Source organism: Ostrinia nubilalis, chromosome 16 (assembly GCF_963855985.1).
Source record: "Ostrinia nubilalis chromosome 16, ilOstNubi1.1, whole genome shotgun sequence".
Classification (NCBI taxonomy): Eukaryota; Metazoa; Arthropoda; class Insecta; order Lepidoptera; family Crambidae; genus Ostrinia; species Ostrinia nubilalis.
The window spans coordinates 11,090,236-11,231,305 of record NC_087103.1 but is presented as its reverse complement, the minus strand read 5'-3'; the positions used below and the strand labels follow the sequence as shown (position 1 = coordinate 11,231,305).

General features: G+C 39.8%; 17 protein-coding genes and 1 long non-coding RNA gene across 19 annotated transcripts; 9 read left to right on the top strand and 9 right to left on the bottom strand.

Moving 5' to 3' along the window:
- Positions 1-25,491: 25,491 nt before the first annotated feature.
- LOC135079397 (uncharacterized) lies at positions 25,492-27,466 on the top strand. The gene is made up of 2 exons (XM_063974054.1): positions 25,492-25,619; positions 25,854-27,466. Exons 1-2 carry the CDS (start codon positions 25,565-25,567, stop codon positions 27,464-27,466), a joined length of 1,668 nt encoding a protein of 555 aa, XP_063830124.1. The 5' UTR covers positions 25,492-25,564.
- A 2,735-nt stretch (positions 27,467-30,201) lies between these two features.
- LOC135079550 (ubiquitin carboxyl-terminal hydrolase 3-like) lies at positions 30,202-40,254 on the bottom strand. The gene is made up of 10 exons (XM_063974202.1): positions 39,994-40,254; positions 39,343-39,487; positions 38,925-39,264; positions 38,481-38,837; positions 34,122-34,270; positions 33,203-33,308; positions 32,658-32,789; positions 31,671-31,813; positions 31,070-31,216; positions 30,202-30,378 (listed from the first exon to the last, which is right to left on the bottom strand). The coding sequence occupies exons 1-10, from the start codon at positions 40,082-40,084 to the stop codon at positions 30,216-30,218; spliced, it is 1,773 nt and encodes a 590-aa protein (XP_063830272.1). The 5' UTR covers positions 40,085-40,254; the 3' UTR covers positions 30,202-30,215.
- LOC135079398 (uncharacterized) lies at positions 34,771-35,767 on the top strand. The gene is made up of 3 exons (XR_010258794.1): positions 34,771-35,073; positions 35,153-35,321; positions 35,404-35,767. It is a non-coding gene; the product is annotated as an uncharacterized LOC135079398 (long non-coding RNA).
- Positions 40,255-40,915: 661 nt separating the features above from the next.
- On the bottom strand, positions 40,916-41,899 carry LOC135079154 (small ribosomal subunit protein eS17). The gene is made up of 3 exons (XM_063973742.1): positions 41,818-41,899; positions 41,523-41,674; positions 40,916-41,182 (listed from the first exon to the last, which is right to left on the bottom strand). The coding sequence occupies exons 1-3, from the start codon at positions 41,818-41,820 to the stop codon at positions 40,936-40,938; spliced, it is 402 nt and encodes a 133-aa protein (XP_063829812.1). The 5' UTR covers positions 41,821-41,899; the 3' UTR covers positions 40,916-40,935.
- Positions 41,900-43,717: 1,818 nt separating this feature from the next.
- Positions 43,718-49,051, top strand: LOC135079396 (46 kDa FK506-binding nuclear protein-like). The gene is made up of 8 exons (XM_063974052.1): positions 43,718-43,955; positions 44,297-44,463; positions 44,940-45,094; positions 45,396-45,612; positions 46,647-46,817; positions 47,036-47,208; positions 47,290-47,560; positions 48,647-49,051. Exons 1-7 carry the CDS (start codon positions 43,718-43,720, stop codon positions 47,369-47,371), a joined length of 1,203 nt encoding a protein of 400 aa, XP_063830122.1. The 3' UTR covers positions 47,372-47,560; positions 48,647-49,051.
- A 1,012-nt stretch (positions 49,052-50,063) lies between these two features.
- On the bottom strand, positions 50,064-50,534 carry LOC135079395 (UPF0729 protein AAEL015238). Its single transcript, XM_063974051.1, has one exon. The coding sequence runs from the start codon at positions 50,443-50,445 to the stop codon at positions 50,167-50,169; it is 279 nt and encodes a 92-aa protein (XP_063830121.1). The 5' UTR covers positions 50,446-50,534; the 3' UTR covers positions 50,064-50,166.
- A 2,310-nt stretch (positions 50,535-52,844) lies between these two features.
- On the bottom strand, positions 52,845-61,609 carry LOC135079411 (uncharacterized). The gene is made up of 4 exons (XM_063974071.1): positions 61,333-61,609; positions 61,157-61,242; positions 54,603-54,789; positions 52,845-54,248 (listed from the first exon to the last, which is right to left on the bottom strand). Exons 1-4 carry the CDS (start codon positions 61,586-61,588, stop codon positions 53,626-53,628), a joined length of 1,152 nt encoding a protein of 383 aa, XP_063830141.1. The 5' UTR covers positions 61,589-61,609; the 3' UTR covers positions 52,845-53,625.
- Positions 61,610-78,402: 16,793 nt separating this feature from the next.
- LOC135079394 (uncharacterized) lies at positions 78,403-88,459 on the top strand. The gene is made up of 2 exons (XM_063974050.1): positions 78,403-78,474; positions 81,415-88,459. The coding sequence occupies exons 1-2, from the start codon at positions 78,468-78,470 to the stop codon at positions 88,278-88,280; spliced, it is 6,873 nt and encodes a 2,290-aa protein (XP_063830120.1). The 5' UTR covers positions 78,403-78,467; the 3' UTR covers positions 88,281-88,459.
- Positions 88,460-92,339: 3,880 nt separating this feature from the next.
- Positions 92,340-94,030, bottom strand: LOC135079153 (uncharacterized protein UU044-like). Its single transcript, XM_063973741.1, has 3 exons — positions 93,924-94,030; positions 93,126-93,829; positions 92,340-92,553 (listed from the first exon to the last, which is right to left on the bottom strand). Exons 1-3 carry the CDS (start codon positions 93,928-93,930, stop codon positions 92,473-92,475), a joined length of 792 nt encoding a protein of 263 aa, XP_063829811.1. The 5' UTR covers positions 93,931-94,030; the 3' UTR covers positions 92,340-92,472.
- Positions 94,031-94,341: 311 nt separating this feature from the next.
- On the top strand, positions 94,342-96,340 carry LOC135079549 (uncharacterized). The gene is made up of 4 exons (XM_063974201.1): positions 94,342-94,984; positions 95,102-95,366; positions 95,952-96,121; positions 96,157-96,340. The coding sequence occupies exons 1-4, from the start codon at positions 94,758-94,760 to the stop codon at positions 96,338-96,340; spliced, it is 846 nt and encodes a 281-aa protein (XP_063830271.1). The 5' UTR covers positions 94,342-94,757.
- A 36-nt stretch (positions 96,341-96,376) lies between these two features.
- On the top strand, positions 96,377-100,081 carry LOC135079548 (voltage-dependent calcium channel subunit alpha-2/delta-3-like). Its single transcript, XM_063974200.1, has 8 exons — positions 96,377-96,507; positions 96,733-96,877; positions 96,934-97,074; positions 97,130-97,283; positions 97,503-97,634; positions 97,980-98,260; positions 99,304-99,533; positions 99,814-100,081. The coding sequence occupies exons 1-8, from the start codon at positions 96,377-96,379 to the stop codon at positions 100,079-100,081; spliced, it is 1,482 nt and encodes a 493-aa protein (XP_063830270.1).
- A 162-nt stretch (positions 100,082-100,243) lies between these two features.
- On the top strand, positions 100,244-114,606 carry LOC135079393 (voltage-dependent calcium channel subunit alpha-2/delta-4-like). 2 transcript variants are annotated; one of them, XM_063974048.1, is made up of 19 exons: positions 100,244-100,337; positions 102,523-102,657; positions 102,819-102,911; positions 103,090-103,113; positions 103,251-103,277; positions 103,361-103,441; positions 104,309-104,383; positions 104,527-104,634; positions 104,968-105,227; positions 105,545-105,702; positions 109,122-109,247; positions 109,647-109,843; positions 110,487-110,618; positions 110,698-110,967; positions 111,053-111,149; positions 111,243-111,409; positions 111,809-111,970; positions 112,324-112,461; positions 113,223-114,606. In XM_063974048.1, the coding sequence occupies exons 1-19, from the start codon at positions 100,248-100,250 to the stop codon at positions 113,367-113,369; spliced, it is 2,487 nt and encodes an 828-aa protein (XP_063830118.1). In that variant the 5' UTR covers positions 100,244-100,247; the 3' UTR covers positions 113,370-114,606. The 2 variants fall into 2 exon arrangements, with proteins under 2 accessions (XP_063830118.1, XP_063830119.1); XM_063974049.1 differs by lacking the exon at positions 103,361-103,441.
- LOC135079547 (uncharacterized) lies at positions 113,420-120,096 on the bottom strand. The gene is made up of 7 exons (XM_063974199.1): positions 119,967-120,096; positions 119,822-119,908; positions 118,432-118,509; positions 118,031-118,092; positions 116,866-116,969; positions 115,698-116,714; positions 113,420-115,283 (listed from the first exon to the last, which is right to left on the bottom strand). Exons 1-6 carry the CDS (start codon positions 120,094-120,096, stop codon positions 116,444-116,446), a joined length of 732 nt encoding a protein of 243 aa, XP_063830269.1. The 3' UTR covers positions 113,420-115,283; positions 115,698-116,443.
- Positions 120,097-120,102: 6 nt separating this feature from the next.
- On the bottom strand, positions 120,103-128,813 carry LOC135079546 (uncharacterized). Its single transcript, XM_063974198.1, has 7 exons — positions 128,758-128,813; positions 127,891-128,037; positions 126,613-126,985; positions 125,765-125,861; positions 123,580-124,522; positions 123,146-123,373; positions 120,103-120,343 (listed from the first exon to the last, which is right to left on the bottom strand). The coding sequence occupies exons 2-7, from the start codon at positions 128,019-128,021 to the stop codon at positions 120,103-120,105; spliced, it is 2,013 nt and encodes a 670-aa protein (XP_063830268.1). The 5' UTR covers positions 128,022-128,037; positions 128,758-128,813.
- A 1,368-nt stretch (positions 128,814-130,181) lies between these two features.
- Positions 130,182-132,217, bottom strand: LOC135079152 (integral membrane protein DGCR2/IDD). The gene is made up of 3 exons (XM_063973739.1): positions 131,961-132,217; positions 131,718-131,869; positions 130,182-130,551 (listed from the first exon to the last, which is right to left on the bottom strand). Exons 1-3 carry the CDS (start codon positions 132,019-132,021, stop codon positions 130,327-130,329), a joined length of 438 nt encoding a protein of 145 aa, XP_063829809.1. The 5' UTR covers positions 132,022-132,217; the 3' UTR covers positions 130,182-130,326.
- A 331-nt stretch (positions 132,218-132,548) lies between these two features.
- On the top strand, positions 132,549-135,180 carry LOC135079391 (mitochondrial outer membrane protein SLC25A46-like). Its single transcript, XM_063974046.1, has 7 exons — positions 132,549-132,878; positions 133,092-133,189; positions 133,310-133,488; positions 133,632-133,688; positions 133,770-133,985; positions 134,063-134,273; positions 134,566-135,180. Exons 1-7 carry the CDS (start codon positions 132,707-132,709, stop codon positions 134,851-134,853), a joined length of 1,221 nt encoding a protein of 406 aa, XP_063830116.1. The 5' UTR covers positions 132,549-132,706; the 3' UTR covers positions 134,854-135,180.
- LOC135079392 (large ribosomal subunit protein bL34m) lies at positions 135,174-135,717 on the bottom strand. Its single transcript, XM_063974047.1, has 2 exons — positions 135,564-135,717; positions 135,174-135,485 (listed from the first exon to the last, which is right to left on the bottom strand). The coding sequence occupies exons 1-2, from the start codon at positions 135,599-135,601 to the stop codon at positions 135,248-135,250; spliced, it is 276 nt and encodes a 91-aa protein (XP_063830117.1). The 5' UTR covers positions 135,602-135,717; the 3' UTR covers positions 135,174-135,247.
- A 193-nt stretch (positions 135,718-135,910) lies between these two features.
- Positions 135,911-139,607, top strand: LOC135079390 (protein AF-9). The gene is made up of 2 exons (XM_063974044.1): positions 135,911-136,339; positions 136,738-139,607. Exons 1-2 carry the CDS (start codon positions 136,156-136,158, stop codon positions 138,810-138,812), a joined length of 2,259 nt encoding a protein of 752 aa, XP_063830114.1. The 5' UTR covers positions 135,911-136,155; the 3' UTR covers positions 138,813-139,607.
- The last annotated feature ends 1,463 nt before the right edge of the window (positions 139,608-141,070 follow it).

Sequence of the window (141,070 nt, the reverse complement as noted above, 5' to 3'; positions counted from 1 at the left end):
GGCTGGTGGCCGGCGCTGGACCCGGCGCTGCTGCACCAGCTGCGCCGCCACTCCGCCGCCGCCGCCTCGCCGCCCAGCCCCGACCGCCAGCGCCCGCCCGACACCTAGGCTGACACCTGGCTCGGCCGAGATGTATATAGCGCCCGTGAACGACCTTTCGATGCTCGATAAAATATCGCTGGACGATTTTAACTGAACATTACGTACCTAGTGAAATACTCAAACGCTCTCTATCTCCGCTTCTTCTCTCTACCTGATTTCATTCTTCGTTTCCCGCCGGTTGCACGCGCGTTGAACTCTTCCTTGTGCGTCGTTGTGCCGTGCGATGCCTGTGTTATTTCTGAACTGTTTTTCTCAAAGTCTATAAGTGTAAATTATTGTAAATGTTATGTATATGTGGTATGGCTACATAAAACTATAACTAGAAGTGGTGGTTCATAGGAAATTATCATGGATACTATCTATATAAAAGTTACAAGTCTGAAAACGACCAATCGCCTGTAAATTCTTAGATCTATGTGTAAATATAGTAAAAGTATCTAATCTTCGTTGTTATCAGTAATATGTAAACATACTGTTGTTAATTTACTAGAAAGTATTAATGGATTATCGTATAAACTATGACAAGTCTATAAAATTCTGAATAAATAGAAATTATAATAACTATACAATCTTTTATTTCATAATATAAATATTACAATTCGATAAGCGATGCGAATTTATCGTGATTTTAAATCACGAATCACAATAACAGGTCAATTATATTTTTTTCTTCTATCACATGGAATGTTGCTAAAGTTTACATTATACCAGATAATATAATACTAGATTATACCTAATGTGCTGCAAACTGCAATAGGCATTTACCGTGGCCCTATCGAAACTTAGTAGTAAGTATAATTTGTTTTAACAGAAAATCAGATTTACAGTTTTGCCGAATAACAACGTTTTATTTTTAACTTCCTTAAGTTACCTTTTAAATCTTTAATAGGTACCTACATTAATAGCTGAATGAATATCTGTAGGAGGTAATCCTAAGGCTGTTGAAGTTATAAAGTGAGCTACAATAACAATTGCTTGAGTATAATTTAGTAGCCAAGACAAAGAATCCTTACCTAAATACCTACGTCTAGATCTCTTTTTAATTTCAAAACAGTGAATGATAAAAATATTAATATTTTGTACACTCTTTATTTTTACACAATAAATAAATTATAGCTTAATTAAACTTAACTTACGATGTCTAACTCATCAATTAACTCTACTAAGACTTTAAGCATCATTTACAAATTAGTTCTTTACGCAATAGTTTTTGTTTGCCGTGAATAAGTAGGTAGTTCTATCAAATAAAAGTTGCGTAATTATAAACACTTAGTATGATAATTCCGTTTAAATACAATACTGGGGTGATTACTTTATTAGGTACTTCATGTTCATAATTATTCATAAATAGCTTATTGCGGACGCAAGATAACTTTAACTTTTACCTACTGTATTACGAAATAAATACATCGATAATCCCCTTATCTGCGTTAAAGTAAACAATACAGATAATCTTTTTCCCACGTCCACATGACCATTGTCTCAGCTACTTAGCCTCATTATGATACAAAGGACTCAAAACCTAGGACTAGCAATGGAATCCATCGGTGAATCACCACCGTTTCAATAGTTCAAAGTTTCTCACGCGAAAATTCACATTCTTATTTCGAGGAAGGATCGCAACTTCCTAATTATTTATTAAAATGGTAAATTTTAGATTGTGAAGCTTTCAAAATTGTGTGATATTGCTTAGTGTTGTGGGAAGCAAATAAAATTGCCATTCGATAAGAGCTTTTAATGCTGTGCAAGTTATAATGCTGACTAAAGACACAAATATTATCACGATTAGTGATATTTTTTTATTTAAAATGTAAGTACTTTATAACAACAAAGCTAAATAACTTAGCTGTGAGTTATTGTAATCACAAACAATAGTTTTTGAAAATTTCCAAAATGTGTAATTCTTTACTTTAGGTGACTTTGCGCACGTTCAAAAACAATTTAGTAGAGGACTAAGTGGTTACAAATAAAACAAGTAGGTATTCGATACAGTTTATAAAATAGCTTTTATTTTTGCGTCTAACACTTATTAATAACTCTATGTAAAGATAAGGTAAGTAATTGAGGTAAGACTGTGAATACATGACGAACAACTATTCAAACATTTGTCCGAAGGTCAAGAACTCGAAAAATCCATCGATTATAATTTATAAATATTTGTATTTGTGAACAAATTCTCCTTTATTTTTATACGAAAAACACGGCTGCGATTTCAGTAATAATGTACAGGACGTATTTAAATAGAACTTATTTTTAAGGAAACTATTAACAAATTAGGATAGGGCTATAAAAATGTTTGTAGTAACAGTAAACATTGTAATATTATGTTCTCAAAATACCTAACTATGTAAATTAAACTGGACTTATTAAAACATAGACAGTGGTGACATACTGTTTCTTTTTAGACTCTACATTATTTCATACGTATACGAAAAAAAGTGTAAAAGTCTATAGTCTTATAAAAGTCTTTAAACATAAACATTAAAATATAATCTGATGTTTAGACAACACAAGTTAAACAATAGGCGATAATGATACTTAATTCCGATGCAGAATTTCATAGATAAAAATTTCATGTTGATTAAGGTAAAGGATATTTAGGAAACATCTTGGATTGACCTGTCAAAGTTGCACAACGTGCTATGGAGAGGGCTATGCTTCTTTACGAGATCGAATCAATCGAGGAGATCCGTAAACGAACTAAAGTCGCTGACATAGCCCGACGGATTAGCAAGCTGAAGTGGCAATGGGCAGGGCACATAGTACGCAAAACTGACGGCCGATGGGGCAGGTTTTGGAGTGGAGGCCGCGTACCGGAAAACGTAGCGTGGGACGTCCACCCACAAGGTGGACCGACGACATCATAAAGGTAACAGGAAGGTGCTGGACACAGGCCGCTACCAACTGGGCAACATGGAACTAAGCATTGGGGGAGGTCTATGTTCAGCAGTGGACGTCCTATGGCTGAGATGATGATGATGATGACCTGTCATTTATTTTATGAGTACTTACTTTTATATTTGTAGCCGTAAAGTTCAATACCTACAATGCAATGAGGCAGAATTATGTTATAGGCGGAAGAACTGATTTGCAGATAAGCTGACCTAAAATACCTCGATGATAAGGATTTGGTTACGATCAGTGTAAGTAAGGATGTACCCACGTAAATCGATAAAATTGGCTACTAAGCACTCTGCGATCCATTCAAATGCGTGCGATTTTGCTTTCTCACGCTGCTTTGGGATTAGAGTACAATCACAACAAAGGATTGTTGAAATGAGACCAACACTTATGGCGTTTATCGTTTACAACATTAAATTGTTACGTCGAGAGATATTCGAATAAAAGTGCCACGTTTATTTATTAGCATAAAATACATAGTAATATTATATGTAACGCGCGTACTTGGCGCTACAAGATAATAATTAAAACCCCCCTGAATAAACGTAACCTAAAAAAAGTTCATTAACACTAAGTAAAAAACTTTTGAAATTAGTAATGGAAACGCTTTTTAAATTCGTAATATCACGAAATAGCTTGATAAACTAAGTATGTACAAATTAGTTAGCCCCGGTTTCTGTCTTGAGATTATTGAGCTTGAGTTCTCGCTCATCTTCTAAAATGTGGACTTTGCATATGATGATATAATGTAGAGATTTTAACTAGGAGAAAAAAAAAAATTTTTTTTCGATTTCTTTATTTATTTAACAAGAAATCAGTAATCTAGTGAATGAATCTCTCAAATCTCCAGGAAAGTTCGTACAGGCTCAAACAGAGCGTGATTTTAGTATAAATGATAAATAAATCTGTGTTAATTAAAAAGCGAAAGGGGTACAGAAAAAAAACACTCATGGAACAATTCAGTGCTCTTCTTACCCAAATTCGTGGGTTCACAAAAAGTTATCGTTCCTATCAGCCAAACAAAGGCATTAGCAGTAATCTGTGCAAACTAAACAGGCTGAGGCGATGCGTCAACTTCCTGAGAGATCCTGGCTGCGGCCCATTGTGCAGCCTCTAAGCTGGATTAGCCGGAGATAACATCGTGTACTTACCTTATGTCAGTTATGTCAAACAATCATCTTGGTGTTGGAAATCACATTTGACATTTTTGCATTAAAAATCTCTTTATTATTTCTAGATTGCTTTTTAACATCATTTTGACCTGATACCTGTAACTTTTTGTTACAATTAATAGGATACTTTAGAGTAGGCGCACACCGTTGATTTTTTATCGGCCGATAGTTTAGTCGGGCAGTTGATCAGTATGGGCATATATGGGAGTGCGCACACTACGCCGATTCGATTTGGCCGATTCTTCATACAAATTAAAATCGGGCACAACTATCGGCCAAATAAAAATCAAAGGTGTGCGCCTACTCTTAATCTAGCATGGCACTGGTATGAAATTGGATATGATACTAAAAGGTATTTATTAAACGTCTTTAATACCTATCTGTAATTTTATTGGATCAAAAGGTAAACGTAAAATATGAAAAAATCTCATTACAGCAAAAAAATATTCGCAAAAGCATCTTATACCAAAAGTTATTTTTGTTTTATTTCTTGCAAACAAAAATTGTCCTGAAACATATTTTCCTATGAATTAGGTACAATTACTGAAATATCACCATTTCAAAAGTTAAAGAAGCCATTTTTATGCAAAATGAACAACATGGCGTTTTCTAAAATAGTAAGACCCGTGTCTTACTATTTTAGTTGAAATGGAACGCGAATGTTTAAAATCTTATATGGCGTTTTCTGATTAAAATATTAATTTACTAGCGGCCGCCCGCGACTTCGTACGCGTGGATCCCGTTTTACCCCCTTCATCTATCTTACGCGTTTTAGATTTTTTCATACAAATGTTTTTTTCCGCTAACTCCCGGTCCCGTGGGAATTTTGCAATATCCTGTTGTAACTAAGCTTTAAGTTTACTAAGGTACTTGCATGCCAAATTTCAAGCGTCTATCTTACGCGGTTTAGATTTTTTCATACAAATGTTTTTTCCCGCTAACACCCGTTCCCGTGGGAATTTTGCAATATCATGTTGTAACTAAGCTTTAAGTTTACTAAGGTACCCACATGCCAAATTTCAAGCGTCTATCTTACGCGGTTTAGATTTTTTCATACAAATGTTTTTTCCCGCTAACTCCCGTTCCCGTGGGAATTTTTGCAATATCCTGTTGTAACTAAGCTTTAAGCTTACTAAGGTACCTGCATGCCAAATTTCAAGCGTCTAACTTAAGTGGTTTAGATTTTGCATACAAAAGGATTTTCCCGCTAATTCCCGTTCCCGTGGGAATTCTTAAGTATACTATAACCTGCCCAGGAGTATGAAGAATAACTGTACCAAGTTTCGTTAAAATCCGTCGAGTAGTTTTTGTTTCTATAAGGAACATACAGACAGACAGACAGACAGACAGACAGACAGACAGACAGACAGACAGACAAAAATTTTACTGATTGCATTTTTGGCATCAGTATCGATCACTAATCACCCCCTGATAGTTATTTTGAAAATATATTTCATGTACAGAATTGACCTCTCTACAGATTTATTATAAGTATAGATATTGCGAAAATGCCTTGTCTGATAGACTCGTGCGTGCTTACATTGGAGCAATGCATGAATGTGTTATACCCAAGTATACGAATATGCACACTCGAAGGTGGTCAGTGCATCGTTAATCCAATCCTAGTTTGGCTAGAGGCAAGCCACGCTGGGTATGCTAATGCTTAGCTTACCACCTCTGTCCGCCCCTGTCCGCCTCTGTCCGCCTTTGTCCGCCGCCGGCAGCCGTCCGGGCCCTTAATGAACGCTGTGTTATTGTTTCAGATGTTACGAAACATATAGCTTTGAACTGTACAAAGGTAACGAGCCGTTACAATGGAGTTCTTCAGGAAATGGGGTGGAATTTTGCATTAGTTCCATGTGCAACGGAGCTAATATCAGTTTTGATGAGAAATAATTGTGAGTACTTCTTGTAGAATGCCTAAAGTAGATCGATTTCAAGACTCCTATAGGAATTATAACACATTTATATTGGATGTTTTGAAGGTGATCTAAAAAAATATCCCCTTACTCGTATAGGTACGTCTTTACATAGCCACCGGTCGCTGTAATGTCAACACTCTACATTTGAAACAAAATCTCCAGCGCCGAGATGTGAAAGAGTCCATTAGCGCCATTGAGGTGAGTCGCTGTGCGGGCGACAAAACGCGTCCACTCTCCGCGAATTGCCCACTCCCGAATCTAAACGCTCCCAATTCCGTCAAGTGTCGACAAAGGCCGACTTTTAGCGGCAACAATGAGTGAATGAAGCAAATTACCGCTTTTCGACACTTGAAAGCGCCCATCGGGCCGCACCGGCCGGGCTTTGTCGCCGGCCGTTTGCGCCTCGAAACAAACGATAACAATAAACAGTAAAAAGGAAAGTGTAGTATTTTGCGTGGAAGTGCACGGGGACAAAGGGTGCGCCAGTAATAGGTGTTAATGCGTCGGAATCGCTGAGCAATCTGAATGCGCCGCCCGCGGGCGCGCCCTCCCGTCGCGCGCACAAACCCCAGTTCGTTGCGAGTATTTTTATAACAACTCGTCGTTCGATGATTGACAACATCGCGTTTATTGTTGACTTTCAAGTTCGGATGAGCGATTTCGTTCTTAACGAAGTAGCTTTGCGAAAATTGCCGCGGGTCCCCAGCCCGGCGCGAGAAATTTTTTATAGTCAGTAATTGAAAAATTCGTTTAGAGTTTAGTGATGCAATGTTTCTTAAATTATGACGTTGAAACTACCATATATTACTCTTGCATGTATTGTTTTCGAGTTTCAAAGCAAATAGTAGGTAGTTAATAATTCCCGGCCAACAAGTCCGGTTCCCTGCGGTTTTACATTACGGGCAAATAGGCGAAGGTAACCCGACCCGCAGGCATCGTTGCCCAATGGTCAACAGTCCGGGCAAACAGCGCGGGCGCCACTTCTGCTTTTGCACTCGACGGGATGATTCGGAGAAACTGCCAAGCGATACTTGGCACCTGGATGTTTGTCCTGCTTTCTCGAATAGCACAGACGTTCATAAAAACTGTAAGCAAAAGATTTTATAGACTAAAGTAGAATTTTCACTATTTTTAGGAAAATGCTACTAAAAATTATTCAGTTCTTTGCTAAATGCGTATTCCTTCATTAAGTTCTTCGACTACTTGTACATAAGTAACCTACCGTTCTTGTGTTGCATATTATGTAATGTTTTTCAGTCTTATAGTTATTTTTCTAGAATATGTAACTAAACCAAATTAACTCTACCTAAATTATTATCGACCTTCATAACTTTTCAGCATCTCACAATTCTAAGAACTTCAAATCTGTCAAAGCAAACAAAACTAAACAAAACTGTCCATTCTCTGGGTTGTTGACAAAATAGCAAATATACCCAGATATTTGCGGAATCTGATCGTGGAAACCTAAGCGTCATTTGTAAATAGACAAACAGCCTGGCCAAATATCGGGCAACTCCTGCGCATAGCCGCACGCAGTTCGCACTTCAGTTCGGGGAAGCGGACGACCGATATCAACTTGGCACTTGGATGTTTGCAATGCTTTCATGGCTTTAAGTTTGCATTTAGAGCATGGGTACATACTGTGTTAGATTTATTTCTACTTCAGGTTTGCATTTTTCCTCAATTACGGTCTAAATTCTTTCAGAATTTCAGGAAAAATTGAAAATCTTTGAGTTTCTTGCATGATTTTCACATAATATGCTGCAATAATACAATTAGAGATAATTTGAATTGAAGTAATGAGTCATTACTAATCTCGTACATTTTCATGGATCATCGTCTGTTGTTTACCGAGCTGAGAGTTTTAAGTAAAGTATTTAATTGGAAAGGTTCAAAACATGCGTTTTGCCTAAGGCACTGCTATTGGCATCGCCATTCGCAATCTTAAGCACCTCTTAAGGAAACAAACACTATGAAACAAGACCGCCCGCAGTCTCACACCCGTTGAAGTTCCACAACACGGGGTGTTTGCGTAAATAGGGTTATAATAAAAGCTAAACCCTTCAATGATTTCACCTCAATCGTTTACTGTACTGCTACAAAGATTTGTGTCTAATTAAACCTTTTGTTGAACTCCTCAATAGATTTCCGTCGAGATGTTTGTGTTCGTGAAATGAGTCACAACATAACTTTACACATTTCTTTGCATCTATCCTTAATACTTATCAGGACCCTATTTAGATAAGAAAAAGTAACGAGTACCTACATAAGAGTTTACTGAACATGATTTTGGCGAATAACCATTCACCAGTTGCCAAAGTCTTGCTTAAATAACTCTAAGCACTTTTACGAATAATAAAAGTAATAAAAGTTAATAATACCTAATACGGAAATCGGGGTCGTTGTGTGATTTAATTACTGCACATTCTCGAAGAGAAAAGTTCTCTTCCACTTGTTTTAATTAATGAAAATGATAGCTTTTCATATCATATTCCTATCCGTAACATACTGTTGTATGTAGCTACTAACATCATGTTTTTGTAGACATTATGGAGATACTTGTGACATTGTATGAACTTAGTATTCATTCAGGCAGGCGCGGCACGCACGAACAGCCGCCTGAACCTAACCGCGTGTTTTGCCCGTGATAACAAAAGCTGAGCTTAAAAACTAGCTTCTGCCTGCGACTTCATCCGCGTGGAATAGTTCGGGCTAATGCTAACTTTAACCCGTGATGATATATGTATAGTATAGCTCTCCTCAATAAATGGGCTATCTAACACTGAAAGAATTCTTAAAATCAGACCAGTAGTTCTTGAGCTTAGCGTGTTTAAGCAAACAAATTCCTCAACTTTATAATTAGTAATAGATTTTGGGAAAAAAATAGTAGTGTCAGCAAGAAGCTATTTACATGAAAAGCTTTTCGTGTCCAATGCGATGAGAAACAAAAGAGAAAGAAGCTAATAACCAAATAAAACTGATCTTCCTATCCAATATCAAAAACCCAGAACTTTGTTACTTTTGTAAAAATTCAACTTTAAATTAAAATTACTTGATTCATTTTATGTTCTTTCTTACACATTTTTTGCTACAGCGATATATTTTACCTTAACATGAATATTACACGAAAAATATAAATGTTTTTGAGTAAATATGTTTTCCTCAGAGAGCTTTTATACAATTAAGTCGTGTATTCAAAACATAAGCTTATTGAAATTTATTACAGGCAATATATCATAAATTCAATTTGATGTTTTATTAAATATGTAAATACATTTAATCAAGAACCGTCGTCAAAAAATCTCAAACACTTTGAAAATGTTAATCGTCACAAAATACCCATCCTAACTCTTATGTCTCTCTCGAGACAACTTTAGTTAGATCTGACCAATTTTTTGGCACTTTTAAGATTTCTTTTTTATGTTACCTAATATCACTGTGCTCGCAGTATGTTGAACTTGGCGGAAAAAATCTGAGCTCAAAGGGCGTTTGGTTGCAGTCTCCTAAAGGATACAGTCTGCAGTTATAACTTAGTTTTGTTTTAAATGTATAGAGTTGATTGGATGTACGTTTCAAATACCGCAAACGACCGTTTCATACAGAATCAAATGATTTATTGACGCATTTTGGCGTGCGATGCCGGAACCGCGCGCGGGCGGAGAATACAAATCCGCCCGTCAGGCGCACGGAATAACTGCCATTGTGCCATACGGAGCTGGTGGCGCGGAGAAATTTAATTGTGTGCCTTTTCGAATGAGAATATTTTTATGGACAAGCAGTGGCGATTTGAATCACAAGGATAAAATCTATACGATGGTTTTGGCTGACCATGCGTGCGCATACTTTACAGTAGATAAGAATACTTCACAGGAACTGTAATCTAAGAATGTATTCAAAATACAGGCTACAGTCAAGAAAACATGTAACCGTTCGCCTTGCAGCTTTACTTTTTTTGCTACTCAAACTTTTGTTACTTTTGAGGAAAGCTTATGCTTAGCCTAAAGCCTAAGCTTACGTTCACTTTAAAGTCTAAAAAGTTTTGGCTAGATATGCTCAGTTACTTTTAAAGCATTCAGCCGGGTAAGTACTTACTCTATAATTTTATAACAACAATTTGTTTAACATCATTTTATTTCCTAGCTCTACGCCTTAAATAACCGTCACACGGTCCAAAAGACTCCACATATTCAATTAAACCGTTTACTTCATAATATGTTTCGCAAATCGCCCGAGGGGTCGCAATCAGCGTCTGTTGACGTCCGAGGCGCCCTCCCAATTAAATGTCTACGCGCCACCGGCTCTCAATGCTACGAGTGCTACGGCTACGCGTGTGACTGTTACTGCACCGGTATGTGCACTTTGGACTTTATTACTAAGTTGCAAGGTTCAACATTCTATTGGACTGGAATAGTAACTGATTGTACGACTTTTGTCACACTAGTCTTGCATTCGTAGCAACTAGCAGTACAACGGATTTCCTACCGCGAGAGTAGTTACTCTTGTTTTTGTTTACTTTAGAATAGTAATCTTCAATACATTCTCATCTATTAAAGTAGTTTTTAAACAGTTTGAGCAGTAGAATCCTGAATTTTGATGCTCCAGAAAGAGGTTTTTGCACGTAGGTTTCATACAGCAAATGAGTTTTACAAACGTATTTTAAGCAGAAGTGAAGCCCAATAACTATGACAATCATCAGATAAGATAAACATTACGTTTAACGACAGTAAGCCACGTGGCAGCGAATGCTAATTGCAAGATGTAAGGGAGGGGGTCGCGAAATGACGGCTCTCTCCTCATCTCATTGATTACGCATTCATGGCGATGATTGTGTGGTTATAGAGTCATCTTTGTGGAGCTTTTATAACCATAAGCTTTTAAAATAAAGTCAAATGGAGCAATGTGTAGATAAGTAATTGTGTTAATTATTTTTCAATACATTTTGTTTTATCATTTTACTTATTAAAAATGAGTATTTTAATAGATCTGAGTATGAATGCATACTTTTACGTGTTATGAACAATACTTTACAATTACAATGCATGACTAATTCCCAGAATAAGTAGCTATCATTTTCACCAAGCTCAAAGTTAATTGTGCTTTAGTTTAAGCTTAAGTTTCTACACATAGTAAACCATGAACTAAGAAATACAATGATTCAAATGTTTAATTTCAAGCAATCATAAAGAGCGATCGCTTTAAAATGTGTCTAAAATAATAACGCGTATCGTTATACAAGTGTTTACAATCAACACAGACCACCGAGTGGTGGCCGAAGCTCGAAGCTCGTGGCTCATAGAGGTGTCTATGGCACGCTGTTTTGATAAAGAGGTTTTATCCAAGCTCTCGGGCTATCATAGACGGGTCTATGACGCGCTGTTATTTTGTTAAACAGCCGCTTTTTATGATCAATCCTTCCTCGAGAGACATCGGCGAGGCGTGTTTTGACAACGAATTTGTCAATATCCTAGTGATGTGCTTGGTACGACTGTAAATAGTTATCGAGTTAATGTAAAAGGTGTTTGATGTGTAGGTACGCGTGATAAAGATCGGTCGGATAAGTTACTCCTAATCATAAAATGAGTTTGACGTAAAGCTGTTGAAAATGATACTGGTGTTGCTGATTACTTTAATAAAGTATTTTTTAACTAAAATTATCAATATTTGTTTACCTAAATAAAAGAAAAAAGAAAGGAATAAGTTCGCTCAGTCTCTTTTACTCTGGAATGTTGACATACTTGACATGATTGAATAAATAAATGATTCATCGTTTTGTTGAGAACAAGTAAAGCTTGTTTCGCATAAATGTCTACAGTGCAGAGAGGTCATGTCTAACGATTGTTAATAGCCATCCACGTCAAACATATTGTGAACTATCATTATAAGAACATCACTATCACTAAACGCCTACGAGTAAACACATTATTTTTATTATAGTCCTGGCCGCTAGTTTGGAACAACGCACAAAGCGTTTCGGAGAAACTTTTCACTGGAGTGTTGACTCGCGCGCACAATGCGCCCAAACTCGCTCCGAGATTATGTGACGCGGGGTAACTGGCGAGATTTGATGCTTTAAATGACGCCACCTTGACAATAACATTGGAAAATAAAAAATATTTGTATTATTCACACTGATTTTAAATAATTGAGCGATTATAATAAACGTAACCGACATTAAATTAACAGATGAAATACCTAGTGCTGCTTTTCACCCCACTTCAATGTTTCTGATACGGTTTACATTCAAGTTACAGATACTTTAAGTTTATGGGAGACTGCGACTAAACTAACCGAAAGTTATATTATTGTACTTAGTATTGATAAACTACATATAGTTATGACACATTATAGTCAACTATTACAAATAAATGTCTGCTATGAAAGAAGAGATCATTACTTTTAATTCCATCAACAGAAATAACTAGAGATTGCAAAATCCGGATTTTTCTTAAATCCGGTTTTCCGGATTTGTGTTACGTACAAATCCGGATTATCCGGATTTTTCGAATATTGGGTAATTTTTTTAAACCATCAATTTCATTTAAACAAAACGTAGTTTTTTTCAAAAAGATGTAAGTATTTGAAGAAAAGCGTTTTATTTTATTATCGCGCATGGAATTTATTCCTCTTTTTTTCGGTTTGCGCTACAAGCTTTCGAAATTATTTGAACTTTGCATTATTTTTTTCGTTTTAGTACAACTGCATTTCAGAATAAAAACTTGCTTGTACCTATAAAATATTTTTTTTATTCTTCTTCTTGTCGTGTCGACAACAAACCTACACAGCGTCAGCCCAAAACTCCGCCACAAGAGTGGCGTTGTCAGTAGCCTTCATTAAATCTTCCTGCTTGCAGTTGTTTGGGCACGCAGGGCACGACATCATGTGCTTCGTCGACTGGGGAACAAAACCACACTTGCACTCCAAGTTTGATCCATCCAAGAATCCCCACCTGACACCTGAACAGATTGTCCTTACTACGGCAGACCTGTCCGAAGTCTATAAAGATTTCCAGGTAGGCCAGGGGAGCTAATTTTTTATTATAATTTTATTTTACACTTTTAAGTTGTATTTCAATCTCAGGGCCCTGGTCATTATTTACGACCAAAGTGCTCGAGAAGACGAATCCAACGAACTCAAACTCTATAAGTTTCTGCCGTTTCGGTTAAGAGTTCCTATGGCCACCTCCTGACTTCATCATCAGGACCCTGAACATCATCTAGCACTTAAGTGCTTGAAAAGACAAATCCAACAAACCCAAATTCGATGAGTTTCCACCGTTTCGTTTAGGAGTTCCTATGGCCACCTCCCGAATCCATCATCAGGACCCTGGGCATCATCTAGCACTAAAGTGCTCGAAAAGACAAATCCAACGAACCCAAATTCGATGCGATTGCGCCGTTTCGTTTAAGAGTTCCTATGGTCACCTCTTGACTCCATCATCAACCCAGCTAAATGGTCGGCGGTATAGCCAACAACCTGTTTAGAACTCTTTTAAGGATTTCTCCACAATCACCCCCATTCTCATATTCACATTTCGAGATGAATTAATGTAAGCAAATCGAATCCGCTGGGTGAACTTGATGGGCGAGGTTGAAGATCTCTACTTACACTTGGCCTGCGGATGAATATGGAGAAAACAAAGCTTTAAATATGTCCAATGTCCATGTTGCGCCCTACCCAGTTTCGGTTGGGAGCTCAATTCTCGAGATTGTTGACAAGTATGTCTACCTCGGACAAACGATTCAGCTGGGTAGGTCCAATTTCGAGAAAGAGGTCAATCGTCGAATCCAACTCGGCTGGGCAGCGTTTGGGAAACGACGCAACATCTTTTAGTCCAAAATACCTCAGTGCCTGAAGACTAAGGTCTACAACCAATGTGTGTTACCAGTGATGACTTATGGTTCGGAAACGTGGCCTCTCACTATAGGCCTTATACAGAAGCTCAAATTGGACAGCGTGCTATGGAGAGGGCTATGCTCGGTGTTTCTTTACGAGATCGAATCAGAAATGAGGAGATCCGTAAACGAACTAAAGTCGCTGAAATACTAGCCCGACGGATACAAGCTTAAGTGGCAATGGGCAGGGCACATAGTACGCAGAACTGACGGCCGATGGGGCAGCAAGGTTCTGGAGTGACATGCAATAAATAATTTGAATTTGGAGTGGAGGCCGCGTACCGGAAAACGCAGCGTGGGACATCCACCCACAAGGTGGACCGATAACATCATAAAGGTAGCAGGAAGGCGCTGGACGCAGGTCGCTACCAACCAGGCAACATGAAAAGCATTGGGGGGGCCTATGTTCAGCAGTGGACGTCCTATGGCTGAGATGATGATGATGATGATGACTTACACTTGCAAGGGATATTTGCCGATTTAGCTGCTCTTTAAAACTCAGCGATATGGTGTTTCAGAATCAGCGTCTCGTATAAAACTCACTGGCCGACTAGCGAATTCACTTACGCATGCGGCATAACGCGTTATTGTGCGAAGTGCGGGTGCGTTCAATCAAAACTTCGCTTGTTTTGCATCCATGTTGCATTCAATAGATATTTTGGTTTATGATTTTATGATAAAATTTTTGGGGTAAAATATTCGAAAAAACCGGATTTCAAAGTCAAAATCCGGATTTTTTTATAGCCTCAAAATCCGGATTTTTCAGATATTTTCGAATTTCGAATAATCCGGATTGCAATCTCTAGAAATAACACTACAATGCCTTCAGAAACATTTAAACGGTTTGCCCAAATATTTATAATACCAACTAATATGAAATTACTTAAATATTTATGATACCGTAAGTCGGAGCATGTTTGCATTCCCATCGATGTTATTGTTGGATCCTCGAGAATTCCAGGTAAATCGTATCTCGGAGCGGAGCAATAACAAACGTGCTTTCTGAATACGAGCAAACACGCCAAACAAATGGTAGGCCGGATTTTTTCTTAATTACTTTGTGGGACACGTTTTCCACTCGAACATTACGTAAACAAAGTTCAAGAAACTCCGGTGGACAATATCGGTAGCCAAGCTCATTAATGGATGAAAGTTTGGGCAAATATTTGAGTGTTGGGTTCAAATCGTAATTACGGAATTGTGGGTATGCGGTGGAGCGGGCACAAAGACTGGTAGTTGATATTCAGTTGTTTGCGGAGCGGAGGAGCTCATTAGAAACACATCGCGCGACATGGCACACAAACAGCAGTGAGATGAGACGGCCAAACATCTCGAGCGGTCGATGCGCGCTCGAGAGCTGACGATGCGCATGACCACAACTTACGACATTCAGTGTAGTGGGTTGTGGACAGTACATAGTATGGATGTGTAAGCGAATTATTGGACAAAGATTATGGTTACTTGGACTTCGTGCATGGATCTCATTTTTCGTAAAAATCGTTTATTTTACATAGTTTACTCCGAACTCTACATGAATACATTCTACTCTTTAATTTAGATTTATTTTCATAAATCCAAAATCAAAGACGTAGATAAAGTTCAATGTGGCGTAGATAATATTATTTTGTTTGAACCTCGCTTTTCAATGCCTCTTGATTTTATTTAACATATACTTACAACCTACTTCATTAGTCACATAATTATTACGTTCAGTATTATCACCAAACATGAATATTGCTTCCTTTATTAACTTTTAGATAATAGGCATTACTTAAACCTGTAGATTCTTAACACATGCAAATAGCCTATTTGAAATAGGAACTCTCTGCATCCTCTGATTTATTGCTCGTATCACCCAATACCTGATCAATACCAACGAGGAGCGTAGGACGCGGAGGCGCGGAAGCGTCTCAGATTCCTCTACTCAAACAAAGGCACCACTCGAGAACCGATCTCCGATACTTAATACGCCACTTGAGATAAAAATAATACGAAGGATCTCATTCCAGTCATGCAAGTATACGGTCGAAAGTTACGCAGCTACCGGCTGAGACCTAGTTCATGACATTATATCCTGCTTCTTAATAATATAAACACGAAAGATTGAAATGATAGATAAACATTAAATTGATGAAACTTTAATACATAGAAATTATGTACATACCTTCACTATAACTCAAATATCATAGTTTTTATCTTAATGCCTTATGAAGGAACCTGATATAGCTCTGAATTGTTACTGGTTTCCACCACCTCTGACTGATCGCCTAAATTTTTTGTAGTCATAAATCACAATGAAAAATTCTCATTGGGCCATGTTAACGGTAACAATGACAGTAAACTTTAAACTGTTTACAAAATACTCTGAAATAGTGGACATATATTTACAATATGACCGACGAACTCTGCTTTCATTTAACTTTAACCTCAACGCGTGGTTTGGAACGCATAGCAAACCACTCGACGCCGAGTGTTCAGGCTCGCGGGTTCGATTCTTACTGCGAGCGTATTTGTGTTTGTCCCTTCTTTTGACACATGTTTGCTTTGGCATTCTTTCTCTTGAGAGCTTCGACCTGACCTGTGGAGAGACAACTGGGTTTAATATTTTAAGATCAATGTTAAAACAGCTGAAAAAGTTCTCACAACTTTACTTTGTCTAAATACGGTTGTCAAGAGATTCTTGAATACACTTTGTGTTCGCTTTGTTTTATTTGTGTTCTGTTGAAATACGAGTAACGGAAACTATTGCTAATGTAACAATATTAACAATAAATGTAGGATGTTAATGTAGAGTTATTGCGTAATTCCGTAATTCGAGTTTGTCGCGTAACATGTGACGCTTTCTTCACTCAGCAGCACTTTATTCCACTGTTCTTCTTAGCACTACTTCAAGACAATTTAAATTGAGCGACAAAGGATGTAGGATTAATGCTACAGAAGCTATGAGAATATTGTAGAGAACATTTTCAAGGAGCGCTCAAAAGCAGGATTAAAAAATTCATTAGCTGATTCTACCGATATCATTGGCTGATTCTTGTACTTTCTAACAAGAAGGCCGCATTCATTTGCGAGTACATCTGTATCAGCCGGCAAAGCCCTAAAAAACAAGCGTAATGTATTCCACCCGAGCTCTATGCGCAGCAAACAGGCCGCCCGAGGCGCCGCAGCGCTAACCCAATACGGGGCTTCGGTACGTGCTCTGCCATTACGGAGCCCCCGCGAGATAGCTCACAAATGTAGGTGGTAGTTTGTGCGCACAGAAACTGTGGGCTTTTGACAAAGATCGTGTAGATAGCGGAGGTTTACAGAGGAAAATGCGTATCGCTACGTCTGAAAGTAGTTCTATTATTTTTATTAGCTATGTAAAATTAACATACATTAATAAGTCTAAAGTGGAAATGTGTTATGCACATACTTTTGTGGCAAAACTTTTTTAAATATTAATGGAACTAATACAAATTCAACTAAATAAAAAAAGCTCTAAAAAGCTCCTAGCCTGTTCCTCTTTTCATTACTCTACTTTGGTGAGGAGTCTACTCTACATTCTTTACCATTTGGCATGTACCTACTCGTAAAATACTACCCTTACATTATTATGTATTTGACAGACATGTGGACTGTTAGCTTTCTCGCTTCAAAGTTTCACTATAACTTGTGACCAAGAGCGAGTATCTTACTACATGACTTAGGATTATTCTCACTCATCTTACTCTTTCATACCTACCTTGTGCATGTCATGAGTTTTATCAGCCATACGTACATTACTAAGAAATTATAAAATCATTATTCAAGCAATTTCCACATCGATTTCATCGCAACTATCATTATATTCAGAAACTGCTTGAGCGACATTTCCACTCCGCCCGCTCGTGTTGATTGGCGCGTGTCTTTGTTTTCACAACATGGCGGCCGCAATCTCGACTCTTTATTTACACATTGTTACATAACTAACCGCTGGAGCAGACCCGTGCTGAAGGCAAATTTGTAGGGAGCGCGAGGCCAGTGTAAATCGGTTGTCAGCGTTGTTTTCGAGGGCCATTGTTAATTTGAGTCGATTGAGTTCTTACCGAAAGCGATACCGCAGCATTGTTTGGGCGATTTTACATAACGAGGCGGCAAACGCGGCTTTGTGGCTGGCCCATTGTGGGGGAGTACCCAAACGTTTGAGATGTGGATTGAAAGGCGCCGCGCGATGACGAGGCGCGAGCCAGTTTTTGGAACAAGTTGTAGGTGATGGCTTACACATACTTACTGAAAGACGTTCCTGTTCTAGATACCTACACTGAAAGAAGCATATTTTTGAGCTGAGGTCTATGTAGCAGGTGCAGAAAGTATGCAATGAAATTAGTAAAGAAATGTTAGATAAGACAAAGCATAGTGCACCGGTTCATTATACTCGTACTAAGCATTCTAGTAGTTTATCAGTTTGAGTGGAAAATTGTCGAACAGGATCATGACATAGGTACTCGTAAGTATACTCGTAGATGTTACTAGATGTTATAAGGCAATTGTTAAAATGTCGATGATGATAAATAATATTCTATTTACATAAAATATCGCTTCCTCACATGAATTGCGGCACACACACGCGTTGCGTTAAAACCTCGCCGCTCTTTGATGTGTCCAAATGATTGTTTTATATTTGTAAAGCGGCGGAGCGCCCGCGCCGGCGCATCGTTTCAATTAGTTGCCGCCAACAATGCACGCCGATTTCTATTTGATTGATATCAAAGGAAACTGTATTAATTGATGACAGCTAGTTTTTCTGTTAATCCTTTTTATTGTAGACAAAAGTTTTTGTAATAGCGTTGCCATTGATTTTGAATGTTCTTTTGTTATAAAAATATGCACGTGATATTATTATAATATAAACTGCATCACTTCGTTCGTTCGTTCGTTCGTTTCAGCCAAATGACGTCCACTGCTGGACAAAGGCCTCCTCCAAGGTTTTCCACAATGCACGGTCCTGCGCTGCCCGCATCCAGGCTCTTCCCGCGACCTTTACGAGATCGTCGGTCCACCTAGTAGGAGGCCTGCCCACGCTACGTCTTCCAGCCCGTGGTCGCCACTCGAGAACTTTTCTGCCCCAACGGCCATCGTCTCTACGAGCTATGTGCCCCGCCCACTGCCACTTGGTTTTAGCAATTCTGCGAGCTATGCATATGAGCATCACTTATTACAAAACTATCAAAAATAAGTATTTTCTTGAAGAAAGACATGTGCTACGATGCTACGAAAACTTTGTAGCGTCGTAGTTACGTACATTGATTAAAAGACGCTCTCAAAAATGCTTCAAAAATATGAAGTAGTCTTGTTGGCCCTATTGTTTATTCTATAGTGATATATTCTGACTTGTAATTTAAAATTTTACCCTTAAAGCTTTGTTCTAACAAATATTGAGTATGATAATTTATTCCCCTCAGGTTCTCATACTCTTCTCAGATATGACGGTTAGCAAACTATAAATATCTGTTATCCTTTAGTTAAGGACTTGTAAGAGTAATATCCAAATTGCAGGATTAACCCATAAGCTAAAGCAATTGCTTAGGGCATCACGTCTTAGGGTGCCCCCTTTTAGTGGCCCAAAACGAGACAAAAAAATTTTTAACACATAAAAGTCTCTAGGATACTAGGCAGCCACATACGAGTACGAATAGATGGGTGTGAATTATTTAGGGCATCTAACAGTCTTACCCCGCCTCTAGTAATATCTATTACATCAACAAACTCGATGGGACACGGCTGTTTTTTCTATGGTCCTCCTGACGCAGTAAGTGCGGCGCCGTGCATTAGCGGCTGCAATCAGCGCGGCCTGTAATCTCGCGCCGACCGCGTGTTTCGACTGCGCTCTGACGATGATTTCCTTGGTAGAGTAATATGCTAGACAAAAATTTAATTTACCAATAGCATATTTATTTTTGTATAAGCGCCTGGATAAAGCTCATTTGTGCTACGCATTACATACCTACTGATGTGAATCTTACCTACGCAGCTACGCTTGAGGATGTAAATATCTGTTTACTTAGTTAGAGTAATGTTAAATTTTTTCGTCTTCAGTTTTAGATTTAAATAAAAAAAATGCTACAAGGTTTTCGTAGCTTCGTAGCACATATTTTTACTTTTACCTACTTTATCTTGTGTTCCTGATTAATGTGGTTAGGGTCCTCCTGACTAAGCTTCATCCGGCACCGAACCGACATGTCTCCATAGCCAAGAAATGGTGATTCAATTAACATGTCATAGTATAAAAAAGTTAATCTATTTGACTAGTGTGTTTGGGTTTCATAGTATAGTAGAGTCTAGTCGTTCTAGAGCGACTACCATTATTGTAGTTCGTTCTACAATAACTGTTAAATAGTTCCAGCTTGGCTAGAAGATATTTAATCGTTCCAAAAATTTTGTTCCAGATTTAACACCTTTGTGCTCATTTTGCTCGCATTCATTCAAAAGTAGATTACTTACTTACTTTTGTCACTCGAAAATGCTGTACTCTATTTTTGTATGTCTATAACGTAACAAACTTGTATGTTTGGTATCGTATCAATTAAATGTATTAAAAGCCGACAACAAAACCGGCCAAAGTCCGAGGGTTCAACTCGTAATGCTGACGTGTAAACGCTCCGATAGCATCAAGGCGCGGCGCCGACCTGATGATTTAATTGACACTCATCCCGCAAAAAACAGAACATTTAAACTCGCAGATTTTACAAGCGGTTGATATCTAACGCTCACGAGATTGACATGTTTTCTTTTCCAATGTGTACAAAAAATATTCACACGGTGTGAATCATCATTTTTAGTCGCTATTCTGAAATTGAAAACGGTACGCTACGAAGGGTTGACTTATAACTAAATACCAGATTTGTAACGGAGTTTCATTTCAAACTGCAAAACAAAAACGATAACGATCTAAAATTTTAGATTCGCGTTCACAACATAGCCTACATACGGTCATTCAATTGAGAGCATTATTTCATGTCAATTTATTTTAAAACCGAATCAATTTTGTGTAAAAACGTTGTGATTTCCTTTCACAACCCAAAAACGTAGAAATAAAATTAAAAGTTCACTTCCACATTTGGGTTATTATAGAAAGTGTGAGATTAAATAGTAATTTGTGTGAAAACGTGTGAATTAGCCACCGGCTGAGTAGCGTGGTGTTGGGTAACAGACTCCGGCGGCGTTTCCAAAAACATTTGTTCAACAAAAGTGTCCAATCATCCTTTCCATTTACGCGATAATATTCGGTTGCTCGAAACATTTGGTCAATTATGTTGTAAAAAGTGTTTGTAAGTGGCAGAGTATCACAGGATATGTTTTTAGACCCAATCCTCGGTATGAAGGGTGTAACAGGCTATCATTTTTTCACAAGTACTCTGGCTATGTACTCGTAAAAATATCGTAGAGTATTTGTAGGTGGGTATTTCTTATTAGGTACTATCGATTTTCTTTTAAATTATAACATCATTGAAGGTTTTTTTGTTTATTAAAACTTATAAGCTTTCCGGAACTTATGGAAAAAATGGAAGTTACAGCAAAAAAGAGCTTCTACGAATTTTCTAAATCGATCTTCCTTCCTACCTACATTTTGTCAAAATGGCTAAACCCTCTAACTTTAATCCTAATGGTGATCCTGTATGTGCCACGAACCCGTAATAATATTCAGAAGACTAGAGTCCGAAATAGTTACTTAATCGTGACTTAATTAGTCAACTAAATAAAAATGTTTTAAACACCTGGAAGTTGGAAGTAGAGTGCGGACGGCGGTTTGGCTGTTTACCCGCGACATGCACGAGGCGATACGAATCTTTCACAGTCACACAATCGGGGGAAAATATTGTTTTTAGTAGATTACACGATAAGATAACAAAAAAATTACATTTACATCAACATAAAGCGCTGTATTGTTTATTTAATTTGGCGCACTAACAAAATGACTCTATAACAATAAGTTCGCAAGTTGATGTAACACAAACACAGCTTTTGTTGAAAAATCATCAGCTTTTGACTTTTTACTTTTTAATCAGGTGAGATACAGGCCAAGAGCTTCCTCGTTGTGGATAAAAAAAATCACGATATTGAATTAAGTATGCCCACTTAATACTTAGGCAGGTATACCTATCTTTAAATCTATGTAGAGTCGGTTTTATTATAATGTCCTATCGTTAAAGCAAACAATATGTAAGTTTCAGATCAGATGGAAGTAGGTACAGGAATTGAAACTTATGTAACGTCACATCAGTTTTAATTACTAACGGTTGCTTAATAATTAACACCAAATGCAACTGAGGGCGTTACTTACAAGGCATTAATGCAGGCTTTTCGCATTTAGCGTCCACCGATAGCGGGTCATTAAGTGTATTTGCTTTCTTACTGAATATTTATAGGGTAATTTCACTAAAAGCAAAATTATTATTGAATAGAAATGGGGAAGTAGAGTGAGCGGCCAGGACGCGCTCGTCACTCTATAATTTTAGTACGACGCGTTTTAATTTTTTACTTCATTATAAAAACTTCATGTAAAAGCTTCATAATGTGATGGTGACTAGATACTTATGTATTGGTATTTTTACTTTGTCTAGACCAGCAGAGATTGTTATTACATTAATGTGTCTAATGCATCTCCATAAAAACCTATGAACCTAAGTCTTTCTCTGACCAAACTTGATAGTAAGTAGGTACCCATTGAGTCGAATGCGCATCACTTGTGTACTTATTTACAACTGCAATCGGCCCGCACAATATCTAATCAAAGCTAATGCTTGCCTAGACACCAGTCCGCAATTCAGTCCGATCGGCGCAGTCATCGTCAAATTCACTCGCACGATTGACTCGCTGTAAAAGCAATTTAATTTATACGTACACCGGGCCATGTAAATATTTACAGGCCGCTATTACTCGGCTCATTCACGCTTTACATAATGAGATAATGTCGTGCGAGGAGGTGCAGCTTTAAGTGGCGGCCGCGAGGAACCGCCGCCCCTCTAATTACGCCAGATCCGCCGATAGCGCAAGCTTTTATCTCGGACACTATTCCATTAAGCAAATATACAGCTTCGTAGCCTAATCACATACTACACCGACTTTTTCAACTGGTAAAACCAATTAAAAATATTTTGATAGATAAAAGTAAATTGTAATTACATGTTCTGAGCGCGGCCATTTTGTTTTGAAGTTGGCCTCTCTGGGATTGCTAATGGTTGTTGTCTAACGAGTCCGCTTCCGCGACAAACGCTATCTGCGCTTTTTGTGTGTAATTTATGCGTGACCACCATTGTTGTAGAGGTACACAAACGCAAACACCAATTATGTGCGTTGTTAATTCACGGAAACAAAAACAGCGTTATCTTTGTAATTCATAATTTATCTTAAAAGCATGAGCAAGAGAAAAGCAACTAGCAATTATTCACTCTGTTTTTGTTTCACTGCGGAAATATAATTAGTCATAACTTAAGTGTATTATTAGTTTTAACTTCTATAAGCATCGAGTAGACAAGTTCTACCGGTGTAATATAGGTAGAGCACCTTCCTAAAATGGAAAACTAACAACAAACACTTGCATCACCATAATAAAAGGTAATCATTTTGAATTGATCCATAGCAAACTTGAAACTGAAAAAGTTAAATATTTTCCACTCTCCGATCTTTGCCATTAACGCGACCTACTTAACAATCCGAAATCAATTCACTCCAAACTCAATTGCAGCGATCTAATTACAAACGCAACGTTCAGCCGTGAAAGAAATTACGTAGGTACGAGTATGATCGGAGGCATTAATCGAGCGGGCATACATAATGAAGTGAGCATAAATTAAGTGAAATAGAGAGATGAAACACCGTCGCAAATTCGCAATGGCGCGAATGGAAGCGCTTTGTCGCTAATTTGCGAATTAGTCGCGATGAGTGGACCACTCAGGCGCGGTTGATGTGATTAATTACCTTTGAGGGAGCCGCGGGCGCGTCGCTTGTGAGAGCTGGCTGTGGTACTGATGAGTAGTTGTAAATAAGCCAACAAATGAGTCGTAGGCATCTGTACATACTTACTACATAAGTAGGGCCAAAACAATTACCTGCACAGTTAATAAACATTTCTAAGTACAGTAGAGACCACATCAGCCATCAGCAGACCACATACGTAGATTTAGATGTTGATAGATACTCAAAGAAAGGTTATTTGCGGTACATAAAGTACTTGTAGTCGTACGTTTGGATTTATTACTTACCATAATTGTATCTTACCGTACCATACCACCTTTAGTAACCTTATGGATACAATATATTATTGAGTATTAAGCTTATTATATAGATATTGGCTCAAGCGTTTGATCACCTACTTTTCTAGTTATATTTAAGATTTTTCCACTGAAATACTTTTTAGCTGTACAATTATAACTTTAACACACAAGCAAGATGCTCCACTAAGCAGTAGGTAAGGTAATTATCCTTGCTTTTAACATCTAAGTGGTTAGTCATCTACGTGAAAGTCGTTTGGAACTTTTAAGACAAGGAGGAGTCAAGGACTGTGCAACTTTTGTCTAGAAATATTATGTAACTGTGTCTAATTTTGTATCTCGTATATTTACGTAAGAAATTATAGGATTCCTTTTTACGTTATACCTACTTAATACTTATCAAAATTATTTCAATGAAGGACTTTAATTTGCGATTTTAGTTTACAAAAGTTAGTTATAAGTTTCATCTAAAAATATTTATTTTAATGTGAATAATACATATTAATGGTCAAGGTACCTACTTATGGTCAAGTATTCGTATTTTTAAGCCTCGAGGCCCGACCCAACAAGGGGGTGTTATGATTTTTTATTTCAATAACCCTCCTTCTGGCGCAGTCGAGTAATAAAACAGGGTCTTTTTTTGACACCCTCCCTCCTCTATAAGGCTTCAGCGTAGTATCATAGTAAAGTGAGCTTTGTCCATTATGGCGCGTATATTCGCAACACACTAAGGTAACGTTATTTGGACGCGTCTAATGGAGTAAGTGCTTCCCAAATGGCCCGCGCCGCGCTTTTAATGCAATTTGTCTCCCTTTGTGACGGGATTGACGCAATCAATCCATTTACACTTTGTTTCCAACAGCGCACTACCGCACCAAGACACCTTTTAACAGGCTAAATTGCTTCCGGACCTTTTGAACTATCCGTGCAACGCTTTTGCAGCGTTTAAAAGGGATATTTTATGCACTCGGGCTCCTTTTTTTCGAATGATCACTCTAATGAACTTACTCCATAATTATTATGGTAATAAGCTATGGAATTAGGTAATTAATGTAGAGCCAGTAGAGCTTGTATTAGTTATGCCGATTAAATAACGGATATTTCCAAATTCTTTTTATTTGTTGTTTTTCACACAAACCTTTTTTCTATAGCATTAAAAATTTCATTTCCAGTTGTCACTTGCGACATATTGAGCGATGTCACCGATGTCACGCTCTTGTCGATGTTTCTTGTTTATTTACTTACGGAGCAAGTAATAATTTACAGGAGTACGATTTCAAGTTAATCGATATAAATGAAATTAAATATTACTTTTATTTTGTTAGAGCAAGTTGTACATAAACATGAGGAGGTGGAATACATACCAGAATATGAATCGTAACGGCACAGTGGTTAATCGTAAGGATCTGATTTATTATATTTCTTCTTGTAACTTACACAAGAACATATTTTCTTCTTCACAGGAGTTCACGGACAGTGTGAACATGATATAATTATGATCTACCATATAATCGTTGTTGGTAGTTAGAAGAATTTATTCGGTAATGAAAGTTTAGGAAGGCACTGTAAAGAGAATTATCCCATCTAAGTAGGTACACCTCTCCTTAATGATTATCTAATATTGTTTTTCAGACTTTCCTTCGATTGAAGAACATCCTGACTCACCAGACATTGTTATGGGTCAATTATGGCTGCAAGACGATACAACCCAAGTAGAAATCATCGAACTAGATTCCGACGATGCAGAAGTCACCACCACTGAGAAAGAAGATTATAACTTCGGACAATATTGGCAGTATGTGGACAAAGACCGCTATTCAATGCCACAGCCTGAAATTTACAGGACTAATAAAAAGGCTCGAGAAAAAAGACGCATGATGCAAAATAATAATTTTTCCCACGAAAATTCACCGGAAATCCTCCAAAATGAAATAGCCGAGGTCGTCAATGACATAGTTTACTCTAGTTTTTATGGCTCTACCAACGATGTTTCAGATACTAAACCAAAAAATAATCACCCATCTAACTGTTTTACAATCATAAATAAGCCTTTCAACTCTGATACTTCGTCGGATGAAACTGAATTCATAGATAGAGCAGATAATCCCGACCACATGAACGGCGACATGCCTTATGACAGCGAAATAATAACTTTTGATCAAGACGCAGACTCCAACAAACGCACAATATGGATATACTCGTTTAGAAACAAGCGTATTTTATCGGACAATGATTATGAGCTGGTCAACATTCCCAGTCAAGACAGCACGAGCTCTACTTCATGTTCATTAGAAAACTTTTGCGAGGAACCGAACGTGACCAAGAATACCAGAAGAGTTGCATCGCCCATTCCTGCTACCTACGTGCCGCGGTTAAACTTGTCCATGGCGACAACGCTGCCGACAGTGACTGAAATTACGGAGCCAACTCGAAGCAATGTACCTGACGAATCACCTAAGTCAATCAACGGCCCGGTCTCCAAACCTATAAATAACTGGTTCGATACAAACACTACTACAAACGGTTTTCTAAACCATGTTGATAAACAAGATAAATCGAGTAACACAAATGTTGTGAATTGGATGAGTCTCTCGCCTCGCGAAAGGAGAAGGAGGTCCAGGCATACAAAATTTAGTCCTACATGCCCTTCCAAACTAGAGGCTTTAGTAGAGGTTCCATCGGCCGAACCGAAGTCGAATGATTCTTTGAGTGAAAATTCACATAAGATTCAAATCAAAGCAGAGATAAACGTAGTCGATGAAAAAGCTAAAAATGTGGCAACAGTTTCTTCCAATAGGAACTTACCACCTTCGATAAAAACTGACAAAATAATTGTTAAAGATATGGACGACGAGGGACACGAAGGAGGAGATTTTGATAAGCAATTGTTACAGAAACCTCAGATAGGCATTGACGTCGGTCGGCCGAAACATTCAATAATTACAGACCCCATCGAAAAACTTGACAGTAACAACTGGATTCACGAGGAGAAGCAAAATCAATCATTTACCAGCGAATCTGAAGTACAAGAATTAGAAAACACTTTTATTGAACATGAGGACAGTAAGGAATCTGCAAGTAATAAGCTGTGGGCTCGCAACATGTCCTTGCTGAAGCCCGTTGCATGGGCCGAGTTCTTACCAATAACAGAGAGCGTACCCTCGTTGCACTTAACTATAGATAGCGAATCAGAGAAACAAACTTGGCTTAAACGCTTAGGAAAATGTTTTCGATGTTTTAAATAGTAATAAGGAGTTTGTCATAATAAAAATAAATAAAACAACTTCTTTGATGTTTAAATTAGCGAATTTATTAAATTCAATCACTATCAACTCCCAGTAATTGAAGTACTTACAAATAAACCTGCTATTCAAATTAGGTACTTTGCGAAAAATAGTTCAGAATAAAATCGTTATGTACACAAGTTTTTACTATCACATAATGTTTACACACAAAACTGTCGTAGTCTCGCATCAATGAATGCATCGAAAAGTAAAACAACACAATTTGTTACAGGAATGTAAAATGCAAGTAAGAACTGAACGTCAACCCATGTTAAGCGAGACACTACACTCAAACTTATTGAACTATTGTAAAATGCATCGTAGGTATGCCACTTCGTTTACTAATAAAATGATGAATCATGAATTCCCTAACGTTCTAATAAACATTATAGGCTCAAATTCTTAAAATGTTATGTCAACATCTGTGCAACTGTTTATATTGAGTATTTTGTTACTTACAAATTAACATGATATAAATCTGTATGTGAAGGCGATTGCTAATATTGTTGTACATTATCAACTTATTAAGTAATGTAAATTTCATCCTAACTACAGAACAGAAGAAACGGTTTGAAGCAACTTAAGGCCTTATAAGTCTCTTGTAGTTTCGTCACATCACAAAACATTGTCTTGTAATTAAAATGTAAGTGTTACAGTACATTATAACTTAAGCACTTGTGTGAAAAGACCAGATTCAAGCGCCAAACTAATTTCATATAAGTAGCACTACTAGAAAATCATAGTAAATATAAAATTAAACACACACAACATGAGTCCTGCTCAGAAACCATATACCTAGGAATGCTGTTTAGATTTTTACATAATTATAATTAAATGAAAGTTATTATACGGGAATAAGATTGTTACATGATTTTTAAACAATAAATTCGTCACTGGCCACGATAAACACGAGTACTCCTAAAATTTAAAAAATTAAGCGTAATTATAAACATGATCGTAATTGGAGGTATTAAGGCTTCAGATGAACAAATCTTAGATCAGGTACCTATGAGATATACCGTATCTACTTGTATTGCTTTTCCTCTGGATTACAAACACCTCGATCAAGATACATCCAGCTTTTGACATATAAAGTGCAGCAAGCAACGATTACCATATCCCATTAAATGGTCTAAATCTATTTTTTTTTTCATTTAACAGTCAGTAAATTGTCTGTGTATTATAGTAGGGCCGCAATATAGTCACTAACCTATGTTCTGTCCAGAAGGGCATCGATATGAATCTATGATAAGCTTACAATGACCTCTCTTCACCCCGATAGCATAATCAGTGATATCTTTCAATCCCCATTCAGCAACCGTCGTACATCTAATAAAAAATCGTTGCGTAATTAAAGATATTGTTTAATATAGGCTTTGCGGATTTATATTTCAAGCCATTGTCACTCGTAATCTAATCAATTTTTGGACTAACTGGGTTTACGGTCAACATTCTGTTGACTTATATTTGCCAAAGACGTATGGCGCCGAGGGTTCACTGATTAATGTATACTAAACCATCCAAAATGCCACTTACTTCGTTCCTAGTTCCTATAGGATGAGATATCGATTGAAAACTTCTAATTGATGTTAGTTCAAAATGACTAAAAATGTGGAAATATCAATTTAGACAATCATCTATCAATATCAAATCACCAATATATTTTCCATAAGTGAGACATGAATTCACCAGTAATCGAGTTAAATAAAAATGCCATTAATCCACCCAATCATCATTCGTGTACCTGACTTCCATAGTTCACGTCAATAAACTTAAGAGCTCACGCTCGTGCGCTCTGGCAATTTCCTGGGTTTACAGACAACAACGTCAGAAATGTTATAACTAGAATGCCCTCACGGTTGTGCACTGCGCGACTTTCTGGGTTTTTAGACAACGTCAGAAATGTTACAACTAGAATGCCCTCACCCTCATGCGCTCTAGCGACTTGCTGGGTTTACAGACGTCAGAAATGTTAGACCTAAAATGCCTCACGCTCGAGCGCTCCGGCGTCTTCCTGGGTTTACAAACGTCAGAAATGTTAAAACTAGAATTCCATCACGCTCGTGCACTGCGCAACTTCCTGGGTTTACAAACAACGTCAGAAATGATAGAACTAGAATGCCCTCACCCTCGAGCGCTCCGGCGTCTTCCTGGGTTTACAAATGTCAGAAATGTTAATAAAACTAGAATTCCATCACGCTCGTGCACTGCGCGACTTTCTGGGTTTACAAACAACGTCAGAAATGATAGAACTAGAATGCCCTCACCCTCGTGCGCTCAAGCGACTTGCTGGGTTTACAGACAACGTCAAAAATGATAGACCTAAAATGCCCTCACGGTCGTGCGCTCCGGCGTCTTCCTGGGTTTACAAACGTCAGAAATGTTAAAACTAGAATTCCATCACGCTCGTGCACTGCGCGACTTCCTGGGTTTACAAACAACGTCAGAAATGATAGAACTAGAATGCCCTCACCCTCGTGCGCTCTAGCGACTTTCTGGGTTTACAGACGTCAGAAATGTTAGACCTAAAATGCCCTCACGCTCGTGCGCTCCGGCGTCTTCCTGGGTTTACAAACGTCAGAAATGTTAAAACAAGAATTCCATCACGCTCGTGCACTGCGCGACTTTCTGGGTTTACAGACGTCAGAAATGTTAGACCTAAAATGCCCTCACGCTCGTGCGGTGCGGCGCGCGCCTTGCGACTGGGCCGTCACGAGGCGGCGGGCAGCGCGGGCTCGCGGCGGATGTAGAACAGGATGTAGGGCTTGCAGGCCGCCACCGTGGCCGCGTCGGTGGCGCGCACCGTCTGGTCGTTGAAGTGGAACCACTGCTCGTCGTTGATCGCGAACGCGGTGTAGTGCCCGGACCCGGCTCTGTGGAGGAAAGATGATTGAGATAAGTCATTTGTGATGCGATATGATGATTGTGATGCTTTGCGAGATCGAATCAGAAATGAGGAGATCCGTAAACGAACCAAAGTCGTTGACATAGCCCGACGGATTAGCAAGCTGAAGTGACAATGGGCAGGGCACATAGTACGCAGAACTGACGGCCGATGGGGCAGAAAGGTTCTGGAATGGAGGCCGCGTACCGGAAAACGCAGCGTGAGACGTCCACCTACAAGGTAGACCGACGACATCGTAAAGGTAGCAGGGAAGCGCTGGACGCAGGCCGCTACCAATCGATCAACATGGAAAGCATTGGATGAGGCCTATGTTCAGCAGTGGACGTCCTATGGCTGAAATGATGATGATTTGTGATGCACACGTGAGTGAAATTCCTGTTAAAACCCCATGTAGAGAAGTTAGTTAAATGCCTGTTTTTGAAATGGGTTCCCCACGATACTACAAAACTAGCATCCTCTCGAATTGGCCATCTTATGCCTAAGCCATTGGGCCATTGTCGTCTTAGTCATTGAATTTGAAGGATTCTCAAGTTTAGGAGACAGTCGGAACTAAAGCGATTTGCTAATAGGATAAGACTATATCCGTCTGTATTAAAAATCATCTATGATTTGCCGACCAACGCCTTTCGCAACGGGACCGCACGCTCGTGCATACTGACCCCGAGCCGTGGTGCACGATGACGGCGGCCAGGTCGTAGGCGTGCGAGCCGCGGCCCGAGCGCCGCGTGTCGGGCAGGTTGGCCAGCACGAAGCGCGACATGTCTAAAGAGCGCAGCGGGAACGATATGCTGGTGTCCACTTTGGTTCTGTAACAAATAGTTTGATTAATTAGTGGGAGTCAACAGTCATCACGCACGCACGTACGCTCCCGTACCATGGTACAAGATTGAACTGAAAACGCAGGAAAAAACAATCTTCTTGTATGTGTACCCAATCTTATTTTTAATTTTTGTTATAGCCGCAAGAAAGTCTGCTTTAAAATGAGATACAGCCTGCTAACCGATAGATAGCGGAGATATATTATCAAATTTCAGTTTTTGCTAATAATCGGGGCGTTTGGCGATCGCCATGGCAACCACCGAAAACTTTAGCATGTTTTCGGCGAGGACACGTTTGCTAAATTCAAACGTGACGTTTTCCCATAATTTTTTTTTAGCAGTGATAGCACTTACTGCTAAAAGGACGGCATTTTTCATACTAACAATGCTATTTTCGGCCAAACGCCCCCAATGTCTGCCATAATAACCTTTTCTCTCTCACCTAAAGTAATTGTGCCACCGGAATCGCTTGAGGTGCAGGCACAGCACGTTGGGCAAGCGCCGGATCCAGAACTGCTTCGTGGACTTCTGCTTGCACTTGCAGCTGCTGCAGAAGTAGCGCTCCGTGTCTGCCAGCTCCTCCACCTGGGAAGATAACACAGGGTGTAAAGAATACATTGGCAAATATTGTCGGCCGTTTGGTGTAGTGGTTCAGAGCGGACTACTATGCCGAGAGGTCCCGGGTTCGATTCCCGGCCGGGCAGAAATTGAAATGATGAATTTTAATTTCTGTGACGGGTCTGGGTGTTACTATGTATAATATGTATGTATTTAAAAAAAAAAGTATACAAGTAGTATATCTGTTAAGCTAGCACCCATAACACAAGCATTAAGTTGCTTACTTTGGGGCTAGCTGGCGCTGTGTGAAATTGTCCAAAGATTTATTTATTATTTAAATAGGGCCAGCGCTGACATAGCGTGTTTTCAAGAGACTCCAAGCGTTGTTGAGAGCCGTCGAAAGACTCCATGCGGAGCGTCCACTTCCCAGTAGGCCTAGGATACGCAGCGTTGATCGTGCCATTATATCGATTTTTATCGATAAGTCATACATTTTGATGTCTAAAATCATCGGTAACAATTTATAACGGCGCGCATTCGCCCGGCAGGAAAGGATAACTCATACATCATGTAACGTGGCCATAGTGGTCCAACGGGAACCGTTTCCCGACTTTCAGGGTCGCAGAAAGTTACAACTATAGCTCCGGGAACTTTCTGGGCTTACACAAATGTCAGAAATATTAAAACAAGAATGCCCTCACGTTCGTGGGCTCCGACAACTTCCTGGGTTTACAGTCATGTCAGAAAAACTAAAATGCCCTCACAATCGTGCGGTCCGGCAACTTCTTGCTTTTACAAACAACGTTAACGTTAACAACTAGAATGCCCTCACGCTCGTGCGATCCAGTGCGGAAGCGACGGGTTCACTGACCTGCACGAAGCTGGAGAGACAGTCGTGGAGCGCCACGGGCGCGTCGTGGCGGCCCGCGTCCGGTAGTTCCAACGATAGATCCAGGAACGGGTCGAACTTCTTGCTCTCCGTACCGCACGCCAGACAGCGCACCTGTATTACACAAGCATTGATTGATACATTCATATTCGTACATGAACAGGCACTCAAATATGCAACTACATGTAAGAATAGATTCGAGCGATACTCTAAACATTGAGGGCTTATTACAAAAAGTTAAACACGCGTTGAACCAATGTCATTTCAAACCAATGTTTTTTGTGGTAAGGCTCTGAAATTGTAACCAACTACGCGCTTGAAATTATGCTTTCGTTTATATTTAATTTCGAGCATAATTTTTAAGACACGAGATCCCTCTGTTGGAAACCAAAGCTATGCTGGGAGAGAAAGAGAAAGAAAATGGGTGGATGAAAAAGCAGAAGATTCATAGTTTATGACATTCCTTGATGGAAGTTTATGTTCAGCAGTGGACTTGCACTGGTTGAAATGCAATATTATGTGTATACCTCGCTCTGCAGCGTGCCGCCGAACACAGCGGTAACGATGGAGGCGGCGGGCGCGCGCGGCGCCTCGCGCTCCGGCGGCAGCAGTTGCAGTAGTTCTGTGTGCAGCCTGTGGGACAAGTAAGCTGTGAGATATTCCCTCAGTTGACAGTATTTTTTTGCAATGGGGACTATGACGTCATCAGGACGCAAACTCAATTAACTGACAATTTATTGATTTAAAAGCTGATAAAACTTTTTAGGTCATACCACAGAATAATAATAAGTACCTACTACGTACAGAAGTTTTACTTCGCGAAGGTATTTAAAAAAATATATGCTCAATGTCATTAACTATATGGTGTAATTTAGCTTGTCTCAAGAGTCAAGCACTATTTTGTTCAGTGATCGGTACTGCGCCGAAGCAATAGTGAATACATAAATGATGTGACGTGAGGTGCGAAACTGCTGAAAATGGCGGAGGAAATACATGATTTAGCATGAATTATCATGAATAATATTAACTACTTATTTACCTCTCGGTGTCTTCAGGCAACTTAAAAAAGTACATTCTGTGTTTTTATTATTATTTAGGCAGTTGAATACTGCACAGTATTTAGTACACCATTTTCTTTATTTTTTCCATCATACACAAGATTACGCGTGCGTGAGTCAATGTTTGCTCGTATGTGAGGCCTCGTCGAATAGTAATCCTGTAGGGGGCCATCGTGCGTGTTTTGTTTTCGATGTGAACTCGCGGAGATGAACAGGCCTGGTCATGCTTTTAAAGATGTGTAGGCTGGTATCAACCACCAGTTCTAAGCCCCTTAAAGTAAGGGCCCATGTACACAAGTTTTTAAAGATGGGACGTCAACACGCACGATCGTGCGTGAGATAATTACCGCCGGCGTTTAGGTTTATAACGTAGCGTCAGTCAACCAACCTGTCCAGCATATAGCGCAGGAACTCGTGCGCGTCCTGCTGCTGGTAGCCGCGGAAGCGCGGGACCACCTTCCAGATGACGAGGAACAGGCACTCGGGCGAGATGGCCGCCTTCGAGCCGCAGCCGCCGGTGTTTAGGTTTATCAGCACCTGCAATGTTTGCCTCTTGTTTAGGCTCTTGACTTGGCGCAGAAAGAAAGAAAGAAAGAAAGAAAGAAAGAAAGAAAATCTTTATTTGACAACAACAATAGTAGAAAATAGATACATTCATTTTAGAACACAAACATCAAAAAGGAGAAAGAAAAAAGGAAAAAATAATAATAAAGTTGTCAAAAAGGCCACCCACTCAGTAACGTCTTGGCCCGTTGACCAAGACACTGATTTTCAGTGGGCGCCTTTTTGTACGTAGGGGCATTCAATTATACAAAATAAACAACAAAAAAAAAAATTGCATTAAATAATTATAAATTAAAATTAGTCAAAATAAAAGAAATAAAAAAAAAATAAAAAATAAAAAAAAATATAAAAAATTGGATTGAAAAAAAATAATTACATAATAAAACTAATAAAAATAACAATCATCATCAACACAAAAATAAAAAAAAAAAATAAAGAAAAATAAAATACAATTTACAATAAAATATGACACATTGAGACACGATAAAAATGAAATTAAATAATAATATGAAAAATAAATTAAATGTCAATACAAAAGAATCTATGGTCAGATGTGCGCGGCCAAAGTGACGAGTCGACGGGCCGTGACTGCTATAAAGGAGAAAAAAGGGAAAATGACACTTCTGCCGCCACGTCAAATCAGCCACGCAGCATCCAAATGTCATTACAGTCACAATTTGCAATAATTAAAATAAATATCAGGATTCTATGATTAGTTTAAATAAATAAATGGATTAAATCATCGAGATTTCACACTCGGAGTCGTGAACGTGATGGTAAGTGGCCTCTTGGTTGCTAAGTTAACAATCCCTTACGCACGATATAATTTTTATAATTTTTAAAACCTATTTGCAGGGTACTCATCAAGGGAAAAAATACAATCGCGAAACCATGGCATCCGAGCATCCCCAGAGCACGACTCAAAAAAGCTTAAAGAAAAAAGGGAAGGGAACCACGAAGAGCAACGTTATCAATGACGGAACGGCACGCCAATATCCGCATGCACGGCGTGCGTACTCAGATGGTAATGTCTATCAATAGGATTGATTTTGCCTAGACAGTAAGTCTTTTTTTAACTGTATTTTGAACGAGTGCTTTACTTTCAGAGCACGCAACGGCGGGGGCAGGTCGTTCCAACATCGAGACGCTGCAAATCTAAACGAGCCTCGAAATGCCGATGTGCGATGCCTCGGTGTAAGGAAGACGTGAGTAATCACTCTTCTTTCATGCTCATTTCTACTAGGGGCCTGGGCTAGCTTGTCCAAGAGATATTTTGGCCGCCCTGTGCTGATAACTCCAAACAACATTGTCGCTAGGTGCAGCCTTCTACGGGCCTCCATCTTCATCAGATTGGCAGTAATGAGGAAAGGTGTAACATGAGATCGTGGTGGGATATGGAAGCAGAAGCGGGCACATGCATTTTGTACTCGTTGCAATAATTTAGCAGAACTTGCCAACAAACACGGCCCATAGACAGTATCGCAATAGTTCCACTTGGACAAGATAAGTGCCTCACAAAGATTTATCCTAAGTCTTTCACATAAATAGGGTCTTATTCTGTACAGGAGCTTTAATCTGTAGAAACAATTCCTTGCACACTCAGTTATGTGTTTTTCAAATTTGAGATGACTGTCAAGCACCAAACCTAAGTTCCTTGCATCCTCAACCCTCTCTATTGACTCCCCATTTAATGTAATACTTAGACTGTTGATCTTAGCTATACTTTTAGGTGTCCCTATTAGCATAAGCTTAGACTTTTTTGGGTTTAAGGTGAGGCAGTTTTCGGAGCACCAGGTGGATACGCTTAGTAAGTCCTTGTTTATCATGGCCGCAGCTCCGCCCTGGTCACGAGGCGCAAATGATAGGTACAGCTGTAAGTCATCCGCGTACATATGATAACGACAGTGTGCAATATGTCCCACAATATCAGCACTGTACAGAATGTAAAGAATCGGCCCCAAAATTGAGCCCTGTGGGACCCCGCGATTCACCGGCAGAGAGTTCGAACGAAGCTTTTTCCCATTGCTCAACCTCAGCTCCACATATTGACTCCGTCCATGTAGATAACTGTGGAACCAATTGATAGCTCTATGATCAAGACCATAATATCTGAGTTTCGACAGCAGCAGCGACGTGTTAATTGAGTCGAATGCTCTTGAAAAGTCAAGAAGCACCAACGCTGATACCATCCCACTGTCCTGAGCCGCGAGAAGGTTATCCACAACATCCGCCAGAGCAGTTGCAGTGCTATGCCCCCTTCGAAAACCCGACTGGAAATCTGGAAGTATACCATGCCTCTCCAAATAAGAAGTTAATTGCTTGCATACAACCTTCTCCAATACCTTGGAGAGACATGGAAGGACACTAACAGGACGAAGATCCTGGGCTGATGTCGGTTGATTGGTTTTAGGCAAAGGTGTCACTGCTGCCACTTTCCAATCATCAGGAAACACTCCTTGCTGTAGTGAGCAATTAATAATAGTGGTTAAGGTCTCGAGCGAGTGCGGTAGGGTGAGCAGCAAGACATCCAGTGCCAAGCCATCACATCCCTGCGCATTAGATTTCAGTCCTCTAATAACCTCCATTATCTCCTCGCTAGTCACCGTTTTGAGAGTAAAAGTAACAGAATCATCATACCTGTTATGCTCATAAAAAGACAAATCCGAAATTGACACCCCATTCAAACCTGGTATGCGCAGAGGTCAGATTACAAAGTTAAGAATAAAAAAATCTTTATTCAGCATAACATGTGACGGACAAAAGTACATAATTATCTTTAAAATATGCTGAACAGTGAACAGGTGCTCAACAAACGTCATGTCGAGAAGCTGGTTTTCAGCGGGAAGCAACGCGTGATGAGGATTGCGCGCCCCCTTGGTCGAGACGGTTTGTTATCAGACAGATTTATAGGCAAGTTACGTAGTCATTGCCAGATCTATGCTTCCATATTAAAAAACATAAATGCAAAGCCCTCTGAATAATCGGAAACTCGGAAACGCCCAAGCGCGTTCTAAAACGCTTATCCAGCTAAACTAATTTTAGTTGTGTAACTTAGGCTGTACACTAAAACTTTTGCGGGTGCGTAAAGCAACCCGTCTCACGCGACCGCGCCACATTGCGATACTTATACTATTTTTCGATACACGCATTCCGCGCGTATTAGCGTAGGCCCTTATGTAGTTGCAATAATATTTGTTATTCGATCTTGAAATAATTACTTGGCATTTAACCTTTAGGGAAAAACCAACAAGGATGAATAGGGTGCGTAAGTTTTTATCAAGATCTAGGTAGATAGCACAGCTCTTTTAAATTAGTTTGCCTTATACCACAAATCTTATAAGGCCGTTTGTAGACATCCGTTTTTTCACCGGACGACGGACCGTCAAAAAACGGATATCCATTGTTTGCTGAACATCCGTTTTTTTGACCGGACAACGGCCCGATTTTTTCACCGGATTTAGCGGTGGCGTATGTACATGCATCGGACATAGGTCCGGCGAGAAAATTGACAGCAAACAAAGGATATCCGTTTTTTGACGGTCCTTCGTCCGGTGAAAAAATGGATGTCTACAAACGGCCTAAGACACTGAAAACAGTTTGGATATATTATTTAGTTCCATCTGCCTCCCCTATTACACCACAATCCACACGCGAGTAATAGAGACAGGTAGGTCAGATAAATCGAAAACGCTTTGTGAAATAACATGCTGTTGATTGAATTAATGACTATGTGATTCATACATGTCACAATTCATATTTTCCTGTTACTACATAAGAAAGCTGTGAACTTTGCACTGTTTGGTTTTATCATATAGCAAACAGACTAGCTGATAATTTGTATCTGAATTATTCATCACTTAAATGGAATTGAAAAACGTTTTGTGTGAGTAAGACTCAGAACTTTGATTTTATAAAATGTTTTTTATGGAATCTATTAGCCAATGTTTTTCAATTTCCATAAAGTAGTAGATGAGAAACATTAATAGTTTCAATTAGATACACTCATGTAAGCCAAGACTGACCATCATAATTTAGTACAACCAATTCCTTTGCTGTAACTGTGCTAAACAGCAGTGTCAAAAGAGTTACCAACAAAGTTCTTTTTCTTACAGGATGTGTTTATAACTCAAGGTTATATTTATAGCAGTCATCACATTATAAATAAAATGTATGAGTTATTTACCTTTCGAAGCTCCTCAGCCATAACAACATCGTGCATCTCTTGTCGCGTGTAACTCCTAGAATGGTACACTTTACGGCCATTCGTCTTCACCTCAAGTGATGGCAACTGACTAAAATAGCAACTAAATTCCTGTATATTGTTCAAACTCTGCAAAACTGCATTCATAAAACAAGTATTGCCTAAATTTTTTAATCCTACAATTTTCTTTTCCCTCTGGCTCTTGCCGTTGCAGGGGGTTATTTTCTTTTCCTTGGTTCTGGATGGCTGGCTGGAGTTATTCTCGGCAGAACTACTATCCTCTGAATGAGATCTTTTGCGTGATCGGGGTCGTAAACTTCTAACTGGCTCGTCTACATTCTGAAATTTAAAAAAAAAAAACTTTACATAACCACCAGTCATATCATCACAATGATCTAGAGATTGTCATATTTTATATCGGCATACCTTAGTGCTTTTTGATGGCTTACTTTCACTGGTTTCTGCATTAACATTAAGATTACCAGATGCTTCACTACACGGGCTGCCAGAGGCCACATCTGCGTTTGACAATTCCTCCTGAATGCTGCTTGGGGACTGATCAGGCTTTTCATTACAGTTTTCAGACGTATTCAAAGTCAATGAAGCATTTCCATCTTTCGTGACCTCTTTACTGTTTCCATTTACTGCTTCAACAATATCATTTGTATTTTCATCATTTGCATTTCCAGATTGCATCAAATGTTGTCTTATTTTATCTATTGTTTTATTTTCCGTGTCGTTGGAAACATAGTCATCACATTTGTAGCTGTAAATACAAATAATTAATATAAAAATCTTATTAGATTTTTTTAAAGCAAATTCAAATTAGGTGTTTTGTTATTACCAATACACTGAATAGACATCACAACTGAGACACATCTGGTGGTCTTGGGACTCGGCATGTAGCTTTGCATGGCCGTTGACGTAGCGACCACAATTCACCACTCCACATTGCAGACATAGCCAGTTCTGATCTTTCACACCACATTCTGTAAAGGTAGAATAATGATAGGAGATAAGAGTAAACAAACACACTTATAAAAATGTTTTGAATATATTTGTGCTCTGTTTGCAGAAGCTGATATACATAAATTGGGGGAATATGATTAGACATTCACTAAAGGAACTGCGTAAATGTCTCAAGCATGACGCCGGCGGCGAGGCGCGCCCCATCCGCTTGCGACGCCGACCATCATAAATTTTGTTCTAGGGGAAATACTTCATCCAGTGGCCAGTAGTCTAAAATAGCTAGCCATTGTCATGTGCTTTTAATATTATCGCAACGCGTCAGAAATGCGAAACGCAACATCAGTCACGGTCATCCATGCTGACTCCCCCCTCCCGCACCCTCCGAACAGCTGATTATTGGAGTTCACTGTATTGATTTTTCGAAACTAACCTCCCAAGGAAATAACGACATAGCGTCTAACAGAATTCCTTTGATCCGTGAACACCTGGCACATCTGAGTACTTTTACAAACGAAGCTATAATTACCTGAACAACTGAAGTTCTTTGTGATCGCGGTGTCCTCAACAATGAGATCGCTATCCACCTTGACGTTATCTAATAAATGTGAACATTCCATTCTTCATAATAAGAATTTGTTGATGCTAATAAAAAAGTTATTACTTAATTCATTAAAACTCTGAATTGTTAAAAATATTACACAGCACAGTTAGCTCAAGGTGCTTGCCTTCCTGAACAAGCCCAAAAAATCAAAGCGACACCGACATTTATTTTTCACAAGAGTGAGCGAGACAGCCATAACCACTAACAAACAATTTATACGTTCGGATACACATACCTACTGAGCATTTTACTATTTTAGTTTAATCAAATCATAATAATCTTCTTTTATTATTATGCACTTTTTCTATATTGGATTAATTTGTATGTGCTACACTAATACAACGGCATCATTATCAATCTTACTATTCTCTGTCCACACTAGTTTGAAATCTTATGTAGTTGTTGCTTATTTAGCACCATCTAGCGTGAATCATTGGAAATACCTACAAAATAATCGGGGAGATGCGAGATGGGCGGCAAGAGTAGGTACAATCAGGTACAAGGGCGGTTCCAAAAAAGCTCTAGCATGTTACAAAAATTTTCACGAAAAGAATTAATTTCGTCAATTTTTTAACTTCTATTTAGTTTTAGAAAGTAGGTAGATTGTGTTTGCATGGCTTTCAATATTCCAGGCTTATAATAGGACAAGTAGACTAGATTAGTCAACCATTAATTAAAAATTTTTAGTAGATACTTGAGCCCAGGACCCACTAAATAATAATATTCTAAGATACCTAGGTATTTAGGTATAAAAAAATAAATGTCCTAGTGTAAACATAAAGTATGGTCCCTAATCAATGGTCAAGATGTGAATTTAAAACAATATCTATGAAATAAAACACAGAAGTAGCTTAATTAATTAGTTTATTAATTACGCCTGCCACCATATCCACCCTGTGTGGCAGGTTGCGTCAACTGCAGACCGTTGATGTTGTTAAAGTCCAGCATCTTCAACATGTCCTTGGTGTCGGGGTCTACCTCAATAATGTCGTGCTCTAGGGCAGACACTTCAGGGACGTAGTTGTCACGCCTCTCACGCTCCTCTTCCTGCAGCTTGATGGAGATTCCACGGACTTGGGAGTGTCGGAGACGCCTCATCAAATGAGTGGTAAATCTGTAAAACGGTATAATAAAAATTAATTTGAAAAATACCACTGGTTACAATCTGGTATGTAGAATCCATGATTATTTAGAAAAACAACAGATTTAGTAACAGCTACATGACAATTTATAACATCTAAGAACTATGTAGAAAAATAGGAGAATGGTGTAGAGAAAACAATAACATACAAGCCCATACAAACAAAAATTAAAGATAACACAATTTTAGATAGGTGACTCTACATTTAATTCATAGCAACCAGTTAATTTATTTCTGAGCTTAATTACTACAAAATGAGATTTCAAAACAATAAATAGGTACTAATAAATTTGAGGTTACTGTAAGTACTCACCCAGCAATTTTGTTGCGCAGAGGCTTGGTAGGAATGATAGCGATTTCCTCACATATCCTTTTGTTGGTATCAAAATCAAGGGTAAGCCTTGTGTAATATTTCTCGATGATGATCTTAGCCGCTTTCTTGACGGTCTTAGTCCTGACACGACCCTAGAAATTAAACACAGAAGTCGGTAAATAATCATCTGGACGCACATTTTACATCAACAACATTTTGTAGATAGTTTTACGGTGCAGAAAAAAGAAAGATTGTAAAGATTTCTTTAGATTTTCTAATAAATTTCGACATTTACCATGGCTGAAACACTGTTCTCGTCTTTTGACAGATAACAAAAAGAAGTGAGAAACGTCAAGATGACATAATAACTGAATGTTTTTTTTAACCTGTAACAACCATGTTTCTCTATGGTTGACGTTTCTTTATAATGCAACGGCTATAAGCACAACATTTTTATACCATTGACTTTCTTCTACTATCCTCTGACTGATTCTAAACGCAAACAAAATGATTTTTTGAACAAATACAAACAACGAAGAGTATTTTCTTGTTCTTATATATCATAAAAGGTTGCGAAACAATGGTCTGTATACCTAAGCTGTATACGCTGTACTTAATTAAAGTGAAAAAGTATCCGTTAATTAATTTGTGAATGAATCAACTTTAGAATACCTACTGAAAAAGCAAACGCTAAAAGCACCATAACTATAAAAATGAATTAGTCCGTCTAGCATTGACCGGTCGTTAAGGAAAATAATGCTTGGGCGAGCGTAGGCAGAGAATAACAGTTTTCTCTGTCTACGTGGGCGAGGCCTTTTTGATAAGCTTTTTGTCATTTTCCAGCAGTAGACGTGAGTAGAGATGGGTAGTGGGTAAAAACCCATTTCACCCGATTGGGTTAAAACTGGGTGATTTGGGTAAAAACCCGGTTTTTACCCATTATCACCCATTCTGGTGGGTGAAAACCAAAATAGCGTTTTTTTAAAGTGAGAAGTGGTATTTGTTGCTAAGGGGGCGTTCTAGCGTTACGTAATGCAATCTGGGGGGAGAGGAGGTCTTGAAAAACGTTACAATGCGTTACAGTGGCGGAAGGGCGGTTCGATTACAAGTTTTTAAGCAGAAGTACTTTGTAGTTGGTGTTGTTATTTGTAACTTTATACCGTAATGTCATCAAAGAGAGAGTTTGGCATCTTTGGCAGCCCCCCTCTCCCCCCCCCCCCCCTCCCCCTCCATGTCCTTGCCATGATCACAAATTATTGTGTTCCTACTAAATTTCTTCTAAATCGGTTCAACGATTCTTGAAATAACACCATTTTATAAAATAATTGGTCACATCATCATAACGTGATCAATTTTACGTTTTGGCCACAATATAAATGCATATTAGTGTTAAATTTGACTTATTACTTATTAATCAATAAACTTAAATGAGAAAAATTCAATAAAAATAAAGAAAAGATACCAATTGAAATAATTATAAAATTATTTGTTTTCACCCGGTGTAAACACCCACGGGTGGAATGAAACGGGTTTTTATTGGGTTTTTACCCTCATGTGGGTTTTTACCCGGGTGGAAACCCATCTCTAGACGTGAGTGGCTGAAACGAAGAAACATTCAATTGAAAACTCAATATAAATTTAAAATCGGTTTTTTACATCCCTAGTTATGTTTCAGCAGAAATCTTTCTTCTCTATGGTTCTTTCTTCGTTTCGTTGTGTCTTCGGCGGTCCGGTAAATGGTGGAATTTGCCGCGTTTCGTAAAATCCACGTTTTTTCAATAAATTGTTCACCTGCTTTTGGATAATTCTGTTCTTTGGAAGTTACGTGGAGCCTTGAACAGGCTTACTATTTAATTAGAATCAGTGATATTCAAATTTGCCAAGATGTTTTGGGGTAAGTTAACCGGCAAATGTATCACCACGTGTTGTCGATTTCCATGCCCCTAGCTTTTAAGATTTAACATAATTTTACAATTCTAAAGCTTTAAAGTCAATGGAACTTGAGTGTAATCCTGTCGCACGTGATAATTCATTGATTTCATTGTTTTGAATGATTAGCTGTCATGACATGGTTGGTCCCGTGCATGCTTCGGCTGTGATAACGTTTGAAATAAATACTTTTAGTACTCCACACGTTATAAGCACATTAGTTTTGAGATGTTCTCTCGTAAGTTCTTGAGTCATGTCTGGATATAATGTTTTTAGGACTGATTATGGAACCGAACAAGCGGTATGCTCAAGTGGTGGAGAAACCCTTCCACATATCGCAGGCCGCTATCGACATTTCCACCGGTGACAACGACCCCTGCCAAGTTATGGTGGTGGTAGATGGCAAAAACTTCCTGGTGTGCACACTCCAGAAGACCAAAAGTGTGCAGGTGCCACTTGACTTGTACTTCAAGAGTGGGGACTCAATAGCTTTTTTGACCAATGGTGAGTATATTTTCATGTTGAGAATTGCATAATAAAATTGCAATCATAATTTTATTATGCAATGCAAAGTTCCCCTAAGTTTAATTACCATGTAGCATTGGAATAAGATGTAAGTTTTTTATTATCTGGTTCAAATTTTGATAGATATTTTACATACATTAAATTTCATAATCAAAATTGTTATTAATTAACCTGTGATAATAAAATTAAACACTCAGCAGTATGAACTGACAGATAAATGATGCTGATTGATGAACTTGCACAATGTTTTGTAATGAAATACATGATTTTCTTTCTTCCCTGCTTAATTTGATCGAATGTGACATTATTATTCTCCACAGGTAAATGCAACGTTCATTTAACTGGATATCTCGACCCTGAGTACGAGGAGTTGTCGGAGGATGATGCAGAAGAAGAGGAGGAGGAGGAGCCCGCGCCTGTGGCCCCTGCCAAGTCCAAGAGGAAGCTGGAGAATAGCAACGATGCTTCGGCAAATAAGAAAGCCAAGGTTGGTTCACCTAATAACTTAGGCAACTTGTATTTTTATAGTTTACTCTATCATGCAATCAGTCAGTAGACTATGAGCAGATTTTTTCTGTGAATAAAAGCTATGAGAGCAGAATCCTCACTGGGAGTCCCTCCATGATTTATTCTGGCTCTTCATATCCAGAATGTGCCATTGTTTCAGTCGCCTCCTAGCTTCAGGGATAGTGACTTGCACGGCAAGTTGGTTCGGGTATTTAGACAGCCTCTTTTTGTATCTTTGACTCATATTTGTGATGAGGCAACTTTTACCCATATAATTTTACAGTTCATAATATTTTATCTTTGAATACAACCTTGATTACAACTTTATTAGAGTGCAAATTGTATTAGAATCATTGAAACTATTTTAACTGGTAGGAAGCAAAATTGCTTGTCAATTTTGTAATGGTACTTATTACATTACAATTATTTTAAAAACATTCTGTGTTTTCATTATAGAAAGACAAAAAAGCAAAAGCAGCTGCAGACAGTTCCGACGACGACGATGATGATGAAGAGGACCAACTCCAAAAGTTTCTGGACGGTGAAGACATTGACACAGATGAGAATGATGAGTCATTCAAGATGAACACATCTGGTGAAGCAAGTGATAGGTAATGTTGCTTATTTCTGTTTTTTATACCTCTATAACTATGTTAAAATTTATTTGTTACAATTTACAAACATGCCAAATATACTATTGCTATTTTGATTATTTTATATTTAAAAAAAAGAAAGGAAAATTTTATAAACAACTAGCATTCCGCCGCTTCGTCCGCGTGAAAAAAGAGCTGTTTATCGCCTCTCGCCTTCGATTTCGCCGTAAAAACCATCCTTGGATTGCAACGAACGAGTTATGCGCTTACCAACACATTTTGCAGTTAATTTCTATAATATACTCACAAACCATTACAGCGATGAAGAAGAATCGGATGAGGAAGATGAGGAGGCCGAGGACGAGGAAGAAGACGACGATAAGTCGTCCGACGAGGCGGAGAGCACGCTCGACACCAGCAAGGAAGAAAAGGTGGACATGTCCAAGCTCAGCAAGTCGCAGCGCCGCCGCCTCAAGAAGAAGCTGCAGCAGCAGGGCAAGGAGCAGCCACAGGTCAACGGCGTAGACAAAGCTAAGGTAGGATATATTTGTCTCGGTCTTGTTTTGGCTACAAACTAAAGTCCGGTCGCCAAGCAAGGAGGAGAAGGTGGACATGTCCAAGCTCAGCAAGTCGCAGCGCCGCCGCCTCAAGAAGAAGCTGCAGCAGCAGGGCAAGGAGCAGCCACAGGTCAACGGCGTAGACAAAGCTAAGGTAGGATATATTTGTCTCGGTCTTGTTTTGGCTACAAACTAAAGTCCGGTCGCCAAGCAAGGAGGAGAAGGTGGACATGTCCAAGCTCAGCAAGTCGCAGCGCCGCCGCCTCAAGAAGAAGCTGCAGCAGCAGGGCAAGGAGCAGCCACAGGTCAACGGCGTAGACAAAGCTAAGGTAGGATATATTTGTCTCGGTCTTGTTTTGGCTACAAACTAAAGTCCGGTCGCCAAGCAAGGAGGAGAAGGTGGACATGTCCAAGCTCAGCAAGTCGCAGCGCCGCCGCCTCAAGAAGAAGCTGCAGCAGCAGGGCAAGGAGCAGCCACAGGTCAACGGCGTAGATAAAGCTAAGGTAGGATATATTTGTCTCGGTCTTGTTTTGGCTACATACTAAAGTCCGGTCGCCAAGCAGATAGAATTTCGCACAATGATTCCAGCTACCCATCCTCATCACTGGCGCGTAATTAATTGCTGTCGCGCTCGCACACACTGCGGCCACCCGTCGCACAGTCGCGACAGCAGTGATAAGGATGGGTAGCTTGGGGTCATTGTGCGAAATTCTGTCTGCTCGGCGACCAGACTAGATTTCCAACTAAAATTCACCTGACAATTATGTCAGCCTAAAGGCTATAGCTATATCAGAGATTCTGACTGGTTATTCAAGCTGTCCATTGAAAAACCCTTCGCTTTATTCATTTGATTGGCAGTAAATAAATCACTTGATTTTAAAGTGAGACAAGGTGATTGAGTCCATGAAATTTTTGAAGTTTTAGATTTAGTTAGTTTCCAGTTTAGATTTTAGAAAGACTAAACTGGAAACATTATTAATGTAATCTAAAGTAATATATTTTTGTTTTATAGAAGGAAAAACCAGAAGAAAAGCAAAAGGCTGAGAAGAAGAAGCCAGATGCCAAGAAAGACAGCCAAGATGCTGGTGACAAGAAAGAAAAGAAGACCCTCAGTGGTGGAGTTTTCATTGAAGACACCAAGGTTGGCACTGGAGCCCCTGCTAAACCAGGCAAAGTGGTTATGGTTAGTTATCCTTTTTATACTAATACTTTATTATAACTGAGCTACTATTCATGCCTAAAATTTATAATAATTTTGAATGTTCTTTCACCATTTTAATTTGTTCTATCTAAATGGCAAAATGTCTTCCGACTGACCTCTTTTTAAACTTAAATGTTGCAATGCAAATTCTGTATTTGACTAGGTTGTAGTATTTAATAGTAAAATTAATATTTGTACAGGTGTACTACGAAGGTCGTCTGAAACAGAACAACAAAATGTTTGACAACTGCATTAAGGGGCCTGGCTTCAAGTTCAAGCTGGGAGCTAAGGAAGTCATCACAGGGTGGGACGTAGGCATCGCTGGCATGAAAGTCGGAGGCAAGAGGAAGATCGTCTGCCCACCTGCAATGGCGTAAGTGATTATCTAATAATTTATTATGATTTTATTTTTCAAAAATTATAGTTCTAATAATTTGTTTGTTATCTGTGACAGGTATGGAGCCAAAGGATCCCCTCCAGTGATTCCACCAAACTCAACATTAGTATTTGATGTAGAATTGAAAAATGTAAAGTGAAGTGTTCTATAGTCATCAAAAATAGAGTATGCCAGTGACGATGAATGTGAAATTGTGAAAAGTTGTTATTTGGTTAAATTGTTGAATGGTTGCCATCTTGTTGGATTGATGCAGGTACACGCCGGAAGTTTTGAGCCAACATGTCGCATCTGCAACCATTTCATTTTATACAAATTTACATTATTTTGCGTTAACCTCGTAAGCCCGGATGTGCCTCAGAAGGAACTGAAACTTTGTAGTCAGTAACGCCGAGACATTTTCGGAGGTGATTTCGAAGTATCGCCGGATGTGCCATCAGAGGAACTAAAACTTTAGCGATAAATTTAAGTTCAAAAATTCGCGCCAATCGAAAAAAAAGAGTGATAGTCTATGGCTTAAAGTATTCAAAATCAGGTATCCGAACTTATTAATATAAAAAAAACAAAATGTCACTGTCAAATTATCATTTTTCTTTGACAAGGTGGTTCGTCCGAGAAGACATGATGTGCGATTAATTTTTTTTCTTCACGTAAACGTAGTTTAATTGCAAAACTGACCAGTATAATTTAAGTTAAAATACTGCTAAACAAGCAAAAAAATTATTTTTCCCAATTTGAAGTAGTTTTGTAAGATTTTTTTCGTTTGAAAATAAAAGTTCTTTGCAAGGAACATTCGGTCTTGATGGTGAAAGTTTTATTTTTGTATATTTTTTCTATTGAGATGGGATTGAGTATTGGACGTTTAAAATTATGATATGATTGAGAAAATTTACCATGAGAACGTTCTGATTTTTAGTTTAGTAAATATTATAATTAACATGAATATTCACTTTACTTCTTATACATTTTAACCTATCATTAGTGTATGTTATAAAACCGATAGTACTTTTAAAAGTACTAATTATGAAACATTAAATAAAATTAAAACCGTTGTTCCTTTTCAGTTACATTTATTAATATCGTTATTGTATCTTTATGTAGTATTAATTTATTAAGAAGGTTACATTTATGTTTTACTTTAAAGTATAATATACAATTTATTTACTTTTCCTTTTTAAAGTCTGTAATACCGAATGTTCTTTTAAGAGAAAACATTTTTTTATAATTTTTCACCTAAAATAAGCTCTATGCACTATTATATAGGGCCCCTGAAAATATGAATGCAAAAGAAAATCTCTAACAAAGAATTTTTTTTACTCGAAGTGCTCGGCGTTTACTACTTCAAATTATTCGTTCTTCTAAAAGCACATTCGGCGATACTTAGAAGTCGACACAATTTACTCTTCGGTCTTACGAGGTTAATAAGAGTCTATAAGTTGGTTACTAATTTTACTCGTTTTTTAATTGGTAATATCACATTTATAGTTGCAGATGCGGCCATATTCGCTATTAACATAAGCTCTGTAAAAATAAGTTAGTATGTAAGAATTGAACTGGACTTTTTACTAAGAATGATTTTCCTCAATTTGCTGGTCCATAGATAGTTTGAATATTTTATGTATTATGCAGCTTTTTAAGTTCTGTTCTATTAATATTTTAAGTTGACACTAACAATAAAAATTAAGCACACAAAACAGTATTTTGTGTTACATTTCATTAACTTCTAATATTGTTTCTAGATGATGTGACATATTTTTACTGTCTGACACTGCATCAGCTCGTATAATCAAATAAATTCATAGCCATTAAGTACCTACTTTAATTCCGACTATTATTGTTAAGTATAAATAATAAGTGTCATAGTTATTATTATTATCACTCATCCTACTTTTGGTTCTAATGTAGAATTTAGTTTTATTTCAGTTAGATCTACAGTGTTAGTCAGCCATATACATACATAACTATACATATGCAATAGTATCAATAATATTTATTTACCTATGGAATTTCATTGTACAAATATTTCACACAGGTTTGCCTTGTAGCAGTAATACAAATTCTATCTAATTGTGGAAATAAAGTTTAAAATTACATACTGAAGAAATCTTTTATTTCATATTAGTAATATTATCCAACATGGAAATAGGATATCCCTATTGAACATTGTATTGAACAAGGTTTTTTGAACATTAAATCTACTGAATATTTTTCTTAACTTGAAGCATTTTAGCCATGTTTACATTGGAATGTAAAAGCATGTTAAGATAAGGGATCCAAATAAACTTAATATCTAAATCTGTGCCTGTATTATTCAGATTCATCTTATTTATATTAAATCTTTAATGCCAAAAAAAATTTATTAATTAACTTAATGCCATAAGGAATTCTCTGCCAGTTAACCATCTTCTCATAATAAAATAGTTAAAAATGAAAGAACTAGTTATGTTCATTGTTTATTGAAAAAATAAATAGTTATTTACATTGAAATTCTGTGCCTACTCTATTATAATAAGATTTTGTGTGTGGATATCACAAAATAATAGATACTAATACTCATATAGCAACATAATTATAATAAAGCTAAACAGACAAATTAACAACAACCTTTTAATATATTTATTCATCAATAGTTACATTGTTTTTCAGACAAATACAGGTATTAAATCTTGGAAAGAGACATTCTTTTAATTTCTCTTTGGAGCATAAGTTTAAAAATGCCTAACTAAATAATACATTCATGGTTACAACAACACAGTTTATAAAGTCCTTGTGGATTCTTGCTATTATTTTTAAAATAAATCTACCTATACCACCCCAAACTTAACTTTTGTAACTTTAAAATATTTCATTTTTCATTAGTTATCTAGTCAGATACGAAAATATAAATGCATTGAAGGACTACCACCAGAGTAAAGGCTAACGAGCGTTTGCTGTGTTTTAATCTGCTTTGAGCCTCGCGTCAGAAGTAGGAGCAGTGTCATTGCAAGGATCAGCTGATACGTCATCTGGTTTATTTTCTTCTAGCTTTTCTTTCTTCCCAGACCCTCTGCTAAAGGCGCAAACTCCTCCTTCACATTTAAACGGGAACTCAGTTTTCACGTTTCCGTCAGCATCTTTAACGGCCCATGGATTCCAGAAGCGCAGCACATAAGGCTGAATAAACTTATGCCATAGAAATAACAACACGGGAATGATGAAACAAGGAACACACACCATGTTTGTAAATTTGGTTGGCTCCACAAAACTAAATGCTTTTTTGATATCACAGTGCTATATGTAGTTAGTGCACGTAAATAAAATTCTATAGATTTCGAAACAGATGGAAATGAGTAAATTCTGCGATCGAAAATCAGCACAATGCTTGTTTTCCTTCAACTTTAGTTTTTTCTTCTTCTTCTTCTTCATTTATTGATGGCGATGGACTTGTGTTTTTTCGCCACTGGGGGCACACTGTTCCGCCAATGTCACGTGCGCAGCTTTTACACAATGTTAAAAATAAATATAAAAAATAATAATTCAACTGCAAAACTAAGCGGACTTATCGTACCTAAAACAAAAAAGACATCACACACAATCACAAAAAGACATCACAAAACAAACAATACACAAAAATTTTGTACAGCATGGATTGGGATAAGGGGATAAGGGAAAGGGTTGGGAAAAGCTTTTTGTGACACAAAAAAAAAAAAAAAAGTCACGGGAGATTTGGATTGAATTTCGCAAGGCCAAATTAAAAGCTACCTACCTACAAATTAATTTTGTTAACATTGATGAATAACAAGGGAATTTAAAATAGGGGAGTTAACTTTAGTTTTTTCACCACTCCACAGATTTTTTTGACGTTGACGTCTGCCATAATTTTTGACAGCTTTTTTTTTAATTCTTTTTTTTTTGTAATAAAATGCAAAGGAATATAATACTATACAGCCAAGTCTTCGGAAATGATATGGATAAAAAAATATTACGAGGGTAGGTTAACACGGAATATCAATCTTGTTCTTCATGAATACAATAAATAACCAACAACTAAAACTAATATTTCGTTATTAAAATATTAAATAATTTTCGTTGCTCTTGGCCCCTTGCCATTTGATCGGATAATTTATTCTTCTTCAGAGCAGTCTCGATGGACTAATTTACTGAAGCAAAGGGGCTACTACCCTACGTGCCTACGTATCGTTACAAATTGCGTCCTGTAGTAAAGTAAAGGTCATCTTCTCCCGCCCGAGGCACCAGGGATTCTAGCCATTCGGATGCAATCTTTGAAAAAATTCATAATGTGTCCCTCCCTTGTCTTATCAGAGACCCATCAAATAAAATATTAAACCCGTAGTAGATATTTGAATACAAACGTGTCTCTAAGGGAGAAGCCACACAGTGCGGTGTGGTCGCGGCGTCCTGCATATAAAATACAATGATATGCCAGACCGTGCGCCTAACACCATGGTGTACAGTAATGCGGCAAAATGATTGCGGTGGCGCCGCACCGTGTGGCTTCTCCCTAATGACCCAATAGTGTGTCCCCAAAATTGAACCCATGACCCCATTAGATGAGCATGAAACACATCGTAATAGTAACGAGGCTCTACATAATATTAATGCGAAAAAATAAATCTTTTGCGGTGTATTTGTAACCCTATTATTCACGATGTTACTTAGTTGGTTCATGACTTTTCTTCTCTGTCTGCTTCTCCTCCTCTCTCATTAATTATGATAAGGATTTAAGAAAAATAAATTATTAACTAAATGTACATTTTAATATAGTCGCTAGTTTAATATGTAAAAATATTTCAAGTCAGCAAACAAAAAAAAAAACATGTTTTGGAATTTATAATGTACCTATGTAGTTCATTGTTACAAGATAACAACAACAAGACACAACTTTTATGTAACTTTATAAACTTTAAAATTATTTATTACTTTAAAGAAATATCATTCTTAACTAAACAATAATAACAAAAAATATTTATTTAATGCGAATTTGGAGTTAACAAAAATAACAAAACTTATAATAATGTTTTGAGCAATAACAACAATGTTAGTTTAATCTAGTGAGTTAAACATAAATCTAAACAAACTTCATTCAAATTAATGCACAACAGTTTAAGACATAGAATTGAGAAAAAAATCCATGACCGTGAAAGGCACCGCAAAATCCGCAAACGGCGTTCCGAATCCTACAATGTATTATGCTATCAACAATCTCTACATGTATTGTATGGTCCAAGTAGGTAAGTAGTTAGAAGTTGGGGGTTGTGGTATCATTCCATTAGGAAAATTGTCTCTATTAAGAGACTTTTCATCATGCTACCGAGTTCTGTCACTTCTGAAGTTCTGACCGATTGCAAGGCCGAGTGGCTAAGTATACCTTCACGCGGTGTAACAATCCTACGTAGTAGTGGTAGTGGTAATGCAGTTTAACGTTGCGTGCAAAAATATTCTCGCCGAGGAATTGCAGACGGTAGGTGCCTTCATGTAACAGCACGATATAATGGCATGCCGCGAAATCAATAGCCAGAATATTAAACGTGTTGATTGTTAGTATGATTACCAAGTAGAGGCACAACGTATTGTATCAAAAATCCTACATGATTATGAGTAGGTAACATAGGTAATAACGATCATGCAAACCCATTTATTTATCTCACACAGATCGGCATCCCATTCAAAAAGGCATTAATGTAAAGTGTGCCTACAAAGCCATGTAATTTGCGATGCGAATTAATGATTCGTAAACGAATCGATTGTTATCAATACGAGCTTAATACATATAATTTTTCATAAATATGTAGATGTACTTACACAAGTAGGTACGTACGTACGTACCTAATTGATTAGACTGAATGCTAGAAATATAAAATTAATAAAAAATCTGAAGTAAACTAATTATAGGTATGTAATGTAGACTTATCTAGTAGCCGGACTAGATATTTACACAACAAGGCATCACAAAGTTGCAAAACTAGCCTTTTTGACTACAGAATTAAGAAATACCACATACAACCATTATTTGTTGGAATAAATAACTGTCGTAGAAAGACTACATACTTACATTGAATTACCTTACTTACATAATACGATAACAGTTATACGATAAAATATTCATAGCAACTTTAGTATCATTCAGTGATAACAGTTTTGAGATCTTTCTCACAGCACTTGTACTTCAATTATAAATCAACTAGTTTAACTAAATTATAGACGTTAAATTAAATAAGTAACGAAAGTAAATAGATTTCTTATTGATAATATTATATGAATTAAACATAAAACAGTATAAAAATAATGGTAATTACTAGATAGCACCCTGTCAACGCGTGAAATGTAGAGTCTTTCATGGCACCTTTTATTTTAATATCACAACACGGGACGGCGGAGCAGAGGAGTCAGCTACGATCACTGTATCATGAAATCTATTTGGACCGTTTTAAGCGCCTCCCGCAGCGCCGGGGACAGCTCGGGCGGCCGGTACAGCGGGTCGGCCAGCGGCGGCAGCGGCAGCGCGTCCGCCGCCTTCTCGTAGCTGCTGTAGGCCAGGTACAGCTGCGACACGCGGCCCACCTCGTCCTCCGTCACGCCCACCGACCGCAGCTGCTTCCTGAAGTCGGCGTGCGTCGACTCGCCGCATTTCGGGCAAATCTCCTCCAGCACGCTCGGCTTCACTCTCTTGGGCGGGTGCTTGCAGGGGACGGGCTCGACGAATTTGTACTTTTTGGTCTTTTCGGGCTTGGCACGGTCTGCGTCGGCGAGCACGAGCAGGCGGCCGGCACGGCGGCCGGCGCGCGCCACCAGCTGGCCGCCGCCCCGCATGAGCGCGCGGCACAGCGGCTCGGGCGGGCTCTCCACGTCGTAGTACACGTGCCGCGTCTCCGTGCTGCTCGTAGTGTGGTTCTCTATCTCCAAACTGTACCTCAGACGGATTTTCTTTGGCTCGCTGCTGTATTTCAGGTACACGTGAATCGGTATATCAATCGAGACGGTCCCGGACTCTTGGATCTCGTACGGCGGCTCCTGGAGCACTGTAAAAACGACGTTCGCACGTAAATCAACTGTAACTGTAAACATAAAACAAATTCGTAGTTAAGTAGCAGAGATAATTGGTGGCACCGTAGCGGGCTATCGAGCAGCGAGATAACGATAATGAGCGTGTTTAATGATGAACCGTTCGCCGGGAGACATACGGAGAAGTGAATCTGAAATTATTCGCCGCGAATCAAATCAGAGAACTCGTTCGACCGCTCGCCTCGCGTGGTCACGTTGTGGCGGTCATTCTCATTATCTGAGCCGGGCCCACGGCAAGGTGGGTCGATCTCAACCTGTTTCGCGAGGCGGGTTTTGTGCGAGTCTGGTGGAACTGGAAGCGTGGCGGTTACCTCTCTTGGGGTAGACGAAGGCGCTGGAAGGGTGCAGGTGGAAGACGACCTTGTGCACGAAGGCGCTGATGTCGCGGCCGCTAGCGCCGCGCACCCACAGCCGCCAGTCGAGCGCGAGCGCGCGGCCCAGCGCGGAGCGGCGCGGTTCGCACGCGTGCCCCACCTCTAGCCATATGCGCACACACATCTGCCGCAAACAACGAACAATCAGTCGCGACTCGCGAGGTGACGTCACTAATCACCGAGATTATTATTTATTTTATTTAAGTGACATTTGCCCAGGCAGATAGAGCTGCCATTTACGACTTTGTGGATTTATGTTATCACATGTCGGTACAGTCTGAACGTGAAAACTCTGTCGGAATATTTTCCATCAATTTTATCTCTCACAACACATATCAAACGAAAATAACGTAGTAAAAAATAATACATAACATGCTCGTAAGTGAAACAAAAAAAAACATACGGGTCGAATTGAGAACCTCCTCCTTTTTTGAAGTCGGTTGAAAACTAAGAGCAGGTTATGTAGGAACAGGTAAACAAGCGAAACAAAAAATACTAAGTAAAATAGCCATAATATACATCAGGCAGTCAGGCTATACTCGTCAATAATAAGAGTTTTTATGTATAATTACACTGGTCAACAAAAAATCAAAATGAAAATGGTGCCGAGATTCTGTTGATAGTTTATTATTAGGTGTGTATTAGTAATAATAAAAATATTTTTCTTTTTTTTTTCCTACGTGTAGCTTTGGATCTACCCTCAGTTTTAAAATTTAGCTTTAATCGGTACTTTGGTTGCACAGTTTGTAGTGTTCTCGGTACATTTTTATAAATGCATTTATTTTAATATCATGTCTACATTGCCAAGAAGTTGTCTCAATAATCAAAATGTATTTCTGTTACATTGGTGGTGTGTACACAATTAAAAAGTTCAAAAATTCAGGCAACATTTTATTAAAAGTGCTTATTTTTCTTACTTTAAGTCGGAAATTGTGGTTGTATTCAAGCCGTGGATACCCAAAATTATTTTTATAATCTTCTGTGAACACTTAAGGCAATGTTACAATGGTCAAAGAAGCCGTAACATGAAGTTCAGAGTGGAGAAAGTGAGGAAAGAACAAAAAAAAATCCTAGTTTTAGCATAATTTTTTTTTACTTAATTTTATTAAGTAAATTTTAATGGTCCATAAATAACAATATTAATAAAAGATTCTGATTTCTTAAGTTCGATGGACTATTTGGAACGATTTGCATAGATTTTGTTAATTGAAATTACAATTTTTTTTTCGGAAATCACTAGTCCAGTAACTACTCTGAAGTTGTGAGAAATGCCTTAAAAACTCAGGATGTCATAATTTTCATCAATGAGCACTACCTCCACAGTCATCTTGACCAATTCCCAGATAATCTTGGGTCACTATAGCATGCTATAGCTAAGAATAAGGAGAGCGATGCTATCAAGACCTAAAAACCATTGGAAGAGAGGTACCAAGGCAGATGGGATCGGTATATGATGGCTGATTACTGCTGGAGGATGTAACGTGATAGTTCCATTACACCTCATTCACAAAAGTCGTGGAAAATGAAGTTTTTAAGCATTTCAAAATATTATAAACGCTGATTTTGGTGAAAATTTGTATTTTTCTATACACGTCAAAATCTAGAAAACCACACGTAGGAAATCAACAAATTTGCTACTAAAGCAACCAGCGTAAGGTCCTCAATCAAAAAATATATACAGTTCCTTGGCACCAAAACCACTGTTGACCAGTGTTATTAGTTAAACTTGATTTGAGCATTTGCTCATTTAAAATTTTATGTAAGTACCTAATTGAGTTGAGTATTTTAATCCATTCAAATAATACCTAAAAATATACAAATACATTATGTAATAGCGATAAATGCTGTAGGAAGCTAAGAAAAACGAAGAAAGACTGTTTATGGTTTTGTAAATCTACCGGTTCATTTCTATGCTACGAAAATCCCATGAAACATTTTCAGTTTTTCTAAAAAAATAATGCACAAGAATAATTCACTAGAGAAAATTATATCACCTTATTAAGTATATGGCAATATGTAATTAAAAGTTTATTTACTCTGGCGCTATAACCGATAAAGTCTCTACATTATTTCCACATTCAACTTTTAGCATTTCTTTAACCGAAGTTGGTTACGTACGATCATATTCAACACCTTTAAAACCTAGAGGAATCTACAAAACCTAGATAAAATATCTCAATCGTAATCGTACCATCTACGGTGTACCCAAATGTTAAATGTTTATTTGTGTGTTTGTACAATAATTGAAAAGTATTTTTGTAGAGTCACAGGTCCGATTATTAGATTATTAAACAAGTATGATTATTGTTTTGCTGATAGAAAGCTGCTGCCGAATGTTATTAATTAGGTAGGTACTATAGTTCCTTAAATGGATGCATTATGCAATTTTAAATTGTGTGTTTTTTTCATAAGACTCAGCGAGTTGTTGTGACCAACCTAAATCTACGCGTGCTGTGGAAAATGTACCCAAGTGTCTTTATTATTAAAATATTTGCCGCGATTACGTAAAATGAGCACTGGACGAAGGCCTTGGCCGTGAACGGATCTAAAGACAAGCCAGTATTCGTGGGATTCCAGTTAGTCACGTGTAACGCCTTACTTAATGGTCGACTAAGTTTAATTAAGGAGTTTTTCTAGATAATTGTAAAACTATTCGATCAATATAAGCATTGAGAATCAATAGTTTCGATACAAAAATGGTTATTAGTAAACTGCAATCAAAACAAATAAGTAACTGATATTTTCAAATCAATAGAAGCGATTTTTATTTTATGTATTGGAAGACTAGCTTCTATTTTTATTTCAACTAAAATAGTTTTCCTCAATGTGCCGCTGTTTGTACACGCTGAGAATCCGGATTCATGACAACTTCCCAAGGCTCAACTGAGTTGGTATTTTGATTAAAGTATTAAAATTAAAAATAATAAGTTATGTACTTTATCAGCCAATCTCAGGGAAAAATTGCACTGACTTACAAAACTGATGATCATAAATAATTAGTAGGATATACTCACATTAATCAAGTGGCTGTTACGATACTAATAATTTCTTCGTAGTTATTGTCACTTTTCCGATTTTCAGGATAATTAATTATATTTATTTGACTCTATCCAATACCAATTAAAGAAAACTTAATGCATTGCAATCTGTTTTGATAAACAGTAGCTATGGCTAAACTGATTACTTCAAAAAATGTAAAAAGTTTCACAAAGAAAGGTATCACGCAGTTATGTTTAATCTATGGTTGAAAATAAGTTAAAATTCGATGTCTCGGCCAAATAAACCGAAGTTTTGTTATACTGCTGGGTTGAATTACGATTTGGTCAGCATTTTCATACCTATTTGATTTCACAACAATACGCAAGTTGCTGAAACGGTTATTTTACAAGTTGCAATAATACGAAAGTACCTAATGGGTGCTCGTAATGCATTTATTTTGAAGGTATCATCTACCTTGCGACCAAATTCATATTACTATTTTAACTAATTGTAGAGCTTTGGTTCTAAGATGACAAGAACTACATACAATCTATCTATTTTCTATTCGAATGCTCTACACATGCGACTCTATTGTATCAAAATCTATAACGAAACTGACGTGGGTTAGTAACGACGCTGATCACTTTGTTCAATGTTTACCAACTAACAACTATTTTACCAACGACAGACTAGAGCCCCTTGGTAATAAACATTATTTATTAGGCCGTACTGAATAAACTACTTAAAGGAATTGCGTTTAAAAATTCAGTAGGTTCTACTATAGTCATATTATTATAACTCATACTTCTGCTGATTAACTATGGAACCTATAATGTACACAGTACAGTGGAGAGTATATTAGCTTATTGTATAAATTAAAATGTTTCTTATTGTACAAACACACACTTCCATGTTGAAATAATAAAGCTGAAAAAGGTTTGTCAAAAATTAAATAGAGTTTGATACTGTGATTACTACACATTTTACGATGTGTCGTAAAAATAGCACGGATGTTGAAACCTAGAAAATTTTGGTTGAAAATGATAAAGAACGCGGTTTTACCAATCAAGTTTTTAATAAGGAAGGTGTGTGATGGCCGAAACCAGTTGAAATTCGGTACGCGCTGCGCCCGGTCTGGTCACACCAGTTTCTCTTGGCTAAGTATTGTATGAGTGATCATTTACCGAGTTGGTATATCAAAATACATTCTAAGTATAATATTTTGAAAAGCAAATTAGAATATGTTTCATACGTAGGTAGGTATGTATTTCTTGACAAAATTGATTAAACCTACAAGGCTGCAATAAATAATGTAATAATTAGTTCTACTGTTTGATTATATCATCACGCTGAATTTTAATGACAAAAATGGCGGCATTACTGAATAATACGATTATAAATGTTACTTAATTTTGTATATGGAACAAACCATTTGATTGAATACCTACTTAATGGAAGTAGTTTATCTTTATACTCGCGACTTCGTCCTCATAGAGTTGATTAAGCCTAATATATACCTTTTAAAATTGAAATTTCCATACACAAATACGTAGATACTTAAGTTCTTATCAAAGTTTGAACTATGATAAGTCGTAATTCTTACCACTGACATATTTTACGAGTATGAATGTTACTTCAACTGTTACGCTGATAAAATGATAAGAACTCGTTCCAGCTGCTCTACTGTCGACTGATAATGATACGTTCACGTTTCGGTAATGACCTTATGTAAATAAGTTAGAAAGTCATTTGACAGGACAGGAAAAACAATGGCGACATTTCCTTTAGATGGTGCCCTTTAAAACTATTGAAGTAGTAACTTGGTACGGCAGTGAGTGTCAGAGAGCAAAACATGAATATTCCATAGTTTGCCAAAAAACTATGATTACTAAACTACATGAAATTGACTACGAGACTGCTTTTGTGCAATAAAGTAAATATGATTAAAATACCCACATACATATAAGTATCATTTGGTCGTAATAATGTAGAGAGAAAAAACATAAAATTATAGAATTCATAGAATTACTAGTTAGGCTACAATTTGGCAAAGATACAAATAATACGAGTAGAAGGGCTCTGTAGGAATAGCAAACGTCATTATTTGACTTGACGAGAAATTACTACGAAATTATGACTACGACACAGGAACTACGAAACTACGTTAACGTTGTCTTAACGCCCGTCTACGACTACGGGTCTCTATTTCTTCTTGAGGGTCCTGTTTAACTTGAAATCAAATACGCCATTTTAAATGGAAATCCGTATAGCTGTTCTACTTATTGTAAAAGGAAAATAGAGTTTATTGGCACTCGAGTCGTGGAGACACGTGGGCGGCCGAATGATGCATGCCGGTGTTTAGTGCGTCACGCTGACACGAAACGTGTTGATATCTAATAAGCACGTCCACTACTCGTAGACAAACGCATAATTCGCTTGTCAATTTACCAAACACAAACGATTAGATTTTGGAGCAATATGGCTGACCTTGGCCGCAGAACACTAATTGCCTTGGCCTTACTTTGGCAGTGTATTACATTCCTATTCCAAACCAAACATAATAGGCAATATTTGGTTATTTGTATAATCCTTGGGTTGAATCGTCACAAGACTAATATGAGTTTATTTACGAACTGTATAATTTTGCTATGAATAACCTTTTTGAATTAGAGAAACCATGAACTTTGTTATAATGAAGTATTCAGGTTTAGAGTACGTAGTTAACTATTACTTATGCATGTAAAAGTTGACATAGCGACATCACTTACGAAATGACTGAAGTGGATAGTAAATTAAACAAATTGGATAAAAGCAAATAGTGCCCGGTCGTCAGTGTCGTAACTCTTTAGCTGACAGTGACTCATTACATTAGAGTCATTTGTTACAATAAATCATGCGCGTTATTGAAGAAATTTGACACCTACTGGCCTAATATAGTACCTACGTTATGATAATGATGTTTACTTGGGCTAATATAAATTAGAATAATGAACTTGCATTATGGATTTGGGCATTCAAATAGACTATGACAACAATTACACAGTTATAATTACTACTAGGAACTGTATTTATATATTTTTGGTAAGTATTTGTTTCACCGCAACACTGCTGCACCAGGTAGGTACTTAATTACGGTCATAAACTAATGACGATAACTACCTACATTATGAGGAACTCATTTATCAAACTTTAATCTTATGTTAGAATGACGTATTATCAAAATATTGGAAGTAGATGATGCTTACATTACATATTACATTAGAAACATGTAGGTAATTTGGTATTTTCACCAATGCTTTATTTATGAGAATACCTACCTAAATAAACATGCCCGATTCATTGATGTGTTGCTATGCTAAACTTATTATGCTACGACCATCGGCCTTGTTACCTTTACCTGTACAGTAACTGGCAACATTGTTTGACTACGAACTATCCTTCCTTGTTGGTTAACACGCCAGCCAGTCCACCGCTGGCGGCGGTAAAGCGCACCACACAACACCATTACTCACCGGCTTATCATGTTGAGCTAGAAGACCTTCAGTCATTTTCCAAAATGTGATAAAACCGCCGTTCCTCCTGCGGCGAAGGCTGACATCTGTAACGAGAGGCCACCGAGGTCATTCGAGATCCGTGTTCTGGTACGAAATGTTATGCGCTCGATGCACGAGCGTAGTGCGAAGCTCACTTGTGCTGCGTAGATCGTAGGCACAGATGCATGAAGGCGGGATTCGGTGGCCGAGCGGGAAGTCAGACTTGCGGCATGTCTGACAAGAGGGCAGCGGCGAGGTTTGTTTATCACTGAGTGGCTGAATGGGCCGGCGCGCGCGGGTGGGAAAGAGGCAGAGAGGCGCGTGCGCAGTGACGTTTGGCGCGCTGCGGCCCGCGCCCCGCGCCCGCGCAGACGTGTTCGCGACTTGCGTGCGCTGACCATCACGTTCCATTTCACACAATACCGTTCGAACAACTGGTATAACTATAAATAAAATTCAATAAAAGTAATTATTTAACGAACAGCACGCTTTTTATTCTATGTTTAAAGTCATAAACTATCTTGGTGCATCATTACCTCTACTATTTACAATTAACGCCTTCTTTAAAACTCATAATACATTTGTCTCATCAAAAAAATTGCTGTAATTATACTGGAAGGTCGCAACACCTACCTACTCGATGGATCAACGATATCAAGAAGATTCTGTAGACCTTAAGTAGGAACAAGCTGGATGAAAAACAGGAAATCGAGCTTTGTGGGGCATTTGTTATTTATAAGAAGTAGGTATTACGTCCAGCAGTGGACTGTCTACTGACAGTTTAAATACTTACTCCTCTCAAAATCATATAAAAGACTGGAAGAGAATACCTACTCTATACAGGGTGGCCAAAACAGTGAGGTCTAAAAGAAAAATTTAGATTCCTTACATCAAGGTGTACCTAAATCACCCCCATGTATATTATACGATTGTGCTTAGTTTAGGAGATAGAGTTAATTTTGTGATATTTTAAAATTGTATGACCTAGTAGGCTTTAAACATTTTTATCTTTTTTTTGGGTTGACTTTTTTCAGATTTATTTTTTTCGACAGATTTGTTATGAATTGCAGATGTTTGAAAAAAATAATCACCTTTCTATCTTTGATTCAAGATACAAAAGTTTTGTTAGAAACATTAAAATTATGCTTTTATCAGAACACTATCAAATTTTCAACTTAAAAGTTTAAGTAAAAAAAAGAACTTCCATAGGTCCAAAACCATTTTAAAAACTGCGCCGTTTCCTGAACTTTCATAATAATACAAAAAAACATGTACTTAATAGGCCACTATTTCCTGTAATCGGTCTACTAAAGTGGTAAGTCGGAGATTCCGTTACATGTTTTTGACTTTCTTAGAGTGAATTAATATTGAGAATCCTCTAAGTTTACATTACGTAGAACAGATTTAAAGCAGTAACTAGACAGAACATGTTTTTATTCTCAACGAGGAAACTCTTGCCCTTCATCACACCTGGTGGAAACTGATGATTAGGCTGAAGGTGGAAGGGTACTTCAACTACAGAGGAACTATGGCTTCCTACCTCCAAATGCCGGAATACAGTAATGCTTTTAACATTATTGTTATAGTGACAGACTTAGGAAAATAGAGTTGCTAGCCAGGCAGACTTAGATCAAACCCTACCACCAACCAAACCGAGCAGAAAATTTCACCTCCACTGGGAATCAAACCCGGGACCTCTGAAGCTTACCTCTTACCACTTGAAGACAGAGGTAGTTGTTACATTTTACTATTACCCTTGAAATACCTACTACAGTGAGAAGAAGAAGGAGGGATATTTGGTTTATGTTCATCAAAACTTACTTAAAATAACAATGTGTTCCGGAATTTGGAGGTAGGAAGCCATAGTTCCTTTGTAGTTGAAGTTCCCTTCCACCTTCAGCATAATCATCAGTTTCCACCAGGTGTGATGAAGGGCAAGAGCTTCCTCGTTGAGAATAAATCAAGTTCTGTCCAGTTACTGCTCTAAATCTGATCTACGTAATGTAAACTTAGAGGATTCCCAATATTAATTAACTCTAATAAAGTCAAAAACATGTAACGGAATCTCCGACTTACAACTTTAGTGGACCGATTACAGGAAATAGTGACCCATTAAGTACATGTTTTTTTGTATTATTATGAATGTTCAGGAAACGGTGCAGTTTTTAAAATGGTTTTGGATCTATGGAAGTTCTTTTTTTTACTTTAACTTTTAAGTTGAAAATTTGATAGTGTTCTGATAAAAGCATAATTTTATTGTTTCTAGCAAAACTTTTGTATCTTGAATCAAAGATAGGAAGGTGATTATTTTATTCAAACATCTGCAATTAATAACAAATCTGTCGAAAAAAAGAAATCTGAAAAAAGTCAACCCAAAAAAAAGATAAAAATGTTTAAAGCCTACTAGGTCATAAAATTTTAAAATATCACAAAATTAACTCTATCTCCTAAACTAAGCACAATCGTATAATATACATGGGGGTGATTTAGGTACACCTTGATGTAAGGAATCTAAATTTTTCTTTTAGACCTCACTGTTTTGGCCACCCTGTATAAGTCCGCCTATAATAGTTTAATTAGAACAGTGTTTACGTTTGGGAATGATCCATACGGAATGGTCCAATGAAGAAACGGGTGTCTCTACAAAAATGTAGAACTCTACATTTATAGGGTATATTAATTATTAATACGAACGATATTACCTAACTATAGGTAATATCGTTCGTAATCGTAACCCTTTCTACCTCTTTTTTTTGGGAAAATTTCGAATTTATCCTTTTTATATTCTTGAGTGCTTGAAGTTATTTTCCATTTTACCTCCCCTACTCAGGCCTAGGACTTTGAACTAGAGTCTAGTCTAGTCTAGTTACTGGACTATCGAAATCCGAGACTGCGGACCTAGATAGCTCTAGATATATCTGTTTAACATTTGCTAAATCTTATGAAAATATCTGAAAGGCTGATCAATGTACAGACAATACAGCACATCAAGCTAAGTAATCTGGCGTCTTATGTGGTTTGTAAGGTGCGATATCACAACCAAAAAGTGTAATCTAATGTGCTCATGATCACTATCAGAGACACTATATGCGCAACATAAGCATAACAGACAAACATGTTTATTTCCAGCTGCAGGATATACCAGTCGCCGTGACGAGCTCTGCGCCGTCACTGCCTTTACTGAGCGGAGCCCAATTTGGTACCAATATTATTACTATTTTTTTAAATTTTATTTAATTTTTGTTTTGTATTAGAATAAGTTAAATATTGTGTAGATTTTTAAGAACTGCATGTAATTTGGTGCCAAATAAACATTTTTTCTTTCTTTATTTCTTTTATTTTATTTAAAATCTTTATTTATACACACACAAAAAAGCGATAAAAAACGGCTTTACACTTTTTTACAGCAAATCGAAAACTAACTCGGTTTTTGTATTACTTTTACTTGGAATATAAAATCGGACCTTAGTATTACTTGGAATTATTTACTCAATTGAACTAAATCACGAAAGGAACTTTCTAACCACAAAATCGAGGAATCGTTTTATGATCCAATTGAGCGAAGAGTGGTTCACATTCTCAAATCTCCCAAGCAGTCGCTTTATGAATTTAAATTGCTACCAATAAAATATCACCTTGAGCAAACGAACGCAACTGTGTTCACTTCAATCAATTGGGATTTGAAATCTGCTTGTGTATGTATACTTAATAATAAGTCACTCCATGGTAGGTGGAGTAACAAAATACAGCAATTTGCTGAAAACTTTCTTTTATTCTGGGCGTCAACCAACGACCTACATTTTAATACCTACTCTGATAAATGAGTGGTAGAGATTCTTCAACATTGCTAATGAGCACAACTCTATCCCAGCAGTTACCTACTGTTTGATTAAGAATCAAAATTATTTATTTACAAAAACATACCACGTAAAACCTGTAAAAGTAACTTGAATAAGGAAGTATCGAGGAATGATTTAACATTGGCCTTTCTTTAAAAATAGCCGAAAATAGGTATTCCATTGCAGTCTCGTCAATTTAAATGTTGCTACCTAATATCTTATCTACGAAAATATTACAAATGCATACACGTTACTTAGATTAGATACCGACAGGTGAAGTCGTAATTTTTCTATGACGTGGTCAAATTTATCAGATTGTGATAGCGTTATCCGTGAAAAACCAATTCCTCCATGATGCTAAACTTTATTTTTCTTGTTAGTATGTTTGTATTTAGAAGGAACATTCTGGAAAGCTCCTTTGATTCTTTATTTTTGTCTAGACGAAACTGTAATGAATGTGTAGAATAGTTAAAATTTATTTAAAATAGGATTCTTTTGATCCAGGATAATCATTTGAAAAGAAGCTTAGGCAAAATATCATACGTCAGCTGCGCCTGCACGACTACGAGTACTTTTTGTTCTTTTTAACTAATTGAAACAATTTTCCTAATGTATTTATTGCTTCCTGGTTATGTATTTATTAGGTTCCTGCTTATTAAATTACATTACTTTCCTGATTCCCGAATAAATATAGCAATAAGGAGTCTTCATAGCTGGGCATTAACTCGTTAATCCGTTAATTAACGAAGTTAACATTTCTATTAACGGATTAACTTTTAAGTTAACTTAAAAATGTTAACGGACTCGTTAACTTCCGTTAAATTATCCTAAGTCCGTTAATCGTTAATCCAGTACCTACTATTTACCAAAAAGATGCAACAGGCACGCTTAAAAACGCGTTCTGACAAGTAAGTACGTTCGGGCTTCCAGAACTTCCAGAACCCAAAACAACAGTTTTTGATCACTAACGAAACGATATAAAAAATGATATTTTTTATTTATTTATTTATTATTATTACAAGCTTTATATTGTTGACTTCACTTGTTAGTATGTGTGGGACAAATCTTGCAACTGAATTTATGACCAGTTTTCCTCAACCGATTGAGCTGTTTGGTATACTTATGTAAGTAGGTACGATGACAATGCAATGTTATGGTACCATTGAGCTGGTCTGATGGTGAAGTCAGGACGTGGCCATAGGAACTCCTAAATGAAACCGCGGAATCGCATCGAATTAGGGTTCGTTGGATTTGTCTTTACGAGCACTTTAGTACTAGATGATGTCCAGGGTCCTGATGATGGAGTCAGGAGGTGGCCATAGGAATTCCTAAACGAAACGGTGGAAACTTATCGATTTTGGGTTTGTTGGATTTGTCTTTTCGAGCACTTTGGTGCTAAATTGAGATACTAATAATAAAAAGTGTAAAATAAAATTATAATATTAAAAAAAATTTTTAAAAATAAGCTTTCATTCTGAAATGCAGTTGTACTAAAACGAAAAAAAATAATTATACTTATGCAAGGTTCAAATAATTTCGAAAGTTTGTAGCGCAAACATAAAAGAGGAATAAATTCCATGCGCGATACAAGCTTTCGAAATTATTTGAACCTTTCATACATTTTTTTTCGTTTTATTGTCATGTGTTAACGGATTAACGATTAACGTTAACTTGCGTTAAATCTTGCGAAATATAACGTTTTAACGTTTAACGAAGTTAATTTTTTTATTAACGGTTTAACGATTAACGAAGTTAACTATTTGATTAACGGTGCCCAGCTATGGGAGTCTTTTGAACTCTAACTACCCTACGTATTCTTACTAAATACGAGTAGTACAAAGAGAAAGTCCTGTTTGTTTTAAGGGTTTATCAATAGCTAAAAAAAAGTTGCTTCAGACTCAAAGAAGCTTAATTTATAACATGAATAAATATGTAGTAGAATCCTACTATTCATCCGACATAAAGCTCTACATTTTTTTATTCCAGTCTGCGTAGGTATGCGTCAAAAAAACATACACGCGTAGTACCTATCTGTTATGTGAATCATATTTAGCATGTTATCAACTTAACTTTTAAGGTATATCGCAACATCACTGCACTATCATTATTCTGATTGCACATCTCATCTATACTTACTAATATTATAAAGGTTAAGAGTTTGTTTGTTTGGTTGGTTGAACGCGCTAATCTCAGAAACTACTGGACCGATTTGGAAAATTCTTTTTGTGTTGGATAGGCCGTTAGTCCTTGAAGGCTTTACGCTATATGTCATCACGCTAAGATCAATAGGAGCGGAGCACCAATGAAGAATGTTTCAAATCAGTGATTTTTTTCTTTTTGAGAGCTGACGCTGTGTAAACGGTTAAAGTTTCGCAAAAATCATGTATGACAGGATTATTCCCCTTTAAAAGTTCTACAAAAAAGTTCGCGATAGCATATGTCTATCTTTTAGGGTTCTCACTGTAACCTTTTTTATACAAACCAAATCTGTTTTAAAATAATGCATTATTTGCGAAGGTGTTTTTATAAACATGATATTAATCCTTATCCAAATAAATAAATAATTCATCACAAGTATTCGATTTCAATAAATATCTTAGGAGATATCGCAGTTTTAAAATATGCATTTTTTTGAAACACTTGTCATGTTAAAGACTATCATACTCTAGGGGCCTGCGCTCGCCTTATAATGCATAGTAATGCATGACAGTCATGCCGCGGGCACCTGCTTGCATTGTATAAACTCATTTTCGAAACTAAACGCGCGCGGGCGCCCGCGAGAAATGTAGCGGAGACCCTTGAGGTAGCGGGAGTAGTCTTGAGAAAAAGCTGCTTCCTCCCACGGCCAGTGGCATGCTGGAAGCTTGGTGATTCTAGCACCCGTAGGAAAATAATAAAAATACTATTTACCAATAAATACTGCGGTAGGTGTAGTTTTCGATTATGTTGTAAAAAGATAATAGGTACCACCGAGTAACTTTTACCGGATCAAAGGCCGAGCTGCATATTCATAAAACATAACAAAATTTTATTTTCATGTTTATTTAACCTTTAAGATTTGTATATTTTGTAAGTATTCAAACATTTAGATAATAACGTTAAAAACCATTTAAAAATCTTATGAGAATGTTTTCGACTTCTACGCGGACGAAGTCGTGGGCAAAAGCTATTTTTGTAAAATAATTAGACTAAATTATTAAAAATGCCTACCCAAAGTCATTATTCCACGCGGACGAAGTTGCGGGCACAGCTAGTCTATTTATAATCTACCAACGATAAAAACTATTTACAAAATAAAAAATACTTCACCCCCAGCGCCGCAGTCAGGAATGGTGCCCAAAAGGCTAGCAGCATTGCCACGTTGAATGGCCAGGCTAATTCTCTGACCAAAATAGCTGCCAGCCTTTTGATCACCGGTCACCTCGGTGAGCCTCTTTGCCAGTTCCTTATAAAAGGAACGAGCGCTTGGACCCCATGGTCCCATAGTCTCAACCCCAAACGGCACAAATACAGTGTGAGTCACGTTAAAGTGTACATATGAAAATAGATGAAACTAGACCTATTTTTATCGACAAAAAAGTGGTCAAAATTTTTTTGAGATTTTTTTTTAATTTTTTATAGAATTTTTTTTCTTCCAATTACTTATTGTAAAGAAAACGTAATAACTTTTAAACTAAGCAGTATATCCTGATAAAATGAAAACAGTAATAATGCTAAATAACAGGCGATACTAAAAAAATACATACAATACACAAAAAATGCCAACAAATAATAAAAAATGATACTTTTTGAAAAAAATCTGCTTAAAAAATCGTGTTTTTTTGGTTATTTGATAAATTTCTCCGAAAAATGCCCCTATAATAGGTGGTTTTTATTGTTTTGTATTATTCTCTATTGTATTACCTTTGTAAAACCAAAAATTGCATGTCTTTATCCCTATCACAACATTTGCTATGATCGTTTGAACTAAACATAAAAACAGTAATAATGCTAAATAACAGGCAATACTAAAAAAATACATAAAATACACAAAAAAGGCCAACAAATAATAAAAAATGATACTTTTTGAAAAAAATCTGCTTTTAAATTCGTGTTTTTTTGGTTATTTGATAAATTTCTCCAAAAAATGCCCCTATAACAGGTGGTTTTTATTACTTTGTATTATTCTCCATCGTATTATCTTTGTAAAACCAAAAATCGCATGTCTCTATCCCTATCACAACATTTGCTATGAGCGTTTGAACAAAGGCCTGCCACAACATTATTCTCCGCTGCAGGTAGAGAAAATTTTAATTTTAACTAAAATTCTTATTTTACTTCGAAATCTTTTGTTTTTATTTGAAATTTAACTTGTATTTATCTAAATTACAAATCTAGAGCTATTTTCAGTTTCGTTGTTAAAGAAGCGTTGAATAGCGCGCCCGGAGAGGCTTAGTTCAAACGATCATTGCAAATATTGTGATAGGGATAGAGACATGCGATTTTTGGTTTTACGAAGGTAATACGATAGAGAATAATACAAAGTAGTAAAAACCACCGGTTATAGGGGCATTTTTTGGAGAAATTTATCAAATAACCAAAAAAACACGAATTTAAAAGCAGATTTTTTTCAAAAAGTATCATTTTTTATTATTTGTTGGCCTTTTTTGTGTATTTTATGTATTTTTTTAGTATCGCCTGTTATTTAGCATTATTACTGTTTTTATTTTATCAGGATATACCGCTTAGTTTAAAAGTTATTACGTTTTCTTTACAATAAGTAATTGGAAGAAAAAAAATTCTATAAAAAATTTAAAAAAAATCTCAAAAATTTTTTGACCTCTTTTTTGTCGATAAAAATAGGTCTAGTTTCATCTATTTTCATATGTACACTTTAACGTGACTCACACTGTATAACTCTCATTGAGAGCTGCATATTTGTGCCGCTTGGAGCACTCAGCCGAGGCCGCCGCCGCGCCTGCGGCAAGGGAGGTACCTCCTGTATGAGACGGAGCAAGCGTATCCGCGCATGTTGCGTCCCACACAAGAGGACGTCCCTGCTTCCAGGGAATGAGCGTCATGCCGTCAGGTCTCTTGCCGTCGTCACGGAATATGCCGTTAGGCTCTAAAACTGCTGGCACATTGACGGCGACAAGAGCTCTGCGGATGACGTCATTGATGCAGGCGTGTCGGGAGACTCGACCAGCGCTCATTTGGCATGAGAGGCCATGGTGTCCTAACTCACCGACGCGAGTACCGTAACGACAGCGATGGGGATGGTTTGTCTTGACGCCAAGTCTAAGGGAAATGGCAAGGGACAGTGTACTCCTGTCAAGCAGAGTCCCGATATTGGCCGAAGGAAGAGCATGTAGCCAATAACCGGACTCTGCCTGAAAGACCGCTAGTAGGCGAGCACGCTCTGCAGCATTTTCGGAGGAAGCCAATAGATCACTCTGAAAACGCAAACAGAGCGGCTCGTCCCACTGCCTCTGAGACGATAGAGAGGTAGGTGGATCGGCTCCCGGGCATGCCCTAGTCCAAGCGTTTCTGGCCTCTGCGAGGTGAGCCAACTCCACTACCCCTAAAGAAGGGGATAGTAATTTATTAAAGAGTTCGGCTGTACCATACGCAGAAGATAGAAAAGCTGGAAGGGCAATATGCAATTTTAGTTTTTAAGTCATTTTAAGTTAATGTATTATTATAAAATTTATTCTCTAATAAATACATGATAATAATCTACCAACAGTTTGAAGGATTTGCCATACAGCATGCGATCTGCGGTCAGCTCAAAGGGAACGAGGCCTTCATTATGTATATGAACAAAATAGTATATTTTGCTCTGAACGCTGCCCTCAGAACACATCCAGAATGTAGCAAATCCTTAAAGATGAAAAAAGTAAGTTTCCCAAATTTTCTGCAATAGAAAAGGCTTTTTTAAATCCGGCATGACAAGATTAAGAAATATTTGATAATGAAATCAATGTTGTTTATGTTTGTGTAAGGTGATTTCCACGAATCACTCACTATCTCCTAAATTGATCTTTGCTAATTTAATCGATTACAAAAATCAATCATTGGCTGCATGGAAACAATATTTTGTTGATAAAAAAGGCAACATTCACACTTATTATTAGTACATTATAAAATGAAACAAAGGCACAGAGAAGGAAAAAAATAAAATAAATTCCAAACTAAGCATAAAGCTTGAGACCACACGTGAAAGGTACAGTCCTGTTGTCCCCCCTGGCTAGGGGAGACAACAGGACTAGATTTTTAATCAATGATTTGAGGACTGTTGTCCCCCCTGGCAAACATTAGCCATATATTTTTATAACATAATTTATGAAAGACTGAATACTTGACTGAATGCCAAATTACCAAACTGAATACCGAAAGGTTTGTCAAATAATAATAATTACCTTTTTATAACGAAAATAAAAAAAACTTTGACTTTGACTTTGAAAGGCAGGTAGGTTTCTTATAGGGTATAGACACCCGCTAAGAACGGATTTTATTTATTTATTTAAGGATAGGAATAAATATATGAAGGATATAATAGGATTTTATGGAATTTCACACATAAGGGGGTTAAACGGACTCCACGCATACGAAGTCGCGGGCGGCCGCTAGTTGAATCACTGAGCAAGTAATTTGTATATTAAGATTAATTGAAAATTATGCAGTTTTAGCATCCTACCTACTAATATTACATAGTAGTGAGTATGGATCTTTGATACTCTTTCACGTAAAAACTACTAAACGGATTTTTACAAACTTTACAGTAAATAATATTTTTATACATGAGAATAGCATATACTTAGCTTTTGCCCACGGCTTTGTCCGCGTAAAACTTTGTCTGTCACAGAAAAAATTTAAAAGCGCATTCCTGTTAATAAAACCAATCTCTTTACCAAATATCAAAATAAGTTTAATGGCTTAGGCGTGAAAGCGTAACGTAAAGACAGACATAAATAAAGTTACTATCGCATTTATTTATAATATTATTTAGTAGGGATACCATATATTTTTTTCGTTAACGAAACCTTAAATTATTTGGCATTCAGTCCTTCTTAAATGTTGTAAAATATATGGGCAATACTTGCCAGGGGGGACAACAGTCCTCAAATCATTGATTAAAAATCTAGTCCTGTTGTCTCCCCTAGCCAGGGGGGACAACAGGATTTCGAAATCCTGTTGGCTCCCCCAGGGGACAACAGGACTGCACCGAATGAAAACAGTCTGAGATAAATGTTCACACGTAATTTTTCCTCCAATTTGGTTAATTAATTTAATCTTATTGTCTGAAAAAGATATAACTGCTTCGAGGGGTCAAATCACTTTTATGGGCCTCCTTTGAGGAAAGGCCTAATACCTACAGCACAACCTCTACAGAAAAGCAGGAATTTTACGGCAAGCACGAGGTTGTAGTTTCTTGACGTTGCGGGATACCAACTCGACTCTACATAATTTTTAACGGACGACACACCAAGCGGTACAACTTTATAGTGCACTAGCGGCCGCCCGCGACTTCGTACGCGTGGATCCCGTTTTACCCCCTTCATCTATCTTACGCGATTTAGATTTTTTCATACAAATGTTTTTCCCGCTAATTCCCGTTCCCGTGGGAATTTTACAATATTCTGTTGTAACTAAGCTTTAAGTTTACTAAGGTACCTGCATGCCAAATTTCAAGCGTCTAACTTAAGCGGTTTAGATTTTTCATACAAAAGGATTTTCCCGCTAATAAGGAAAGTTAAGGACGTTCCCGTGGGAATTCCTAAGTATACTATAACCTGCCTAGGAGTATGAATCTTAATTGTACCAAGTTTCGTTAAAATCCGTAGAGTAGTTTTTGTTTCTATAAGGAACATACATACAGACAGACAGACAAAAATTTTACTGATTGCATTTTTGGCATCAGTATCGATCACTAATCACCCCCTGATAGTTATTTTGAAAATATATTTCATGTACAGAATTGATTTCAGCTATTGATTGGAGCTCTCTACCGACGTCATCATCATCATTTCAGTCATCCACATCAGGACATCTACTGCTGATTTTCATAATGACCGGTTAGTAGCGGCCTGATCCAGCGCTTTGCTGTTACCTTTATGAGGTCGTCGAACCACCTTGTGAATAGACGTCCTACGCTGCGCTTTCCGATACGTGGCCTCCACTCCAGAACCTTGCTACCCACGTCAATGACGGACAGACAAAATACGAATTGATATTTTTTTTGGGTAAGCTCACTTTATCTTAAAGCAACCTGCACTCTTCTGCTGATATTATATGACCAAGCAAGAGCCATCCAACATAATAATATAAAAAAAAAGATTTAGCATAATATTCGCTGAACGAAACTGTTAATAAAACCGGCCAAGTGCGTGTCGGACTCACGCACAAATGGTTCTGTACCATTGATTTATGAAATTTTTTTTTTTTTTTTAATTTAAGTTATTTGTATGAAAGATTACGCGGTAATAAGCGGTTTACGATTTACGAGGTATTAAAAAAAACTACTCAATAGATCTCGTTCAAAACAATTTTCGTTGGTAGTTTTTATAGTAATGTACATCATATTATGTTTTTTTTAGATTTTTCATTTTCTTATTTTAGAAGTTAGAGGGGGGGGGGGGGGACCAACTTTTTTCCACTTTGGAAGCGTCTGTCACGCAAACTATTCGATTTAGAAAAAAAGTATTTTAGAAACCTCGATATAATTTTTAAAGACCTATCCATAGACATCCCACACGTATGTGTTCGATGAAAAAAAAAATTTTGAGTTTCAGTTCTAAGTATGGGGAGCCCCCAATATTTATTATTTTTTATTTATTTTTGCCTCTACGAGCTATGTGCCCCGCCCACTGCCACTTGATTTTAGCAATTCTGCGAGCTATGTCGGTTATTTTGGTTCTCCTGCGGATCTCCTCATTTCTGATTCGATCACGCAGGGAAACTCCGAGCATAGCCCGCTCCATCGCCCTTTGGGTGACCTTGAGCCTTCTTATGAGGCCCATAGTAAGCGACCACGTCTCAGATCCGTAAACCATCACTGGCAACACACATTGGTCAAATACTTTCGACTTGAGACACTGCGGTATTTCGGACGTGAGTATATGGCGAAGCTTCCCGAACGCTGCCCATCCGAGTTGGATTCGACGATTGACCTCTTTCTCGAAGTTGGACCTACCTAACGGGCGGTGGGCGGGGCACATAGCTCGTAGAGACGATGGCCGTTGGGGCAGGAAAGTTCTCGAGTGGCGACCACGGGCTGGAAGACGTAGCGTGGGCAGGCCTCCTACTAGGTGGACCGACGATCTGGTAAAGGTCGCGGGAAGAGCCTGGATGCGGGCAGCGCAGGACCGTTCATTGTGAAAAACCTTGGGGGAGGCCTTTGTCCAGCAGTGGACGTCATTTGGCTGAAAAGAAAGAAAGAAAGAAGATTTATTTTTGCATCAAAATCTTAATGCGGTTCACAGAATACATCTACTTACCAAGTTTCAACAGTATAGCTCTTATAGTTTCGGAAAAAAATGGCTGTGACATACGGACGGACAGACGGACGGACAGACAGACATGACGAATCTATAAGGGTTCCGTTTTTTGCCATTTGGCTACGGAACCCTAAAAGTAGTAGGTATAAGCACAGAATAATAATAAGTACTACGTACAGAAGTTTTACTTCTGGAAGGTATTTAAAAAAAAATTATGCTCAATGTCATTAACAATATGGTGTAATTTAGCTTGTCTCAAGAGTCAAGCACCATTTTGTTGACAAACGTCAGTGATCGGTACTGCGCATCCTACCTCACGTCACATCATTTTATAGTTCCAAAATACTGAACTGTCCTATCCATGACATTGACAGTGGGGCGCCACCGTCAATACCAGATCGCTGGTTCCGATTTTTGCCATGTTGGAAACCATATAGTTGAACGATGGTTAGCGCCCCCCTGTCATTGAGTTTGGTGGGACAGTTCAGCGTGGGTCATCTGCTGCTTAGAAGTACATCTCTGGAATATGTATATGTCACCGTAAAATTGTGAATTCCGAAAGATTATAATCTGACGTAGTTAAATTACAATCTAACCTAACCTAACCTAACCCACTGTTAGTTTACAATCTAACGCGTTATATTATAAACTGACAGAGTTCACAATTTTACGTTGACATATACATCAAGATTTAACCCATTTCTTAAGTTTCTGATTACTCAAAAAGCTTTAAACTGTTTGTACGTACCTACCTACTTACATGCAGTGTATCAATATGTAGAGCCTAAGCAACTACAAGGAGTACATAATATTTTATTACGCACTATCGAGAGTTGAAATAATGTTGAACAGCCTACTATTAGCCTTATATTATATCATTTATTGCTATAAAGTTTATTTAACAGTGTCTTGTCTCTTAATTTTGAACTTTATATTTATTTATTATCGCTGGAAAATAAAATCACGAATTCGCGGAATAAATACATAAGCAGTGTGACGTAGTGTTGATATGAATCATTGTAATAAATAATAAATTAATGTATCTGTATAATCAAAGTCATCTTATCTACTTACATTCTTTTATTATTTGCCGACAGACCGAAAGGTACCCTATACCTTCTATACACACCTCCTCGAGAATTGAATTCTTATGAAAATCTTATTTATAGCGATTCAATTTATTTTACATTTATGGCAGCAGGCTTTTCTCCCAGTGAACATGACAATCTGGTGTCGGTTGCGGGAAGCATCTGGATGCGGGAATCACAGGATCAGTCGCTGAGAAAATCCTTGGGAGAGGCATTTGCTTGGCAGTAGATATCTTATGGTTGAAAAGTAGAAAAGAATGTAACATTGTGTTGTTTCAATAAAGATTAATTATTATCAATCGTTTAAAAAATAGTCCCCTGTGAACTTTAAGCTTCGATAAAACTAATTTACTTAAGGATTAGGAAACACGTTACGATAGCGATCCTTCCTTTTTGTATTAATTATGGCACTGTATTTTAAAGGTTGCTTTACATTTGTTTTTATTACTTACTACATACATATTACGTATCCTAATAGTATTACTCAATCGGAGCAAGCATTTGAAATCATTAAAGGATTTAAAAAGATTCTATTAAATCTAATCTAACATTACAATACTTTCAGACGTAAAGTAATGGAAAATTTATCAAAATGATATTGTATTATTGTTTTTTTTTTTAATCAAGGCAGGTACCTATTTGTTAGTCGTATAGGTAGTTGTTATCAATTTTGTTTGTTAGTAAAAAATATTCTTCATACGATGAAAATTAGAATCTTTGCTGATGGCCCTGTGGCGGAAGAGCTTTGGTGTCAAATGTTAAATTTTATTGATCTCAGCTTATAGTTAGGTATAGTTATATCGTAAGGTTGGCCTTACTAAACACTATCGAGGACCATAATTGCAGCACTCGGCATATTCTGTGACTCGGCACTGGGTAGAGCGAGCGAGATTGGTTTAGTTTACCTTTTTCAGCTTGTGACCGTACTAACTATCGTATCGGCCACAGTGTTAATTACCTATCCATTTCCGTTTTTGCTCTCGCTCTCATCAAATGGTGATTCTTTGCGATAGAACGAGACGACATGACCGGGAATGTGGCTTAGTCATCAAAATGACAACTTCTCAAAATGACAACCGGGATGCAAAATGTCCACTTCTCGAAATTACAACTTCTTAAAATGTCAACTTCGCTAAAAGACAACTTCTCATAATAATATTGTTTATTTCGGATATTTCGATTATTTGTGGACATTTTGCGTCCCGGTTGTCATTTTGATGACTAAGCCGGTAATGGGTAGGTAACATTATTGCCTATAGTACCTACGTGACAAAGTGCCCGAAACCTATTAGCAAGATATCACGTTTACACTACTTCAAAGCTCGAGACTTAAATTCTCCTTCATCAAAACAGGGATTTCCTTATTTGACTATCACGCACTTGTTTGTGATACTATTATTATCCAATTGGCCACGATAAAAATCAATCTGTGATATCATTAATATCGCGACTGATAAGATTGATTAGATAAAACTATTGCTGATTTGATATTGTTTTAAATGACAATAAATCCTAATATATCGATGGTATTTCTATGCAAAAAACTTGCATCTTCTTTAGGTATTAGGTAATATTTATTTAATTGGTTGATTAATCGTTGCATAAAATACATTTATGCCGAAAATATACCATTTTCAGAAAGTAATAAACTTTGGTATTTTCCACTTGTTCCGGTAAACATAACGTCATCGATAAAAATGGTGTTTTCTAGCTCGCTCAGACGTCACTGACGGCTACATGAAATATAAACTTTCGCCCGCGGTTTCACCTGCATAAGTTTCGGTGTTTTTCAATACTAACATCTTATTAGTTCTGTCAATTTACTAATGAGTACAGTCTTGGTAGTGGAACTGATTACGCTTAGGAATTAGGAAAGAAGTTCTATAGTATGCTGGTCCAACTACAATTTTCCACCAGTCGTAAAAGTAATTTCTTTTTGACAAATAAATAGGCTTTTTCAGTAAAAGCGCTTTTAAAAAGCGCTTTTACTGAAACTGCGCAAGAAAGTCAGTCACCTAGGTACTAGCTTTTAGTAATAGTACTTGGAAAATCTCTTGCACATAAACTTTCGATAGACATATTCAAAAAATTGGTAAAAAGAGACTTTTTTTTATTACAGTGATGGTATTAATTATGGATTTGATGAATATAGGTACTGGTTTCTGTTGATTTGATTTGATGAATATTGGTTTCTGTAAATAAATTATTATTTTGGCACTGGCCTACTAAAATCACGGTATGGGCAAGGTTTAAATTAACTGAAATATGCAAAAGCTCTTTCTAAAATCTTAGCAATATCACTGGTCTCTGACAGTCAGTCATAGATTTAGATTTTTTTAGGTATGGACATAGTTGCAGCTATTACCTACCTACTATGAGCATAAATTAAAATTTTGGACGAAGTGTAATTATTGTCTCGTATTGTCTACACAAGGATATAAGAAGAGTTCGCGAATATTATTATAGTAATAAAAAGGAATTAGTTGAGTTTAAATCTAGAAAATAACTAAAATTGTACATATTAATAACATTTAAAGGTTTAAAAATGACACTGAAGACTTTGAAAACTATTTAAAGTTATTTTCATAATCGTTTTATATTTTATATTAACAATCAAAACCAAAATCTTCGAAAGGACGTTTCCAGATCTGAAAGTGATAATTATGCATAAATAAGTTTAATCATTTCAAAAAATGATCAAAATAAGCATATTTCTTGGTAATCTTATAAAATCAACGATCAACAGTAATCAAAGAGATAAATCAAAATTATCAAAGCTTAAGTCCCCAACAACGGCCTGGGCCTATATAAATACTTGACAATTGCATTTCACTATCAGTTTTTGTGTTCAGTTGGTAAAAAAAAAAGTAATTAAACGGATATATTCATGAAATGTAAGTATTACGAAAATTGACATTTTAATTAAATAGTTTAGATTTTTATCAGCGTATAATAGACAAAGTGGTTACCTATCGTTTAAAACTATTAATAACTACTTAAATGCTTTTTCACTAATGGGTAAGTTAATTCTAACAGTTTACCAAGCGTCACCTTTTTTCAATGGCTATAAAGGAGAATGGACGCAGCCCATACAAAAAAAACCCAGGTCCGGCGCAAGTCGATTGTATCTCAAAAAAACGACGCTGAAAAAGTATAAAACAAGATTTTCAGAATACTGAACTGTGTGCCTACCATGAGTTTACGTTAGGTGTGCTCGCTAGCGACTGCGTAAAAAAATGACATTTAAATGTATGACATATTGTGCAGCGCCCCTAGCGGCTACTTTCAAGAAATAAACTCTTAATAAATCTTCATATAATTTTTTGACGTATTCGCTAGCGAGCTCACCTAACGTAAACTCATGGTAGGCACACTGAACGAAGTTGCCAATGTAGTTGCATAGTAATTTTCATGTTTGGAAAACCGCAGTCACACGTTGTCAAAGTGCTACGGTAGGTAGGTTTAAGTAACGTGTGACTACGCCTTTCCAAACATGAAAATTACTATGCAACTACATTGGCAACTTCGTTCAGTTCAGTATTCTGAAAATCTTGTTTTATACTTTTTCAGCGTCGTTTTTTGTCGTAGTTGGGTTTTAGTTTTTTTACTTTTTATTATTTGTACTATTTTGGTGTTAAAGTGTATTTGTGGCGCATAATATGTATTAACAAAAGTTAAATTGATGAAGTAATAAGTAGTAAAGAAGCTATGAACGAAAAGATCTGAATTATATGCAATCAGCCCATGAATACAGGTAAAGTCACAAGCAAATGCTAGTAATATATATATATTCGAAATGTACAAGTAAAGCGCTTTCAAATGATACCAAACACGGCATATTTATCTTAACTTTATTTTTTTACTCTGTATGTTTTGTCCGCTAGAGGGCGCCACATTCGATTTTGTGAAACCCCATATAGCCTATAACCAGCGGACAATTAAGACGCTTCTAATGATATGTCATTTGTCGAATTCTGATAAGTAGTTTAGAAGTTACGAGGGAACACATGAACATACATACATACATACATACATACATACATACATACATAGCCTGTCAAACTCATAACCCTCCTTTTGCTTTGCCGTAGTCGGGTAACAAACTCATAACCCTCCTTTTGCTTTGCCGTAGTCGGGTAAAAATAGACAATATTGAGGACATAATTAATCCATAGTAGCTTATCTAGGGTTTCTGATTTCTCGACCTATTTTTTTTCTCGAGTATCGAGAATTCTCGAGGCCAAAGTCTCGAGTTTTCTCGGGTCTCGGGTCTTTTAATGAAAACTGTTAAAATCGGTTGAAATTTAATAAAAACACAGGTTTTTTAATCTATTATACCTACTTTTATTGCACAACAATCAATATTAGAATTTAGTACCACTTATTTTGGTAAGAAAAGAAACGAAAAATAAAATATTCTTTCATAATTAATATTAACTAATAATCATAACAAAAGTCATAAAGTCGCGTGTACTTTAAGGATAAATAAATAACAATCAAAATCTGGAGCTACAATTGAATCACTTGTTTGCCAAAGAACACAAGTCCAAATAGCAAAATTACGATAAAATAAATAGTTTTTTTTTATAAACGAAAAAAATCTTTATAATAAATTTTTAAAGGATGATGGGCATATTGGGCGTTAAACCAACAGAAACAAAAAGTATACTAAATTAAAGCTTAATACTAGTACTTTATTTCATAGTAAGACAACAATCCTGAAATACGCGGGGATACGGAGATAGAGGTAATTGAATATGCAAAGTTTCCATAGTATTTTCACATCACATTAGGGTAATAAAAATAGTATTAGGTCAATTAGTTGCTTGTATCGATCATATTGATAGTATTGTATCATATCTTACTATCGATTAAGTATGTAAGTATACCGAATAAATCACAATCGATTATTCGATTGCAATAATCGAGTATAATGCTGAAAATAAGGAATCAAACTAACAATCAAATGATAGTGATGATGGTAATCAATAAAATCGATTAATCGATTAATAATCGATCCGTGATCGATTATGCGACAATACTACAGCTTAACTGGTAGAAACCCCATTGAAACATGACTGTGTTCATTTTATTTCTCTAAATGGTACCTACGAGTAGGTGTGGTCCTACTCACGTAATGTAGAACATGGTTTTATACCATTTGTTGGCCCCACTCCTTAACTGTTGGACATAATTATTGATAAATAACTTAATGTATCAATGACCAATGTAGGTATATTAATTAATAATATTTTTTGTTTGCGCAATAAAACACCTATGACTATTATACATTATGTCAATTTCCAAGCAAACCCGAGTTTTTGGTAGTTATTTATATGAAAATATATTTCTGATACTAAGTCCTAACAAATAATAGTAGTTACATTTCTGTTGGTTTTACGCCCAGATTCCATAGAAAAGTGCCCATCATCCTTAATGAAGTCATTGGCATCCTTTTATAAAGTTTGAAGTTGATCTAAATTGTTAAAATACTTAGTCAAAAATCTCATCTGTACCAGTTAATTTCATGAGCGTAACCAATTCAACATAAAATATCAAATTAGTTAAAATCATATAAACTAAATATTATTATATTTTTCCGAGCTTTATTTTAAAAAATACGGCCTTATAATCTTTAGTTATTACACTGATTGTTTCTCTTTATAAGAATTAAAAATAAATATTAAGATGTGATAAGAATTTCTAAAAAAAATCTTACGCTTTAAATTTTATTCAGAAACCGACTATTTACGACTTTATAGGTTCAGTCAGACATAAATTGAAAAGTTGTTTTAGTTGTTATTGAAATAACATGTAATTTCTTTTATTTTCAGACGCAGCGTTAATACTGCTATGTGCAGTAGCACTGGCAAAAACTGAGGATGGTTTATACTCAAACGGCTGTCCAAAGGACTGGTCGATTGAGCAACTGTTCCCTCATCCAGATTGCCATAAATTTTACCAATGCTGGGATGGACAGCTAGTCGTACACTCGTGCCCATCTGACCTTTACTTCAGTATAGAAGCAAATCGTTGTGAATGGTCCAAAGTCGTCGACTGCGCCGACAGGAACGTCCCGGAAAAGGAATCTAACGAAGTTGATGACAGCCAGGACGACAGCGGTGCTGGAGCCGGAAACTGTGATCCTAGTCAAGCACCGGAAATATGCGCAGCAGAGGACTCGGCCGGAGTATTAGTCGCTCATGAAAAATGTAACAAATTCTACATTTGTGAGAATGGACTCCCTTTGGCAATAAGCTGTCCAGCCAACCTACTCTTCAACCCCAAGACTGATACATGCGACTGGGCAGAAAATGTTGACTGTGGAGACAGAATTACTTCCGACGGTGACAACGGTGGTTGCGATGGAAACTGTGACAATGACAGCGACGATGGTGCTGATGACAACGGCAACGCTGGAGCTGGTAACTGCGATCCTAGTCAGGCTCCTGAAATCTGTGCTGCTGAAGGCTCTGATAGTGTATTGGTAGCTCATGAAAAGTGCAACAAATACTACATTTGTGTTCACGGCAAGCCTGTACCATTCCGCTGCCCAGGAAACCTTCTGTTTAACCCGCAGTCTGATACATGTGACTGGCCTGAGAACGTGAATTGTGGTGACAGAGTTATCCCTGACGGCGAGAATGGCGGAAATGGTAACGAAGATAGTGGAAACGACAACAATGGAAGTAACGATAACAGTAGTAGCGATAGCGAGAGTAACGAAAATAATGGTAACGACAACAATGGAAGTAACGATAACAGTAGTAGCGATAGCGAGAGTAACGAAAGTAATGGTAACGACAACAATGGAAGTAACGATAACAGTAGTAGCAATAGCGAGAGTAACGAAAATGATGGTAACGACAGCGGTGATGGTGAAAATGGAAATGTTGGAGCTGGTAACTGTGACCCTAGCCAAGCCCCAGAAATCTGTGCCGCAGACGATTCAGACAGTATCCTCGTTGCTCATGAAAAATGTAATAAATTCTACATTTGCAATGGAGGCAGGCCTACAGCTCTTAGTTGCCCCGGTAATTTACTTTTCAACCCCAAGACTGACACATGTGACTGGCCTGAGAACGTAGACTGTGGAGACCGCGTTATCCCTGATGGAGAGAGTGGTGGAAATGGTAACGAAGAGAGTGGAAATGACAATGGTGGTCACGACAACAATGGAAGTAACGAGAGCGGCAGCGACAATGGAGGTAATGATAACGGTAATGGCAATGTTGGAGCTGGCAACTGTGACCCCAGCCAGGCCCCCGCAATCTGTGCTGCAGATGATTCAGACAGCATCCTCGTTGCTCATGAGAAATGCAACAAGTTCTACATCTGTAATGGAGGCAGTCCTGTAGCCGTGAGGTGCCCAGCCAATCTTCTTTTCAACCCTCAGACTGACACATGTGACTGGCCTGAGAACGTAGACTGTGGAGACCGCGTCATCCCTGATGGCGAGAGCAGTGGAAATGGTAACGACAATGGTGGTAGCGACAACGGTGGTAGCGACAACGGTGGTAGCGACAACGGTGGTAGCAACAACGGTGGTAATGGCAACGGCAATGAAAATGTTGGAGCTGGTAACTGCGACCCAAGCCAGGCTCCCGCAATCTGCGCCGCAGAAGATTCAGATGGCATCCTTGTTGCTCACGAGAAATGCAATAAGTTCTACATTTGCAATGGTGGCAGGCCTGTAGCCCTTGGTTGCCCTGGTAACCTTCTCTTCAACCCCAATACTGACACCTGTGACTGGCCGGAGAACGTTGACTGTGGAGATCGCGTCATCCCTGACGGTGATAGCAACAACGGTGGTAGCGATAACGGTGGTAGCGATAACGGTGGTAGTGACAACGGTGGCAATGATAACGGAAATGGAAATGTTGGAGCTGGTAACTGCGACCCAAGCCAGGCTCCCGCAATCTGTGCCGCAGAAGATTCAGATGGAATCCTTGTTGCTCACGAGAAATGCAATAAGTTCTACATTTGCAACGGTGGCAGCCCTGCAGCCCTCAGTTGCCCCGGTAACCTTCTCTTCAACCCCAATACTGACACATGTGACTGGCCTGAGAACGTAGACTGTGGAGACCGCGTCATCCCTGATGGCGAGAGCGGTGGAAATGGTAACGATAATGGTGGTAGCGACAACGGCGGTAGCGACAACGGTGGTAGCAACAACGGTGGTAATGACAACGGCAATGAAAATGTTGGAGCTGGTAACTGCGACCCCAGTCAGGCTCCCGCAATCTGCGCCGCAGAAGATTCAGACAGTATCCTCGTTGCTCATGAAAAATGTAATAAATTCTACATTTGCAATGGAGGCAGGCCTACAGCTCTCAGTTGCCCCGGTAATTTACTTTTCAACCCCAAGACTGACTCATGTGACTGGCCTGAGAACGTAGACTGTGGAGACCGCGTTATCCCTGATGGAGAGAGTGGTGGAAATGGTAACGAAGAGAGTGGAAATGACAATGGTGGTCACGACAACAATGGCAGTAACGAGAACGGTAGCGACAATGGAGGTAATGATAACGGTAATGACAATGTTGGAGCTGGCAACTGTGACCCAAGCCAGGCCCCCGCAATCTGTGCTGCAGATGATTCAGACAGCATCCTCGTTGCTCATGAGAAATGCAACAAGTTCTACATCTGTAATGGAGGCAGTCCTGTAGCTGTGAGGTGCCCAGCCAATCTTCTTTTCAACCCTCAGACTGACACATGTGACTGGCCTGAGAACGTAGACTGTGGAGACCGCGTCATCCCTGATGGCGAGAGCGGTGGAAATGGTAACGACAATGGTGGTAGCGACAACGGTGGTAGCGACAACGGTGGTAGCGACAACGGTGGTAGCGACAACGGTGGTAGCGACAACGGTGTTAGCGACAACGGCAATGAAAATGTTGGAGCTGGTAACTGCGACCCAAGCCAGGCTCCCGCAATCTGCGCCGCAGAAGATTCAGATGGCATCCTTGTTGCTCACGAGAAATGCAATAAGTTCTACATTTGCAATGGTGGCAGCCCTGTAGCCCTTGGTTGCCCTGGTAACCTTCTATTCAATCCCAATACTGACACCTGTGACTGGCCGGAGAACGTTGACTGTGGAGATCGCGTCATCTCTGACGGTGATAGCAACAATGGTGGTAGTGACAACGGTGGTAGCGACAACGGTGGTAGCGACAACGGTGGCAATGATAACGGAAATGGAAATGTTGGAGCTGGTAACTGCGACCCAAGCCAGGCTCCCGCAATCTGTGCCGCAGAAGATTCAGATGGAATCCTTGTTGCTCACGAGAAATGCAATAAGTTCTACATTTGCAATGGTGGCAGCCCTGTAGCCCTCAGTTGCCCCGGTAACCTTCTCTTCAACCCCAATACTGACACATGTGACTGGCCTGAGAACGTTGACTGTGGAGATCGCGTCATCCCTGACGGTGATAGCCACAACGGTGGTAGTGACAATGGTGGCAGCGACAACGGTGGCAGCGACAACGGTGGTAGTGACAACGGTGGCAACGATAACGGAAATGGAAATGTTGGAGCTGGTAACTGCGACCCAAGCCAGGCTCCCGCAATCTGTGCCGCAGAAGATTCAGATGGCGTCCTTGTTGCTCACGAAAAATGTAACAAGTTCTACATTTGCGACGGTGGCAGCCCTGTAGCCCTTCGTTGCCCTGGTAACCTTCTCTTCAACCCCAATACTGACACCTGTGACTGGCCTGAGAACGTTGACTGTGGAGATCGCGTCATCCCTGACGGTGATAACGACAACGGTGGTATTGACAATGGTGGCAGCCACAACGGTGGTAGCGACAACGGTGGTAACGACAACGGTGGTAGCGACAACGGTGGTAGTGACAACGGTGGCAATGATAACGGAAACGGAAATGTTGGAGCTGGTAACTGCGACCCAAGCCAGGCTCCCGCAATCTGTGCCGCAGAAGATTCAAACGGCGTCCTGGTTGCTCACGAGAAATGCAATAAATTCAACATTTGCAATGGTGGCAGCCCTGTAGCCCTTAGTTGCCCTGGTAACCTTCTCTTCAACCCCAATACTGACACATGTGACTGGCCTGAAAACGTTGACTGTGGAGATCGCATCATCCCTAACGGTGAAAGTGGTGGAAATGGAAACGAGGAAAGCGGAAACAACAATGGTGGTAACAACAACAATGAGAGTAACGAAAACGGTAGCGAAAATGGTGGTAATGATAACGGAAATAGCAATGTTGGAGCTGGTAACTGCGACCCAAGCCAGGCTCCCGCAATCTGTGCCGCAGAAGATTCAAACGGCATCCTTGTTGCTCACGAGAAATGTAACAAGTTCTACATTTGCCATGGTGGCAGCCCTGCAGCCCTCAGTTGCCCCGGTAACCTTCTCTTCAACCCCAATACTGACACTTGTGACTGGCCTGAGAATGTGGACTGTGGGGACCGCGTCATCCCTGGCGGTGAAAGTGGTGGAAACGATAACGAAGGCGGTAGCAGTGACAACGGTGGTAGTGATAACGGTGATGCTGGAAATGATAGCAACGACAGTGGAAACAACGGGCCCTGTAATTGTAACCCTAACGAAGCACCTGAGATTTGCGCTGCTGAAGACTCCGATGGAGTATTGATTGCTCACGATAATTGCAACAAGTTCTACGTATGTGGTCAAGGAAAGCCTTTCCCTATATCATGCCCATCCGGTCTTCTGTACAACCCTCACAAAGGCGTATGTGACTGGCCAGAGAATGTTGAATGTGGAGATCGCGTAATCCCTGATGGCGAAAGTGGAAATGGTAACGAAGAGAGTGGAAACGACAATGGTGGTAACAACAACGGAGACAGTAACAACGGTGGTAACGACAACGGTGGAAATGATAACGGAAACGACAATGTTGGTGCTGGTAACTGTGACCCTAGCCAAGCTCCTGCAATCTGTGCAGCAGATGACTCAGAAAGGGTTCTTGTAGCTCACGAAAAATGCAATAAATTCTACGTTTGTAATGGAGGCAACCCTGTCACTCTTCGTTGCCCTGGCAACCTCCTCTTCAACCCCAAGACTGACACATGTGACTGGCCTGAGAATGTAGACTGTGGAGACCGCGTCATCCCTAACGGCGAAAGTGGTGGTAACGATAACGAAGGCGGTAGCAATGACAACGGTGGAAGTGATAACGGTGATGCTGGAAATGATAGCAACGACAGTGGAAACAACGGGCCCTGTAATTGTAACCCCAACGAAGCACCTGAGATTTGCGCTGCCGAAGACTCCGATGGAGTATTGATTGCTCACGATAACTGCAACACGTTCTACGTATGTGGTCAAGGAAAACCTTTCCCTATATCATGCCCATCCGGTCTTCTGTACAATCCTCACAAAGGCGTATGTGACTGGCCAGAAAATGTTGATTGTGGAGATCGCGTAATCCCTGATGGCGAAAGTGGAAATGGTAACGAAGAGAGTGGAAACGACAATGGTGGTAATGACAACGGTGATAGTAACAACGGTGGTAACGACAACGGAGACAGCAACAACGGCGGTAACGATAACGGTGGAAATGATAACGGAAACGACAATGTTGGTGCTGGTAACTGTGACCCTAGCCAAGCTCCTGCAATCTGTGCAGCAGATGAATCGGAAGGCGTTCTTGTAGCTCACGAAAAATGCAACAAATTCTACGTTTGTAATGGAGGCAACCCTGTCACTCTTCGTTGCCCTGGCAACCTCCTCTTCAACCCCAAGACTGACACATGTGACTGGCCTGAAAATGTAGACTGTGGAGACCGCGTCATTCCTGATGGCGAAAGTGGTGGAAACGATAACGAAGGTGGTAGCAATAACAACGGTGGTAATGATAACGGTGATGCTGGAAATGATAGCAACGACAGTGGAAACAACGGGCCCTGTAATTGTAACCCCAACGAAGCACCTGAGATTTGCGCTGTCGAAGATTCCGATGGAGTATTGATTGCTCACAATAAATGCAACGAGTTCTACGTATGTGGTGGAGGAAAACCTTTCGCTCTGCCATGCCCATCTGGTCTTCTGTACAACCCTCACAAGGGCGTGTGCGACTGGCCAGAGAACGTCGATTGTGGAGACAGAATAATCGGTGGCGATGAGAACAACGACAGTGGTAACAATGAGAACGGTGGTAATGATAACGATAACAATGGATCATGCAACTGTAACCCCGGCCAAGCCCCTGCCATCTGCGCTGCAGATGGTTCAGATGGTGTGCTGATCGCTCACGAAATATGCAACAATTTTTACGTTTGTGGAAACACGAAACCAGTATCCTTCCGCTGTCCAGTCAATCTTGTTTACAACCCATACACTGAAACATGCGATTGGGCCGAGAATGTAGATTGCAATGGCAGAGAAGAAGCTGGCAGCGAAGACAGTGCTAATGATATCAATGGAGATGGAAATGTTGGAGCTGGCAATCACGACCCTAGCCTAGCGCCGATTATCTGCGCTGATGAAAAAGCTGAAGGTGTACTCGTAGCTCATGAAGAATGTGACAAATTCTATACTTGTGGTAACGGTGAGCCCGTAACTCTTAGATGCCCTGCTAACCTGTTCTTCAACCCCTCCGCCGACCAGTGCGACTGGCCTTCAAACGTAAATTGCGGCGAAAGAACCATTCCCAGCGGCTTCGAAGCATCTTTTAACAAACATTTGGTAGCTCGCCGTGCGCTTATCCGGTCATTGTAAATTTTTAATTTGTTAAATATAATAAAATATCAAGATCTTCATGCTTCAAAATTGCAGCATAAACTATAATCTATACAACTATAACTACTATACGCTGTTATTACATTTTTTTTGGAAAATTAACTTAAAATTGTCATCAAATATAACTAATTTATGAAATAAACTATGTATTCCAAGCACATATTTTTATTCTTTATCCTTAGCATACATTTAATCCAGGATTTTAGATACCCTACAATAAGCTGTCAATAAATCAGGAACATAAATTCTTGTCTGTTTGTACCTTAATAAAGTTGAGCAAAAAAGATAATAGAGAGTGCAAGTATAAGTGGGAGGTTCCTGCTGTAGTGAACGGAACTAAGCAGATCTGACCTTTGTCGTACTGAAAACATCCTCTCACACCAAAGGAAAGTTAAGCGCTATACCTGCAGTAATACATCTATTAAAATACTAGTTAGGTACCGCCTCGGTGACGTAATGGTAAGAGAGGTGGTGTCTTACCAGCGGTTATAGGTTCGAAACCCAGACTAAAAGAGAATACTTGGTTAGGCTTAGTTCAGCTAGGGCTTTGCAGGCTCACGCATAGGTACTAGAACATTTTTAAAAAAATGCACGTCAGATGATTTAACTACTGATAGTTTAATTGACATCAGAGTTGACTTTAGTCGACAACATGAAGGTTAAGATACCTATTCAATACTACGATTATACTGTAAAGACTATACAGGGTGGAATTTTGTAATGCCACCTGGAGGGAAAGTACTCTTAATACTGTAGATAGAAAATTTTACTGAAAGAAAACATTCCTTTATTTTTGAAAAGAAAGAGAACTGCATTCATAGATTTTCAAAAAAATTTCGAAAATTAACTACGATACCATACAATTTTCTGTAAATAATTAAGATAATCTAAGATTTCTTGGTTTTCCTTTCATTTGATTTATCAAGTTTGTTAGAGAAATTTCATCCTTATACTTAACCCTAACGATCAATGCAATAAAAATACAGGGTGTAATTTTTAACAGATTTTAGTTGGTTCGATTCCCGGGTGTAGTAAGCAAATTTTTGAAAATCTTTGAATGCAGTTCTATTTCTTGTCAAAAATAAAGGAATGTTTTCTTTGAGATAATTTTTCTATCTAACTACAATATTAAGAGTACTTTCCCTCCAGGTGGCATTACAAAATTCCACCCTGTATAATGGTTGTATTTGCTGCTTAAAAATTAAGCTTCGTAGATTTCGTAGCATCGTAGCACGAACATTTTGTGTACATTGTCAGCCAGTAGGTCGCGACCTCCAAGGAGACATGTAACAGCTTCTTGTTAGTCAGTTCCATTTCATACTCCCTAATTATTTTCATGGTGAAGGTCACGGGAGGCGCCTGAATGCCAGCGGCGCAGGACCGGTCTTTGTGGAAATCCTTGGGGGAGGCCTTTGTCCAGCAGTGGACGTCTTTCGGCTGAAACGAACGAACGAATTATTTTCATTAGCAGATAAACGTTTATTTGCATAACAGAAACACACATTTCAAACAGAAAGGTAGGATTAAAAAAACAGCTCATATTTGTAAGTGGTAGCGAGTGAGATCTCGACGCTTGTAGCTTTCGTAGTATCGTAGCGCGAAAATGTTGTGTAATTTTCAGCCAGAGGGTCGCAACCTCCAACTTCTTCTTAGTCAGTTCTATTCCATGCCCCCTAATTATTTTCATTAGCTCATACCCGTAAGTCGTAGCGAGTGAGATCTCGAGTCTCGTAGCTTTCGTAGCATCGTAGTGCGAACATATTTTGGTGTATATTTTCAGACAGTGTTGTTAACCCCAAGGGAGTATTAACAACTTCTTGTCAGTCAGATCAATGCCCCTAATTATTTTCATTAGCAGTTTATACACCCGTAAGTCGTAGCGAGTGAGGTCTTGAGCCTCGTAGCTTTCGTAGCATCGTAGTGCGAACATTTTGTGTAATTTTTAGTCAGTGGGTTGTTACCCCCAAGGAGGTACGTAACAACTTCTTAGTTAGTTCTATTCCATACCCCCTAATTATTTTCATTAGCTCATACCCGTAAGTCGTAGCGAGTGAGATCTCGAGCCTCGTAGTTTTCGTAGCATCGTAGCGCGAACATTTTGTGTTATTTTCAGCCACTGGGTCGAAACCTCCAAGGAGATACGTAACAGTTTCCATTCCATAGTCAGTTCCATTCCATACCCCCTAATTATTTTCATTAGCAGCTCATACAGTTGTAGCGAGTGAGATCTCGAGTCTCGTAGCTTTCGTAGCATCGTAGCGCGAATATTTTGTGTAATTATCAGCTAGAGGGTCGCAACCTCCAAGTTGGTACGTAACAACTTCTTCTTAGTCAGTTCTATTCCATACCCCCTAATTATTTTCATTAGCTCACATTCGTAAGTCATAGCGAATGAGATCTCGAGTCTCGTAGCTTTTGTAGCATCGTAGCGCGAATATTTTGTGTAGATTGTCAGCCAGTAGGTCGCAACCTCCAAGGAGACGTGTAAAAGCTTTTTATCAGTCAGTTCCATGTCACAAATTATTTTCATTAGCACCTAATACTCGTAGCATCGTAGCGCGAATACTTCGTGTATATTTTCAGCCAAGGAGATACATAACAGCTTCTTGTCAGCAGTTCCATGTCCCCTTAATATTTTCTTTATAAGCAGCTCATAAGCCTTTGTAAGCGAGTTCTCGAGCTTCGTAGCTTTCGTAGCATCGTAACGCGTTCAAAAAATCTCCTCATCTCTACTCTTTGCTGATCAGTGTTATAGACGATTTCCAAGTAAGGTGTTTGGATTTAATGGAATAGTTATTATAGTTACTGGCTATTTAAATAAAACTATAACTGCAAAAAGTATAAAGTGTTTTAGATGTTTATTTTCCATCATCCTAATTTCCTAAAAAGAACACAGTATTCTGACTTACAGATCATTGAAATACGCACAGACAAAAGCTTGGCCTAATAGGCTATTTATTGATTGTCATACATTTGGTTTAGTACGTCATTCGCATAACTATGAGACTATGTAACTAGTGGCCGTACGTAGACCGTTACAATTTATCGTAGCCTTCATCCTTCATAGCAGCTACGCCTTTTAACGTGAATAAACGGACTACTTAGGCCAGGGGTTGGCGACTCTCTATTTAAAAGGTTTACCGGAACTCTACAAGCTCTAGAGTGAGCGCCATCCAACTCATGCTCGTAGGTACGCCTAGTCTAACTAATACAGCAAAACAAACCCTACGGTGACTATAATACAACTTTTGCTCATGAAAATACACAGCTACATTCCACCAGGTCGCACTAAGCGTTATGGCGACTCTTTTAAAATGCAAGGCTAGGGACTGGAATTCGCTGCCTGCTGCTGTATTTCCTGAACACTATAATCCGGGCATTTTCAAGGCGACAGTGAATAGGCACTTACAGTGCAGATATGTACCATCCTAGACTGCGTCTCACTTAACACCAGGTGCGATTGCGGTCAAATAGGTACCTGCCTTGGTTTGTCTTGCATAAAAAAAAATTAGCAGGTAGTTTCTAGTTATAATAATGAAAAGCTTAGGCAATCCGGATTTTCACCAACTGGTGAGTTATTAAGAAAAACTTGTCAACAGAATAAACCTACCATAAATAAATTTCGTATTTGTTATCAACAAATACGAAATTTATTTACGTAAAATATCAGTGGAACTAAAAAAATGCCCTCTTAGCGTAAACTCTCGTTTTCTTGGCGTTAGTCAAAATCACTTTTCAGTGCAAAAAATCAGTCTAAACAGTTTCGCCTGATAATAGTGAAAGTTACTTGGTAATCATCAAAAATGCATACAAAATGATCACACCTACCTTAGGTACTAAGTACTTTTAAGAAATCTACGTATTCGTCAGGTAAAAGATAAGTAGATTAACAATTTGTTCGATCGGTTAAATCAATTTTTTGCACACAAAAGTGGTTTTGACAAAACCACTTTTAACTGGAAAAATCAGTCAAAAGTGATATTGATCAAGGGCAAGGTTGGTAAGGAAAGGTACAGTTATTAGTAGGAACAGACATCGTAACAGTGAACCACATTTAATAATGAACTTTACATAAATATTCAGGAACATTATATTGAGATAGAGGTAGAAGAAACAGAAATAACTCCGTTTCATTTGTTTCTATTAATTTAGGTAAAAGACTCGTGAAGTCTTATTTTCTGTAGAGGTTTCTGGATGGGAAGTGCTTGTTGTAGGAAACAGCGCAGCCGGCATCTCTGGGCCAGTCACATACCTGAAAAAAAAGCAATGATATAACCAGTGTTTATCCACCATCAGTGTGTGCAAAACGTCATACTAAAGCCTTTGAAATGCACTTGAAATACGATTTATCTACTAATCTACGAGGCATTTCTTTAACCTTAGTAAGTATCGCAAGTTAATACAATTATATCATGAAATTAAGTACAATTCTAGTTTTCAATTTGTAAGAAAATGTTCAAATATGCTTTCCAGAGTTGGTTTCAATGTCTACTGAAAAATCACTTTTCATCAGCGGGTTAAATTATCACTTAATAATAACATTTTTAAATGGACGTAATGGCAAGTAGGTAAATCACTACATATTATAAAACAAAGTCGCTTTCCCAGTCTGTCTGTCCTTATGTATGCTTAGATGTCAAAACTACACAACGGATTTTGATGCGGTTTTTTTAATAGATAGATTAATCTAAAAAAATCAAGAGGAAGATTTATATGTATGCACATTATAGAGGAGAAAAGCCGAGGAGAAATGCCATTGCATTGCAACCGTGAGAAGCCAGGGCGGGCAACTAATACCTACATAAAAATAAAACTTAAACTAACCTGTAGGGCAGCGTTAAAGTGTAGGGACTCCGCGCAGCGCCTCTGGACGGGCTCGCCCCACACGCACTGGTAGAACACGTTGCAGTCCTCAGTGCTGGCCACCAGCCAGTGGATGAATGGGTCGACCGGGCAGCCGTTCTCCTGGAACTCAATCTCCAAGTCTGCTTCTCCAGAACCCTCCTCAATGTCGATTTCTGGCTCTTCGGGGATGACTTCTTCGATTTCAGGTTCGGGTTCAGGTTCGGGCTCGGGTTGAGGTTCGGGCTCTGGCTCTGGTTCGGGTTCTGGCTGAGGCTCGGGTTCTGGCTCTGGTTCGGGTTCTGGCTGTGGCTCGGGTTCTGGCTCTGGCTCGGGTTCTGGCTCTGGCTCGGGCTCTGGCTCAGGCTCTGGCTCGGGTTCTGGCTCTGGCTTAGGTTCTGGCTGTGGCTCGGGTTCTGGCTCTGGCTCAGGCTGGACTTCCCCAGGGATGTTCCTGTCACCACAGTCTACATTGGCTCTCCAATCACACTGCAAGTCCTCAACGTTGAAGTATAAGCCGGCGGGACAGAGCTGTTCGACGGGCTCCCCATATGTGCACTTGTAAAATTTGTCGCAGTCCCCGTGGACCAGCAGAAGCTCGATGCTCCAGTCGGTCTCTTGCTCGACGGGGCATTGGTTGGCTGCGTGCGCGACCGCGAAAGCGGCTATCAGTAGAGCTGCAACTCCTGAAACAATCAATCATTTGTACCTAATTCCCCTCTGATTGCACAATCATTAAATAATCCACTTTGCATTAATGTCAACAGTTTGTGCACGTACCTTTCATTTTGTTTTCAGTTTACAACAGCTCGCGAGACATTGAAGTTGTAAGTTTTATACCCGACCAGCGCTATCAGTCACTAATCTTCCGGGTGCGTTATTAAACGATACAAAATCGCTGATTGGAAGAACTTATCGAACTCATAAGACGCCTAAACTTATTTATCTAAGTAAGATAGAATGCAGCAATTAATTATATTTTAATCAATCACGTGTATCACCACTCTTTACCTGTGGAAATAAAAGCCCAATACCGTGGCAATAAAAGTTGTTTGAAGAACGAAAGAGAGTAGGCAAATTAAAGTTTATTCGTCAATTACAATAGATGTAAAATCTTTGACATTTATTTAGATACGAGTTATTCATTAAATACCGTATGCACTCGTTAAATTCAATATCCTTATAGGAAATTGTCCTATAATAATACCCTGAGTTATATCAGTGCTGTCTGTAGACTAAAGATGATATTACCTAAATAATATAAATAGCATACCCATCTATCTATGTAAAATACACACAAATACTTTATTATATGGTACTAAATAAACATTTTTTTTCTTTCTTTCTTTCAAAATAAGCGTCTACTCTATATTCAGTTTTTCCCGCAGTCACTCCTGTAGAAATGATAGATTTGCTAATCATTTGTCTATAGGTCAGTAGGTCGTTCCCATTGGCAGACGATTTTGCACAAGGGATGCTGGCGCCAGAGTGTCGGGAGCCGGCGCGCCGCCCTAGTCTCAGTGTCGACCGGCCGCCCGCCCGCCCAGGATCAAACAACTGGGAATATCGTTTCAAATGTCTAAGCTCTCACGTAAAATCCCTCAATAACAAGATATGAATCTCAGTTTGCTACTAATATACTGCTTTATTATTTGCACGCATTCCGCGAAACAGAAACATGTGACTCCAAACAAAACGGTGCCCGTACCTGAAGCGAAAAAAGTCGAAGAAAATAAACCTGAAGAACGTAAAACGCAAAATAAAGTTAATCCTAAGGACATACCGGACCTATTATCGAAGTTACCAAGAAAAAAAATTATACAACTCATACAACCTGAAGCGTAAGTGCTTATAAAAAGTGATATTCGCTTAGTCATGAATCGATACCTATAATCGTAGTTCCATCATAAGTGTTGTTTTCGGAAAAAATCTTAATCTATTTCAAAATGTTTTTGTAGAGTAACACAATGGGCCAAAGAAATATCGGAGAGTCTGCTTGAAAACGAAGAGCTGGTTGTTCAAAGTAAAGAGATAATAGCGGGTTTCTCCAATATCCGGATTGCGGCGCGGAATGGCTCAGCCATCGTGGAGCAGATGGCTCGGAATCTGGAGGACCTGCTGACCAGGCGGGTGAAGGCTGCCGAGGCCATCATGCGCCGGGCGGAGGCCCTGGCCAGCGAGGAGAGACACCCTCCCCCGGACTACACATATGACTATAGCATTGTTAGTATTCTAATTGTAATATACATTCGTCGTATTGTACTCGTATTGTATGTATGACCCATTTACTAGACGAAACAATTTAAAAAGACAAGCGTTTTTTAATAACAAGCCTTTTTCAATAATAACCTATAAATGTGTAAATATTGCATATTGGCCGCGACTTCTCCCGTAAGAATTTCGATACATTATACCTATTGTGATTTAGATCGTACCTATCGTAACGTATTATAAAGGTTCATGTCACAAAAACCCAAGAAATTATGTTTTTAACAAAAGTTGTTGTAGTTATGAAGATGTAAAGAAGTTAGAAGGTTTGTTATCGTCACCATCGAGGAGATGGACAAGGCCGGCAACTTCATCGGCTGGCTCTGGGTGGACAACGAGAACCTGTCCGTCTCCCTGGTGGAGCACGGCCTGTATTTACGACAGTGTAGAGTTTTACTAGTGCACAGTGTTGAGAACTAAAATAGCTACAAAGATTTTCGTTTGCGGAAGAAAAATCATCTCAAAACTTTTCGACATTCAATAAGACATTATAGGCTTAATAAATGTAACATTTTTTAATCGTTAATTGTATTATTTCAGGAGCTAAACGAGCTGAAAAAGAAACTAGAGACAGAAAGCCAGTGGGACCTGCCAGAGCACTGCCGCAGCCTGCGCAAGCTCCACCTGCGGCGCAGCGAACACTTCGACGCCGACGTCTCGCTGGATCACAGCAGCGTGCACGCCGCCGCCGAAGTCTTCGACTGCAGTCAGTATCCTGCGTTACTTAGCTAAGTACATTGTACAGCCAGCTTGATAAGAAGCAAGAGGCGGAGAGCAAGTGGGACCTGCCAGAGCACTGCCGCAGCTTGCGCAAGCTCCACCTGCGGCGAAGCGAACACTTCGACGCCGACGTCTCTCTGGATCACAGCAGCGTGCACGCCGCCGCCGAGGTCTTCGACTGCAGTCAGTATCCTGCGTTACTTAGCTAAATAGATTGTACAGCCAGCTTGATAAGAAGCTAGAGCATGTGGGACCTGCCGGAGCACTGCCGCAGCCTGCGCAAGCTCCACCTGCGGCGCAGCGAACACTTCGACGCCGACGTCTCGCTGGATCACAGCAGCGTGCACGCCGCCGCCGAGGTCTTCGACTGCAGTCAGTATCCTGCGTTGCTTAGCTATGTACAGCCAGCATAATAAAAAGATAAAAGCGTAGAGCAAATAGGACCTGCCGGAGCACTGCCGCAGCCTGCGCAAGCTCCACCTGCGACGCAGCGCGCACTTCGACGCCGACGTCTCGCTGGATCACAGCAGCGTGCACGCCGCCGCCGAGGTCTTCGACTGCAGTCAGTATCATGCGTTACTTAGCTAAGTACATTGTACAGACAGCTTGATAAGAAGTTAGAGGCGGTGAGCAAATGGGACCTGACGGAGCACTGCCGCAGTCTGCGCAAGCTCCACCTGCGGCGCAGCGAACACTTCGACGCCGACGTCTCGCTGGATCACAGCAGCGTGCACGCCGCCGCCGAGGTCTTCGACTGCAGTCAGTATCATGCGTTACTTAGCTAAGTACATTGTACAGACAGCTTGATAAGAAGTTAGAGGCGGTGAGCAAATGGGACCTGACGGAGCACTGCCGCAGTCTGCGCAAGCTCCACCTGCGGCGCAGCGAACACTTCGACGCCGACGTCTCGCTGGATCACAGCAGCGTGCACGCCGCCGCCGAGGTCTTCGACTGCAGTCAGTATCCTGCGTTACTTAGCTTGTACATTGTACAGACAGCTTGATAAGAAGCTAGAGACAGAGAGCAAGCGGGATCTGCCGGAGCACTGCCGCAGCCTGCGCAAGCTCCACCTGCGACGCAGTGAACACTTCGACGCCGACGTCTCGCTGGATCACAGCAGCGTGCACGCCGCCGCCGAGGTCTTCGACTGCAGTCAGTATCATGCGTTACTTAGCTAAGTACATTGTACAGACAGCTTGATAAGAAGCTAGAGGCGAAGAGCAAAGTGGGGATTTACCGGAGTAGGTATACTGCTGCAGGCTGCGAAAGCTCCCTGACAACTCACGCAATAGATGTAGAATTACAGGTCAAATTGCAGCAGTTATTTTATTTACTAATGGAAACTTAGGTATCTTTGTTGTTCTATTACAGATCCAATAATTAAAAATCACTTGTATTGGTCGGAGGGACTGCTCTCTACATTCAAAGACAACTACGCCCAAGATGCGTCTATGGACTTCCAATACTTTTGCAGTGCCAGAGGCTTCCTGCGACACTATCCTGGTTAGTACCCTAAAGCCTTAATGTTTTAGAATCGTTGGCAATTCGAAAAAATAGAATATTATACCAAGACTGGACGAATTTTTTAAGTAAAGTAAGTAAAAGTATTTTATTTGCCAACAAAAAGTTTACAGTCTGTTTATCTAGCGGCTGCTGCACTAAGCTGTGCTTGTGTCGCGGCAGCCTTAAGAAACACAGGTTAACAATGTTGATAAAATATAGTGAGGACACACGGTAAATCATTGATGTGAACTAATTCCGCTAGCAATATGTACGAGTAGCTAATTTCAACTTTTTATGAACTGTAGAAATGAAAACAATAAATATGCCTATGATACTCTATTACAGCTGCACTCTGGAGCAGCCTCTTCCAGCTACCCCTGGAGACAGACAACGTGTACGATTGCCGACTGCGGCCGTGGTACGTGAGCGCCAACGGAGCCCCTCGCGACATCCTCATACTCCTCGATGCTTCGGGCTCGATGGACAACTCGTCCAACCAAGTCACGGCTGAATGGTTCACCCAGACGCTGCTCAATGCCTTGCCTGATGATGACCAAGTGAATGTGCTCAGATTCAACGTAATTGTCAAGTCTCCGATCAGCTGCTTTGATGATAAACTCGTACCGGTAAGTGTACTTAACTATATTACTTTAGAAACATTAACATTACAGGGAGATTTTGTTATCAGTATCCAAATTTTTAGGAGCGACTCAGAATCAGTAACTTAATCGATTTACGTAAAAAAAACATTTTTTTATTTCATATTTTATTATTTTTATCCGCTATGCGTGGTTTCAAAATTGGCTCGTTCATAGAAAAATACGTACACACAGTTTACTACAAAGCTTAATAGACATAATGGTAGGTACGCGAAAATAAGCCTTAACCTTTAAAAATTAAGATATGGGCAAATTAGATTTTCAATATTTTTTTCGCGAAAAATACCGCGATTAAGAATAATTAAGATAAAGTTGTATTTAAAAAAAAATTCTATAGAGCTTATTTAAAAAAATAGATACTGATAACAAAATCACCCTGTATAACTGACCTTCACTATAAGGAAAACATTTAGGGGAGTTTCCTCTTATCCTAGGGCTATAATATGAAGTCCTTGAGAGATACCTCGCCATAAAAATTTGTTATAGCCCTAAAACATTGCAAAGTCATTTAACAGGTAAAAGTCAGAATAATGTATATTGTCGATACTTAACATAAATGTTTATCAATTCGTAATTCCCCTATGTAATCTGAGGCAAACAATTAAATTGATTGAGTGATAAATACAAGACGGTGACGATTTTTATTGCGAATTCATTTAAATTGATAACGATAACATTTAAAAATGGTCTAGACCAAGGTAATGGTGAAAGTTCCAGGAAAAGTCGTTATGATGTGGTGTTCTGTATGAATATTAATGAATAAACCACAGTTAGTATAATAATTTCCTTCTAGATGTTATTCTTGACTTAACTGATAAGTAAGCCACAGGTGTTTCTTACTCGTAGACTGATCGAACTTATGACACATGTTGTTACACACGTTTAATTAATCGCTTGATAATATCACGGTATAAATATGGTAATACAAAGACAGTAATTCTGTGTCATGCATGACCACTCAAAGTATTTCGCTGAAATTATAACTGTAAATAATATGATATGTTTCGTAGGCTGACCACGTGAACACTGCTGCGATGATGTCTGAGCTGAAAGAGTTGCCATTCAAGAACGAGACCAAAATGGACTACGTGTTGCGATACGCAATACGACTGCTGCAGCGGCAGAAGCCGACGGTGGACCGGCCGGTGTCTTGCCAGCAGGCCATTGTGGTGGTCACCGACAGTCTCTATCACAACTACACTGAACTGCTAAGAGAACTCGACCCAACTGGCCGCATTAGGTAGGATAGAATGAGATACCTATTTATAAACATACAGGGTGGAAACGATATACAAGATATCGAAAAACTGGTTACTGATCCTGAAAGTGCTTCACGAGCTCTTTCAAACCAATAATAGGTTTCAGAATAAACTGGAACTATCCGAAAATTCAATAAAGAGAAAACGAATAATTTTCACTTTGCTTTTGCAGCAGGGTTTTGATCAAATCATCATTTCTTTTACATGCGTGCTCTGCAGGGCATTCTCATTCAATAGAGACAATGTAATTTTCCTTTTCAGACTTTTCGTAATGTGGCTCCACGACCAGTACGGTCTCCGCGACAACACGCGGGAGTATAGCAACTACATCAGCTGTGACCGCGATGGCTACTTCGCAGAGTTGCTTAGCAGCAATGACGTCACGGAGCAAGTTATGAATATCATGCGCGTGCTGGAACGCCCGCTAGTGGCGCAGAGAAAGGAACGACTGCAAGTGTACAGCGATGTGTACGCACATGTTGAGGTGAGTAAGCCCAACAGTAACTACATCAGCTGCGACCACGATTGATACTTTGCGGAACAGCAGCAATGACGTCACGGCCGCCAGGAACGGCTGCAAGTGTACAGCTATGTGTACGCACATGTTGAGGTGAGTAAGCCCAACAGTAACTACATCAGCTGCGACCACGATGGATACTTTGCGGAACAGCAGCAATGACGTCACGGAGCAGGTTATGAATATCATGCGCGTGCTGGAACGCCCGCTAGTGGCGCAGAGAAAGGAACGACTGCAAGTGTACAGCGATGTGTACGCACATGTTGAGGTGAGTAAGCCAAACAGTAACTACATCAGCTGCGACCACGATTGATACTTTGCAGAGTTGCTGAGCTAGCAATGACGCACTATGAACCAAAAGCCCAATCTAGCTGGACAAAAAGGGTCATCGGATATCTTACATTCATTTAGCAAAAACGATAGCTTAATAACCATAGGTAATGATTCAGTCATTATTTTTAGCAACTATCCTCTGATAATTTAGTAATTTTAAGACGAACTTGAACAAGTGAGTATTTTACGATCAAATTATTCACTTTCTTGAGGTTGATATATCAGTGTCTCCTGATTAATTCTAATACAATTGTGAAAATTTTTGTTATGGATCGTGAAGTAGAAGGTACATATTACATATTAAACCAAAAAAATATTCCTAAAGCCTATTAATTAATTAAGATACATGTAGAAATAAAATGAAAATTCGTATTTTTTCACGTTTTTCTGTATTTGCGAGACCAGGAACTACATGTCCCCTCATGTCCCCGGGCTGGATTTTTTATATGAAGTAGCCACATATATGAGCTTCAAAAAATGGTAGGTTGTAGACAGCACACTGAAGCACAACTTTGATTTTTTTGCAGAAAACGTAGTAGCGGTGACTCGAAGCGAATTTTATTACGAATGGTAAAAACACACAAAAACAATACAATTTCAGGACTATTCGATTATTTCTTAGTTAGATAAGACTAAAAAGAGGTTATGGAGTGTATATTATAAAGAATTTAGTCAGATTAGCTCAAAATTAGGCGAAAAATAGGTCAGGTTTGGTAAAATTCAGGACGATTTTGTGACAAGACCGATTGGTGTTGAATGGCTGAATGGTGAAAACTTCAAATTGATACACGTATTTTGTATCCATCTACATCATCTTCAGAAAGTCAATACTTCTACTAGTACTTCAAGTCCTGGTCGCCCAAAGATTGACTTCGTCCAAGCCGCGTTCAAAACAAAAGGAAGACGTAACGAGTTGACGATTTATTTAATTCCTGCAGTACCTACTGACGATTTGGTAATGGCCGGCCAGGTACTGTTATAGTTTTATTTAATTTCCATTATTTTTTAACCAGCTGTGCTTGCGTCTTTGTATGCGTAAAAATAGTTTGATTAATACTTCCCGTTTTTGCAACATTTTTCTTTACTGCTCCACCCCTATTGGCTGTAGGGTGTTATATCGACTAATGCCTTTCTTGATAAATGGGCTATCCAATACAAAAATAATTTTTCAAATCGGGCTGTAGCTTAGTTCCTGAAATTAGCGCGTTTAACCAAACAAACAAGGTCTTCAGCTTTGTAATTTTCAGTAAAGAAAGCCATCTTTAAAAGTACTTAGGCTTAGGTTTAGCATTATACCTTAGTACTTTTACAGAACTAATGCAAAGATGTTAAAATATCAAGCACCAGTATAAAAAAACAATAATTTACCTTAACTAACAAGTCCAGTTTAACTAGACCTCCATACACGTACAAAATGTTAAATAGAGAGGGTCAGCTTATGCTGGTTTTTAGTTTTATCATTATTAAAAGCTTTCTGTTCATTTTTTTTAACATATTATATCAAAGTAAGAGTTTTTAAGGCGTTTAGTACCTATTCCAAGGCTTAAATAATTTTGTCCAGCTAGATTGGCCTTTTGGTTCACAGTGTGACGTCACGGAGCAGGTTATGAATATCATGCGCGTGCTGGAACGCCCGCTCGTCGCGCGGAAAGAAATGAAGGGTTAAGAGTTTACACCGACTTTTACGCAAAATTTGAGGTAAGTGAACCCAAAAATATTAGCTACGACCGAGATGTTTACTTTGCGGAACTGCTCAGCAGCAAGGGCGTCACGGAGCAAGTCATGACTCTACATTTTTGTTGAAAAAAACGTTCTTATTACAACTGTATTCTATAAGATGCTACAATGTTTAAATTGATGTATCTACTGTCGTCTATAACATTTAGCTTGATTAAAGTCATGACAATGGCTCAAGTGCCAGCGTTAGTGTAGTTCACAAAACAGATAGGCACAGTTGCGGCATCAAAATAATCAGTTTCTGATAAAAAAAAAGCTTTACAATCCAGTATTGTTTCAAAAAAACTTCTAAAGTATTTTAAAGTGTCAAAATCCCACTTATCCCATACATACTGTATCGAACTTAATTTAACCAACTCGTTTGAAATAGTTATTTTTCACAGGAACCACGAAGAAGCGAGTTCTACTGGCTGCAAAAAGAAAACGCAGAGCAAGTTTACCGCTACCGAGAGCTGCGCAAGAACAAGGAAAAACTTCTCAACGACACCTACAAGCATTATCTCCACCAACAGAGCTTGGTAACTGGCTTTGACTTTCAGTTCTGATATTATTAGAACCTTTATTCAAAATGTCTAGTTAAACTAGACCTACTTGTTTATGTATATTGTTCGTTTCTAATAAGTATCTTCCTATGTAGGTCATTGTTACATCTTCTAATGAAACTATGGTGTAATTTCAGGACAAGTACGGTCTATACTACGAAGGCCAAGACGTGAACTACAGGCTCCAAATAAGCGTTTCAGTACCTGTGTTCGACCACACTACACTCGAGGTACCTAGCCACAATACTAAATTATTTGTAATAATCTATTATAATCCCTGATAACATTAATAATGATAATGTTGACGATAGGAAATACGCCTTTGTTTGTAGCGGCAAAAGGCGGCAAATATATTTTTCAAGAAGCGCACCAATAACTAAATTATTCATAGCTGTTGTTTGTTCGCAGAATATAACAATAAAACTGGATGAGGTACGTAGATATGACAAATATAGTTCTTTATTATTACTCATCGTTTATCTTTGATATTAGTTGTAATAAGTTGTTCAGCAAATGCGCAAAATTGAACCTCTTTAACCACTCTATGACTTTATCGCTTCTATTTACAGGAGAATCAGAGAAACGCTACAAGAACGGTAAATATGAAATATATAGAACACTGAACTATTTGTTTCTTATCACTAATTGTTTGATAGAGCAGTTTGATTTGTTTGCGTAGTACCCGGTGAACAGATTACTTGGCGTAGCCGGGATCGATATACCTATCGATCACCTGAAGCTGATATTGCCTTATTATCAGGTAAATCTATTATAGTTAGCTAGCTACTTCTAGTTTTACTGATTAGGCTACTTTTTAAATAAGATATGAAGTGTTAGAGTCAAAGACATTTGGAATTTTTGATTAAATATTGAACTGAATATTTGCGGCAACATTATTGCATAATACAGCTTAAATAGTAGATTAGATTGGAATTAGACATAACTTTAAGATGTCACTTACATATTTTGATAAACTCAATGGGCCTAGATTATTGCCAAGTGATGTGTCTTAAAAAGTCTTAGGGTTTTATGACCGCGTGCGATGCGTACCTACTTATTTATCAATTAATTATTTCACAAAATACGAATTTACAAAGAATGTGCTGAAGATACTGTAACTTACCTGAAATTATTAGATAAATAATATTTTCTCTAAGATAGATTGGTTTCTATCTAATAACTTCAAGAGCTAATGCTGATGCTAATTAATTACTCATGTATTTTTATGTTTCAAAATCATCGGGGTAGTTCATCGTCGGCGTATTTGTGATAAAAAGATAATTGCTAAGAAGCTAATTGTAATCCTGCAGTAATGCTCTATACTAAGAAAGAATGCGCTATCATGGTATTCGTCGAGATAAAAATTGACACTAATCGACACTAATTTATCAAGGATTGTTATAATCCAATTATTTTTATGATCCATGACGTACTTTGGTCTTGTTTGTTATTAACGTGCTAAAACAAAGGTAGGAATCTACTTTTTTAGAGGACAACAGTCAACAACATTATAATTTAGCTTTCTGAAAAACAAATGTTTTATCAAGGTATGTACTTAATCAATAATACATTTATCATATTAGAGAAACATCCGATATTAGAAAAACACGCTTATGCTTTTTTCCAGCTCGGGCCTGGCGGCGTACTATTCGTGATTGATCATCGCGGTAACATCGTCTTGCATGACAACCTTAAACCTGTCGTAAGTACTTTTGTTGTTGTTTATAATTAATTACTTTTATTAAGGTTTGGAAAACATACCCCAAAATTTCCATTTTCACCATTAGATTCAAACTATTCTATGTCTTTACTTCGGAATTAATTCAACTTATTTTTCTTGTACAGTTTGATGGCGACCTCCTGAAACCTGGTTATCGGACAGTAGATATCATAAACCTGGAACAGCCGGCTAAAGAACACGCACCAAGAGACTATCCGGAAAAATGGTTGGAAGTAGGTGCTCTATGTTTAAATCATAGCTTTAATGTGATTCGATTTTGTTTTATGTTACGTTGTTACGTCCTATAGAATATTTTAATAAGGCTGGGTTACACCATCTTAATTTAACTTTGACAAACGTCAAAAATCCGTCAAACTCCATACAAAAAACACCGGTTATCGTTATAAGTAGTTACCGTCAAAGTTAGGTGGTGCAACTCAGCCTAAGTGTTCGAGTTAGTAGAGCAGAGAGCTCTATCATTTTCTTACATGTACAATGGAAATGAGGAATGATGATGAAAACTAACTATACTTTCTATCCAATAACAATGTTATATCTACTTACAGTTTCGGCATTCGCTCGTAATTCAACATCCCAGAGGCATCCGAGTGATGCATGGAAAGAACGTATACGAAGAAGGAATGCGAGCCAGCTTGGAACAAAGAGAATACCACTGGAAGAGGGTTACTGACCATTACGTTGTGGCGGTAGTACTACCACCGTATGGGCGATACCATGCAGTTCCTGAAGGACAGTTCACGCAACAGATCGCTCAGGAAGCATTGAAAACGTTGACGAGAAGTGACTTTGCAGTTAATCCAGACTGGTGAGTATTGAGAAGACTACTATTCGTCAGAAGTCACCATTCGATTCCGATCAAATCTGGGTGTTTTCTATGTGAAATATTTAAGTATTTACCAAAAAAGATTAATATCTGCTTAAATTCGTTGCTTGCCCGGTAGTAGGTACCTCTTAAGTACAAGTTTTGCTTAATTTGGGACAAGATGGTGTGGTATGGGACATTTTCCCACGATATTTAAAAAATCGAGGAAAAATAAGGGAGTGTGGACCAAGTAGACAGATTGATATGTAAAGAGAACTCACCGCGGTAAGATAAATTAAACTAAAAATAAATACTTTCAGGTTGTACTGTAAGCACGTGGAGCCGCACTTTGACACGCCCGAAGCGGAGGTGCTGCACTTCATCCGAAGACGGAGCGACGAGCCAAACTTCGCAATGAAGAAGCTCAAGCACCTCTTTTCACCACTAGAGCCCGCTTTGTTGGACAAGACTTACCAATGTAGGTACCTACCTTCCTTTTATTTTATTGGAAACTAGTGGGGGGTCTCTAGCCCACATAAACTACTAAAAGTTAGACTCTGGTTTAACTCTGATTTAAATTGACATTTAGTATGGAAATGTCATTTATTTATTTATTTATTTTATAGAAACCAACAGCGATACATTGAAAATGTTAGTTATAAGATTTAGACTGATAATACAGCCAATGAAAGGTTTCCCTTTTTATTACAAGCTTTTTACAAGCTTTATATTGACTTCACTTGTTAGTATGTGTGGGACAAATCTTGCAACTGAATTTAAGACCACTTCTCTTCAACCGATTGAGCTGAAATTTGGTATACTTATGTAAGTACGATGACAATGCAATGTTATGGTACCATTGAGCTGGTCTGATGATGGAGTCAGGAGGTGGCCATAGGAACTCCTAAACGAAACGGCGGAATCGTATCGAGTTTGGGTTCGTTGGATTTGTCTTTTCAAGCAGTTTAGTGCTAGATGATGTCCAGGGTCCTGATGATGGATTAGGGAGGTGGCCATAGGAACTCCTAAACGAAACGGCAGACACTCATCGAGTTTGGGTTCGTTGGATTTTTCTTTTCGAGCAGTTTAGTGCTAGATGATGTCCAGGGTCCTGATGATGGAGTCAGGAGGTGGCCATAGGAACTCCTAAACGAAACGGCGGAATCGCATCGAGTTTGGGTTCGTTGGATTTGTCTTTTCGAGCAGTTTAATGCTAGATGGTCTCCAGGGTCCTTATGATGGATTAGGGAGGTGGCCATAGGAACTCCTAAACGAAACGGCAGAAACTCATCGAGTTTGGGTTCGTTGGATTTGTCTTTTCGAGCAGTTTAGTGCTAGATGATGTCCAGGGTCCTGATGATGGAGTCAGGAGGTGGCTATAGGAACTCCTAAACGAAACGGCGGAATCGCATCGAGTTTGGGTTCGTTGGATTTGTCTTTTCGAGCAGTTTAATGCTAGGTGATCTCCAGGGTCCTTATGATGGATTAGGGAGGTGGCCATAGGAACTCCTAAACGAAACGGCAGAAACTCATCGAGTTTGGGTTCGTTGGATTTGTCTTTTCGAGCAGTTTAGTGCTAGATGATGTCCAGGGTCCTGATGATGGATTTGGGAGGTGGCCATAGGAAATCCTAAACGAAAAGGCAGAAACTCATCGAGTTTGGGTTCGTTGGATTTGTCTTTTCAAGCAGTTTAGTGCTAGATGATTTTTTTTAAGGGACGCGCGCTGGTAGCTTGAAGAGCTTTTCCAGTTTCACCGGGCAGAGTGGCGAGTACAGAAGGTACTCTAGCCGTTTGGCGATCGTCGGTGCGCGTGCCGACGAGGCCGAGTGTGGGCTCACTCTAGTGGGCCCGATCGAGGGGGACTACGGACGCGGCCTGAGGGCGCCACGGTAAGCTCGGACCTGGGCTCAGGCCATGTCCGGGGGACGGATAGGGGAGAACCGGCCCGGTACATGTCTGTACCGTCCGAAATGATATGCAGGGCCTCGTACTCGCCGGCGAGTACGGTGTAACGAGCTACTGTGTTGTGGAGTAGTTGGCGTGCTTAAGGCAGTGATTTCTGTGTTCAGAAATTCGGTAATAGGATTGTCCGGGTCGTCTAGGACATGCCTAGGTCGTCGGTATTGGGCAGCGACATCTTTCTGGGATGTGTACGAGGCGGCGCTAACGATAAGAGGGTTCTTGTGGTTGATCGCTTTATCAAAGTAGCGGTGAGAAGCTTTTTTCATAAAGTGATCAATCGATGGGATCTCGAAATCTCTATGGAGATTCGTGTTACGCACGAACCACGGGGCATCCGCGGCTCGGCGTAAGAATTTGTTTTGGAGGGTCTGGAATTTCTTAAGGACTGTGCAGGAAGTGTGAGCAAACACCGGACTGGCGTAAGTCAACACTGGACGGATGCAGGTTTTGTAAATTGTCAACTTATTTCTAAGTGACAATTTACTTTTCCTTCCAACTAGGTGGTAGAGTCGGTGGGTGTAGTGGTTCGCACGGCTTAAGACGCGTCTGAGGCGCGGAGCGAACGATAATCTCTGGTCGAGGGTGACACCTAAGTACTTGACCTCACTCTTCCAAGGAATAGTTTGGTCAAAAAAGGTGAGAATGGGTGGGGACATGAGGACGAGTGCGAACCGGAGGACGTTTCGCAGACAAAGCCCTAGAAAAGTACACTGATGCACTTTTTTCGGGATTCACCTCGATACGCCACTTCCTGAACCATTCGCCTAATTGTGTGACTGCGCGTTGGAGCGCCAAGATGACGTAATTCCGATTACGTCCGGACTTGTAGAGTGCGGTGTCGTCCGCAAAGAGGGCTAAATCTGGGGATGTCATTGACGTACAATGAAAAAAGAATGGGTGCTAGATGATGTCCAGAGTCCTGATGATGGAGTCGGGAGGTGGCCATAGGAACTCCTAAACGAAACGGTGCGGCGGAATCTTATCGAGTTTGGGTTCGTTGGATTCGACTTCTCGCGCACTTTGGTGCTAAATAATGACCCAGAGATTGAGATACAACTAAAAAGTATAAAATAAAATAATAATAAAAAAAAACTTTTTTAAAAACAAGCTTTATCCTGAAATGCAGTTGTACTAAAACGAAAAAAATAATTGTATGCTTGGTTCCAAGAATTTCAAAAGCTTGTAGCGCAAACAGAAAAAAAGAGGAATAAATTCCATGCGCGATACAAGCTTTTGAAATTCTTGGAACCAAGCATACAATTATTTTTCGTTTTAGTACAACTGCATTTCAGGATAAAGCTTGATTTTAAAAAAGTTTTTTTTTATTATTATTTTTATAAAAGTACTAAAGTCATATTAAACAAGTGTTCGTCAGTCGTCACAGGCTTAACTTTTTTTGTAATAAAGGGATAAGTAGATGTCCAGACATATTAATATTATCTCTTAATTGCATTACATGGTATTCGTTGAAAGTGACAAGATAACGTGCTCGTTAGCTACTGTTTTAGATTGTGCATACGATTCTGCCCCAAACAGTAGGTGTCACTGATCTGATAAATTAATATTCATCTAATGTGTTTTTCATATCGATCAGCGATATGCATCTATCTTCGAAACTGATAATACGGGTTTACTGGCTAGGAAAAAAACGTAAGAAAATAATAGGTATGCAGAGGTATAATATCGAAAGCACCCTAAGTACACCAGTACTTAGATACATTTTAAGTATGACTGACTACAATGACTCTTGGGATTAGGTATATGAGGGAATCTACTATGTTTATCTATTATTAGATAGTACAACAAATCGATAGACAATAGGCTTTGCGGATGATTAATACAGTAGTAAATAGGCGGCAGTATTTAATCTAATCAACTGCGATCACCGATTAATTTGGATAGGAAAATTTGGAGGAAAATGCCTTATTTCCAGGTAACGAAGAACTGATAGCGAGGCTTTGCAGAGAAGCCGTCGCCACCAGCAAGTGGATGGAGGACCACGAAGACTTGGAGTGCACTACCTGCAAACTGGGCTCTGTTACAGCGTTCTTCTCCAGTGGTACGAATGATTAGACGTTGACGGTAGATGTACATTTAGTAGGTAACTGAAATCGATAAATTGACAATCTTGAATGTGTGAGAATTGGTACTCTATATTATATTAATCCGTCATAACGTTTGATATTGATCACGTTTTCAGCAGCTTTCTAGTTTCGCAGCTCTAACTGGCTTATTTCAGCGAAAACCGAGATACCAAAAAGTAAACTCAAGATACGAGGAATGCGGGTTCGAACCCTGTCGCCGCTCGACTATTAATTCGTTCGTTTCAGCCAAATGACGTGGTGCCCTGCCTCCCATAAGAATTTCCATAACGACCGGTCTTGCGCTGCCCGCATCCAGATACTTCCCGCGACTGGCTGTAATAACTTTATGCAACTGAACCATATAAAAATCCTAGAGAGCGGGTTAACTCGGTGGCGCCACTATCACATCACGAGCCCGCACGCGCCGCCTCCGTCTGGGGGAGCTTGGCCTCACGGGCCGGCCGAGCCGTGGTACCGGCGCGCCGTCGCCGCCGGCGCAGCTGAGCTGTTGGTTCACGCACCGGTCACGCCGGTGCGCAGGATGCGCAATACTGAGGCTAAACCGCCTGAGGTAAATATCAAAAGAGGTAGATATTTATTGCTGCCTTGTGGAACATTTTGTTCCTGGCAGTAGCGGCGTAAGGGGGGGGCGGTGGGGGCGGTCCGCCCCGGGTGCCAAGCATCAGGGGGTGACACAAGTCGCGCAGATTAGTACTCACTGGCGCATCTGCATGGCAAGTTTGCGGTCTATATCATGATACGGGGGGAAAGGGGTGCGATTGTCTTTCAATCTTCGAATCGGTAGGTTAACCCTGAGGGGTACCAGGGGGTGCCTTAGGACTTATGACTAGGGGGGGGGGGGGGTGATCGCCTACCAACCCATGCTACGCCGCCACTGGTTCCTGGCACTCTGCTTTGCATTTAACTCGTGCGAAGTAGTCACGTACTAGTCCTTAAAGTTTAAAGTATCATAAGTCGAATAGTAGGTACCTATACCTTCCCTTTCCTGGAATATTTAGTCGACGTTTTCCATCATACTATATCACTTGCTTCTGCTTATCTTCTTCCGACAATTTTAAAGGGATCCTGAATATAACATGGATCTTCCAAGTTCTCTTCTTTTACTCCTCTTCTCCACTGCTTACAAATACAAACTGCAGCAATAATGTGTATAGGGCAAGACACTTTCTAATTTTAAATACCTACCTTTACAGGTGGGGACTCGAGGAGAATGGTTAACGGCTGCAAGGGTGGTGGGCTCCGATAAGGGCGTGATAGGCGTCGCCGGCTTCCACTTCCACCCGCAGCATTTTGAGGATCTACTTGTAGCTGTTACTTACGATCCAGTAAGGGCCTTTTTTTGCGAAGTAATATACCTCAGGAGTATCAGTGATTAAAATCTTGAAAACATTTACCTACTTTCAGTGCGACGAAAAAGATGAAGACTGCAAACCAACCTGCGACGGTAAAATCTGGTCGTGCGTGATCATCGATGAGGGTGGATGGATCGTGGCTGGAGGCCCCTCGCCTGCTGACGAGGACAACCCATCCTCCGAAGACCCCATCAGGTTACACCTGGCGACGGCCTACCCAACCGCCATGGCTGCGCTGGTCAAAGCCAAGATATTCACGGTCAATTGGCTGCACGATTACCAAGGAGTCTGCTTCAATTACGAAGAGTCATCCGCATCCATGGTATTAATGGTTATTTAGAAATAGGATAGAAATATCATAATAATTATTGATTTAGTTCACAGAGAACAAGTGCTAACTGTTTCAGGTGTTGCCAACATTGCTGAAATCAATATGGCGCAGCGTCTATCTACTAATTACCGTTGCACAAGAATTGGTGACATTAGTGGCAGTGTTAAGTTCAAGTTAGTAAAAAATGTAACAGCAAGCCATGAAAATATAATAAGTTCAAATGTTTGATAACTTCTAAATTCTTCATAATTGATAAACATCTGCAGGTAACACAGCGTATGCCGACACCCAAAAGGAAAGAGACAAAAGACGTAACCGCGTCCGACGCGACTTTGAAAGGGAAAAGTACGACCGACTTTACGACGAACGAGTGCTCGTCAACAGATCTCGCTTCGCAGCTTGCGATAGATCGCGGCCTATGTACGAATTGCAGGTAAATTGTCTGAAAGAAATCTTTTCAAATTCACAGTGCCCAACTAGAACAACAACAACAATGAATTTTACATAAACCAATTTGGTAGGTATTCTGGTAGATGGTTAAGTCACGAAATAACCTCCTCTCCGATCACTCAGACCACGTGGGGACAACATTTTCTACTTGCTTTGGTTGGTAGGGCTGTTTTAGTAAGTCTGTAAATCATTTCAGCCATAGAATGTCCACTGCTGTACATAGGCTCCCCAAATGATTTCCATGTTGATCGATTGGTAGCCTGGGATTGGGATTGGTGGCCTGCGTACAGCGCCTTCCTGCTACCTTTATGATACGCTGCGTTTTCCGGTACGCGTACTAGCTCCACTGTTACCACAACTATAAACTGTACTTTATTCACAGCGCACACCTCAAACGATGGAATACCTCCGGCGCGGAGCGTCGCTATGCAGCTGGCCGCTAGTTGGCGCTCCCGTGCCCGGCACCAACCTGCTGCTGTTAGCTATCTACACGCGCTGCCGCTACCACGAGGACCCTGTGCACGACCCGCTCGTCAATAAGCCGGTAACACAGCTCTTCATCACATAATCGGCCCATTCGACATTATACCTGGAATTTGTATGCAGTGTTATCACACACTGCGCAAATTCTCAGTGGTGCGTCAATCTCCACTGGTTAGGGCTTCAGTCATACTATAGATTAGACAGGAGTTGCAGTAGTTTAATTGAGAGATGGGATAATTTTGTACCCATCACTAATCTCGTAAAGACATTGATTGTATTGCCGCTACCCTCTTAGGCACTGTGTATATCTCTTTTATTAAAAGAGGCAGAGTGAGCCGACCCTTTTAAAAACGGACTACATGCTGCTATACGGTTTCTTTTATCTATTGTGCTAATTATTATATCGTCATCCAGGTGGACGTAGACAAACTGATGGGCGACCAGAACTGGGGAAAGATGTCAAAAGCAAGCAGGCTTGCGTGCTTCAGAAACCGCGTGCCTTTGCTCGGCCGCCCGCCGCGCGTCACTTGCTTCCAGCACAACTATACGGAGGTAATTGAAAGTATTGAAACAATCTCAAAGCCCGCTTAATCTAATATGCTGGAATACAGGCGACGAAGAAAAAACGACAAGTAACATCGAGCGAATAAGGTCAGAGTCCCACGATCTTGTTTGTTGCTACTTCACTTTCTGCTCCGCACTGAACTCTTTCTCTAAATTCGTAGAGTCATGCACTTTCATTCATACTAACGCAAATATCAGCGTGTGAGTTCGCCACTTTAAACAGTCAATAAGAAAATGATTAACGATAGTAGTGACAGTACGATTGGGGTCTTACTCATTCTAAAGCTAGCTCAGTGGAAAAACCCTGATAGATCAAATGGTGAACCACTTACCAATTTCCACAGTGTCGTAAAAACACTAAACAATGGAATTATGAGACTCATTGCGATTCGCGGCACTGCTAGGGCCACAGATCACAGAAACTAAAGGTAGATGTGAAAAGGGGGCGTGGCCGGTGTCGCAGAAATATGCCCAAAAACAGAACACATTGCTCGTGTGAGCAATGATGACAGGAACGACGACATAATGTAAACAGTTTACATTGCTTGCGCAGTACTAAAGATTATTCGAACGTTGAGTACTGATACCGCAGTGGATAATGAGCACATATTTTGATTACTTTATGTGTGTGAATTTCTAATACGACACTGAGTTTCGAACTCAGCGCATCAGTTGGCAACTCTCTACGTCTCTATGGCTAAGGCACAAACAAACGGCCTTCAAGTACTCATTCGTTACTCTCATTCCAGGAAGAGGGATACCGCCAGTGCGGCCCCTGGCTGCCCGACCCGGAACCAGAGGAGGAAGAAAGCACCGGCTCAACTTCAAATGCACGTCATCAACTCTCTGTGCTATTGAAACTACTGTTCCTATTTACATTATTTACATACGTATAAAATGCCAATTTGCTACAATCTATTTTATGTTTAAATAAAAAGAATGATAATTTCCCAATAACTTGTTTAATTCAGTTATATACATAGGTTTTGGTTCGGAAACAGCTATAATACTGATCATTGCTACACTGGAATCAAAGGAGACTTCCGTCTGGCAGTATTGCCAAATTATTACTATTGTTACTGCATATAGGTACTTACGAATACGATTTACATTTTACTCACTTGTGTTTCACCTTAAATTTAAAATCATCATCTACAAAATCATACTTTAAGAAAAAAATATGCTTAGACATTTTAAACAACATTCAAATATTAATAATAAATTAATTTTATTTAAGGCTTGATATAATCGAAAATAAAATGAGAGGGGTCTTCTACTTGATCAAAGTACTCAATATTGTTTATTTTATGATTAAAATATTATTTTATACAACCGTTATTTTAATACTTACAACCCTGAAAATTCAGACTATTAATAATCCTAATTTTTCATTTATAACGGTCTAAATCGAACATCTTATCTATCCAACAAAATACAATAAATATACATTTGGCATGCGTAAAATAAAGGAAAATTTGTAATATCTTAATACAAGTATTTATTTTGTTACAACATGAATCATCTAATTTAATACATAAATATTTTATTTAGACAAAAATAGATCCGTGGATAATTTTATTAGAGTATACAAAATGCTATGTTAATTGTACGTAACTGACGTTAATAAATTCAATATTTTGTTAAAAATACCAACTTTGAGCTCAGCATCTATACGCGAGTACCAATATCTACACAATTTCAAAACCACGCCATAAAGGTTTACTTTGGTTGAACCATGCATTAATACAGGGCTGAACCATCACAACAAAAATGTACCATATTTAAGGAGCTTTTTAGTTTATCGTTTGCTTGCGACTCAATTTCAGGAATATAATTATGGAGACAAGTTTTAGTATAATTCAAAATTAATAATTCCAAAGTCTACCTATCTACCTTACTACGATCCAAGTAGAATTTTGAATTTGAGTTCATTCTCGAAATTTCCTTGTATTCAGTTCTCATTTGGCACCATTTATCCTAGTATTATTACTCTATAAACGTCAACTTTTCAATATTTTTGCCTAAGAGAGCTTTATTAATTTTTGAACAGGATAATTTCAACACCAATTAATGTTCCTTTGAAAATTACGACAATTTATACTCTATGATAGAATCTGTTAATGGCTACCTAAATACTTACAATAAAATTAAATACACTTACCTACTTATTGTAATACTATTTTGTATGTATCCTCCCTCCCTCATACTATACCTAATTAAACTTACAAAACGATTGATTGGGCTCTTATCTAATACAAAATGTAAATAAAATGATAAAAAATATTTTAATAAAATGTAAAATTGTAAAATACAACAAATTAATCTTTGGTATAATAAATAAATAAAATCAATTATTTTTAATTTACGTAAAAAAATAATTTATAATGGACAACACATCTCATGTGTTGCAAAAAAAGCGTATTACGATAGTAAAATTGCTTGTGCACAAATTGTGATGTTCCACTATTAATATATCATAATAATAAACCGGAATGGTTAGATTCATCTATAATAAAGGCAGTATTTTGTTCATTTTATGAATTTAGACTTAAATAAATGTATATTATGTAATTGGTGGGGTTTATATTGCTCATTACATATTATAAAGGTTTCTCATAACCTTAAAGGGGAATGTTAGTTGATTTAGTTTCTTTCGAAGAAGCTGCTACGAATAAATTAATACATATTTTTTTGTTTATCTTTTTGCAAATAAATATATAGAATCTTACTCCTCTTCAGACTCGGTGTCCGAGTCCGGTATGGTGTTAAACCAGTTCTCCCAGTTGGAAGGAGGGCCCATCACCGTTCGGCTGAAACAAGGAACAATTCTAAATAATGGCTTACGAGGATTATCACAATTACTTAGAATTCATACTTTAGACCCGAGTAGGCGACCAACACCTCAATTCATCATCCGCACAAACTGAACTAAGACTTCCCTGTTGTGGTTAGGAAAACAGTTCTTATTTTGACTTTCTCATCCACAAATCTGAAAATATAGAGTTCATATTCTCAGCGTGCCAATAAGTGACCCCGAACTGTCAAATAATTGCAAAAAACGGTTCTGTTTGACGTGACGGCGACGGCATCACCCATCTCTTTTTATCACGAAGTGTTGCTGCTAGTGATATCTCGCCTGCTTAGTTCTTTGTTGCTCTATCCCGCTAGGTATTTTAACTTTATGGCGTGGACTCTATGCGTGCGGCGTAAGGTTCAAGGTTCACCTCTGCTTGGTGACGGGCTGCGGCAGCGTGGCGGTGGCGGGCGGCGCGGGCGCGGCAGTGTCTAGTGCCGGCGCCCGGCGGTCGAGAGTGGACTGTATGCGTGCGGCGTAAGGTTCAAGGTTCACCTCTGCTTGGTGACGGGCTGCGGCAGCGTGGCGGTGGCGGGCGGCGCGGGCGCGGCAGTGTCTAGTGCCGGCGCCCGGCGGTCGAGAGTGGACTGTATGCGTGCGGCGTAAGGTTCAAGGTTCACCTCTGCTTGGTGACGGGCTGCGGCAGCGTGGCGGTGGCGGGCGGCGCGGGCGCGGCAGTGTCTAGTGCCGGCGCCCGGCGGTCGAGAGTGGACTGTATGCGTGCGGCGTAAGGTTCAAGGTTCACCTCTGCTTGGTGACGGGCTGCGGCAGCGTGGCGGTGGCGGGCGGCGCGGGCGCGGCAGTGTCTAGTGCCGGCGCCCGGCGGTCGAGAGTGGACTGTATGCGTGCGGCGTAAGGTTCAAGGTTCACCTCTGCTTGGTGACGGGCTGCGGCAGCGTGGCGGTGGCGGGCGGCGCGGGCGCGGCAGTGTCTAGTGCCGGCGCCCGGCGGTCGAGAGTGGACTGTATGCGTGCGGCGTAAGGTTCAAGGTTCACCTCTGCTTGGTGACGGGCTGCGGCAGCGTGGCGGTGGCGGGCGGCGCGGGCGCGGCAGTGTCTAGTGCCGGCGCCCGGCGGTCGAGAGTGGACTGTATGCGTGCGGCGTAAGGTTCAAGGTTCACCTCTGCTTGGTGACGGGCTGCGGCAGCGTGGCGGTGGCGGGCGGCGCGGGCGCGGCAGTGTCTAGTGCCGGCGCCCGGCGGTCGAGAGTGGACTGTATGCGTGCGGCGTAAGGTTCAAGGTTCACCTCTGCTTGGTGACGGGCTGCGGCAGCGTGGCGGTGGCGGGCGGCGCGGGCGCGGCGGGCGGCGCGCGGCGCTGTAGTGTCTGCGTGCCGTCTTCCTCCTCCGCCTCCCAACCTTCCTCTAACACCCATCTGCGAACCACACCTAAAGTTTACTTCAGAGATACGCCTCCAAAATATTGGAGTAGCTCGTTTACGCTAATCCAGCAATGAATTCACAGCATTTCTAATGTGAAATGGCCAGGCGGGGAAAAAACTTCATTTCTTACACTACATTTTTGCTAGAAAATCTGTACCTTGAACTGCTAGCGGATTTGCAGTTTTCGCATTCGCTTCGATAGTCATCGGCGTCTTCGGTGCCGGGCGCATTCGTTCCTTCGTAGCTGCACACGCATGATGGCTGAAACGAAAACAGCAATTATTTTTGGAACTACAGCGGGTGTGACTGACATTTGGTTGTAGGGGAGGAGCAGTGAGGGAGGTGTGTCCTTGTTGTCAGAATGAAGCGGTTTGAGGGCGGCGGGAAAGTGACTGGCTTTGTCGATGGTGAGCATTTCGTTACAGTGGAAAAGCGGTGAAAAAGTTGACAGACATTGTTCCAGTTAGAGTGTAGCGGATTTTGGGCGAAGGGACAGTGCGAAAGGTCACTGACCTTGTCAACAGTGTGGTTGCAGGGGAAAAGCAGTGATGGAGGTGACTGACTAGTGGTTGGAAAATATTGGAACGTAGCGGTTTTCGGACGGCGTCGTTGATATGTGAAGGGTGACCTTGCCGTTACATGTCTTATCTACTTAACTTAATCAGTGCCTGAGGTATGAGAGCGGCATAGGACGGGTGGCATCGACATTATTATGACGTGACAGAGCATACAAATCTGAAGCACATCTCAAGTCACGCTGACGTTTGACGTCAACAAAAACACCCTTCCATGCCGCTTATGGGAATACCTCAGTCCCCCAAGATAAATAGCAAAATGGTTGAAAGGCTTTTTTTGTATGGAGCTTCAACGTTTGATTTTCGATTCGTTTAAAAAGTGCCACTTGCCACCTACAGGCACTGAGTAAGTTACGTGCTAGACCATAATTATACAAATATTAGAAAGGAGCGGTTTGGTTTTGGCGGGTGACTGACCTTATCAACAGTGAGCGGCAGCGTGGCGTGCGGCGGCGGCGCGGGCGCGGCGGGCGCGGTGGCGGGCACATACGCTAGTGTGCCTTCGGTGTGAGTGCCGACGGTGCACGTTGAGGGATCATGGGTCGCCCGGCGGTCGATGCTGACGGTGCAGCAGGATGTACGATCTTGCTCGTACACAAGTCATTGGTACAAAATGGTCGGTCGCCGATCGATCGCACAGCGCGCGGGCGAAAACCGCAATACATTTTGTTGGTAGCCGGCGACTGGTTGCGCCGCCATGGTGTCCCGGTGAAATATAGCCTTAAGTTTGTTGTAGAGGTGACTGACCTTATCGACGGTGAGCGGCAGCGTGGCGTGCGGCGGCGGCGCGGGCGCGGCGGGCACATATGCTAGTGTGCCGTCGGTGTGTTTTTAGTGTGTGTGCAGCAGGATGTACGATCGTGCTGGTACAAGGTGACTGACCTTATCGACGGTGAGCGGCAGCGTGGCGTGCGGCGGCGGCGCGGGCGCGGCGGGCACATATGCTAGTGTGCCGTCGGTGTGTTTTTAGTGTGTGTGCAGCAGGATGTACGATCGTGCTGGTACAAGGTGACTGACCTTATCGACGGTGAGCGGCAGCGTGGCGTGCGGCGGCGGCGCGGGCGCGGCGGGCACATATGCTAGTGTGCCGTCGGTGTGTTTTTAGTGTGTGTGCAGCAGGATGTACGATCGTGCTCGTACAAGGTGACTGACCTTATCGACGGTGAGCGGCAGCGTGGCGTGCGGCGGCGGCGCGGGCGCGGCGGGCGCGGTGGCGGGCACATATGCTAGTGTGCCGTCAATGCTGACGGTACACTAGCATATGTGCCCATCGCCCGTCATGGGTCGCCCGGCGGTCGATGCTGACGGTGCAGCAGGATGTACGATCGTACTCGTACAAGGTGACTGACCTTAGTTAGTTAGTTAGTTTTGCAGGGCAATCGAATACCGCACTTAGCCTCATGATTGGGCCATTGTGCGCGATTTGTGGTTTATATTCCTACTCCAACCACCCCAGATCCCCCCAGAAGGCGAGCAGCCCGTCTAGGCTGCTGCAGGCCTCCTGTAGCGACGATGGTGATCGAAGAAATTGAGCCCGTTGTTCTTCACAGTGGGCTGTCTGTGACACCTATGTTGTATAGGTGCTTGCCTACAGTGTCCGGTTATGACACTTAAGACCTTGCGGATGCTGTCCCTGTTTAGTCTGATGAGGCTGCGGGAGAACTTTTTCGATACGTCCGGAACCGCATCTTTTGTTTGCCTGCATCCTTCGCTATTTTTCCATTCTGTGTGGTGTTTTTCTTCTGTTTTGGAACGCAGCCAGTTCCTGATCTGTGCTTGTGGTATCGGCAGTATTGGTTCCGGGCCAAATACTGTTGTGTCCGAACCTCTTTTTGCCAGTTCATCCGCTGCGTCGTTGCCTAAAGAGTTACTGTGCCCTTTGATCCATTGCAGGGTAACTCCATTTACAGCTGCAATGTCTTGGAGCGCTTCATGGCATTCCAATATAAGGGCCGTTGTTATTGTGTTGCTTTGTAGCGCTTGCAGTACGGATGCACTATCCGAGATAATTCTTATGTTTAGACCTCGGATGTCTCTGGCTGTTACCGCCTGTGCTGCTTTGGTAATTCCAATGCATTCTGCTTGGAAAATTGTATTGTGTTTATCTAATGTTGTTGATATTCTTATATTAAGATCATTCGAGAAGACACCAGCTCCTGTACCCGTTTGAGTTTTGGAGCCGTCCGTGTATATCCTAACTTCATTGATTCCAGAGTAATCTCGCGTCTCCGCTGTAAGTTGGATATTATATCTTCGGTCGAAAATGTGTTCACAGGGTATCCTATCGATGGGTGCCTCAGTGAGAGGTATTTCTTTTATGGTTTTCTGCAGGATCGCAGAGTGTCCTGTCTCCTTGTTTTGCTTCCATAGGCCGTTTCCTTTAAGTCTTAGAGCGGCTGCTTGCGCTTCCTCCTGAATGATGAGATCTAAGGGTCTAAGATTCAGAAGGTACTCAAGTGATGCCGATGGTGTGGTTCTCATGCAACCAGTGGCCGCTATGCTTGCTAGACGTTGCAGGCTTTGGAGTTTTGATCTTACTGTGGTGACTGACCTTATCGACGGTGAGCGGCAGCGTGGCGTGCGGCGGCGGCGCGGGCGCGGCGGGCGCGGTGGCGGCCACATATGCTAGTGTGCCGACGGTGCACGTTGAGGGATCATGGGTCGCCCGGCGGTCGATGCTGACGGTGCATCAGGATGTACGATCGTGCTGGTACAAGGTGACTGACCTTATCGACGGTGAGCGGCAGCGTGGCGTGCGGCGGCGGCGCGGGCGCGGCGGGCGCGGTGGCGGGCACATATGCTAGTGTGCCCATCGCCCGTCATTGGTCGCCCGGCGGTCGATGCTGACGGTGCAGCAGGATGAACGATCGTGCTGGTACAAGGTGGCTGACCTTATCGACGGTGAGCGGCAGCGTGGCGTGCGGCGGCGGCGCGGGCGCGGCGGGCGCGAGCGCGGCGGGCGCGGTGGCGGGCACGTCGGCGGGCGGCGGCGGCTCCGCGCCCACGTTGTGCTCCTCGCTGTGCGCGCGGGAGCGACCGCCCGCTAAACGGACGAGGGACCTGCGCAAATATTTGCACCTACCCTTACACGCTTATAACTATTCCAAACCATAAAATTCTTTTTTCTTTAGTTATATCTATTTATTTTAGTGTAATTTAACATAAAAGTAGTACAGAAAATATAAGTGCTATGTATTTCAGTGTTTTTCAGTCGGGGACACATATGTCCCTATATGCGTTAAGGTATACATTCCCTCATATATTGAAAATAAAATACTTCGACGCTTTTATTGCAAAATAAATACAAATCACACTAAAAATGCACATCAAATTTAATCAATAAGCTTATTTTTAATATTTATAATAAGAAATTTAAAATAGATAGCATCATATCTTACGTATTTTTATATTTGATCCTCATCTCATCATAGACCTCTTTCTTGAAGTTAGACCTACCTAATTAAACTGTTTGTTTCAAGAACAACTTTGAGTGTAGAGTCTCCAGCGTGCAGAGGAGTGCGTGTAACACGGATATTTGACATAATTTTTTCGTGTTGTCCATGTTTATTTTGAATCCCATTTATTGAAAGCCTGTACTGAGGCCATAGAGCATTGATTCTAGGTCTTCCAAGGTCTCAGCCGTGCCGTGACTACAATCGTTGAATCTTACTTGGGGGGGACACCATCCGAGAGGCTTCGCGACATCTTTTTCCCAAAATACCGCAGTGTCTCAAGACCTTTGACTGAAAGTCTTTGACCAATGTGTTTTGGCTTGGCGGCGATGACGCACGGAACGGAGACGTGTTCCTTCACTATGGGCCTTATGAGAAGGCTCAAAGTCACCCAAAGGGTGATGAGGAAGTCCGCAGGAGACTCAAAGTAACAGACATAGCCCGCATAATTACCAAACTTTCGCGGCAATGGGCAGGGCACATAGCTCGCAGAAGTGATGGCCGTTTGGGCAGAAAATTTCTCGAGTGGCACCCACGTATAGGAAGACGCAGTGTGGCAGGCCTCATGTTCCTGTGCTGCTCATGTACATTCATGTATACGAGCAGCACAGGAACGATTGTTGTGAAAATCCTCAGGGAAGCCTCTGTACAGCAGTAGACACCCTTTCATCAGGGAGAAAACCATCCTCGTTGTCACTATTTTCAGTCATCATGACTTCTAAAATTCGTCTTTCCTGAGCGAAATTTCTAAAAGTCATTTGAAGACAAATGATTTACAAAAAATATGTATGAACTATAAATAAAACATCAATATAAACATACAAATTATAACGAGGCAAACAATATCCTTAGTAAGAACCAAGTTGCCTTTGACGCACATAGGAACACCCGTGTCCCAATACAGATTTCTACATAATATTCATTATACATACGAAGAAAATGGAAAATATGTAATAAAACGATAATTATACTTATTAGTGAATGTAAATCGGAAGAAAAATAATGGCCAAACAGCCGCTAAGTAATATTAAAATATTTTTTAATTTTGACGTCTAACAAATATTTTTTTCACATTTTGTGCCAGTATTTTTTTACACAAGGAATCGCGTTTTTCATTATTTATAGCGCATAATCATAAAAGATAATAATAAAATTTAAGAATATCAAACTACAAAGGGTTTAACTTAACTAGTATTACTGTAAATCGTAAAAACTATGCGGGGACAAATGTGTCCCATATGCGTGAAAGGGTGAAAAAGGGCTACTATAAAGTTGATGATTATATAAAAGATAAAAATGTTTGGAATGTTTAACTACCTAGCTCGCATCAATACTTATGACTATAATATTTCGTATATTTTAAAGACTGTAAACCCTTGAAAAGGAGGCTGACAATAGTGACTGAGTTTCTTGCGCTGCTTCTTCTCAGCACTGGCCCATTTATTGTCCCGAAGCAGTGGTAGGGTTAATATTGGGACGTGTAAAAGTGCTTTCTAAAAGCCTATTTGCAAAAATAAATGAATTTTATGAATTTTAATTTTAATTTTTAATTTAATATGGCACGTGATACAGACAGCGTCAAATAATTCGTGACACCCAAAGTGGCCAAAAAGTTGATAACAAACCTTATTCCAATTAGGGTTTTCGCGATTGAAAAATCCGCCAGATGGCAATACGTAGACGGGAGGTCCAAATGCTGCATGATTGGTGGATTTTGACATATCTGTCAATTTCATGTCAAAAATAACCAATCATGCAGCATTTGGACCTCCCGTCTACGTATTGCCATCTGGCGGATTTTTTAATCGCGAAAACCCTCATTGTACCAAATACGTGTTGCAAACGTATTGGCTACTTTGGATGTCACGAACTATTTGAAGTTGATATGGAAATCATTGAGGCATGCCTATGTGCTGCAATGGGAATACTGTGGCTGAAATTACAATGACGACGAATGATGACGACGAGATTGGACATTGGTTGAAAAACAAACGAAGATCTATCCGGTTCGGAGGACCATAAAGCTGCAAGGTGCTTCCACATAACCTTAGAAAAACAAATACAAATTCTGATAGATTAATTGATAAAGAATTCCAGCGCACTCGTGGCAGTTGCAGTCGATATCCACGGGACGGTAAGGGGTCACTCAGTGTACCAGTGGACCAACGATTTAGTAAAGGTCGCGGGAAGCACCTTGATGCTTTGTCCACCAGTGTACGTCCTTAAATGGAGGTCACATACCGGCAAGACCAGCTTAGGTCGTCCACTCACAACGTTAACAAATGTAAGGTCAAAAGGTTGCGAGAAAGCACTGGAAGTAGGCCACTGCCAATCGGCTAATTTGGAAATCACCGTGAGAATCCTATGGGCATCCTATGAACGGAAGATCTATCTAGAGCTAGACACTCACTGGTCGAGCGGCGGCGGGTCGGGCACCCGCTCTGCCAAGTTGAGATTTCGCGGCATACTGCGGCCAGTGTCGCGCGGATGCTCGCGAGCGTGCTCGCGATCGCGCTCGCGATCAGCGCGGTGGAAGGAGCGCCGCACCTCCGCGTGCAGCGCGCGGTCGCCGCGGGAGAAGCACGCCTCGAACGCGCTCGTGTCGGCGGCCGTCGATATTCGGGGGATCGTGCGGTGCCTGTTCCAAACAAATTCATAGTTAAATGACTAATAAATTAAACATTTCAGGGAGTTTTCACTGACTGCCCTAATCGACAGTGCGGATCATAGATGAAGCGGCTGCGATCGTTTAGACCCGACTGCAAAACGCATCGCGCATACAAATTCATCAAATTTTAATGTCATCGACATGTCAATGTCATGTCATCTAGATATATGACTGACAGCGAGGTGTGCACGTTGCTGGTGTAGAAGCCGGGCACGTTGTGCGGGCGCTCGTGCTCGGGCTCGCGCGCCGCCACGCTCAGCAGCGCGCGGTTGCTGATGGCGCCCAGCGACCTGTCAGCGGCTGTCAATGTGACACTAGAGACGCGAGCGACTGACAGCGAGGTGTGCACGTTGCTGGTGTAGAAGCCGGGCACGTTGTGCGGGCGCTCGTGCTCGGGCTCGCGCGCCGCCACGCTCAGCAGCGCGCGGTTGCTGATGGCGCCCAGCGACCTGTCAGCGGCTGTCAATGTGACACTAGAGACGCGAGCGACTGACAGCGAGGTGTGCACGTTGCTGGTGTAGAAGCCGGGCACGTTGTGCGGGCGCTCGTGCTCGGGCTCGCGCGCCGCCACGCTCAGCAGCGCGCGGTTGCTGATGGCGCCCAGCGACCTGTCAGCGGCTGTCAATGTGACACTAGAGACGCGAGCGACTGACAGCGAGGTGTGCACGTTGCTGGTGTAGAAGCCGGGCACGTTGTGCGGGCGCTCGTGCTCGGGCTCGCGCGCCGCCACGCTCAGCAGCGCGCGGTTGCTGATGGCGCCCAGCGACCTGTCAGCGGCTGTCAATGTGACACTAGAGACGCGAGCGACTGACAGCGAGGTGTGCACGTTGCTGGTGTAGAAGCCGGGCACGTTGTGCGGGCGCTCGTGCTCGGGCTCGCGCGCCGCCACGCTCAGCAGCGCGCGGTTGCTGATGGCGCCCAGCGACCTGTCAGCGGCTGTCAATGTGACACTAGAGACGCGAGCGACTGACAGCGAGGTGTGCACGTTGCTGGTGTAGAAGCCGGGCACGTTGTGCGGGCGCTCGTGCTCGGGCTCGCGCGCCGCCACGCTCAGCAGCGCGCGGTTGCTGATGGCGCCTAGAGATCCCGTCAGCCGGATCGCGCTCGGGAAGCCGATCACTGAAATAAAATACAATGTTGTTTATTAACTATAAAGCCGAGTCCGCATTACGGCTAAACCGCCGCGGTTTTTAACTTAATGCAAGCGTCCGCACTGCGGCTTTTTCCCGCGTATACGTTTCGGGCGGCCTCGCGGTTTGGTGGTTTACCGCTTGCGGGAAAAACGCGTGGGGCGGACTCAACCATTAATCTGCTAGCTGATTTTTATGCACATTCTTGAAAAACTTTTCATGGTTCGCTTCTTCTCCAGTTGCGCTCCGTTTTTCATTCCAGCTGAGGTGCAAATTCGGTACCACGGTAATGGAGGTACCTTCCTAGTATTTTCATTGTTACATGAGATATTTCGCTTTACGTTTACGTCCAAAGAATATATTTACTCTGACGAGAAGAACGGCGACTCCCTAAAAAAAAACTGGACTTTTCTTAACGCCATCTAGTGAGTGACTTTGGTACTAACTTATTATCATGACATAAAATCAATGACATAATATTATGTCATTGATTTTATGTTCTACCATTATTTTTAATTAATGCAAAAACTTTTCAGAGGTAACTACGCCCGTCAATAAGATGAAGAAAATGATACTCAAAACAATTAGAAACACATTATTCTCTTTATTAAATATGATGTCTCGTGACTTAAACTAAAACACTAGATAAAAAGTCACTGTCTCCAAACTTAAATACCTACTAGAGCACTACTGAGTCTGTATCTCACAATCACACTAGACAATATCTCCAACAGGATGATAAAACATTATTATCACAATAGATAAAGATTAACACGAAAATCTTTGAATAGCCGTTTTTATATTTTGAAAGTTGTGACAAATTAATCACCGACAAACTGACAAATGACTTAAGTGTTGTCGTTTGAGAAAATCCTTATTACATTTTTTTTTGGATCGGGGAACACACTTAGCAGCCCACCTAATAAAGTCCACGGCGCTGCCTACAAAGTCGGCCGGGCCTGTTTACGTCTATGCTTCGTTTCAACTACCTGTCAAAACGACACCACGATACGGATTTGTCAAAACAGCTGATGTTCGTTCGTGGTTCGGGCACGTTGAAGATGAACATTTTTAACGTAATCGGGGCCCTGTTACACATTGAAAACAAAACACGCGCGGTGTATATCTCTATCGCATCAGCACAGTACCGATCACTGACATGTAAAGATACAAGCTAAATTACACCATATTGTTGACGACATAGAGTAGACATTATTCTGTGGTTAGTTACCTCCGTTGGGGGCGAGAGGGTGGTGCGGCGGCGGCGGCTCGGGCGCGTGCGCCGGCTGCAGCAGCGGCGCGTTGTAGCACGTCTGCGTGTTGGCCATCTGGCGGGGGAACGGAAAAGTATAAGACATAATGAGGTCCGGCGACTTTATCGTATTTAATACAGTAAGTACAGTAACTTGTACGATAAAAATCAAAATAAGTGACGTTCTTCATTGTATTTCTAAGCCTTGTTTGCAATAGTCGAATAATTTAGTCGAGTAACGAGTAACTATCTAACATGTAGTACTAACATGTCCGAACACCAAAACTTTAGACCAGTAGGTTACCAAATCGTTGAGCTAATCCATTTCGTTATATTATGACCAGCGAGGGGCACCTCCCACCATGCGTCACTTTTTTGGTCAGTAACAGAACGATTTTTCGGTGTAGCGAGTAGTTTAGTTACTAAAGGCGAGTTACTCTACTTAATTACTCGACTAATGCGAACAAGGCTTTATTCTTTCTGCACGATGCGTTCCAATGAGGGCTATCGTTTTTATACTTAACAGTTGGCACCCCTGGCGATTGACAGGACCTTACTCTACAGTGGCGCCATTTTGATGAGTGCAAATGCGATAGTCCTCCTACCACTTTAGCGCTCACAAGTTGGTGCCACTGTCTTCGCTACTAGCAAGTGACAGGACCTTACTCTACAGTGGCGCTAACTGGTGAGCGCTAAAACGATAGCCCTCATTACAAAAAAAACGGGCATCGAAAAAAACGCTGTTTATAGCCCCAGGGGTGGTAAGTACCGCGTCAGCGCCTCCATGATCTGTCGCCGTCCTTACATACATGTGGTCCCGTAGGTACCTGCTGCAGCGCCTGGTGCAGCGGGCGCGGCACGCTGACGTAGGCGTGCGTGGCGCACGCGGGCTCCTCGGGCCTCCATGATCTGTCGCCGTCCTTACATACATGTGGTCTCGTAGGTACCTGCTGCAGCGCCTGGTGCAGCGGGCGCGGCACGCTGACGTAGGCGTGCGTGGCGCACGCGGGCTCCTCGGGCCTCCATGATCTGTCGCCGTCCTTACATACATGTGGTCTCGTAGGTACCTGCTGCAGCGCCTGGTGCAGCGGGCGCGGCACGCTGACGTAGGCGTGTGTGGCGCACGCGGGCTCCTCGGGCCGCGTCAGCGCCTCCATAGTCGTCGGGTACGTGCGGTGGTACGGCGTTTCGTTTCCCATTCTACGCACACCATACAATCATTATTAGAACGTTGGCCTTTAAACCACCAGATACCCGTAGAACGAGTAGGAATCAGTTGAGGACGGTCTTATGGAACCACTTGGGTGTATAGGCTACAAGAACACCATTTCATATCCCACCATAACTTTAATATAAACCCTACTAATGCTTCAGGATAATCGGACCAGTATCGAGAAAAGATGCCACAAGAAACTCACAATGACTAACAAATTGTACATATTAAACGGCCGAGGCATTATTGATGGCATACTGTTTACGACGCTATTAGCGGTAGCCTGATTCGAATCTAGTGTTATTACGATCTTAAAAAACATTTTTCTCTAAAAATGCTAGTTAGTTACCCTTCGTTTTACCTCTAATGTAAAATCATGTTCAAAAAATTTAAAATATTCCCAGCCTTTCCCAATACCTATTTGATATTGTGTTATCAGGTAGATATTATAATCCTGTAAGTAAAGATGATAGGACTGATTCATTAGATTTACAAATCTATACCAAAAGGTTTAAAGAGATTAACCTGGATCTACCTCGTTAAATTTCATGTGTCATTAGTAGTCCTTTACTAATTTGTATTTAGTTTTATTAGATTTCGATGTATCTACTCACATTAATATTTTTTACTTGTAGGCGGAGGACAGCTATTTCTTACTTTTCGTCATAACATACAGAAACTTAAATTAATAATACCAAGCTTTTATTATCTAAACAAGGTCACAAAGATGGAATAGGATTTGGTCCCGCATGTAGGTACTTTCCCCCGGGACAAACTTGACCTTCACTGGTTGGGTTTTTATTGGCGGTCAAGCTGTAGAACCTGGCTACACAGGAGTTGCAGCGGTGGGAACTAGAGGTGGGATTAGTCCCGTATGTACGTTTCTACTAACCTGATTTGGTCTGGGCGGCACTGGGCGACGGCCTCGTCGTAGGGCGGCGGCGCTTCGCCCCGGGGCAGGTAGTTGCCCGGGGGCTTCCAAGCCGCCAAAGCTGTCTCACAGGTGCCACTCATGTAGCCCATGCTGCCACTTATGTAGCTGAAAAAAGTAATTTATACCTGACTTATTTGATACATTGCTACTAACCCTACTAACAAAGTCTCCAAGATCAAATTCATTTTTTTACCGATTTTTATTTTGTAACTCACCAAAGCAAATATTATAGAAAGTTAAATATTAAAAAGTAAATACTTTTACAAATTCTTTACATTTCATCAGTAAGTATCAATGTTAAAATTTTGTAATCAAAAGAAGTAAAGCTCCCAGATTAAGTATGGTTGATAACCCAAAAAAAGATTTTCAATGGATTATCAGATATTGAAAAATATAACACAAGTTTTGCAGTATGCTATTTGGATCTATCCTGCACAGAAAACAATTTAAGCTTCCTGCTATTTTTTATGTATTTTCTATTATTCATATGAACCTGTCCACAAAATTACGAATGCAATAAGAAAATAAATTGGCCAAATCTTTCGAGTTGCTTTCAAGCTCTCATAATATTTACCTAAACTAAACAGTCTGTCTAGGTGTTATGTCGATTTGCCACAGCCAGTTGGCTTTCATAGGAAAAAAGCATGCGTAAATTCGTCGCACTGAACATACATAATATGTCTCGTGACGAATTTACTTTCGAAAACAGAAATGTGACGAAGTAATTTTGTGGCGCATATTGATTGACATTAGCTCTAAATTAGCCACGCGAACGTTCGCCTCCACGCCCACCGCCGGCTTCGCTCGTCCACTAGTGCGACTCACCCGATGCTAGTGAGGCTCCGCTGGTCGTCGGCGTGCGGCGGGCGGCGGCGCTTCAGGCGGCGCACGCGGTACACGACGAACGCGACGCGAACGTTCGCCGCCGCGCCCTCCGCCGGCTTCGCTCGTCCACTAGTGCGACTCACCCGATGCTAGTGAGGCTCCGCTGGTCGTCGGCGTGCGGCGGGCGGCGGCGCTTCAGGCGGCGCACGCGGTACACGACGAACGCGACGCGAACGTTCGCCGCCGCGCCCTCCGCCGGCTTCGCTCGTCCACTAGTGCGACTCACCCGATGCTAGTGAGGCTCCGCTGGTCGTCGGCGTGCGGCGGGCGGCGGCGCTTCAGGCGGCGCACGCGGTACACGACGAACGCGACGCGAACGTTCGCCGCCGCGCCCTCCGCCGGCTTCGCTCGTCCACTAGTGCGACTCACCCGATGCTAGTGAGGCTCCGCTGGTCGTCGGCGTGCGGCGGGCGGCGGAGCTTCAGGCGGCGCACGCGGTACACGACGAACGCGACGCGAACGTTCGCCGCCGCGCCCTCCGCCGGCTTCGCTCGTCCACTAGTGCGACTCACCCGATGCTAGTGAGGCTCCGCTGGTCGTCGGCGTGCGGCGGGCGGCGGCGCTTCAGGCGGCGCACGCGGTACACGACGAACGCGACGCGAACGTTCGCCGCCGCGCCCTCCGCCGGCTTCGCTCGTCCACTAGTGCGACTCACCCGATGCTAGTGAGGCTCCGCTGGTCGTCGGCGTGCGGCGGGCGGCGGCGCTTCAGGCGGCGCACGCGGTACACGACGAACGCGACGCGAACGTTCGCCGCCGCGCCCTCCGCCGGCTTCGCTCGTCCACTAGTGCGACTCACCCGATGCTAGTGAGGCTCCGCTGGTCGTCGGCGTGCGGCGGGCGGCGGAGCTTCAGGCGGCGCACGCGGTACACGACGAACGCGACGCGAACGTTCGCCGCCGCGCCCTCCGCCGGCTTCGCTCGTCCACTAGTGCGACTCACCCGATGCTAGTGAGGCTCCGCTGGTCGTCGGCGTGCGGCGGGCGGCGGCGCTTCAGGCGGCGCACGCGGTACACGACGAACGCGACGCGAACGTTCGCCGCCGCGCCCTCCGCCAGCTTCGCTCGTCCACTAGTGCGACTCACCCGATGCTAGTGAGGCTCCGCTGGTCGTCGGCGTGCGGCGGGCGGCGGCGCTTCAGGCGGCGCACGCGGTACACGACGAACGCGACGCGAACGTTCGCCGCCGCGCCCTCCGCCGGCTTCGCTCGTCCACTAGTGCGACTCACCCGATGCTAGTGAGGCTCCGCTGGTCGTCGGCGTGCGGCGGGCGGCGGCGCTTCAGGCGGCGCACGCGGTACACGACGAACGCGACGCGAACGTTCGCCGCCGCGCCCTCCGCCGGCTTCGCTCGTCCACTAGTGCGACTCACCCGATGCTAGTGAGGCTCCGCTGGTCGTCGGCGTGCGGCGGGCGGCGGCGCTTCTGGCGGCGCACGCGGTACACGACGAACGCGACGCGAACGTTCGCCGCCGCGCCCTCCGCCGGCTTCGCTCGTCCACTAGTGCGACTCACCCGATGCTAGTGAGGCTCCGCTGGTCGTCGGCGTGCGGCGGGCGGCGGCGCTTCTGGCGGCGCACGCGGTACACGACCAGCGCGACGGTGAGAAGCACCGCGCCGGCCGCGCCACCCGCCGCCACGCGAACATTCGCCTCCGCGCCCTCCGAAGGCTTCACCACGTCGTCTAAGCAGATGAACTCGCAGCACGTGTGTCCCACGCGAAACGACCGGCAGTCCTGCAACAGATAACACTTTCAGCACCGCGATTCAACGCGGCACAAAGCCATCTATTGATCGAAATATACACTTCACTTAAATGACCAGAGAAGTCTCTGCTCATGTCCATTAAAACTTACAGTACTGTAACATTCAAAAATAATTTTAGGTATAATGATTACACTTTGCAAAAATCTCTAATAAACAAATTATTAGTACCTAAATATGATTCTTATTAGATTTTAACTAGACAAAAGTATCCATGCTTATGTATTATTTATTTTATAATCTATTTAACTTTTTATTTTTATTGGTTTTCAGAATAGCACTTTAAAAGTTAAAGTAAAGTCTACAATTTTTCTTAATTTTATTTTAATTTCTTATCTTAACTTGTTCATATGATTTACACACCAAAGATAAAGTCAAGGCCAGTGGGAAGAATAATTTAGTGGACAAAAGAATCACAATCACTCCATTTCTGATAGGCCAGAGGTGTGGGAAAAACTTGAGTTTGTTAAATGATATGATATCTAAATAACTAATACACATGATCTACATATTCCAGGAAGTCATTTCTTTATGTACACAGAATCTTATCAGTCTATGTGTTCTTTGTTTACAATAGCATGTCATCAAAATTTTATCAATACCTATTCAATCATAATACTTTCCAAAGTGGTACTTGATGGTGGTAAAATATAACTAGAAAGACCTGTTAATAAGTCCTTATAAAACTATAATTACATTTTTTATAAGGACCTATTAAACATAAATGATTATTACTATAATGTTTTTCTCACAGCCTGGTTTTCCACTACCATGAACAAGAAGTATTTTTTTCAGGCTCAAAGCACTTACAAATATTTTTTTAGTTTTAATTAGACAACAACTAACTTTCTTAAGTTTTATTTTATTAATTTTACTATGCTATTTGTTATTTTGATTAAGATAAAAAATAAGGCAGGCGAAGTGGAGATATCAGTCAAATAAATATTAAAATAACACTACATTTTGGAAACCATAGTAACATTACCTTAACAAGTATCAAATATAAAAATAACTGACTGGGATAAAGTAAAAGGTTAATAGGTTCATTCTAGTAAGATTCTTATAGGGCAGCCCTTCTCTTTTACACAGTTCCAGAACAGTGTTTTGAATATCATTTTGTATCATCAACAAGACTTACCTGGGGTGGAGAGCACAGTACTGCTTTGCAGACCTTGGGGATGCCATTGTCACAGACACAGAGCGTGCAGGTGTCTGGGCCAGGCACATAGTGGAGCCCGTGCGATATCAACCTCCCACGAAAGTCCGTGCAATCGCCCTGCGCCGACACCCCTGAAACCACAGACACAATGCCAATCACAGCAACTAGACCACAACACCATACACCAATGGCACACATAATATATCTACATAAGACACTCACTGTATATGTGTAAGGTCGTCAAACAGAGCAAAGCCTTCCGTATCATGATTAAAAACTCCATAAATCAAATATCAACTTTAAACGTTAGCCTCATTTTTGAGGGCAGCAAACTTTTGTCCTATTTTATAATCGATATTCACTCGCTGCTGGTTCGTCGGCCGTGTTAAATCTTTTTGAACATGCGTCTTGGCCCAGGGTATTTTGCTTTGCTTTTGCGATTGCGCCGATGTCTCCCAATCCTAAAATGTCAATCACGTCAAAACTCAAAGTCAGCTGTCAGACTATGTCACTGACTAATAGTGCGGTAACAGTAATCAATTGAAAAATCAATCCTCAAATGGGCCGAAGTCTGAATCATACCGGTAATATACCGGAAAAGTTACCATACTACTACACTATGTAAAAAAAAATATTTTGACATTTTCTTTCAGTCACATTTTTTTTTCAGCAATGACAGTCGGTGCGGTGCGTTTTCATTGGACCTCAATAAATTTAACCTCGACTGCTTTATTGTGATTGGTCTAACGTGGTCGTTGCTAAAATGGTATTGGCGTATCTTTTCAGTACTGTCACAAATGTCAGAATAATTATGAGCTTGGACATCGAGAACAAATCTTTTATGAAAATTGTACCTTGATTTGTACAATTTTGGTTTCATCTAATTAATTAGTTTTTTACGATTGCAGTTATGTATTTATAATTTCTCATTGTCTAGTAGTTAATATGTGCTAAACATTTGATTGGAAATGGCTGGTTTCGGAGATTACAGTTCTTATAACAGGCCGTACGGCTTGGATCCCAATAGAGAATCAAATGATTTGTATGATACCCGCTACCAGCAAATATACGGGTACCATACACCAGTGACTGAAGAATATCAGGGGCCTCCTTTAGTCATGGATGATATACCAGAAGAAGGTAAAAAGTGATGGGTGTTCATTGGGGTATCTTATATAATGAAAATGAATTAATTAATAATTGGAATTAGATCATTCATATACGTTCAATGTAAAAAAAACACTGCTTTGAAAAATTGTTTGTATATTCATAATCAAGTTTCATAATGTTGGTTTTTCTGCAATTTATTAGTGTGTTTGCTATGTGTAGTACCTATATTTTATTATTTTTTAGATAATAATGCCTATGTCACAACTGCAATAAGTGTTGCGAGTTTAATCACTGAGAACTTATTAAGCCACCCATTTATTGTTCTACGAAGACAATGCCAGGTTCGTGAATTTTGTAAGATATTCATAAATAATATAAATATAGTTAGAAGTAAAGAACAAAAGAAGAATAGTTAACAGAATCGTGTTTGTGTTCTTATAAATAATATAATTTATTTTCAGGTCCACAACAGTCTTAGAAGTTATCACATAGTTCCATACACTTTACTCCCGGTTGTGGTGAGGCTGCACCGACGGCAGGATGTTACAACTCTGTGGAAGGGCATTGGTTCCACTTGCATTGTGAAAGGACTTAACTTGGCTGTGGAAGATGTTGTTGCCAAAGGAACAGGGTGGCCCAAGTAAGTTTGTAAAGATTAGTTTTAAATGTTTGGATCTTTGCAGACATGATTAATCATTAGTTTCTAAACAAATGCTAAAAAAAGCTTTTTGAGTAAAATAATGTAAGAAGTACAGAGTTTTTACAAAATTAACTTATTTTCAGGGAGATTGACAAATGTGGTTCTGTGTTACAATTTCTGCAGCACATTACATTAAAATGGTGAGATCTATACCTTATTTAAATTATTTTATTTCTTTTATTACATTTATTAATTATTTATTGAAATGTGTTCCATTTTAGTGTGAGTGTGGCAATCATCACACCATTCTACTCAGCAAGCCTTGTGGAAACTGTGCAGAGTGACATAGCAAGTGACAAGCCAGCATTGCTGGATGTATTCAGGGAAGGATTCCTGCGTATCCTGGAATGGGGAACACCCAGCAGAGGGAGAATGCTGCCAATTTGGGCTATAGTCTTGCCCACTGCTGCACTAGGAGTTTCAAAATATCTGGCACAGTATGTAAACTTCTGTACTTTTAAATTTGACATAGGAACTAACAAATTCAATTTAAAATGTAATTTCTAAATTCCAGTGTTGCACTAAGAAGTATCACAGCAAAGATCATTAGGTTCCAGCAAAGAAATAAACATGAATTGAGTGATTCATACAATATGAATTATAATAAGAATTCTCAAAATCCACTTATTGAAGACATCAATTTGAAGGCCAATATTTTCTCATTCATAACAATGGAGATCTTATTTTATCCAGTGGAAACGATCATTCATAGATTGCATATACAGGTGAGATGAAATCTATATATATAAAAGAAAGTCGTGTTAGTTACTCCACTTATAACTCAAGAACGGCTGAACCGATTTAGCTGAAAATTGACAGGGAGGTAGTTTAGAGCCAGGAGAAGGACATAGGATACTTTTTATCCCGTTCGAAATTAAAAAAAAGTCTGCTTATTTATTGCCATTAAGGCGGAACAAAGTTCGCCGGGTCAGCTAGTAACTAATATAACTTAACTTTTGTTGATTAGTTTCTATTATAATTGACTAGATCTAGACACTTATGTTTATTCACCCGCAGGGCACAAGAACTATAATTGACAACCTGGACACGGGCACATCAGTGACACCCATCCTCACCGGCTACGAGGGCTTCATGGACTGCTACCACACAACCATTGCCCGAGAGGGTGTGGCAGGACTATACAAAGGATTTGGAGCCCTGGTTTTGCAACTGGCAGCACATTTAGCCATCATAAAGTTAACAACATTTGTTGTTTCAGAAGTCTCCAATCTATTAAAACCAGCTAAATCTCCAACTAACTCAGAAGACTCTGTGCACTCCCAACAAAAATACTTCTTCAACTAATTTGTTGTAAGTCCTTTACTGTTAAATCACATTGTTGGATTTTAAGAATAAAAGTATTTGAAACAAATTTCTGAAAATAGATTTCATTAAGCATACAAGAAATTACATCCCCTAAATAAACTCTGGATCCTGAATATTTTCTATGTATTGAGACTTGTTATCATGCTCAAATGCTCATGTATGTTATTATTGTAATCTGTAGTGTAAAAAAAAATAGTTTAGCCTGAAGTCTTTTTTATTTATTTTTTACCATTCAGTGAAGTTAGAAAATAAGTACAACTTTGTAATTATTTAAAACATGTTCAAAATAAAACGATTAATTTCAAATTATAATTTATTATTTTATCTAATAATCTATTGTAATATTAATGATTGCAACTTTTCTACAAGGTAATTAATGACTGAGAACATATCTGCCTTTGAGTATTCTTCTCATAATAATTTTGCGTCCGTTTGGGGTTGACATCCTAGCGTTCCAGCCGTGACGACGAACTCTTCTGACCTCGTTGGGACGAGGAAAGTAACAGCGAACTTTGTTTCTTATTGACGACAGCGAAAAGCATTCAGGTTGTACTAAACTGGTAGTATTAGCCGACATACTAGATGCAACTTGTAAACTTTGTCGGACAAACCTGGAATAATTTAATGATATTAAAAACAATGTTAGTCAATGGAGGTTATGTTCAACAATTCTTGGAGACTAAATATACCTTAATGGTTGAAGTATTGCTGACATTAAGCCAGACATAGTTACGTTTTGTGTAACTTAAACTAGAAATGAATAAAAATATCTATTCCAAGTAAAACTTGCAGCTCGCACAGTTTTGAATCAAATCAAAATTCAGTGATTCAGAGTACTATTTGAACGACTGTCAAAAATTGATAATCAATTTTTTTACTTGTCTATGTCCATGATTGATTTCTTTCAATGTTGCCAGTTTATAGAATAAATCGTGCACTTAGGCGTAGCATTATTATTCTAACTGCTAAAACTCAAAGCCGTAATAAATTAGTAAAAAGGAAAGCGATTTAAAAAACTAAATTAATGTCGATGATCAGAATATGGCGGACCAAAATAACAAGGGCGCTAAAAGATTATTTTCATTTACTTACATAAATCAGTGATCCGGTAAATAAATTGTGTGATACAAACTTTAAAGTGCATGTTTTGTTTATATATTGTAACACCGTTTGGACAAAAGTGTATCAGTGGTGTCAGAAGTTTGATTTTTGCCTACTCCAGAAATCGCACGATTTGAGATGTAAATATTACGATTATTGTGCATCGCATTTGGATTCATAATGTCGGCGATAAAAGTTAATTTTGAAATTGGACACGAAGCTTCTTTACGGTCCAAAAAAACTCCTGAAGGATTCACTCATGACTGGGAAGTTTTCGTACGCGGGCAAGAAGGAGCCGATATCAGTCACTTTGTGGATAAAGTCGTATTTCATCTTCACGAAACTTTTCCCAAACCCAGAAGAGGTAAATTAAATTAATTTTACAAACTAAAAATATCACAATTATTGTTCACAATAGTAATGACCATGCTAAGTTGATGGTATTTTTTAAAAGTTTATTTTACACATTATTAGAATGGAAAAATTAAGATTATACAGAAGATCACAGAGATCTTGTGAGATTCTGTACAAATTTATTAATGTTTATGTTTCATTCAAGTTAGAATTTTTACAAAATCTTATAGAGTTATTTACTTAATCATTTGAGCTGTACAATTTAATAGTGTCTATAGTAGTTAATTAATTTCATAATATTAATGTAAACTGCCAACAGATAGTACAGCCTTAAACTTTTACCAAGTATTAAACTCTTCTTTATTTTATTTGTTTTTACAAACTAATTTTTTAATATTTCTATTTCAGTCGTGAAGGAACCACCATTCTCTATCAAAGAATCAGGATATGCAGGATTTATATTTCCCATTGAAATATACTTAAAAAATAAAGATGAACCGAAGAAAATCAAGTTTACTTATGATTTTACTTTACAACAATGTGGATTTTTGAAAGATCGTTATATTTTTCAAAATCCAAATGATGAATTCAAAAAGAAGCTATTAAAAGGTGGAGGAATTCCTATTGTTAACAATGCCTACTATACAAATCCAGATCAAGAAAGCCGCAGTAGAGACTCGTTTAGCGATGAAAAACCACAACTCACCAGCAAACCAAAGCTGTCTTCCGATAATCCCAAAAAGCATAAATCTAAAGAACATAAAGATGAATTACCACATAGAACTAGTGGTTTTGAAAAACTATTTGGTCCACCGATACTAAAGCCACCTAAAGTATCACCCGATCCTAAGAAAATCGAAACAAGTACTTCATTACCTAAACCAGATAAAAAAGACAAGGAACGGTCAAGTTCAGATAAAAAGTCTAAGCATGAGCACAAAGAAGTAAAACCTGAAAAAAGTAAAACTAAGGATGAAAAAGATAAAGTGAAAGCCCACAAGGTAAAAAGTCACACGAAGGATCAGGAAAGACCCAAAGAAAAACCTCAAGTTGCTAAAAGACCGAATGAAAGGCCACCCTCACCTGAACCAGCTAAAAAGCGGTGTCTTAGCCCGGTCAGGAAGGCAGCTAGTCCTCCTCCTCGCTCCAGCAGTGCAACCAGCTTCAAAGAAGAGTTCAAGCCCTCCAAGCATATTTCAGAAAGCGTAGAACATAAGAAACAAAAAGTTGAAGAAAAACCATCAGAAATTAAAGTAGAGAAAGAAGTAAAAGAGAAAAAGAAGAAAGAAAAGAAAAGTCACGACAGAGATAAAGAAAGGAAAGAGAAGAGAGAGCATAAAAAAGAAAAAGAAAGTCATAAAAATAAAGATTCACCAAAATTATCTTTTGAACCACCTCCAAAAGAAATTGTCAAGGAATCAATAAAACCAAGAGAAGTTCCTAAAGAAAAAGAACAAGCGAAAGAATCGCCTCCTGTTAAAGAACTGAAAGAAAAGCAATCCAAACCTGAAAAACCTGTAAACAAATTTTCAATTGAGAATCTTAGAAAGACACCACCAGAAAATATAGAAAGACCTGAAAGTCAAAAATCAAAAGAGAAAGAATCTGGTAAACATAAACATAAGAAGAAAGACAAAAAACGTGATGAATCAAAAGAAAAACATAAAGAGTCTAGCAAGGAGAAAAAACATAAACATGACAAGAATAGAGAAGTGCCCATTGAAAAACCTGAAGTTGTGGAGCGCAGAGAAACTCCAATACCTAAAGAACGGCCTTTACCAGACCCAGGATCTCCAATATCTATTGATACAGCGTCACAATGTAGTTCAAAGAGTGGAATAGTTAAGGTTTCCCATCTGGGGATCGAAGACGTTCATAGCAGTCACTCTGATTCTGAATGTTCCATAATAGCTGATGATGAAGAAACCAAGGTTAAAGTTGAAAATCCGTCACCGGAGCCACTCAAACGTGAACCAACCCCGGAGCCGGAACCCGATCCCGAGCCTGAAGTCATAGAGCCCGTGGTGGAAGCGCCTCCACCGCAAAAGGAGAAATCTAAAAAACACAAAGACAAGTCGTCGAAAAGGGAAGAAAAGAGGCGCAAACGGAAAGCGGCCGAGGAGGAGGAAGCGGAGAATAGAAAAATGGCCAAGACCTCGGACTCGGCGCCCGCCAACAACGAGCACGAGCGCGGCGAGAGCAGCGGCTCCGCGTCCGTCGAGACCAAGGTCCAGGACAACGGAGTGTCGAGCAGCCTCGGCGAGGACGCGGAGCCCGGCGACCTCTCCCCCGAGTACATGGGGCAGCTGCGGGACCTGCAGAAGCGCATTATGACCATCAACAATAACGAAGATCTGGAACGCGTTGTGAACCTCATAGCAGAGACCGGCAAATACGAAGTGACCACTCAGACTTTTGATTTCGATTTGTGTTTGCTGGATCGTTCGACCGTGCAACAGCTTATACAGCTGGTAGGTTGCTAGCCGAAAACTGTTATAAATGTAAACTTTAATTTTATGCCACAGATGAACTCGTAGCAAATTGTACAGAGTTATAGCCTTTGTTAAGACTTAATGTAATTTTAGGAATCGATTGAGAAAGTTTTTACATTTCGTTACTAGGTGTGCTATGAGGATCACTCAAGTCTGTGCCAGTTTTATCCAAACTGTATGTCGGCTAGTAATAATCTCAACAAGTTATGTAATTAAATTGATAACTACATACTACTCTAGTTACGAGTTTTAAGTGCAATACTGTATAGGTATCTAAAGTATAAGACTGTTGAAAGATTGTTATAACATAATGTATATTTTGTACATTATTATATTGATCTTAATGTAAGTGACAAATTAAAAGAGTTTTTAATTAACTAACCTCTGCAGCCAGGATATGACTGTATGCATGGTTATGTTAAAAATTGTAATATAGCTACTTTAATGTTACATCTCATTTTTGAGTTTATTTTTTAAGGATATGTGACATAACACAAATCAAAAAAGCGTTAATCTTAAGTTGTTACGTAATTTTATGCACATATTTTTAACTAAGGTTTTCCTATACCTATATCATTATTTGATACATTGCAATATTGCATAATATTTTAAGACAGAGGTAAAAGTTTAAGATTCTCGGAAATTGTCTAAAACATTTATGTGCTCATTTTGGCTATGGTTTGGATTCGCATGTGTATATTGTTTGTTACATAACTTATTTTTTTATTTAAATTAGTATTTTAGCAATACACATTACTTATACTAAATATATAGAGTGAAAAATCATGTCTAAAATTGTTTTCCTTCCAATTCCCTACACAGGAAAATATAACAAGTTCTTAGCACATCAAAGTAAAAATAGTATTATCCTCTGCTATCACACTACACCATCTGTGCATTAGACTACCTGCTCAATTTTCTCAGGTAGGTATTTGGTACACAAACGTGTTTGTTGCAAAATAGCATCTACACTCGCGAGCAAAAGCATGGAATCAGCCTATTCGTTATGAACGATCGTAAGAACTAAATCACTAATAGAAGATAAATAAAAATGGTACCATTTTAAAGGTAATATCATCCGGTATTAAGTCCGCCACATTGTAAGTTTAAATAATATATTATATACTTTAAATTAATTAATACCATACATACATTTATAGACATTCTCTTATGATTGCTCGGAACAGAACACAAGGGGATGATTCCGTACTTTTGCTCCTAAGTATATTACTAAAGAATCCTACTAATATAAGGGGAATTATAAAACGAGCGACTAAAAAAAAACTTTGCGACTGATGATGGCATACTGTTTTAATACCTTGAGCGGTATGAATTTGAGTAAGCGAAAAATTTACCAAACTAACGACGAATATTGATCAATAATAAAATCCAGAACGAGCTTACAAAATGTGGGTTTTGATTATTACATTTCAGACATAAAAATACTATCCGGGCGACTAAATTACTAAGTGAGCGACTAGAAATACAGAGAGGGCAACTTTAATATGAAGATACATTAGATTTTTCTAATTGAGGTTTTACTGAACGAACTACAAAAAAGTTAATACTAAGCAAAGTTTTGTGAGCTGCTTTATTAATGATTATTGGTTACTGATATTATATTTGAGGTCTCATGTTTTTTATTTTGATACGCTTTATTAATGAAAACTACAGATTGTTACAGCGCGCGAATTCGAATGGGGGCGGGGCGACTGTCCCGAATTTTTAACAAAATATGTATAATTGTATATGCAAACACGTTTTGGGTCTAGCAATTCAGCTCAAACTAACAACACCGCCACACTGGAAGCAAAACTGATACCTATTGGACAAAAAAGAAAATGAGGCCGGCCCGCTAAGTCCAAGCCAGCACCTATCATACAGTGACGATGAGTAGGTAGAGCTCCTCAATCCTCATAGGTACCAATCAATGAACCTTATTAATAAGATTACTTTTTTTTGGGTTGAGAGAAGCGACTTATTTTATTTTGTTGATTCGATTTAAGAAAATACAAATTTATTTCATTTTTCGTGATACATTGTTTCATTTGATTACCTACCCTTAAATTTTAATGATTTATTTTTTTCGCTACTAGAATAGTGTTCCGTCAAATATTTATTTCATAAGATCATTTTTTATTTAAATTTGGGCTCATAATACGCTGCTCATAATAGTATTTTTCAAAGTAGTTTTTGCATTCGAAACACTTCATTAAAGTTAAAAATACCGCTCAGTATAAAAAAAGCAT

Bases quoted from the DNA above. Each gene is read 5' to 3' on its own strand.
- LOC135079391 (XM_063974046.1), top strand. From the start codon at position 132,707: ATGGCTGGTTTCGGAGATTACAGTTCTTATAACAGGCCGTACGGCTTG. The intron at 133,489-133,631 runs GTAAGTTTGTAA...ACTTATTTTCAG, and splicing joins AAAGGAACAGGGTGGCCCAA to GGAGATTGACAAATGTGGTT. The intron at 133,689-133,769 runs GTGAGATCTATA...GTTCCATTTTAG, and splicing joins CAGCACATTACATTAAAATG to TGTGAGTGTGGCAATCATCA.
- LOC135079154 (XM_063973742.1), bottom strand. The intron at 41,183-41,522 runs GTGAGTACTTAC...ACCGTTTTACAG, and splicing joins CTGCGCAACAAAATTGCTGG to ATTTACCACTCATTTGATGA.
- LOC135079390 (XM_063974044.1), top strand. From the start codon at position 136,156: ATGTCGGCGATAAAAGTTAATTTTGAAATTGGACACGAAGCTTCTTTA. The intron at 136,340-136,737 runs GTAAATTAAATT...TTTCTATTTCAG, and splicing joins TTTTCCCAAACCCAGAAGAG to TCGTGAAGGAACCACCATTC.
- LOC135079395 (XM_063974051.1), bottom strand. From the start codon at position 50,445: ATGGTGTGTGTTCCTTGTTTCATCATTCCCGTGTTGTTATTTCTATGG.
- LOC135079153 (XM_063973741.1), bottom strand. The intron at 92,554-93,125 runs GTTAGTTTAAGT...CTTTTTTTTCAG, and splicing joins ACTTTAACGCTGCCCTACAG to GTATGTGACTGGCCCAGAGA.
- LOC135079548 (XM_063974200.1), top strand. From the start codon at position 96,377: ATGTGGGACCTGCCGGAGCACTGCCGCAGCCTGCGCAAGCTCCACCTG. The intron at 96,878-96,933 runs GTCTTCGACTGC...TTGTACAGACAG, and splicing joins GCGTGCACGCCGCCGCCGAG to CTTGATAAGAAGTTAGAGGC. The intron at 97,284-97,502 runs GTCAGTATCATG...GTTCTATTACAG, and splicing joins CGCCGAGGTCTTCGACTGCA to ATCCAATAATTAAAAATCAC.
- LOC135079547 (XM_063974199.1), bottom strand. From the start codon at position 120,096: ATGGGCACACTAGCATATGTGCCCGCCACCGCGCCCGCCGCGCCCGCG. The intron at 119,909-119,966 runs GTCAGCATCGAC...TCGGCACACTAG, and splicing joins ATCGTACATCCTGATGCACC to CATATGTGGCCGCCACCGCG. The intron at 118,093-118,431 runs GTCACCTTGTAC...ACGGCACACTAG, and splicing joins GCTCACCGTCGATAAGGTCA to CATATGTGCCCGCCGCGCCC.
- LOC135079549 (XM_063974201.1), top strand. From the start codon at position 94,758: ATGAATCTCAGTTTGCTACTAATATACTGCTTTATTATTTGCACGCAT. The intron at 95,367-95,951 runs GTTAGTATTCTA...GTATTATTTCAG, and splicing joins ACACATATGACTATAGCATT to GAGCTAAACGAGCTGAAAAA. The intron at 96,122-96,156 runs GTATCCTGCGTT...TACATTGTACAG, and splicing joins GAAGTCTTCGACTGCAGTCA to CCAGCTTGATAAGAAGCAAG.
- LOC135079550 (XM_063974202.1), bottom strand. From the start codon at position 40,084: ATGGAATGTTCACATTTATTAGATAACGTCAAGGTGGATAGCGATCTC. The intron at 38,838-38,924 runs GTATGCCGATAT...TTTAAATTTCAG, and splicing joins AGCCATCAAAAAGCACTAAG to AATGTAGACGAGCCAGTTAG. The intron at 32,790-33,202 runs GTATACACATAA...TGTGTAATACAG, and splicing joins GCGGCACGCTGCAGAGCGAG to GTGCGCTGTCTGGCGTGCGG.
- LOC135079546 (XM_063974198.1), bottom strand. From the start codon at position 128,021: ATGGGCTACATGAGTGGCACCTGTGAGACAGCTTTGGCGGCTTGGAAG. The intron at 124,523-125,764 runs GTAACTAACCAC...ATTTTATTTCAG, and splicing joins CCCTCTCGCCCCCAACGGAG to TGATCGGCTTCCCGAGCGCG. The intron at 123,374-123,579 runs GTCAGTCATATA...TGTTTGGAACAG, and splicing joins AGCAACGTGCACACCTCGCT to GCACCGCACGATCCCCCGAA.
- LOC135079392 (XM_063974047.1), bottom strand. From the start codon at position 135,601: ATGTCTGGCTTAATGTCAGCAATACTTCAACCATTAAG. The intron at 135,486-135,563 runs GTATATTTAGTC...AAATTATTCCAG, and splicing joins GCAATACTTCAACCATTAAG to GTTTGTCCGACAAAGTTTAC.
- LOC135079411 (XM_063974071.1), bottom strand. From the start codon at position 61,588: ATGGAACGTGATGGTCAGCGCACGCAAGTCGCGAACACGTCTGCGCGG. The intron at 61,243-61,332 runs GTGAGCTTCGCA...CTCTCGTTACAG, and splicing joins CTACGATCTACGCAGCACAA to ATGTCAGCCTTCGCCGCAGG. The intron at 54,249-54,602 runs GTAACCGCCACG...TCGTTTTTACAG, and splicing joins CTTCGTCTACCCCAAGAGAG to TGCTCCAGGAGCCGCCGTAC.
- LOC135079396 (XM_063974052.1), top strand. From the start codon at position 43,718: ATGTTTTTAGGACTGATTATGGAACCGAACAAGCGGTATGCTCAAGTG. The intron at 44,464-44,939 runs GTTGGTTCACCT...TTTTCATTATAG, and splicing joins CGGCAAATAAGAAAGCCAAG to AAAGACAAAAAAGCAAAAGC. The intron at 46,818-47,035 runs GTTAGTTATCCT...ATATTTGTACAG, and splicing joins AACCAGGCAAAGTGGTTATG to GTGTACTACGAAGGTCGTCT.
- LOC135079397 (XM_063974054.1), top strand. From the start codon at position 25,565: ATGAGGAGGTGGAATACATACCAGAATATGAATCGTAACGGCACAGTG. The intron at 25,620-25,853 runs GTAAGGATCTGA...ATTGTTTTTCAG, and splicing joins TAACGGCACAGTGGTTAATC to ACTTTCCTTCGATTGAAGAA.
- LOC135079393 (XM_063974048.1), top strand. From the start codon at position 100,248: ATGAATATCATGCGCGTGCTGGAACGCCCGCTAGTGGCGCAGAGAAAG. The intron at 104,384-104,526 runs GTAAGTACTTTT...TTTCTTGTACAG, and splicing joins ATGACAACCTTAAACCTGTC to TTTGATGGCGACCTCCTGAA. The intron at 109,248-109,646 runs GTACGAATGATT...TAAAAATCCTAG, and splicing joins TACAGCGTTCTTCTCCAGTG to AGAGCGGGTTAACTCGGTGG.
- LOC135079152 (XM_063973739.1), bottom strand. From the start codon at position 132,021: ATGGAGTTTTTAATCATGATACGGAAGGCTTTGCTCTGTTTGACGACC. The intron at 131,870-131,960 runs GTGAGTGTCTTA...CTGTGGTTTCAG, and splicing joins GACGACCTTACACATATACA to GGGTGTCGGCGCAGGGCGAT. The intron at 130,552-131,717 runs GTAAGTCTTGTT...TATCTGTTGCAG, and splicing joins TACTGTGCTCTCCACCCCAG to GACTGCCGGTCGTTTCGCGT.